This window comes from Apium graveolens, chromosome 4, assembly GCF_009905375.1.
Source record: "Apium graveolens cultivar Ventura chromosome 4, ASM990537v1, whole genome shotgun sequence".
Taxonomy (NCBI): Eukaryota; Viridiplantae; Streptophyta; class Magnoliopsida; order Apiales; family Apiaceae; genus Apium; species Apium graveolens.
This window is the reverse complement of record NC_133650.1, coordinates 276,745,013-276,889,191: the sequence shown is the minus strand read 5'-3', so window position 1 is coordinate 276,889,191 and position 144,179 is coordinate 276,745,013. Positions and strand designations below refer to the sequence as shown.

At 36.9% G+C, this 144,179-nt stretch overlaps 8 protein-coding genes, 2 non-coding genes and 1 pseudogene across 10 annotated transcripts; 9 read left to right on the top strand and 2 right to left on the bottom strand.

The window, feature by feature from the left end:
• Window positions 1-5,519: 5,519 nt before the first annotated feature.
• LOC141722550 (small nucleolar RNA R71) lies at window positions 5,520-5,626 on the top strand. The gene has a single exon (XR_012575566.1). It is a non-coding gene; the product is annotated as a small nucleolar RNA R71 (small nucleolar RNA).
• A 13,798-nt stretch (window positions 5,627-19,424) lies between these two features.
• LOC141722817 (small nucleolar RNA R71) lies at window positions 19,425-19,530 on the top strand. Its single transcript, XR_012575817.1, has one exon. It is a non-coding gene; the product is annotated as a small nucleolar RNA R71 (small nucleolar RNA).
• Window positions 19,531-29,000: 9,470 nt separating this feature from the next.
• On the top strand, window positions 29,001-37,825 carry LOC141719686 (zeatin O-glucosyltransferase-like; annotated as a pseudogene).
• Window positions 37,826-46,324: 8,499 nt separating this feature from the next.
• LOC141719685 (uncharacterized) lies at window positions 46,325-47,707 on the bottom strand. The gene has a single exon (XM_074522063.1). The coding sequence runs from the start codon at window positions 47,705-47,707 to the stop codon at window positions 46,325-46,327; it is 1,383 nt and encodes a 460-aa protein (XP_074378164.1).
• Window positions 47,708-79,615: 31,908 nt separating this feature from the next.
• LOC141719684 (wax ester synthase/diacylglycerol acyltransferase 5-like) lies at window positions 79,616-85,303 on the top strand. Its single transcript, XM_074522062.1, has 5 exons — window positions 79,616-79,873; window positions 83,566-84,153; window positions 84,382-84,697; window positions 84,859-84,989; window positions 85,117-85,303. Exons 1-5 carry the CDS (start codon window positions 79,616-79,618, stop codon window positions 85,258-85,260), a joined length of 1,437 nt encoding a protein of 478 aa, XP_074378163.1. The 3' UTR covers window positions 85,261-85,303.
• A 1,398-nt stretch (window positions 85,304-86,701) lies between these two features.
• On the top strand, window positions 86,702-89,367 carry LOC141717165 (wax ester synthase/diacylglycerol acyltransferase 11-like). Its single transcript, XM_074519275.1, has 5 exons — window positions 86,702-86,940; window positions 87,067-87,654; window positions 87,881-88,237; window positions 88,449-88,586; window positions 88,846-89,367. Exons 1-5 carry the CDS (start codon window positions 86,758-86,760, stop codon window positions 88,987-88,989), a joined length of 1,410 nt encoding a protein of 469 aa, XP_074375376.1. The 5' UTR covers window positions 86,702-86,757; the 3' UTR covers window positions 88,990-89,367.
• Window positions 89,368-102,624: 13,257 nt separating this feature from the next.
• LOC141721039 (putative serine/threonine-protein kinase At1g54610) lies at window positions 102,625-107,911 on the bottom strand. Its single transcript, XM_074523771.1, has 8 exons — window positions 106,798-107,911; window positions 105,807-106,091; window positions 105,225-105,542; window positions 104,625-104,852; window positions 104,410-104,510; window positions 103,939-104,050; window positions 103,119-103,583; window positions 102,625-103,008 (listed from the first exon to the last, which is right to left on the bottom strand). The coding sequence occupies exons 1-8, from the start codon at window positions 107,197-107,199 to the stop codon at window positions 102,787-102,789; spliced, it is 2,133 nt and encodes a 710-aa protein (XP_074379872.1). The 5' UTR covers window positions 107,200-107,911; the 3' UTR covers window positions 102,625-102,786.
• A 3,059-nt stretch (window positions 107,912-110,970) lies between these two features.
• Window positions 110,971-112,800, top strand: LOC141719683 (uncharacterized). Its single transcript, XM_074522061.1, has 3 exons — window positions 110,971-110,982; window positions 111,084-111,684; window positions 111,776-112,800. The coding sequence occupies exons 1-3, from the start codon at window positions 110,971-110,973 to the stop codon at window positions 112,798-112,800; spliced, it is 1,638 nt and encodes a 545-aa protein (XP_074378162.1).
• A 1,725-nt stretch (window positions 112,801-114,525) lies between these two features.
• On the top strand, window positions 114,526-115,472 carry LOC141719682 (uncharacterized). The gene is made up of 2 exons (XM_074522059.1): window positions 114,526-114,870; window positions 114,933-115,472. Exons 1-2 carry the CDS (start codon window positions 114,526-114,528, stop codon window positions 115,470-115,472), a joined length of 885 nt encoding a protein of 294 aa, XP_074378160.1.
• A 6-nt stretch (window positions 115,473-115,478) lies between these two features.
• LOC141719681 (uncharacterized) lies at window positions 115,479-115,853 on the top strand. The gene has a single exon (XM_074522058.1). The coding sequence runs from the start codon at window positions 115,479-115,481 to the stop codon at window positions 115,851-115,853; it is 375 nt and encodes a 124-aa protein (XP_074378159.1).
• Window positions 115,854-127,815: 11,962 nt separating this feature from the next.
• On the top strand, window positions 127,816-128,187 carry LOC141719679 (uncharacterized). The gene has a single exon (XM_074522057.1). It carries the CDS (start codon window positions 127,816-127,818, stop codon window positions 128,185-128,187), a length of 372 nt encoding a protein of 123 aa, XP_074378158.1.
• The last annotated feature ends 15,992 nt before the right edge of the window (window positions 128,188-144,179 follow it).

Genomic DNA, 144,179 nt, shown 5'->3' with positions numbered 1-144,179 from the left:
GATTTTCGGGGAAAAATCAAAGTGTTCGAATTTGGATTTTGACGATCTTTACATACACTTATATCCCATATAAAGTACTAATAAGATCTCAGAATAACAATAGAAGAACCCCTACATAGTGTGGCATGGAAAGTTTTCTTATTCAGCATAATCAGCAAAACACTATTCATAAGGGTTACTAAAAGTTCAAAAATTTTGGGGTTATTACAGTAACCCTCGAAAAATCAGCAGTAGGAACACTGCTGCTGCTATCAATAGTCCTGGATCTCTTGGGTGCTATCGAAACTGAGAAAAAGTGTTTAAGATTTGTGTTTTTGAATATGGGAGAGATTTTAAAGATTGAAAGTGTATGGGGGAGTATAAGGAATAGTTGTATGTATATATAGGGTAGAGATTAGGGTAAAATTTGATTAGGAGTGGGTTTGAGGGTTAAAAACGTGGTTAATGGGAAGATAATTCGTGGGTAGTGGGGCTGTGTTTTGATTTTTGATTTTTTAGATTTTTTTTGAATTTTTATAAGACTTAAAAAAATTCTGCCAGTCAGGCCCTGAGCAGTCGCTCAGCAAAAGTTGAGTGGCCGCTCAGCTTGCTGAGCGTTCGCTCAGCAGAGCTGAGCGTGCGCTCAGGGGTCTTCTGGAAAAAAAAAATTAGTGCCCTATTTTTCTGATTTTTTTTGTGGTTTTGGATAGGTTACTAACTTCTAAGGGTTCCTGTAACAACAAATCATGGGTTGCCTCCCAAGAAGCACTTCTTTTTCGTCATTAGCTTGACATAGCGTACCTTAATCAAGTTGACAATAAAACGGCACTAACCACTTCCCGGTTTGCCGTGTCCCCATAGTAATGCTTCAAACGCTGACCATTAACCTTGAATGCTTGGTCTGGATCATTCTCAAAAATCTCCACCGCTTCATGTGGAAACACAGTTTTGACAATAAAAGGTCCAGACCACCTTGATTTCAACTTTCCAGGAAAAAGTCGGAGACGAGAGTTGAATAAAAGAACTTGCTACCCCAACACAAATGACTTAGGATATAGCTTCCTGTCGTTCCACCTTTTCACTTTTTCCTTGTACATTTTGTTGTTCTCGTACGCTTGGAGTCGAAATTCATCAAGTTCATTTAGCTGAAGCATTCGCTTCTTTCCAGCTGCATCTAGATCCAGGTTCAACTTCTTTAACGCCTAATAGGCCCTATGCTCAAGCTTCGCAGGTAAATGACATCCCTTACCATACACAAGTTGAAACGGGGACATCCCAAGTGGAGTCTTGTATGCTGTTCTGTAAGCCCAAACAGCTTCATCGAGCTTTAAAGACCAATCCTTCCTTGACGGACAAACAACCTTCTCTAAAATACGCTTGATCTCTCTATTAGACACTTCCGCTTGACCATTCATTTGCGGATGATAGGCAGTAGCAACACGATGATTCACATTGTAGCGCTGCATCATAGAAGTGAACATATGGTTGTAGAAATGCGACCCTTCATCACTTATGATTACTCGTGGCATTCCAAACCTTGTGAAAATCTGCTTATGAAGAAAATTCAACACTACCCTTGCATCATTCGTCGGCAAAGCTTTGACTTCTACCCATTTTGAGACATAATCGACTGCCAGCAAGATGTACTGATTATTGCAGGATGAGACAAATGGTCCCATGAAATCAATTCCCCAAACATCAAAGACCTCGACTTCAAGCATCACATTTAACGGCATATCATCCTTCCTCATTAGATTTCCCACTCTTTGGCAACGATCACACCTTAAAACAAACTGATAAGCATCCTTAAATAAAGTAGGCTAGAAAAAACCTGCTTGCAGAATATGAGCTGCCGTCTTCTCACCACCATAATGTCCACCATAAACTGTGGAGTGGCAGTCTTGTAATATCCCCTCCGTCTCTTAGAATGGGATACATCTCCTGATGATCTGGTCAGCTCCCTGTCTAAACAAATATGGTTCATCCCACATATACCACTTCACCTCATGCAGAAACTTCTTCTTTTGAGCTGTATTCATATTAGGAGGCATTATATTGCTGACAAGATAATTCACAATATCTGCGAACCATGGCTCTTCCTCCTGAACTGTGAACAACTGCTCATCAGGAAAAGATTCGTTGATCAATGTCTTATCATGTGAAGTAGACTCGGGATTCTCCAATCTAGAGAGATGGTCAGCTACTTGATTCTCAGTACCTTTTCGATCCTTGATCTCTAACTCAAATTCTTGTAGCAAGAGTACCCAACAAATGAGTCTAGGCTTCGAATCCTTCTTGGAAACCAAATAGTGAATGGCCGCATGATCAGTGAACACTGTCACCTTTGTCCCAAGCAAATAAGATCGAAATTTTTCGAAACCAAAGACTATAGCCAAAAGCTCCTTCTCAGTAGTGGTGTAGTTCATTTGAGCTCCATTTAAAGTCTTGCTAGCATAGTAGATCACATAAAAGAGATTATTCTTGCGCTGCCCAAGAACTGTGCCCACCGCATAATCACTAGCATCACACATCATCTCAAAAGGCTCTGTCCAATCAGGTGCCGTAATAATTGGTGCAGTTATCAAACTCTTCTTGAGCGTCTCGTATACCGTCAAGCATTCATCATCAAATTTAAAAGGCACATCCTTCTCAAGCAAGTTGCACAACGGCTTAGATATCTTCAAAAAGTCCTTGATGAAACGCCGATAAAAACCCGCATGACCAAGAAAACTACGGATTCCTTTCACAGAAATAGGTGGTGGAAGATTTTCAATTACTCCCACCTTAGCTTTGTCCACCTCAAGACCCTTGCTAGAGACCTTATGCCCAAGAATAATGCCTTCACGCACCAAAAAGTGACATTTTCTTAATTGAGCACCAAATTAGTTTCCACACACCTTTTGAGCACCGCACGAAGATTATTCAAACATTCATCATACGAATTTCCAAAGACGGAGAAGTCGTCCATGAACACCTCGACATTATTTCCAATCATATCAGAGAATATAACCATCATACATCTCTGAAAAGTGGTCGGTGCACCACATAAGCCAAATGAAACTCTATAAAAAGCAAACGTGCTAAATGGATAAGTGAAGGTATTCTTTTCTTGATCCTCTGGTGCAATACATATCTGATTATACCCCGAATAACCATCTAGAAGACAATAATACTTATGACCAGCCAACCTGTCAAGCATCTGATCAATAAATGGAAGAGGGAAGTGATCCTTCCTTGTGGCCTTGTTCAACTTTCTGTAGTCCATGCATACCCTCCATCTTGTGACTGTTCGAGTGGGGATGAGCTCATTCTTCTCATTTGCTACCACAGTAATACCTCCTTTCTTAGGTACACATGGCACGGGGCTCACCCAAGAACTGTCAGAAATAGGATAAATGATTCCTGCATCCAGCCACTTCAGAATTTCTTTCTTCACCACTTCTTTCATGATAGGATTAAGTCTTCGTTGTTGCTCAACAGTCGGCTTACTACCTTCCTCTAGCAGAATTTTATGCATGCAGTATGAAGGGTTGATCCCTTTAATGTCTGTTATAGTCCATCCGATAGCCGATTTGAATTCTCTCAAGATCCTCAAGAGCTTGTCCTCCTCACTACCTGAAAAGTCAGATGCAATAATAACAGGTAAAGTAGATGCATCACCTAAAAAATCATACCTCAAGTGTTCAGGCAATGGTTTAAGCTCCAAGGTAGGTGCTTCCTCAATAGATGGTTTGAGCTTTCCTTCAGCATTTTTGAGGTCAGGAGTACCAAGAGATTCAAATGGCATGTCTCGCTTTCGCCTCCAAGGAGAAGCATTTAGATATTGTAGTTGCTCATTGCCATCCTCATCCTCACTGTCAAAATCCCCCACTAAGGCTTTCTCTAATGCATCAGATATCAGCATATGATCAAGTTCTGAAGTAACCGCAGAATCAATCAAATCCACCTTTAAGCACTCCTCATCTTCTGTAGGGAATTTTATCGCTTTGAATACATTGAATATCACATCTTGATCCTGCACCCGCATAGTAAGTTCACCTTTCTGCACATCTATCAAGGTACGACCTGTAGTCAAGAAAGGTCTCCCCAAGATTATGGGAATCTTCTTATCTTCCTAGAAATCCAGAATAACAAAGTTTGCAGGAAAGAAGAGCTTATCCACCTTTACTAGCACATCCTCCACTATGCCTCGTGGGTATGTAATAGAATGATCAGCCAATTGTAGAGACATGTAGGTGGGTTTTGGATCAGGAAAATTCAACTTTTTGAAGATAGACAACGACATCAGATTGATGCTTGCTCCCAAATCACACAGGCACTTGTCAAAAGACAACTTGCCAATGGTGCAAGGAATGGTGAAGCTACCTGGATCTTTAAGCTTTGGAGGTAACTTTTGTTGCAGCACAGCATTGCATTCTTTCGTTAGAGCAACGGTCTCAAGGTCATCCAGTTTCACCTTCCTTGAAAGAATACTCTTCATAAATTTCGCATAACTAGGCATTTGCTCCAGAGCCTCAGCGAAAGGTATATTGATGTGAAGTTTCTTGAACACCTCCAGAAACTTACCAAACTGCTTATCCAGCTTTTGTTGTTGCAATCTCTTAGGGAAAGGTGGTGGAGGATAAAGCTGTTTCTCCCCTGTATTACCCTCAGGCATAGTGTGTTCAACAGTAGTCTTCCTTGGTTCCGTTGCTTTCTCCCCTTGCTTAGCTTCTTCATCACCAACTTCAGCTTCCCCGTCTTTTGCTTTTTCAGCATCAGCAACTTTTCCAGACCTTAAGGTAATAGCCTTGACTTGATCTTTAGCTTCCTTCCTGCCTGGCACTTAAGCGATGCTGGGAAGTATGCCAGGTTGACGATTGAGCACCGCATTGGCTATCTGACCGATTTGATTTTCCTAGGTCTTGATAGAAATCGCCTGACTTTTGCACAACAGCTTAAGTTCCTCAAAATCAGCACTAGAGGGTGGAGCAGCACCTCCTTGTTGAGGATATGATTGCCTTTGAGCATACTGCTGTGGTTGCTGGAATCCAGGTGGATTAAACTGTTTACTTATGCCTTGCTGATATGGTTGCTGAATAGCATTCTGATTATTACTCTAGCTGAAATTTGGATGATTTCTGTTGTTAGGATGATAAGTAGCTGGCACAGGCTGCTGCGGTCGCTGATAATTAGTCACATACTGAACATATTCATTAAAAAGAAAACACTGATTCGTAGCATGAGAACCTGCACAAATCTCACAGACCATAGCTATCTGATTGACTCTATAGGTAGCTAAAGAATCGACCTTCATAGACAGCGCTTGGAGCTGTGCTACAATAGCTGTAGCTGCATCAACTTCCAGAATACCTGCTACCTTCCCAGGCATCATCCTTTGAGTTGGTTTTTGATGCTCATTTGCAGCCATCGTCTCAATCAGATTATAAGCCTCAGTATAGTTTTTCTCCCACAAGGCGCCTCCAGCTGCTGCATCAAGCATGGGCCGAGATTGGGCCCCCAAACTATTATAGAAACCAGTGATCACCATCCAATCAGGCATACCATGATGTGGACACTTTCTTAACATCTCCTTGTAGCACTCCCAAGCTTCACACATAGATTCTGTAGGTTGCTGCGCAAACTGAGTAAGAGCACTCTTCATAGCCGCAGTCTTCTCCATTGGATAGAACTTCACCAGAAACTTTTGCGCAAGATCTTGCCAAGTAGTGATGGATCCAGCAAGTTCATAATGTAACCAGTCCTTAGCTTTATCCCTCAGTGAGAATGGAAAAAGCCTCAGCTTGATAGCCTCATCAGTCACACCATTATATTTGAAAGTACTACAGATCTCGACAAAATTTCTGATGTGCATGTTGGGATCTTCAGTAGCAGCACCTCCAAAAGAAACAGAATTCTGCACCATCTGAATAGTGCCCGGCTTGATTTCAAAAGTGTTAGCCTGAATAGCCAGGTGAAGGATGCTTGACTGAATGTCATTAATTTTAGGCCGAGAAAAGTCCATAAGAGCTGGATCTGCCGGAACTATACGATCACCCATGATTACTGGTTCTTTCTGCTCACTTTCTGTATCTGAATCTTCAAATTTATCTTCTCCAGAATACCAAGAACATCGTTTGTCTCCTCAGCCGTATCTAAAGTCCTCTTGCGAGTGCGAGAACGTGTTTGCATAAACGCTCACTAAAGTACCTGAAATACAACCGGAAATAATAAGTAACACGTCTTAATTAATGAGTCCTAATGACCACTGATGGTAAGTACATAAACTAAACAAATACACCGAGTCCCCGGCAGCGGCGCCAAAAACTTGTTAGGGCGGAAACACGCGCTAATAATACATGCAAGTATGCGCGTTCGCAAGTAATATATGATACTTTCTAATTCATTCCCACAGAGACTCAGACTAATTATGTTCAATTAACAATCACTCACCAATGTATAATTACTTCTCAATGTTAAGACAATAATACTTAGATTTGATTAACTAATTATTAACTACAATTAAGTACGAGAATTAAGCACTTAATTGACACTTGAATTAACAATATTAAAACATACATGAGATCACAACTTCATTACTACTTCCTTCAATAGTCATTGTCATTACCCTTAGCATGCAACAGTGATGATATTAATCGAATAACACGAAACTGATAAAAGCCAACTTTCATTGTACTAATACCATTCTACCAAGCATCCACAATTAAGATAGACGTTGAATATGCATCAATTATGTTGAGACCCTATATGTCTATAGAATTTGACAACATAACGATTTAAGCACAAGTTATTACTTATGATTACACAGGGCAAGTAATACGGTTAGAGTTACCCACTAATCATGCATACACATACATGAACCTATGCTAGCATGGCAAGTTCTAAACCTCAAGATCCACCGTCGCTTCACAAGAGATTAACACCCTATCTTATATGTTCGCGACGCACATAAGACAAATAAGCACAACCAATACTAGATATCATACAATCATCACACACTAAGGTATTAAACAACTAACTAAAGAATTCCATAGTAAATCCGTTACGACCCCATGATCACGATTAGCCTATGATAGAACTCATCGCCATCATGGGTTCATATGAAAACATTATAATAACACACAAGAATAATTAAAACTACTTATATTAAACCAGAGTACATCACAAGAGTAAATAGGTTCTAAGTAAAGAAAACTAGCATCCAACATTACAACGAAATAAAGAATCACAAGAAAATATGCTTCCTCTTCGTTGCAGTGTGCTAAAACGGTCTTCTTCCTTATCTCCTCGCTCCTCGATTAATACTACGATCCAACACTATGTGAAACGTCTCTGAAAACTACTTATATAGGAGTCCCATAAAACCCAACTAACTCAGAAGTTGGAAGCTTAACAGAATCAGGAGTCTAAAATAATTATTCTAAAATTCCGTCCCTGAGCGGCCGCTCAGCATTCCTGAGCGGGCGCTCAGCTTCCTGAGCGGTCTGAGCTGAGCGGGCGCTCATACCCCTTCTGGAAAATGCTCTATTTTTGCTCTTGTTTCTTGCTGCATTCTGCTCCTATCTTCCCGCACGCAATGCCAAACACATGCCAAGGCTTATTCTTGATGAAATCTCTCCAGAAATGCAATTAATACCCTGAAATGCACAAACACTAGAAAAACGCATCAAATACACAAAATACTTGATTCCAAGACATCAATTCAAGCCATTATAAGACGTTCTAAGTGGTATAAAATGCCACTTATCAAGTTGCAGCTCTCATTGGTACATGGGGGCCTCTCTCTATGCAGTCCACATAGGCCTCATCTTGGGAAAGAAGATGTAGGTGCATCTTCACCTTCCAGTGGTGATAATTATCTTTGTCTAGAAATGGGATCTTTACTCCAACATCCTTTTTGTTCATCTTGTTATTTATTGTGATCTTTATACTTTTTGTTCTTCAAGATCTTGCTCCAATACCAATTTTTATTCCCTAACAATACAACAAGAATTATAGAAGGGGGGTTGAATGTAATTCTGGCTTCTTTTCAAGATTTTAAAATAGTTCTAACTTAATACATATAACAGTGTTAGATTTGTTGTAGTGCGGGATAGAAAGATAATTGAAATTCTAAACACTAAGTAATAAAACATAGGCTTTAAAACTCTCTGGTGGATTTGAATGCATCCACCATATATATATAAATATATATATATATATCATTTTGAGAACTCTGTGAAGCTTTGAAAGCTCACAAATTCTTTACAAGTTGAACAAAACAAACTATAGAGAAATTTTTACAGGTACAGCCTTATCTGTTTCTTTGAGAAATGTATTTTCTTAGTTAATTGTTCTACTTGTTACACTTGGTTTATATATCACCAAGTTTCCATGACAGCAAGACAAGATAATAAAACAAAACATATCTAGTCTAACTCCATGCTGCTACACTACTTTATTGCAGCATCTTTCAATATCTTCACATTTGCATGGAATTGGTAATGCTTTTTTGTTCTTAAAATCCTTCTTAACAGGCTGCCACATTCCTTTTGCAAACACCCAACGCATGTGACTGTGTTGTCACTGTCAACGGCTATCTGAATTTGATCATCCGTCGGGACTATGTTTGTCATCCGTCGGGAGTCTTAATGATTATCCGTAGGGAGCTTTGTTGATCATCTAACGAGAGTCTTGTAGATCATCCGTCGGGAGTCTATCTGCCACTTTACTCTATTTCACTTATATAGAATTACAAGACATCTCATATTTACAATTAGTCAACCTATTTTGCATATCAATCTAGAAGTCAACATGATTTAGAGAACCCTACATAATCTACAAATTGTCAAATTGTCATCCGTCGGGACTATAAAGTTCATCCACCGGGACTAGATTAGATCATCCGTCGAGAGCTACAAATTTCAATAAGTTAAATCTACTAAGGTGTTTTGTTTAACTTATCATCAAGTTCACAACATATTTGTAATAACCCCCAAAATTTTCAACTTTTTGTAACCCTTGTGAATAGTGTTTTTGCTGAATGAGAAAACTTTTCATGCCACACTATGTAGGGGTTCTCTTATTGATCTTCTGGGATATTATTAGTACTCTATGTGGTATATAAGTGTATGTAAAGATCGTCAGAATCCAATTTCCGAACACTTGGGTTTTTCCCGGAAATCCACTAGATACGGAAAGGATTGAGTATAAGGTAACAGGATAAAAATGATTTAAATTAAAGGATTATAATAGAGGATCATAAAAAGAAATATAATGTATTGAGAAAGGTTAAGGGAACCTAAGTAATAAGATCCCGGGTATCATCCTTCAAACGATAAACGAGAACGAAAGTTAAAGGAACCGTATAACAGATCAGCGGTCATTAGGCAAACGATTAGGAAGTTAAGCAAAGGGATTAGAGGGAGTGATGTCACCCAACCAATGAGAGGAGGACAAGGAGGGAAAGATGACATCACAACATGACATAGGCATGACATGGGAAGGAAGGAGGTGTGGTTGAATGAGAACCACACAAATTCAAGGGCAACAAGGTAATTAACTAAATCAAACACAAAAACAAGTCAACCAAGCCAAGCAAAATCATTTTTCATCAAATTCAAAAAGAACCAAGGCTTTGTTCTTGAGAGCTCTCGGCTTTTTACTATTCAAAAGGCAAGGAAATTCAAAAATCAAAGATCCAAGCTTCCTAAATTGGTGAGTTAATTCCCTAATCATCTTCATGCTTAGTTAGGGCTATATCATGAGTTTAAGCCATCAATTCCTTCTCCATCTTCTTCATTTAATCAAAGAAGAAGACTATGAATAGTGTTTTCAAGTTTTTAACTTGAAATTTTTCTTGTTTTCCTTGAAGATCCAAGCATTCCTAAGACTTCTCAAAGCTTCTTAAGGCTTCCTAGCTCCTCCCACCACTTCAAGGAAGGTATATCATCTCCAAACCCTAGATTCCTATGTATTATAAGATGATTTTAATTAGTAGGGTGATATTGTAGCTTGATGTTGTGATTTAGAGTTTGGGATTTGAAATGGTATTGAATTGGAATGGTAAATGTTGTTGTTTTGATTAAAAGAACTTAAGAATGGTTAAAGTTAAGCTTAGGCATAAGTATGAATGTTAAAATTGAATTGGTTGGGGTTGTTATGATGTGATAAGGATGGATGTTGGTTGTATGTTGGATTTGAGGTTGAATTGGGTTGGTTTTGAATGGTTTAAAATTGGGAAATCGCGTAAACATAGCCGTCGTAACGTCCAATTTTCTTTAGACTGTTTTTGTGCATAACATTAGGACCCGAGAACCCCCTGCTAGATTATGACCATTGCCATGTTTAGATAGCTCATGTTACGAGCTTCGTTTTGATATGTAGTTCGTTCGATTCCGATGCACGGTTTAGGAGAAACGACCGTTTCAAGTAAAGGCGTTTCGCGAACGAAACTTTTCCCCTCGCCTTACTTTGAAACATAGGTTAAAGACCAAAAAGGATTAATTAATGTATGAAACATTTATGGTAAGTGTGTTAGGCAGTTGGTAAGACACTCGCGAAGGAATCGTCTTAAAACTCGTAAAGGTTAAATTATTAAAAATGATGGAGCCGAGGGTACTCGAGTGACTTAATCGAATCAGTAAGCGCAAAACAAGCGTTAGAGTCTAAGTTAGTTAAAGTATAGATTTACAAGTGACTTTGGTTTAATTCCAACTTGCTTGTTGTTTATAGGTTACCAGACTCGTCCCGAGCCTTTTATCACCCCAAGTCGCTCAGGCAAGTTTTCTACCAGTTATAACTGTTGTTGTGATGTATATATGTATTTGCATTATCTTGCGATAGATGCATGTTGGTTCTTTAGCAAATGTTGCAATATATTGAAGCATGCTGCTATGGTATATATATATGCATGCCTGTTTCGTATTCTTTCCATATATATCTGTTGATTCAGTTGATAATACCTATGCTAGAGGATAGCGGTAATTTGCATATACCCTTAGTACAGGGACCCAAAGGTGAAAATATTTTCTAAAACCGGGAGTCGAGGATCCCGAGTAGATTTTGTATATATGGATATAAATATATATATATATACTTATATATATATATATGGTCATAGTTTTCAAAACTATTAATCGAATAAGGTTTATTCGATAATTTTAACTTTATTTTATTATTGAATATTATTTCGAATATTATTCGAAGGCGTATGACTCCTTTATATTAAATGAATATTATTTGAATATTTATTTGAGGATCTATGACTCTGATTATTGGCTGAGATTTGTTCTTTATTTTATTAAAGAATAAGGTGTAAATAATCAAACTTATTTTCGATTATTCAAATAAAGATAGTACTTTCATATAAGTATATCTTTGGTTATTTAATACTCGTTTCAAGTATAAGTTTTAATACTTCTACTTCAATTATTTTTATAAAGATTATTCTTTATGGGAATATTATTTAAATAATAATATTCAGTCATTTTCTAAATATTCTGGGGACTGATTTACTTCATTAAATCAGCTTTACTCCAAACACTCTATAAAGTGTTTTCGAGTCTTCAAAATGATTTTTAAAAGTTAGAGCGGATCCCAAAACTCATTTTTATATTTAAGATCTTCCTTTTTAAGGGGATTTAAATACTCGCTCAAAACCTGAGGGATCCGGCTCTGTGGTGTATTTTATATTCGCAACACGGTTGCAGTTTTGGTAAATGAATTGATTACTTACCCAACATTCGGGAAGTAAGTCCATCTATTGAGTCGGCATAAGCAACATGGGCTCAGTGGGCGTCCATGATAGTGTAAGTGGCTCAGTGGGAGTCCATCAAATGCATAAGTGGCTGAGTGGCAGTCCAGCATAAGGTCCTATTACGACCAGGGTGATGACCAGTGGGGAATTCGTCCATCTACTAGTAGAAAAGGTTACTTATGGGTATCTTTGCCTGATCAGCAAGATATCTGGTTTATGCCAAAATTCTTTTCCTTTCCAAATTTATTGGATATTTTAAACTCTGTTCATACTTTACATGACAGAGGTTTTCAGGAAATTGTATAAAGAAGATGTATATGTGGATATATATATATATATCAGAACTTAATGAAGTATATCATGACTTCATTTCCTTTAATAATATTTCAAAGATTTAATCTATTCAAATCTTGTCTTGTAGTCTCATCTATGTGATGAACTGGTAAAAGCTCATTATACTTTGAACAGTGGTAGTTCAAGTAGCTTTATAAATGATATAAGTGTAGTGAAGTATTTGGTAACTTCATCCCTTGTTTTTACTTATATCTAGTAAGTAATTATCTTATACTTGATAAAAGATTCTAGTAAGTATCCATTTAGATACTTATATTATTGTTATCACTACATATTATCTTGCGAGCTATCAGGCTCACTCTTGCTTTATTTCTTCATCACACAACAACAATTAGGAAAGATGGCCAGACTCCAGCAGACCCAGCGCAAGTGCGTGGGAAGCGTCCCGCGTCTTCCCGATGATGTTGTAGCTGCTATAGCTGCAGAGGTAGATCTATTGTAGATCAGACCATCTACTTTTGAGAATCAATTATGTATAATTATAACTTGTGGCAGATAATGGCAATTAACTGTAAATTTATCAAGTAATCATTTTGGGTTGTAATAACTTTTAAATTGTGGATTCAAAGACTTGTACTTATTTCAATTTCATCTCTGAGACTATAACGGGTTGTGGTGTGTGTTAGTGTGGGGTCACAGCATAAGGTTATTTTTATTAATTAAGTGAAGTGATATTGTGGAAAGAAAGACCGTGACGACCCGGATCCCCGACCCCGGATCTGGGGGTGTTACCATATTCCTAACAGAACCCTTGATTGAAATATCAATCTTTTAAATATAATACGGGTGATCAGCCCGTACTGACCTCCATCTGGTCATTAAGGTACCTATGGCATTATTTCAACCTTTATATTGGACTAACCCCGCTAGTCTCTTATGTGACTGTACTAGTCCCACTAGCCTCTTACGTCTCTATCCAATCCATCAGGAATTCATTTGGAAAACCTTTATGTTGGAAGTATAGAAGAATTGACTAAGTTCATTTTAACATTACCAAGTATATTAAATTATTTGGACTTTTTTTCAAGTTGAGAATCATTCTTATGTTCAATTCAAGAATTCAAGGAAAGTGAACAAATCAAAAGTAAACAGGGATCGTAAGTTAAGGATAATGATCAAATGATAAACAGGGCATACCTAGGTCGTGATCAGGATAGTTCCAAAGAACGTCGCATGGACAAGGCACAAGAGGTTATCAAAGGAATCTAGGTTAAAAAGGTATAACATATGAAAGATTCGTTAAGTCTTTCTTAGGGTCAAAGGATCATAAGTTAACAAAATACAAGGATAGGGTATAAGTAATTGAAGCAAGGGTTACTATTAGGGTATATCACAAGGTTCAATAACGAGTTTATCATAAGGAACAATAATAGGGTTCTCATAAGAATCAATAATAAGCTTTATGAAGATCTTTTACTCTATCAGTGCATAACATCAATAACCTCTCTATAATCAATTCACAATAAAAGGTAGTGTTACTTGCCTCAGATAGCTTTCCTATTTCACGGTATACGAACTACTGCCACCTAGGACCTCTTTTCCACTCCAAGCATGAATGCCTTCGCTTTTCAAATCTACAATTCAAACCAAAACCCTAATTAGATACTTAATCGATTCTTGACATTTCTTAGAACGTGTAACTTTCTACCCCAATCGCGATATCCACTTTTCTTATATATATATATATATATATCACACGTAACATATAGTAGGTTACACCCTTATACGCTTTATATCAACAATTAACTTGATACATTTACACATAGCAAGTAATCACATAATCACGTAATCCAACCCAACATCTTAACAATCAAATCGACTTCTTTCCTTATAACCAAAACTTTACATATGATATATATATATATATTCTTTTCAAAAACTGGGCATGACGTATTCGCAAATACGCTAACCCTCTTCGTCAAATACAATCATTCAACCAAACCTTTATCCGTGTATACTTAAAAATAAGTAACATGCAATTCACCTTACGTGGTTAACCATCAAACAACTTAATACATCGAATAAAACTGTAACATGCAACTTTCATCTTAACACATATCAATCGACCCTAATTTTATATCTTATCACACATATTCAAACTTAATCAAGTAATTAGAATCGAATTATTCAGAATTTCGAACCTAATAATAACAATTTTAAATCAAAAATGCAAATTCTTCACTTAAACATATTCGAACCAAAATGCATGGACTAGAATCATCTCAACCGAATTTAACAATTAAAATGAACCCAATAATCCTTAAAAAAACCGAATATTTCAAGAATACGAACATGCATAATCTCAAATCGATAAATCAAGTTTAAAACACGTAATTCGACTTTATAAAAATAAATACTTGAAATCAATTACTTAAAATTTCACACTAAATCAACATGCATCAACTAATTGAATTTGAATAATCATTGTAGGACTCAGACAAGCATCATAGTCCACCACCGGCTCACCGAAGTTCATCACCGGCGGCGGCAAGGTCTCGGAGATGCCCCATTCGGGATTTTCTTCGACGAAATCTCACCGATTTCTTAAAAATCCTGTTAACAATTACATGCAAGCATTCAACAACATATTCTATGCACAAACGAACCAAAACTCGAATCAAGAACAAGAAACCGAGAGGGTTCATCACCGAATCAAGCACAAACACACACACACACATATACATACAACCATGTATGTATATATATAAGATGAGAGGAACTCAAATCCTAAATTAGAATTGAGTTTGATAAGAGGATCAGAGAGAGTGAGAGGAGAGAGAGAGAGAGAGTACCGAGTGTAGAGAGAGATAAGAGAAAGAGAGAAAAGAGAGAGTAGAGCCGCGGGGAAATAAAAAGAAAGGGAGGAGGGAGTGTATATATACTCGGTGCAGGGGCACCAAGGTAATTTCACCCCTAAAACCAAAAATTTGATTTCTCTCTTTATATATATCTCCATTTATGAAATAAGAAATACAATTCAATTTCATTCAATACGCAAATGGCTCAACTTTTATTTTTATAGCATAAAACATAGAATTAGCTCTTCACCCATAGTTTAAAAATGATTTTTGAGTAACCAGTTTAATTTCTACGGATTTTACAAATAAATCACATATAATGGAAATAAACTCCGAAATATCATTTTAAAATATCAAAAGATCAAAATCATTTCAAATATCATTTTTAGAAAGTCTTTAGGACTATTCCAAAGATAATAAAACAAATTTCACACCCAGATCATATTTTAATGATTTTACAAAAGTATATAAGGATCAGTTAAATCCTTATTTTAAACAAATAAATCCTCTGAAAAATATTTAAAAATTTACGAATCACAGATTCACACACGTAACTTTAAAATAACATATATTCAGTCAATAACATCAATCTTACCTCACATTGGTATATTCAAACACGTAAATCCCATTTTTAATAATAGATTATGCGTCTAACACATTTACTCGATAAATCAAATAACAAAAATAACTTTTCAATTATAAACCCAAATCACAGAAACACATAGAGGACTCCACATTAATCATAACTTATTATAATTCTCAATTTATATGATCTTAATCCTTCTCATTTGATCCATCCTTTGAATAATGGATCCCGTTCTACTTGACGGTCCGACAATCATAACTTAACCCTTTTAGCTGACTCATCAAACTGAAACAAGACTTTGCCCATTCCTTATTACTATTTCACAGAAATTATATATAAACCACAAAATCATTTAACCTTTTATTTTATTCACATAAATCCACGTAACAGCACAAGAACTATATTCTATTCATATAAATACATCGCGAAAATCTCAGTCGTTACAGCAACACATCTTCTAATAATTTGGCCTGCACCTAGCTTGAATAAATAAGGCTCATCCTAAAAATAATATTTTACATCATGCAAGAATTTCTTCCTTTAGTGACTTGATAAATCAGGTGGCATTAATCCAGTAGCTAAGTGACTTGTTCATCTGGAAATGTTTCTTTGATAGGAACCATAGTGTGCGATTCATCGTTGTACTCCATTCTTGATAAGTGATCAGCTATTTGATTATAAACACTTTTTATATCTTATATCTTAATATCAAACTCTTGAAGCAGAAGAACCCACATAATTAAGCATGGATTTGCATCCTTTTTGGTGATTAAGTACTTTAGTTGAATGGTCAGTGAAGATAACCACTTTTGTGCCCACAAGATAAGAACAAAACTTGTCAAAGGCAAACACAACAGCAAGAAGCTCCTTTTCAGTCACTGTGTAATTTAGTTGTGCTCCTGTTAAAGTATGACTTGCATAGTAGATCGGATGAAATACCTTGTTCTTTCTTTGCCCCATCACTGCTCCCACTGCATAATCACTAACATCACACATTAATTCGAATGGCAAGCTCCAATATGGTGCAATAATGATAGGCGCTGAAATTTATCTCTGATTTAACTCCTCAAAAGCCTTTAAATATGCTTCATCAAACTGGAAGATAGTGTCGTTCTCCAATAACTTGTAAAGTGGCTTAGAAATTTTGGAGAAGTCCTTGATAAATCGTCTGTAAAAACCTGTAAGCCCAAGAAACCTTTGAATATTCTTGACTGTAGTAGGAGGAGGTAGCTTCCTAATAACTTCAATTTTGGCCCTATCAACTTGAGATTTTGTGACCCAATACAATGCTTTATTTCACCATAAAGTGACACTTCTCCCAGTTAAGTACAAGATTGATTTCTTCACATCTTTCCAACACCTTACCAAACTTAAATAGACAATCATTAAAAGAATCTCCAAATACAGAGAAATCATCCATGAACATCTCTAGAAATTCACCAACCATGTAAGAAAAGATAGCCATCATACATCTTTGAAAAGTGGGAGGAGCATTACATAAGCCAAATAACACCCTTTGAAAGGCAAAATTATCATAAATTATGTGAATGTAGTTTTATATTGATCCTGCAGAGCTACAATTATAAGATTATAACCAGAGTACCCATCAAAAAAATAATAGTACTCTCTCTCTGCAAGTTTTTCCGGCATTTGATTAACAAAGGGCAATGGAAAGTGATCATTTCTAGTGGCCTTGTTCAGCTTTCGATAATCAATACAAATTCTCCAACCAGTGATTGTTCTGGTCAGAATTAACTCATTATTTTCATTCTTTATCACAGTGAGTCCACCCTTATTAGGCACACATTGTACAGGACTAACCCATGAGCTATCACAAATCGGATAGATGATACCTGCATCAAGCCATTTGATAATCTCTTTCTTCACCACCTCTTTCATGATAGGATTTATGCGACGTTGTCCTTCAATGAACCCCTTAGCACCATCCTCCAATAAAATTTTATGCGTACAAATGGAATGGCTAATACCTCGAATATATGTAATAATCCACCCAATAGCTTTCTTGTGCTTCTTAAGAATATCCACCAATTGTTCTTCTTGTGCGTCAGACAGTTCAGCAGATACAATAACATGGAAGGTAGAAGAAGGTCCCAAGTAAGCATACTTCAGATGAGACGGAAGAGCTTTTAATTCCAACTTTGGTGCTTCATTAATATATGGATTTGGAATCTTAAATTCCCTTGAAGATAGCTCAAGTGATTCAAAGCGGCCTTTAGTCCTTATACCTTGTGAATTAGCTTCCAACCAAGCTAAAAGATCAACATCATCAACTTTATCTTCAAATGTATTGAGAATTAATTGCTCCAAAGGGTCATGTGAAGGATTACTCTAATTTTTCAAAAACTAGATAATCAACCAAAGTGATTGTCGAACAAGATTCTATATCATCAGCATATTTCATAGCCTGAAAATATTAAAATTCACCTTATCATCTTGAACCATCATCGTTAGTTCCCCATTTTGCACATCAATTAATGTTCTTCTAGTAGCAACGAAGGGCCTACCCAAGATAATAGGAACTTCTCAATTTGCCTCGTAATCCAAGACAATAAAATCAGCAGGAAAGATGAATTTGTCTACCTTGACCAAAACATCTTTAATTTTTCCTTCAAGATGAGCAAGAGATCTATCTGCTAGTTGAAGAGTGACAGTTGTAGGTCGAACTTCTCCAGTTCCTAGTTTTATGAATACAGACATAGGCATCAAGTTAATGTTAGTTCCCAAATCACACAATGCTATACCACAATAAGAATTTAAAATAGTGCAAGGGATAGTGAAACTCCCTAGGTCTTTCATCGTTGGTGGTGTTTTATTCTACACAGATGAGCTACACTCTTATGTTAGAGCTACATTTCAAACTCTCCCATTTTTCGCTTCTTAGTAAGAATGTCCTTCATAAATTTCACATAGTTAGGAATTTTCTCAAGAGCCTCAACAAGTGGAATATTGATGTGAAGCTGTTTCAGAACATCCAAAAATTTATTGAACTGAACATCTTTCTTCTGCTTTTGAAACCGTTGAGGGAATGGTGTTTGTGGTTGAAGTGTTGGAACAACCTTAGAAGTTTGAATACCACCAATGTTAGAATTTTTTTCTCATTTTTAGTTATAGATGAAGTACCTTCTTTGGAATTAGATTTAGTATCCTCCAAGACTTTTTCATTTTTCAGTGTCATGGCTTTACAATGCTCATTCCCAGGCTTTTCAGTGTCGCTAGGGGGAGTTTCATGTGGTCGATTTCTCAGCTCATTAGCTAGCTGTCCAACTTAATTCTCTAAGTTTCTCAATGATGCCGCTTGACTTTGGATGAGTGTATCATTATTAGCCATGTACACTTTTAACATATTTTTAAGAGAAGAAGATTGAGATTCTTGTTGAGGAAACTGTTGTTGAGCTTGTTGAGAGAATCCAGGTGGATTGTTAGGCCTGAAGGCATTTGCTGAGATTTCTAGAAATAGCCCCTTGATTGCTCAAAGAAAAGTTAGGATGTTATCTCCATGAGTGATTGTAAGTGTTTGAATAAGGGCCACCCTTATTTTGATTCCCCACATATAAGACAAATTCAGGATTTGAAGGACAATTATCGTAAGTATGCTCTTCACCACAATACACACATGAAACATTCTTGATGTGATTAACTTGTAAATTCATTAGCTTCCCCATAGATTGCTTGCCTCCCATAGTCAAGATCTTGAGAATATTCTCCATGGATGATATTTGAGCTCGCATTGAGGTCACAACATCGACCTCGTATATTCCGGCCATTTTTTTTCCAGCTTGAGCTCTATTAGTTGTTCACTGATAATTATTTGTTGCAATTGTCTCAAGAATCTCAATATGCCTGATTATAAGACTTAGCCAACAAAGCCCCATTTGCAGATGCATCCACCACCAACTTTTTTTTAGCATTGAGACCATTATAGAATGTCTCCATCTGAATGTAATGAAGAAGACCATGATGTGGACATTTTCTTAGTAATGCCTTAAATCTCTCCCATGCCACATATAAAGATTCATCATCCAGCTACTGAAAATAATTGACCTCATTACGGAGCTATGCATTCTTGGTGGGAGGAAAATACTTTATTAGAAATTTCTCTGCTAAATCATTTCAAGTAGTCACCGAAGATGGTGCAATTGAATTCAACCAATCTCTTGTCATGTCTCTCACAGAATATGGAAACAACTTTAATCTCAGAGCATCATCCGTGACTCCAAAAAGCTTGAAGGAATCACAAACCTCGACAAACAAATGAAGGTGAAGATGAGGATCCTCAGTAGCCATACCATTAAACTGTCTGGTAGTTTGCAACATCTGAAATTTGACTGGCTTTATCTCGAATTGTGTTGCTTGAATAGTTGGTTTGACAATTCCAGAATGTAACTCATTAACACGAGGTTTTTCATACATCCGTATTGCAATATCTCTGTCATCATTAATCATGCCATTCAGTACCAAATCATGGTTATTAACTCGTTCACCCATGACAATAATTGTTTCCTTTACTCTATGTTGCACTTTTCTTCGTGCTTTAAAAGTTCGCTCAATTTCAGGATCAAAGACAACTAATCCTGGGGGTTCTTCATTCATACACAAAGAAACCTGATAAGAAACAATAATCACTCCCATTAGTATAGAAGTAACTAAAACCAAACTGCAAGAAAATTAACTTCACAATTAACAACTAAAATAGTCTCCGGCATCGACGCAAAAAACTTGTTGCATAAAACCTATATGTGCAAGTGTACACAATCGCAAACAAGTAATATAGTAGTAATTCCATTTATCGTACCTGAAGGACTGTAGATTTGTATTAATTTACAAGTAATATCTAACAATTCATTTGTCGAGCACAAAAAGTGTTGAAAATTCTTATAACTAAACTAATTAATAAAAACTAATTTAAACAACTAAAATTAAGTTAGCACGAAAAGTGGTAGGGATTCAAATATGAGAAGATAAGTCGGATAATGACTTCCCCCTAATACGTGAAAATTGGTAAAATAGTTGCGATGTACTATAGTAATTCCACAGTTCACTAGCTAGAATTCATTGGTCATAGGTTACTCTTGAAATCACTATGGTATAATTCCTATCAAATAAACTAACATATGTCTATGCCAGTTTACATTTCAGAATAAAATTAAGCACCAATTCACAAAGTTATGCATGGTCACAATATATGTCTATACCGTAACAATATTATAATCACAAGATATAAGCATGCATCATTCAAGTTTTATGTCTATTAACTATAACCCTCTCGGTATTATAATTAATTCAATGACCTACTATAGTTGATCAAACAATAGCAAGTATAAGCATGAAAAGCACTTGAACAAATAAACTGTAGAACTGCATATAGTACTCTTTAACAAAATACTAATAATCCCATGTTAGGGTTCCATAAAAATCTCAACTTTAATAAAATTAGTTCATAATGAAAATCACAAAATCATCCAGGATTTGATAACACATATTAATAATTAAAAAGTGAAGGAGAGAATTCAAATCATAAAGATGGAAAAAAACAATCCAAGTGAACGTCTTCAATGGTTGTGTCTCCTTCCTCGGGCTTCTTCTTTTTCTCTCTATATTGCATGTCTCTCTCGTTCTTGTGCTCACTCCCCAATATTCAGATTAGATCTGAATAATAATTTTTAATATCTCTAATAAAAGTAATTTTAATGAATTAAGTACATACAAAGAGATTTCCCAATTATAATCGAATTCCAAGAAAGTGGAAATTTGTAGTTGACTTTTTGACTCAGATTCTGGGCTAATTCGGTTGGGCTATAAATTCAAGACTAATTCTAAATTGAATCTCTTCTCATAAGCTTTCCATGGGCTGTTGAATCGTCAGAATCGGACTTATAGAAATCCAGATATGGCCCAAACAGTGTAGACTGCGTAGCGGGCCCATAAAATCTGATTTTTAATCAAATTAAACTCCAAATCTTATTCTTTTTAACTCCAAGTCTTCCTTTATTATATCTCCTTGATATCTACAATAAACTATTAATATTTATTAAATCAAAATCAAAATCAAAATCAAAATCAATGCAAAATAACCAAAATATAGGGATAATATTAAGATAAATTGCACGCTCATCACCACATATTATCGATTAAACTAGAGGCATGTAATGTGTCATCCTCATCAATGTTTAATCCAGGTTCCCTTGATCAATGAGTAGACTATCATAAAAAATCAATATTTGAGTGTGGCCACACATTTCATAGTCTAGCTAACACACGAGGCCAATAATATCACTCCTAAAATAGATGGGTTAAATCCTTTCTAGATCATTTATATTTCTCATATGATTTATAATGTACCCGAAATACACTTTTATCATTGACTGGCCAAAGATAACTTTTAATATAATCAAAGTACATTAATTCTCGTATAGAAATATAATGATTTCAAATATAAGGACCATTACATCATTATCACTGTGAGAATTACTTATGACATAACAGACATGTAGACTCTCATTATCCAGCGCCATTTACATTTACATGTGCTTGTGTTTTTTACTTTAGTATCACTAAACCTATTATCAATGAGATGTGATCATCAGCCAACAAACACATTAGTCTTAATGCATTATTATTGTCCCTTAATAATAATACTCGATTAGGGACTTTTAAAAATACTGATTCTATTTTCATAATCTCATTTCTAAGTCACATACTTAGAGATATAGAATGCATATCATATTGCAAGGACATTTATTAATCTAACATTTATATCTTAGTAAATAAATACATAATAAATTATAATAGGAATAATCGATAGAGCATAAACATTAATAATCCAAATATCTTAAACTAAAACATTATAGTGTTGTCTTTAGGGCACAAACACTAACAAATTCGCTCTAACAATTAGCACTCAAAGTTATCAAACAAGTATAACTAAAAATAGATATGAAGGTACATGTATTTAGTAGGATATATTGCATTGTTTTCATTTAGGATGGGTGCCAAATGGTGCCATCTTACTCCCGAGTTCTTAAAAGGAATGGAAGCATTAATAAGACCTTGGTCCCGAGTTTTTAAGGATTTAAATACTTTCTTCCCATTTTGGTGGTGAAATTTTTAAAATGAAAGTATGTTATATTTTCTTTTATTAACACTTATTTTCATTTCTTTTAAAAACTCCCTGTCACACTTAGAAGTGAAATTTTACTTACTTTTCAATTGGTTTTATTCTTTTTTTTTTATTTAGAAGCAAGGTGATATGTGCTTCAAGTTTTGTATATAAACAACGCTAAAATTACGTGCCATATTAAAATTATTGATCAATGATTGCAACTTATTTCAGCCATGGCTGTAGCTTACTTTAAACATATATGATTTAGAGAGTGCAGTAAAATTTTAGCCATGACAAAGCAGTTTATACTGACGATTGATATCCACTCAGTTATAAAAAATCTCATCTGAAATTCCTTATCATCGTTAGGTTCCAACACAATCCTACAAATATAGATTCAGTAAAACCTAATTATATTCAAAACCAAATTAAGCTGCGAAGACGTGAAGATGAGTGAAGTGGTAGTAGTAATAGTTCATTTCCTTACACAATGTCATCTAAACCAGCTCCCTCACATCTCACGCCTCATTTCCTCCTACAATATTCATCGATCTACAGCCGCCAAGCTAGACTCGGAATCCAGGGTTCGAACCCTGTTTCAACTTTGATGATAAAATTTCATAATTTATCAGTACCTGCTTTCTTTTCTCCTCCTTCCAATCCACATTTTATTGTCAAGTTCCCTTTACATCTTCTACCATCTTTCTATGCTTCCTTGCACCTTCATGTCCCTTGCTTGGACTATTGTCCGCTCTTTCTCCAATAACTAAAAGAGTTGTCATAATTTACGACTCTCTCATTCCCTCTGGCATTCAAGATGTGGTTTCGAAACTAAATGGAGAACCTTACTCATTCCAATCCCTATCAGCTTTTTGAATATCTTCGTATCACTGGGGAACTTTGGGGAAGCCTGTGGGGATCGATGATCAAATTGTGAAACAGGTTCCTTCTAAAGCATCAACCCTGAGTCCATAAGTCATGGAGTTTGTGTTAGAAGTTGTCCCACATCATTTGTGGGAGGGGAAGATTGCTAACATATAAGCAGTCAGTTAACTCTATTAGTATGTAGACTTTTGGGGAGTGACCCAAAAATAAATCCGTGCAGGCTTGGCCCAGAGCAGACAATATCATACTAATGTGGAGTTAGGCCTTCTTAGCAAACCCAAAAAGTGGTATCAGAGCTTTGGGTTAAAATCATCCAAAAAATCTTAGAAGGGCTGAAAAAATGAACCTAGGAGGAGACAGATGGGCTACCCAGTATGGGCTCAAAGAAAAGGCAGGGCCTTCCAATATGGGCCTAGAGGGAGTCAGAAAAGCCATAGAAATTCCAGTATAAGTCTGGGGGGAGTAGATTACACAATCAGGTGGCAGATTTAGCAGGTATCGAGCTCGCTGTATGAAGGGGGGATTGTTAGGAGTTGTCCCACATCAATTGTCAGAGCAGACAATATCATACTATTATGGAGTTAAGTCTACTCAGCAAAAAAACCAACAAGTGGTATCAGATCTATAATTGTAACGGTCCATAACAATCTCATGTGGGCTCTAGAATGTACTTAGGAAGTGGTAGATGGGCTACCTCAGGATGGGCTTAAGGGGGAGGCAGACATACCTTCCACTAAGGGCCTAAGGGGAGTTAGAAAGCCAGAAGGTTTTCAGTATGGGTACAGATGGAGCAGATCACACAATTAGGAGGCAAATGCAACAGGTGTCGAGCCCGATGTGTGAAGGGGAGGATTGTTAGAAGTTGTCCTTTATTGTTTGTAGAAGGGGCAGATTACTAGCAAATAAGCAGCCAGTTAACTCCATTAGTATGAGGCATTTTGGGAAGTGACCTAAAAATAAATCCGTGCGGGCTCGGCCTAGAGCGGACAATATCATACTAATATGAAGTTAGGTCTGCTTAGCAAGCTCAATAAGTGGTATTAGAGCTTCGGGTTATAACGGTCTGAAACAATCTCAGACGGGCTCCCCAGTATGGGCTCACGGAAAAGGCAGGGGGCCTTCTAGTATGGGTCTAAGGGGAGTCAGATAGAAGAATTCAAGTATGGGTCCAGGGGGAGCAAATCACACAATCAGGTGGTAGAGTAAGCACGTATCGAGCCCGATGTGTGAAGGGGGAGATTGTTGGGAGTTGTCCCACATCATTTGTGGGAGGAGCAGATTGCTACTCCCTCTAACCTATTTTAATAGTTCACTTTGCAAAATAAAAAAATTCCAAAATATTTGTCATGTTCTTTAACCCGTGCAAATTTATAGTTTCGGTATTAACTAAAAGACCTTACTCATAAATGTCCTTGCATAGAAATTCAAAATACACATAATTTTTGTGTGTGTATTGTTAGAGCTAGAACACGCGCTAATATTTACGCAAGTATACGTGATCGCAAGTAATATAGAAATAATTCTAGTTCGTTCCCACGGGGATTAGTTTAGGTTAATTTTAATCAATGTACTTATGTAAAATGGTATGGTTATTATCCAATGCTAAGACGAATAACAAATTGAGGTTATTTTAACTACGATTAACCAAGAGATTATACTAAAGAACATTACTAAGAGAATAAAGAGAGTTGAATACTATATGACACAAATATGGGATTCTAACTTCATTAAATACTTCATTAATAGCCTTTTCGTTCTTAACCTTAGCATGCAATGGTGATAACATTAATCAGATAACACGAAACTGATAAATGCTAACTTTCGTTGTATAAATACCATACTACCAGACATCCACAAAAGAGATAGAAGTTGAATAGACACCAATTATTTTGAGACCATATATGTCTATAGAATTTGACAACATAACGGTTTAATGCACAAGTTATCAATAGTGATTACATAGGGCAAGTAAGATGGTTAAAATTACCTACGAATCATGCAACTCAATTACATAAACTTATGCTAGCATGGCAAGTTCTAAACCCCTAGATTCACTTTCGCTTCATTAGAGATTAACACGTTATCTTATAAGTTCGCAACGCACATAAGACGAATAAGCACCACCAATACTAAGATATCATACAATCACCACACACTAACGCATCGAAACAAATTAACTAAATAAATCCATAAGTAAATCCGCTAGAACTCCATGATAACGATTAGCCCATAATCGGACTCATCATCAACGTGGGTTCCGATGAAAGCATGGTATAATAAACATAGTCTTTATACTAAATAAATAATAAACCAAGTATAAAAAAAGAGTATAGGTTCATGAATAAGAAAACTAGCATCCAAAGTAACAACTTAAAATAAAGAATCATCAGAATAAACTAGATCCTCTTCGCCTTGGTTAAATTGTGCTCTATGGTCTTCTTATGCCTTCTCCTTAAGCTCAGGTACGTCTTGTTATGAAAAACAAACATAAGTTATCTTTATATAGCAGCCCATGCAGGTTAGAAGTCTTTCGGATCAAAATCAGAGTAGAAACAAGATTCCTAGAATTCAACCCGGTGCGGCCGCGTGCTTCACCAGCGCGGGCTCGGTGCAAAACTTCACCTTGGCGCGGGCGCGCGCTACTACAGCGCGGGCGCGCGCTACTACAGCGCGGGCGCGCGCTACTACAGCGCGGGCGCGCGCTACTACAGCGCGGGCGCGCGCTACTACAGCGCGGGCGCGCGCTACTACAGCGCGGGCGCGCTGACTCTCCGGAAAAATTTCTGCTTTTTATTTTCTTGCTGGTTTGAGTTGTTCTTTTCACGAGCATTTATTCTAGACACCATCCTTACACCAATTTAGCACCAAAACAATGCCAAATCACCTGGATTCCTGATATAAGCCTGAAATGCAAAAACACTACAAAATACATCAAAAACACAAGTAACTCGAGTAAAACACATCAAATCAAGCCTTTATAGGATATAATAAGTAGACATAAATGCCGCTTAACACACCCCGAAACTTGAATCGATGCTCGTCCTCGAGCATAAACAGACTCAAAAAACAAGAAATAAAAATACATGAATGCAAACTATATTAATGCAACGATCCCCATAGGATAACTAAACCAACCAACAAGCAACATCTCAATAAATACAGTGATTCACACAAAGATCAATCAAATCCCACAAATCAACTTACAAGCCAGAAATGTGCGTGTATGCAAATGCTTACAGATATACTATCACAACTAGATCAATAATCATGACCCACTACTCATCAAGGCAATCGAAAGGTTATAAATAGAATAAAAGTTAAATTCAAAATAAATTATCACACTTTAACTTGTATATCAGAGTTTTACATGGATTCATGCTTTTATTCACAACACATAAACAACACAAATATGTTTATTTGACCGTACAATGAGTGAGGTCCACAAAAGACTTATACAATAATACCCATGTAGCGAGCATTAGGTTAGCGGATCCCAGACTATAAAAAGCCTTAGGTCACTAGGCACAAAGTCCCCTAAGAACTTAATAACTCGAATATTAAAGAGCCCATTCATGATCAATTATGCATAAACACATTTTTTTCTTTTTTTTTCTTTTTTTCTTTTTACACAAATTTTAAACGAGTGCATTTCCCTCCATCTCGTTCAACCCTAAACTACTCATATAAAATGAGCCGGCTACTAGCCATTTGACACCTAGCCACAAAAACTAGCAATGAAATCCAATTTTCTCCAATTTTTAAATATCCATGTTATTTTATCATTAAGAGAATATCCTAAATTCTAAATATAAACAAATGATTAAACCTTGACAAACAAATAAACCATGACCATGATCTAGCCCTCAAGCAACCTATAAGACTTAGTGAAATACAATTATCTCTAGCATGCAAATCAACTCGATAAGACTTAACATCACTAAGCACGACATCACTGCCCTAGCATCAATATCACAAATTAATCGGAAAAATTATCTAAGGGATCATGTTATAATGCAAATGCGTGAACTATATGAACAAACTATCATATAAAAATAAAAAAAAAACTATAAAAATAAAAAAACTACTACATGGCAAATATGCAACTATATGAACTAAACCAGCCTAAATATGGAAACTATATGAGACTCACACAAAACATATAATCCTTAACTACTACCCCCAAACTTAAAATATTCACCGTTATCCATGAAGGTAATAGCAAGGATTCAGGCATACCTACTCAGAATCAGGTCATCGCCCTCAAGGGGTGGAGTGTCAAGAGTGTTTGGAGGCGGATATACAGAATCATCACCAAATACTGGCCACTGGATGTCAACTCCTATGGCTCTGAATGCAGTCCTCAATGCCTGGGTAAGGTCATGTGCAAAGCAACTATGGATGTCATGCATCGCATCCGTCCTCCTCAACAAGCGCCTATACTGTGTTGCACTCATCCCAGCACTGCCATGTGCTTCCTCCTGTTGTTGTTGTTGCTGCTGCGATCCCGAAGGACCGGTCTCTCCCAACTCAGCTCTCCAACCTGCCCTGCTCGCGTGCATCGTGCCACCAGCATATGCCTGAGAAGCTGGCCTTCCACCTGGCAGATGGTCATAAGAGTATCCAATCCCCCTAGGATCGGGCTTCACACCATACAACTCCGTTATATTTAATAGCATTGAACTATCAATCGGGGCACTCGGGAGCTGCAGCTGCTCATGTGCGGGCCAATGAACGCCAACCGCCATACGCAGCTTCGTCACAATGGACGCGTAGGGTATAGAACCCGTAGTACTCCCTCGCAAGAACCTTAAAATACCCTGATCGATAACCATCCCAAGATCCACATAGTCTCCCTGAAGAATCCCCCACAACAAACGTCCACGCTCCACAGTAACATCATACACGTGAGAAGATAGCATGATATTAGCACAAATAAAAGAATTACATGCACGTGCAAACCTGTGTATGCACGATGCAGGGAAAGTGGTATACTCGTCCATGCCCTTTTTAAACTTCCAATGAGTCTCAGGCACACACAGGGTAGCAACAAACAAATCCAAGTTAAACTCCTTCGGCGTCTTCTCATTCCAGTTCTCCTATTCTGGCCTCCTCTCGGGCTGCTCAATCGCTATACGAATAGCCTCAGCACTATACTCCACCTTCATCCCCCTAACCACCGTGAACCCATTCTTCTCCACCTTAGCATTCGCGTAGAACTCACGCACCACACTCATGGGCACAACATCGGGTATCTCGCAAAAAGCAACCCAGCCGATCTCCAAGATCATCTCCAACAACTTACCATCTTTCCCTGATGGCAGAAAACTACGCTCACTGGCTATAGGCTTCGAAAGTAGCCTCACATACTCCACCTCAACCTTAGGAGTTGAAAGCCTAGGCCTCACATCACCCATACTCGAAGAATCAGTGGTGCTGCTGCTAACTTGGGTTCGTTATCTTTTTTGTGCCATTGAGATTGAATAAGCTCGAGAGAATAGAAGTTTGTAAGAGAGATTTATGTGTTTGAGAGTTTGAGAAGTGATGGAGGAGTTGTGTATTAGTGTATGTATATATAGGATATTTGGAGAGAATTAGTTATGGAAAAGGAGTGTGAATTGATTATGGGAATAATGTTAATAATAGGGTGATGGAAATTGATTTGGAGATGGAAATATGGGATGTGGGAGAGTAAAATTCGGGCAGGAATTGATTTTTCCTTCAAATTCCCAAATTTCTGTTATATATATTTTTTTAGAACCAAGGACCCAGTGCGGGCACGCTACCTCAGCGCGGGAGCGCCGTGCTTCTGCCAATCCAGCGCGGCCGCCCAGCCAGGCAGTACAACAAACTTGGGTTGCCTCCCAAGAAGCGCTTGGTTTACGTCATTAGCTTGACGTAGAATCTCGAGATCAAGTAGATTATAGAACGATACTAACCACCTCACGGTTTGCCATATCCCCATAGTAGTGCTTCAACCTCTGTCCATTCACCTTAAACGCTTGCCATGGATCATTCTCAAAAATCTCCACAGCTCCATACGGAAACACAATTTTGATTATGAAAGGCCCGGACCACCTCGACTTCAATTTTCCAGGAAAAAGACGGAGACGAGAGTTGAACAAAAGAACTTGCTGCCCCGGCACAAATGATTTAAGCACCAGACCCCTATCGTGCCACCTCTTGACTTTCTCCTTATACATTTTGTTATTTTTATACGCTTGAAGGAGAAATTCGTCGAGTTCATTCAATTGAAGCATTCTTTTCTTACCAGCTGCATCCAAATCAAGGTTCAACTTCTTCAAAGCCCAATACGCTTTATGTTCGAGCTCCACGGGCAAATGACACCTCTTCCCATAAACCAACTGAAACGGCAACATTCCTAACGGAGTCTTGTATGTTGTTCTATATGCCCAAACATCTTCATCAAGCATTAAAGACCAATCCTTCCTTGATGGACACACAACTTTCTCTAGAATACGCTTGATCTCTCTGTTAGACACCTCAGTTTGACCATTAGTCTGAGGATGGTAGGCTGTAGCAGTGAACTTGCGATTACAGAAATATGACCCCACGCCACTGATTATGACTCTTGGAGTCCCAAATCGTGTGAATATCTGCTTATGAAGAAAATTAAGCACTACATTCACATCATTTATCGGCGAAGCCTTAACTTTAACCCATTTCGACACATAATCGACCACCAACAAGATATACTGATTATTACAAGATGAGACAAACGGCCCCATGAAGTCAATTCCCTAAACATCGAAGACCTCAACCTCGAGAAGCACATCAAGAGGAATCTCATCCCTCTTAGACATATTACCCACACGCTGGCATCGATCACACTTCAAAATAAAGTGATGCGCATTATTAAACAATGTAGGCCAGAAGAATCCCGCTTGAAGGACACGAGCTGATGTCTTCTCTCCACCATAGTTGCCTCCATAAACAGTCGAATGATAGTCTCGCAAGATCCCCCCGTTTCGCTATACGAAATACATTTCCTGATGATTTGGTCAGCTCCTTGCCTAAACAGATATGGTTCATCCCATATGTACCACTTCACCTCATGAAAAAACTTCTTCCTTTGAGCATAAGACAAGTTGGAGGCATGATATGACTCACAAGGTAGTTCACAATGTCTGCAAACCATGGTTCTTCTTATTATAGCCCAAATAGCTTCTTATCAGGAAAAGACTCATTTATCAATGTCTTATTTTGTGAAGTTGCTCTTGGGTCTTCCAAACGAGAGAGATGATCAGCGACTTGATTCTCAGTACCTTTTCTGTCCTTGATCTCTAATTCAAATTCCTGAAATAAAAGAACTCATCTAATTAATCTAGGCTTCGAGTCCTTCTTCGAGACGAGATATCGAATCGCAGCGTGATCAGTGAAAACTGTCACCTTCGTCCCAAGCAAATAAGATTGAAACTTCTCAAAATTGTAGACAATGGCCAACAGTTCTTTCTCAGTAGTAGTATATTCAGTTGAGTACCACTGAGGGTCTTACTAGCATAGTAGACCACATGAAATATGTTGTTCTTTCTCTGCTCAAGAACTGCTCCAACTGCATAGTCACTTGCATCGCACATCATCTCAAAAGGTTCATTCCAATCAGGTGCAGTTATGACAGGTGCCGTAATCAAATTCTTATTCAAGAACTCAAAAGGAGCTAGGCACTCATCGTCAAACTTGAATGGGACATCCTTCTCTAGAAGATTACACAAAGGTTTAGAGATTTTAGAGAAGTCCTTGATGAACCGCCTATAGAACCCCGCATGACCAAGAAAACTGTGAACTCCCTTAACAGAAATTGGTGGAGGAAGATTTTCAATGACCCCCACCTTGGCTTTGTCCACCTCAAGACCCTTACTAGAGACCTTGTGCCCAAGAATAATGCCCTGCCACACCATAAAATGACATTTCTCCCAGTTGAGAACCAGATTGGTCTCAACACACCTTTTAAGAACTGGACCAAGACTCTGCAAGCACTTATCAAAAGAATCTCCAAACACAGAGAAATCGTCCATGAACACCTCCACATTATGACCAATCATGTCAGAGAAGATAGCCATCATGCATCTCTGAAATGTGGCAGGTGCTCCACACAAACCAGAAAAACTCTTATGAAGGCGAAAGTACCAAATGGACAAGTGAAAGTAGTCTTTTCCTGATCTTCTAGAGCAATGCAAATCTGATTATAGCCCGAATGGCCATCCAGAAGACAGTAGTACTCGTGCCCAGCCAATCTGTCAAGCATCTGATCAATAAAAGGCAGAGGGAAGTGATCATTTCTCGTGGCCTTGTTTAGCTTCCTATAGTCCATGCAAACTCCCACCCCGTGACTGTTCGAGTAGAAATGATCTCATTCTTCTCATTAGCTACAACCGTGATACCTCCTTTCTTCGACACACATTGAACTGGACTCACCCAAGAACTGTCATAAATAGGATAGATGATCCCTGCATCTAGCCACTTGAGAATTTCCTTCTTCATAACTTCTTTCATGATTGGATTGAGCCTTCTCTGTTGCTCAATAGTAGGCTTGATACCTTCCTCTAGCATAATTTTATGCATGCAATAAGAAGGGCTGATTCCCTTAATATCTGCTATAGTCCATCCAATTATCGATTTGAACTCTCTCAGAATTCTTAAGAGTTTTTCCTCATCACTACCTGAAAGGTCAGATGCAATCATCACAGGCAAAGTAGATACATCACTTTAAAAAGCATACCTTAAGTGTTCAGACAATGGTTTAAGCTCAAGGGTAGGAGTTTCCTCAATAGATGGTTTGAGGCGCTTTTGAGATTTGTTCAGCTCCTCCATTCTAAGAGATTTAAAAGGCATATCCATCTTCCGCTTCCAGGGCGAAGCATTTATATATTGCAGCTGCTCATCACCTTCATCATCTTCACTATCTAAATTCCCCAACAAGGCCTTTTCTAAGGCATCAGATCTTAGCAATTGATCAAGTTCTGAAGTAACCACAGAATCGACCAACTCACCTTTAAGCATTCCTCATTTTCCGTAGGGAATTTCATGGCATTGAACATATTGAAAGTTACATCCTGATCCAGCACTCGCATGGTGAGCTCACCCTTCTGCACATCGATCAAGGTTCGGCCCGTAGCCAAGAATGGTCTTCCCAAGATTATGAGAATCTTCTTATTCTCCTCGAAATCAAGAATTACAAAATCATCAGGAAAGATAATTTTGTCCACCTTGACCAAGACATCCTCCACAATGCCTCGTGGATATGTAATAGAACGATCGGCTAACTGCAAGGTCATATAAGTCGGCTTTGGATCAGGTAAGTTCAACTTCTTGAAGATTAACAAAGGTATCAGATTGATGCCAGCTCCCAAGTCACATAAGCATTTGTCAAATGACACTTTTCCAATGGTACAAGGAATAGTGAAGCTTCCAGGATCTTTAAGCTTCGGATGTAACTTCTATTGCAGCCAGTGTTCCAGAAATCGCTAGGCGTGCCAGGGCGGTGAGGGTACCTTCGAGAGATTAATCGGCAAGTCGGAGATTAATCAGACCGATTAATCGGAAGAATATAAATATTATTTTTAATTTTTTATAATTATATAATGATCCATATGTCAAATATTCGTTTGAAAAAAGAAATTAGAATGGTATTAAACAATATATACACATTTGACATGCGTTATGTACTAATTATTGAGTTTACAATATTAACTATATTTTAATTCACACTTTTAAATTAATTATAATATGTTATTTTTATATTTTAAGTGAGAAAATAAATATATTAGATTACTTGTTACTTCTTATCAATACTTTATATTATAAATTGACATGATATTGTGTGAAATTATGAAATTAATGAATTAAAATTATAAAAATGTAAAAAAATATTTTTTTAATTATTTTCGGCCTAGACCGCCTAGGACCGATTTTTGACAGCCTAGCCCGCCTAATCTCGATTTTGACCCGATTTTTTGTAAAAACGCCTAAATTACCGCCTAGGTCCGAGTCAGGGCGTTTTACCATCGCCTTGCGCCTAGGCGGCCGCCTAGACCGATTTTTAGAACACTGGTTGTAGCACAGCACCGCATTCCTCCGTGAGAGCAACGGTCTCTAAGTCATCAAGCTTCACTTTTCGAGAAAGTATACCCTTCATAAACTTTGCATAACTAGACATCTGTTCAAGAGCTTCAGCTAAAGGTATGTTGATATGAAGTTTCTTGAACATCTCCAGAAACATCTCAAACTGCTTATCCAGCGTTTTCTTCTGCAACCTCTTAGGAAAAGGACGTGGAGGATAGATCTGCTTCTCCCCTGTATTACCCTCAGGAGGAGTGTGTTCAACAGTACTCTTCCTTGGTTCCACTTCTTCTTCAGCCACAGCTTCTTCATCCAAAACTTAAGAATGTTCGAGATTCACAACCTTCCCAGACTAATGTAATTTCCTTTACATGATCTTTAGCTTCCCTCTTTCCTGGCACTTCAGTGTCACTGGGGAGTGTACCAAGTTGATGATTTAGCAAGGCATTGGCAATTTATCCAATTTGATTTTCCAAGGTCTTGATAGAAACCGTTGGGCTCTTGCACATGAGCCTCAACTCCTCTAGTTCAGATTTTTCATTAGACTGTTGAAGCTGGAGTTGTTGTCTTGGTGCATATTGCGGTTGCTGAAATCCAGGAGGGTTGTACTGCTTTGCTGGATACTGCTGATAAGGCTGTTGAACCACATTCTGAGAATTGCTCCAACTGAAGTTAGGATGAATGCGGTTGTTAGGATGATAGGTGGCTGGCACAGGTTACTGCGACCTCTGAAAGTTGCTTACGAACTGAGCTGATTCACTCGAAATAGTGCACTGCTCCGTCTCATGCGCACCAGCACAAAGCTCACGGACAGTAGTGATCTGATTAACTCCATAATTAGCCAAAGAATCCACCTTCATCCTCAAATCCTTAAGCTGAGCAGCTATATCAGTAGTTGTATCTAACTCCAGAATTCCTGCTACCTTTCCCTGAGATAGTCTCTGAGTAGGATTCTGTTATTCACTAGCAGCCATCAGTTCAATCAATTCATAAGCTTCATCATAGCTTTTAGCCCACAAGGCTCCTCATGATGCTGCATCAAACATTGGTCTCGAAGTAGCACCCAGACCATTATAGAAGCAGTTAATGATCATCCAATCAGACATCTCATGATGAGGGCACTTCCTAAATATCTCCTTATAGCGTTGCATAAAGATTCTCCAGATTGCTGAGCAAATTGAGTAAGTGCATTTCTTATCGCAACATTCTTCGCCATAGGAAAGAATTTAGTTAGGAACTTTTGAGCAAGATCCTCCCATTTGGTGATAGGCCCTGGTGGTAGAGAATGTAACCAGCACTTAGCTTTATCCCGCAGAGAGAATGGGAAAAACCTCAACATAATAGCATCTTCGGAAACTCCATTGAACTTGAAAGTGTCGCAGATCTCGATGAAATCTCTAATGTGCATGTTGGGGTCTTCTGTCGGAGAACCCCCAAACTGAACTGAGTTCTATATCATCTGAATCGTGCTCGACTTGATCTCAAAGGTATTAGCCGAGATGGCTGGTCGAACAATGTTAGACTGAATATCATTAATCTTTGGTTGAGAGCAATCCATCAAAGCCTTCAGATTCACTTCTGGTTTTCCCATTGTAACAAGTGCTTCTTCTTCAACTTTCTCCTCGATAAGAACTTCCTAGAAAACTTCCTTAGCTACTACAACTTCTTCCTCAGCTTGATCCAGTGTTCTCTTACGAGACCGAGAACGCGTATGCATACACGCTCGCTAAAGTATCTGAAACACGACAAGGAAATTAGTAAGTAAAAATGTCCGAGTCACTGAACTTTAACGACCGATGATGACAAGCACATAAAGTAAAAATTAACACCGAAGTCCCCGACAGCGGCGCCAAAAACTTGTTATAGCTAGAACACGCGCTAATATTCACGCAAGTGTACGTGATCACAAGTAATATAGAAATAATTCTAGTTCGTTCCCACAGGGACTGATTTAGGTTAATTTTAATCAATGTACTTATGCAACAATGGTATGGTTATTATCCAATGCTAAGATGAATAACAAATTGAGGTTGTTTTAACTACGATTAACTAAGAGATTATACTAAAGAACATTAACTAAGAGAATAAAGAGAGTTAAATACTATATGACACAAATAAGGGATTCTAACTTCATTAAATACTTCATTCAATAGCCTTTTTCGTTCGTAACCTTAGCATCCAATGATGATGACACTAATTAGATAACACGAAACTGATAAACGCCAACTTTCGTTGTACGAATACCATACTTCCAGACATCCACAAAAGAGATAGAAGCTGAATAGACACCAATTATATTGAGACCATATATATCTATAGAATTTGACAATATAACGGTTGAATGCACAGATTATCTATCGTGATTATATAGGGCAAGTAAGATGGTTAAAATTACCTACGAATCATGCATATCAATTATATAAACCTATGCTAGCATGGCAAGTTCTAAACCCCTAGATTCACTTTCGCTTCATTAGAGATTAACACGTTATCTTATAAGTCTGCGACACTCATAAGACGAATAAGCACCACCAATATCATACAATCACCACACACTAAGGCATCGAAACAAATTAACTAAAGAAATCCATAAGTAAATCCGCTAGAACCCCACGATAACGATTAGCCCATAATCGGACTCATCATCAACGTGGGTTCCGATGAAAACATGGTATAATAAACGTAGTCTTTATACTAAATAAATAATAAACCAAGTACGAAACAAGAGTATAGGTTCACAAATAAGAAAACTAGCATCCAAAGTTACAATTTAAAATAAAGAATCACAAGAATAAACTAGATCCTCTTCGTCTTGGTTGAATTATGCTATACGGACTTCTTACGCCTTCTCCTTAAGCTCTGGTACGTCTTGTTATGAAAAACGAACATAAGTTATGTTTATATAGCAGCCCATGCAGATTAGAAGTCTTTCAAATCAAAATCAGAGTATAAACTGGATTCTTGGAATTCGACCCGGCGCGGGCATCGCGGCCGCGCCCTACTACAGTGCGGGCGCGCTGACTCTTTGAAAAAATTTCTGCTTTTTATTTTCTTGCTGGTTTGAGTTGTTCTTTTCACGAGCTTTTTTCTATACACCATCCTTACACCAATTTAGCACCAAAACAATGTCAAATCACCTGGATTCCTTATATAAGCCTGAAATGCAAAAACACTACAAAACAAATCAAAAACACAAATAACTCGAGTACAACACATCTAATCAAACCTTTATAGAACATAATAAGTGGACATAAGTGTCACTTAACATGTATATATACACGTGTACATTTAATTTTTTGTTTTAGTATGTTTAATTAATGTAATGTATAAAAATTAAGTTGTGTTATTGTGTGAAAACGAGAAAATAAATATTGCATCTTCTATTTCCTAATATGTGTGAAATTTAAAAAGTGAAAATATTAAAATGGGATGGAGGGAGTAGAATATAAGCAGCCACTTAATTTCATTAGCATGCGACATTTTGGGAGTGACCCAAAATAAATCTGTGCGGCCTCGACCCAAATCGGACAATATTATGAATGATGTGAAGTTAGGTGTAGTCAGCAAAAGCCCTGCCGTTTCTTAACAAGCAGGAGGAGCATAATAATTACAGTTCAGGAGCAATTTTCAATACATGTAGTGTGATTGGACCTCCTTTACTTGATGTGCTTGCAAAAGTAAACAAGAAACAATGGGCTATCGGGCCATTCAACCCCGTCGACATATGTAAGAGTACTTTATCAGATGGACTTCACAAATGCTTGGAGTGGCTGGACAAACAAGCACCGAATTCTGTAATATTTGTTTCTTTTGGGTCAACGACTAGTTTAACAAACGAGCAAATTAAGAGTCTTGCAGTTGGGCTCGAAAAAAGTGAACAAAAGTTCATTTGGGTACTGCGGGATGCAGACGAAGGAGACATATTTGCGCAAGATGTAAGAACATACATTTTGCCCAAACAGTACGAAGAAAGACTAGAACTAAACGATCAGGGAGTAGTAGTACGAGATTGGGCACCACAGTTAGAAATATTGGCGCACACAGCAACAGGGGGATTTATGAGTCATTGTGGTGGAATTCTTGCATGGAAAGTATTACAATGGGAGTGCCTATAGCAAGCAACCTGGCCTATGCACTCTGACCAGCCACATAATGCCTTGTTAGTCACTCCGGTTCATGATTTCATGGCCCACATTAAAAGATACACAGACAATTTTGAAGCGCATTTCGCGCTCCATTATTTATGTTCTACTTGTTTAAATCGTGCCTCGGTTTTAAATGCCATGTAATTGTTAAATTTTTGAGTGCTGACCGGGCCTGTTTTATTACTCATCTTTGATAAAGAACCACAACTAAAGAAGTTCTGTCCATGAAAATTCTCATCTAACAAAGACAATAGCCAACCAATAAAGATTTCCATGCCTGTCTTTTAAGAAAGGCCTAGATGTTTTGGACACAAATTTGAACAATAGAAATTGCAAAAATAATTTTTGCAAGTATTTATCACAGTACCTATTCTTAATAAGATAACTAGTATCTTGTCCGTACTCGGAAACAAATTCATTCATTTTTATTATTAAAATTATAAAATTTTAAGCAAATAATTAAGTAAAATATAATTTAAAAAGAGACGTGTGTATGTATAATAAAATGAATTGTACGGTACTAAAAAGTAATAGAATATAATGGACATTTATGAAGTTGATAGTTTTAAAAACTAAACAGTTCATTCATAAAAGTTGAAAAGTACATTAAAATTATCATGTTTATCGAATAAAACTAACTAACACCATAAATACTCTTAAAAAATCTAGTCTTAAAAATAAAATTCCACTACTAATATATTCGACTTCAATATGTCAAATGTCCAAAAAATTTATTTGTTGAACGTATGCCTCCTTGTTCACCTACAAATTTGCTGCAATTAAGAGTTCAAAAAAATAAATTATAAAACAAATATATAACTATTTAATATTATATTTGAATTACATAATATTGATGAAGAATAATGACATAATAATTCAAGATTCATGCAAATTACAAAAGAACTTGGCCAAATATTTGGTGTTACGTTCTATCCCTCTTTTTATTATTATATGATCATTTTGTGATGAGAAAATAACCTTGAATCTGTGAGCATGAAAGTCTATTTTGAATATGTATTGCTTAATTTCTTCGTATGAATGCAATTTAATATATATAAGATAACATTCGATAGAGTGAGACTTGGACCATCCATTGATGTAAGTCCATTTGTAAAAGCTGATTTTAATAGTGAAATGCAATTTTGTGTTTTATAATTTTTAATATTAAAATGTAATTATTATATAAGTTCTAACTTTCAAATTTTAAATTTTTTCATATTATGATGGAATTATTATATAATAGTTTTTGGTATTTTTTTGCTTTTCATGATATATACTTACAAATTTAAATGTTAACTTCAAAATATGAGGTTGCTAAATTTTGCAATTTTTAAATTTTCATGATATATAGTTATAGATTTTAAATATTAAGTTCGAAATATGAAATTTTAAAAAAATGTTTGGTATAAAAATTATTGAAAATTAATAAAAACAATTCAAATTGATTTTGTAGTAGACTCAAAATATATTGCTTCTATTATATAATATAAGCAATTGTTTTTGAATATTAAAATGTTAATATTATATATTAGCTCTAAGTTTTATATTTTCTGAAATAAAACATGATTACTTGCCTTTACTTTTTTTAATTTATGAGATTATATAATATAAGCAAGGGTTTTTTAATACAAAAATGTAAATATTTTATATTAGCTCTAAATTTTATATTTTCTGAAATAAAACTTGATTACTTACCTTTACTTTATTAATTTAAATTTACAATTTAATAGAAACTCAACCTTTATATTATATGAGAGTATTTTTTAAATGTTAATTTCAAGATATAAAGTTGTAAAATATTTTTTTGGTATAAAAATCATTGAAAATAATAAAATGATTTAGATTGGTGTAGTAGTAGACCACGGGATTACTTAAAGTGAAGCCTGAGTGCTCCCCATTTACTGCTTTCTACCTTCTGATTGGATGGAATTCTCTGCCTTCTGATTCGCTGGAATTCTCCGCATTCTGATTGGCTACAAAAACTCAACTTTTCTGATTGGTAGAGAAAATAATGCTTGAATTTATTAGCATGAAAGTCTATTTTGAATATGTATTGCTTAATTTCTTCGTATGAATGCAATCTAATATATATATAATAACCTTCCCAGTGCGATGGAGTGAGACTTTGACCATCCATTGACATCCATTTGTGAAAGCTGATTTTGTACTCCTTATCAAGTGTCATCCCAAAACAGTTAAAAAAAATTATGAGTGAAATGCACTTGTGTATTTATATAAAAATCCAAGACTTATCTCAACTTATCTTTTAGTTTGAAATTTGAATTTTGAAATTGCAAAATATTGTTAAGAGATATTTATGTTTGTATCCTAAAATATTAATAAAAATTATTTAAATATATATTATAAAAAAAATCATAGCTAGTTGCTTATGTTTTTTAAATCTTATGTATTATTTACATATGAGGTCACAATTTAATTTGAACTATAGAGATCTCGGTAAAGACTACATAACAAAGTTATTCAAAATTATTACATATTTAAATCGAATTGAGTTCTAAATATTGGACTACATAACTCTAATAAGTAAGAGTGCTCGGTAGAGAATCATATATATATAATATTATTTTAGGTGTTCCACTTTTTTTAATAGTAAAACAATTTTGTGTTCTATTATTTTTAATATTAAAATGTAATTATTATATAAGTTCTAACTTTTAAATTTTAATTTTTTTCAAATTATGATGAGATTATTATAATTTTTGGTATTTTTTGTTTTTCATGATATATAGTTACAGATTTTAAATGTTAACTTCAAAATATGAGGTTGCAAAATTTTACAATTTTTAAATTTTCATGATATATAGTTACAGATTTTAAATATTAAGTTCTGTTATAGGGAGAATTTCATATAACATTGTTGTGGAGGTTAATGGGCGAAACAAGGATCAAGGACGGTGTTTGAGGGCGGAGGAAGATTGTTTGGTGGTGGCTGAGCTTGTATGTTGACTCCTTAAGAAAGAATAGGGTTTGTTATTCTCTATCAAGTGTCGACTCATGTCACATACAAGTGCCTACGTACCCTATTTATAGGGATCAAGCCTCACGTAGTTCTTGGGGAACAAGTCACATAGGCTAGGGTTAGGACTCTTCAGCCCGCGCAGCCCAAGCCCATGATAGAGTCAGGCCTTCAGTCAATTAGTCACGTAAATCTCAACCGGCTCCACACGCTTCCTACAATCTCGCGGCATCTCTGCAATCCATCCCGTGATTGTAGGAACAACCCGTGTCGGCCCCGAAATCTACGAGCAACTCAATCATGTATGAGTTACTTTCCATGTCGAACACAAAGTCCTCTAATACGGGCCGGCCTGGCGGCCTCGGCCCGCATCGCCTTCCTTTTCAATCAATAAATACAATATTACCTTTGATTTTATAAGATGTGGGCTCATGAGCCCAGCTCGCGTGTGGGCAATCAAGCCCAGCTCGAGTACAGTCACCTGAGCCCATCTCACGTGAAGTCACTTGAGCCCACCTCGCGTGTAAACACTAGATGGCAAGTGTGAGCCCAACTCAAATATCATGAGCCCAGCTCGCATGTCATGAGCCCAGTTCGCATGTCACGAGCCCAGCCCGCATATGCTGGCCCAAGTCATATTAATCCATGATTCTAGCCCACATATGAGAGTCTAGCTATTCAATGCACGCATGGGGACCTGTTTAGGGCCCATGATCGAAAGCGGGCATAACAACTACCCCCCAAAATTCCTGGTCGCATCTTGAGGCTAGGAATTTTCTAGTCCTTTATGGCCTCGCAGGTGTGAGCCTACCAGACCGCACCAAGCCGCCTCGCGTGCCTCGCCTCGCATGCCTTTCATCTATCATGCATTTTGAACGCATGACAGTTGTGGGACAGCTGGCGTGGGGATTTGTGTCCTCCTCTGAGATGATGACACTTGGCCTTCTCCCATTCTCTCTCCTACCCCCTATAAATATGTGAGATTTCATTTCATTTCTCACATTTCCAAGAACATTTATCGAATTATTGCTCACTTTGCTCAAGGATCTACCAAGGCAAAGATCATCATCTCCACAAGAACCGTCTACCGGCGGTGATATTCTCCCGGCACAGATTCATCAGGATCTTCATACACCTCTCCAACAGGTACTCTTCAATTCGAGCCCATTTATATTCATACTTAGTTATTCGATTCGAGCACACACCACTTGTTTGATGCGAGCTCACACACACACAACACCCCCTAGCACAATGCAAGCCCAAATATTAGCCTAGACTTTTAAGTGTGATCCGGGTGTGATGCGAGGACACATACACGCGACTCCATATGTGTGTTTGGTACAATTCTTTTAGGGTCACACACAAACATCCACCATCTTTTACAGATGTCGAGTGAATCTTCAGCCCGTTCTTATGGATCATCTCGCTCCTCCTTAAGCCCGGCTCATTTCTCCGCCAGCCCGGCTCGCTCTTCAGCTACTCCATCTCCATGAAACCAATACCCTCCTGAGCAGCGAGGCTCAAAGGACTTTCAACGCGATCTGACCTCTCTTTCTGGCCGTCTCAGCCAACCCATTTCCCATGGCTCTACTATCACCCCCCAAGGAGGCCTGAACATTTCCAGAGTCGAGAATTCGATGCAAGCAGGAGGCTCAGGCTCGATCATAATTCACCTTGATCCGAACCCTGAGGATTATACCAGGGAGAAGAAAATCTATGATTGGAGAAACCGACTTGTGGATCTCTCCAAAATACCAGCCTCCCTCAGAGTGGAAGAGCTGCTAAACCGCGAGCCCGCTCCTTTAGACAAAGAATGGGATGAGGAGATTTTAAGGGGGATGGTTGAAGAGAGAGCGGCCCGCATGAGGCAAGCTGCAGCTAATAACCTCGACCTCATTCATGTTGACTCAGAATCTACTGACAGCGATCTAGGAAGTGTGTACTACGACACCAAGAAGAAAGGAGCCGGTAGCTGCTGAATATCCCATCTTGGGGCTCGAGGGTGAATAGGATGGCTCGCATTGGTCCTACGATTCTCCTCAGTGCGAGGAGGTGGCAGATATTACAAGTCAATTTAAGATTTGTAACTATAACTACATCCCCGCGACTTCTCCTGAACCCCACATGCCCCCTGCCCAGCCCGAGCTCAAGGGTGAAATCATAAAAAAGCAGATCATTCCTGATGGGGAAGAGAGCTCAACTGCGACCGAGGAGGTTAAGGTGCTCGCTTGCCACGACCTTCCCACTTCGCTGACTCAGAAATACCTGGCCGAGCACATTGAGCAGTTCCAGCTCGAGGGCCATGTCGTCTTGCCCCTGCCTCACATGAGGTGCTACAGATTTAACCATCTGGAGAAAGGAGGCAGGGTGCCTCGCATGGTCTTGTCGACCTTTCTTCTATGGCTAGGAATCTCCTCTCATCTTCATCCCTTCATCAAGGATGTCTGCGAGTACTACCAACTCGCACCCTTGCAGATCAACCCGAATGGATACCGGGCCGCCCTCGCATTGTACATCATGTACAGCAAATATGGATTTCCTCCTCTCACAGCGAGACAGCTCGGCTACTTTCTTAATCTGAAGCATTCCCCCAATAACTTTGGATATTTCTATTTTTCTGTCTCGCCGTACTTCAATAAAAAGAACCTCATTCACAACGGGCCGAGCAACTTAGGAGTGAGGCTGACTCCTCAAAAGAAGAAATCTAATAAACGGGCCAGAAAGAGTAAGAACGTTGGGGCCGCATGCGCGAGCCTGTCTGCTCGCATGTGCGAGCTCGTGTTCTCGCATTTTTACATTTCCCACATGCATCTCACCTCGTATTGCACTTTATTTGTCTATATTTATCTCCTTCTCGCATTTTCTTCTTTCCATTGCATCTTGTTGTGACTAATATATCACTTTACTATTTTCTTTTTCAGAAATGGCCATCTCCCCTATCCCCTTTATGGAAGAGGCTGAGCAAGCCGCGGCCTCGGGCTCAATTCGGCCCGTTGCGGCAACCACAGGGGCTCATTCTCAAGTCCCCCTTCTAGCTTGCATGAAGACCCTCACTGAGCATTTCAAAGGCTCAGGGCCTTCTCCTCGGCTAAAAAGGCATCGAGGTCACAAAGAGGGAAAAACCGTCGAGCCAGACCCGAAAAAGGCTGCTCCATCTGAAGCCCCTCTCCCTACTTCTTCTTCTGCCAACATGGTCGCAACCACCTTTGGCCGGCTCGCTCAAGCTCACATCACCGACCAGGATATGAAGGATTGGTCTTCTTCTGTTCTCGAGGTTAATCAGGACGCACTGTCCCGGGCCGCAGCTGAGGTGTATTACCGTCAGCTGTCTAAGGCTCGAGAGATGCGAGTCCTTAGCCAGACCAACACAAGCTCGAGTCTAAAGTTAAATCTCTTCAGAGTAAGGTCACTGAGCATGGGCATGAGAAAGATACGCTGGTGAATGGCTATAATTAGAAGATACTTAACCTGAATGCTGCTCATGAAAAGGATTTAAGGGAGCAGAAGGAGGCTCACGACCTGGCCGCGGAGGCGTGGAAGAAGGAGAAGGATGGCCTCGAGGAGAGGGTGCTCGAGCTGGAGGGGTCAGTTTCTGCCCTGACCGAGGACCGTGAGGCCGCCCTCACTGATGCTAGGAACCTGGGGGCAGGAACTTCATGAAAATCTTTATTTTAAGGTTCCTGATTTTGATTGGGCAGCTTTGGGTATGGGCACGGCTAGGCATGCCGAGAAGCTGGAGATGGAGATGGAACAGGATGCCCAGATTGCCGAGGAGGCCCGGCTCGAAGCTGAGCAGGCCCGGGTCGTGGCTGATGAAGATCAGGAGAAGGAGGCTGATAACCCTTAGATTAATCTCATCTTGAAACTAGACTTTTGACTGGCTAAGCGGGCACCCTTCTTGCCTCGCGTTTGTATTTAAAATATTCTGCCTTGGGGCATAACTTATTTTCCTTTTGTTTATATAAAATTTCTAAGTCTTTTGTGCCTGCATTCATCTTTATTGTGTTAGCTAGTTTCCTTACTTTTGTGTAAACTTATCATGCCTCTACTGACCAAAAGTTATCATAACTATGGCCGCGTATGGCGGGTGTTATACCTTCACAACGAGCCTAATTAATCAGCTCGCGTCATTTGTTCAATCAAACAAAATTAACAAAGAATGCTAAGTGGAATAGGCTCGTATTATTACTAGCTCACAAGTTTTTTACACGCGTTCTTGCACTGGCGAGCCGGGAAAATATGCTCGCCACTTGCTCAAGTATCCTCAACTCACATAATGCGAGCCAGGCCATGCTTGATTGAGGGCTGGGCTCGCATCGCGGGCCTATACATTATTTTATCTTCATCTTTTATCTTCTTTGTTCTCATATCTTTCTAAGCGGGCCGTGGCCCAGCTCGTTTCCTATACTTATTGTCAAGCGGCCCGGGGCCCGGCCTGACTTGTGATTTTAACATGTTAATAAAACAACCATTTTGTCCTCGCATGGGTTCCCAAGGATGGGCTCCCCTGTTGGATTTTAATCTATTAACAGGAGTTAAAATATCAAGTGCACAAAATAGATATCAATCGTTCATTCATAGATAATGGAAAGTGAAAGGAGTATATATTTGTGGTCTCAGAGAGGCACCTATATGGCACTACCCCCCGAGACTTAGGAGTGTTGTGAGATAGTACTAAGTCTGAAAAGAATAATATTACTGATAATATTTACGGAGGTGCTCCGCGTTCTAGGCTCTCGGGATCAACTTGTCTTGCATATCATTGAGGTGGTAGGTTCCCTCCCAGAGCACCGACTTTATCTTGTAGGGGCCTTCCCAATTCGCTCCAAAGACTCCGTGACTCACCACCTTGGTGTTTGGCATGACCCGGCGCAGAACCAAATCTCCCACCTTGAAAGTTCGGGCTCTAACCTTGCTATTAAAGTGCCTAGCTATCCTCTGCTGATATGCTACTAACCTGATCTGAGCATCTTCCTGAGTATCTTCGATCATGTCCAAATAGAGCCGATGATTGACCTCATTTACCTCTGAATCACGGTTGTCCCTCTGAAAAGATCATGCCCCCACTTCAACGGGCACCATAGCTTTACACTTATACACCAGAGAGAAAGGGGTCTCTCCAGTTTAGTACGGGGTGTCGTGTTGTAAGACCATAGGACCTGGGTGAGCTCTTCTGGCCATGTCCCTTTCTTTTCTTCAAGCTTTGTCTTCAAGGTATGCTTAATGATTTTAATAACATCCTCTGTCTTCCTGTTACTCTGGGGGTGGAAAAATGCGGTAAAGCTCTTCTGAATCCCCAGCTGCTCACAAAATTCTCGCATTTCCTTGCTATCGAATTATTTCCCATTATCACATATCAACTTGTAAGAGATGCCATAGCGGCACACAATAGCCCTGTGTACAAACTCTCTGAGCTTTTTTGCCGTGATAGTGGTTAGAGGCTCGGCCTCTGCCCACTTAGTGAAGTAGTCTACCGCAACAACCGCATACTTGACACCTCCCCTGGCCTTCGGGAGTTCCCCAATCAGATCAATTCCCCACATAGAGAAGGGCCAAGGGCTCATGAGGGATGTGAGAGAGGCCACGGGGCTGTTATAATAATTGGTATATCGCTGACACTTATCACAAGCTCGGGAGAATTTGAAGGCGTCTTTTTTCAGCGTTGGCTAGTAGTAGCCTTGACGGAGGATTTTCTGAGCTAGAGAGCTACCCCTCGAGTGATTGCCACGAATGCCCTCGTGTACTTCCCTTAGGATATAATTGCATTCATCCCCATCTATGCACTTGAGGAGAGGCACACCGAACCCTCTTCTGTATAGGATCCCATCGTATATCACATAGCGGGTTGCTTTGTATCTTATCCTCCTTGACTCATTCTTTTCATCCAGAAGTGAACCTTCTTTTATGTATGCTAAGATAGGTGTCATCCACGTGGAGCCGAGGTCATCACTAAGGCTGCCCACCTCGTGCTCGGGCACACTAGGCTGCCTCTGTATGTCAAGGGGCACGACCTCTAGCAGAGTGGCCTCACGGCGTGAGCCGAGCTTAGCTAGCTCGTCCGCGCCTTCATTCTTCTCACACGGGATTAGTTTCAGCCTCACCTTGTTAAAGCTCGCGATTATCCTCTGCGAACACTTCAGGTAAAGCTCTGTTCTCGGCCCTTTAGCTTGATACCCTCCGTTTATCTGATATACCACAATCATGGAGTCACTAAACACATTCAAATTCTCCACCTTCATTTCCAAAGCTAGCTTGAGACCGTTGATCAGGGCCTCATACTCAGCATCATTGTTGGTTGCGTGAAAGGCCAGATGGGTCGCACATCTGATCTTGTGCACCTTCGGTCTGATTAACTCAATTCCAGCTCCTACACCATTCCCATTAGAGGCTCCATCCATAAATAGGCTCCACCATGGGGCACTATTTTGGCTCTCCAGCCCGACTTCTTCTGTGCTAGGTATGACAACAAGGGCTCCCGGATCCACTTCTTGATGTGGAGGAAATTCCAGCACAAAATCAGCCAGGGCTTGGCCTTTGATTGCGGTCCTTGACTTATAATCCATCTCGAACTGGCCGAGCTCAACCGTCCACTTCAGCATTCGACCAGAAGACTCCGGTTTATACATTACTTGCCTGAGAGGGTAGGAGGTTCGCACTTCTATCCTGTGCGCCTGAAAATAGGGCATGAGCTTTCTGGAGGTCAGGATTAGAGCATATGCTAATTTCTCGAGGCTCGTGTACCGAGTCTCCGCGTCAGCCAACCTTTTACTCATATAATATACCGGGAGTTGGATATCATCCTCCTCTCGAACCAATACTGCACTAACTGCAAAGTCAGAGATGGCCAAGTATAGGACCAAAGTCTCTCCCTCATTTGGGTTGGACAATATTGGAGGGCTGCTGAGATGCTTCTTTATGTTCTGGAATGCTTCTTCACACTTTTCTGTCCACTCAAAATTCCTCCCCACTCCTTTAATTATGTTGAAGAACTCCTGGCATTTGTCGGAGGACTTTGAGACGAAGCGATTTAAGGCGGCCACTCGCCCCATTAAACTTTGGACCTCCTTCACCCGTTGGGGGATCTCATCTCGAGAAGGGCTCGTATCTTGGCGGGGTTGGCCTCAATGCCCCTGTGGTTGACAATAAACCCCAAAAATTTCCCTGACTCGATTCTGAACACACACTTCTGTGGGTTTAGCTTCATCATGTACTCCCTTAGGATCCGGAACATTTCTGAAAGGTGGCGGACATGATCCTTTGCTTTTTTTGACTTTACAAACATATCATCTACGTAGGCCTCCATAGTTTTTCCCAACTGATGTTTGAACATCTTGTTCACCAGCCTTTGATACGTTGCCCCAGTGTTAAGGAGCCCGAAAGGCATCCCGATGTAACAGTAGAGGCCCCGATCAGTAATAAAGGAGGTGTGCTCCTGATCTGGCCCATACACAGGGATTTGGTTATATCCCGAATTAGCATCCATAAAGCTAAGCAGTGCGTGCCCGGCCGTGGAATCAACCAGCTAGTCGATTTGGGGTAGAGGAAAACTATCCTTCGGGCAAGCTTTATTCAGGTCGGTGAAGTCCACACACGTCCTCTATTTGCTATTGGGCTTCTTGACAAGCACGGGGTTGGCCATCCACATGGGGTAGAAGGCTTCCCTTACAAGCCCAGCCTCCATTAGTCTATCTACTTCTTCTCTGAGGGCCTCTGCCCTCTCTCCACTAATTGGACGTCTCTTCTGTCTCACCCCCTTCTTTTTCGGGTCCAAGTTAAGCCGGTGGCATATGACATTCGGGTCGATCCCTATCATATCAGAGTGTGACCATGAAAAGACATCCAAATTTCCCCTCAAGAAGTGGGCTAGATCTTCCCTTAAGTCAGGACTTAGGTTAGAGCCTATTCTGAGTACCTTTGAGGGATCATTTGGGTGTACTAGGATCGGGATTGTGTCTTCTGCGGCCCCAGCCCTCTCAATCATTGGGGGCATTCTCGAATCTAAGTCTGCTCGAGCCTCCCTAGATTTTTCCACTTCCGTGATTGTTAAGCCTTCCGTGTCCTCGAATTCGGGGCGGTGAGCTCGGGTTGGATTTATCAAGTGCTCAGAGGCCGTAGTGACAGTACGAGTGATTCCGTTGGGCAGATCCATAGTTGTTGTTGTTTCTTCGCGTGCCCATTTCCTTTTCTTGAGTCTTGTAGTGATAGTAGCAAATGGTTGCGTGATGAGGATGATGCAGATTGGGCGGCAAGGATTGGGAAAGAGAATAACTTTCCTAAGTCTACATGCGTTAATTTAGGAGAGTATGATAAGGGTGCAACTGTAAGGCGTGATGTCAGGAATTATGGGGGGGAAATTTCAAATAGTGTGGTAATTATGGAAAATCAGTATGGAGTAGGAAACGTATGTGGGGTCAAGGGTTTGACTTATGTTTTCGAGTGGGCTTGTTTCAGATGAGGATATTGGGTTGGATTTAGAGGAAAGACAAAAAAGGAAAAGAACTGGGCCAGGTTCTAAAATCACAATGGATACGGATGAAGGGCTACCAAGAATAGAATAGAGTAATAGAATGGAACAAACACAAGAAACTATGTTTTCTGAAATGGAATACATGGTCTCTAAGGATACTGATTTGGCTACACTTGCTAGGCAAGCTAGCCGGCCATTATGAATCTATTAAGTTGGAACTGCAGAGGTCTGGGGAACCTCCGTGCAGTTCGGTTATTCCGAGATTTGATAAAATCTCACAACCCTGATTTAGTGTTTTTATCTGAAATATTAGTAGAAGTAAAGGTTATTAAGGAGTTAGCAGAAAAGTGTGGTTTTTTTGGTTCATTTGCAGTAGACAGAGTGGGAAGAGGAGGTGGTCTGGCGGTTATGTGGAAACGTACAGTAGACTGTGAGGTGGGGGATTTTTCTAACAACCATATTGATATTTACTTGAAGGAAAGACAAAGTATATCTTGGAGATTGACATGTTTTTATGGATTTCCAAAAATAAATAGGAGACAAGAATCATGGAATTTTCTTCGAAGTTTGGTTAAATCTGATGAAGTTCCTTGGTGCATTTTTGGCGATTTTAATGATATGCTGTATACCTCGGATAAATTGGTCCTCACCCTCATCTGAGATATCTCTTAGATGGATTCAAATCAGTTATTGAAGAGTGTGGTCTCATGGAGCTTGACTTGATGGGAGGGGAATATACTTGGGAAAAAGTAAGGGTACAGCTAACTAGGTTAGGGAAAGATTGGATAGAGTATTTGCAGATGATCGTTGGTGGAGGAAATTTCCTTTATGTAAGCTATCAGTCTCTCATACGATCATTTTTTATCATGATCCTATTATTCTTGAGCCTTTTAATGTAGGCTTTTCCAGAAAGCAATTCAGATTTAGGTTTGAAAATGCTTGGCTGAGTGAACCTAATTTTAAAGAAGATGTGTTGAATCACTGGAAAATGATTCCTAGAATTCAATTGCTTCCAAAATTGTTGTCGGTGTCTTCGTTTATGGAGAGATGGGGGAGAAATTTCTTTCATAAATTTTGGGATAAGATAAAGAGGCAAATGGATGTTATTGCTGGTTTGATTAACATATGTGATGAGGATGGTGTTAGTGGTTAATTTGAGGAAAAAAGGAAATTGGAGGACTTGTTATTGCAGGAGGAGTTGTTCTGGAAGCAGAGAGCAAAAACCTTTTGGTTGACGGAGGGAGATACGAACTCTAAATTTTTTCACGCTACTGCTACTAAAAGAAAAAAATTAAATCGCATTCCGCACTTAATTAATAGTAAGGATGAGATTATAGATGATCATGGTTTAATGTGCGATATGGTGGTGGAATGTTTCAAATCTGTGTTTCAAGGGGATCATAGAGTGAATAACCAACAGATGGAGGATGGAATGCATGTTATTTCAGAAGCCCAGAATGATAAACTATTCGCTGAAATTAGGTTTACAGAGTTCACAATAACGATTAAGAAGATGCATCCTGACAAAAGTGTTGGCCCTGATGGTTTTAATCCGGCGTTCTTTCAACACTTTTGGGATTTAGCTGGGGAGGATATCTTTAAATGCTGTAAAGAATGGCTGTCTGAAGGCTCCTGTGAATTTAAACGACACAACTCTTGTGCTTATTCCGAAGAAAGAAAATGCAGAAAGGTTGTCGGATCTTTGTCCCATTGCATTGTGTAATGTCCTATACAAAATTTTAGCAAAAGTTCTCGCTAACAGACACAAAGAGATTCTTCCTGATGCTATATCTGAGAACCAATCCGCTTTTTTTCCTGGAAGGTACATATCTGATAATGTATTAGTAGCTTTTGAAACTCTCCATTTCATGAAATAAAAGAATAGAGGTCAAGAAGGGAGGTAGCATTAAAACTTGACATCTCAAAGGCATACAATCGAGTTGGCTGGTGTTATTTGAAAAAAAGAATGCAGATCATGGGGTTTTATAATAAATGGATTAAATGGATCATGTTGTGTGTTACTACTGTTAATTACATGGTGTCTTTCAATGGAAGTACTGTTGGACCTATAAATCCTTGTCGTGGGCTGAGACAAGGTGATCCACTGTCTCCCTATCTTTTCCTGTTTTGCATTGAAGGATTGTCACACTCATTATCAAAAGCTGCTACCGAAGGGAACATAACAGGCTGTCAAATAAGCTCGAATGCACCTAAGGTAACACATTTGTTATTTGCTGATGATAGTTTTTTGTTCTTTAAAGCTAAGGCTAATGAAGCTATGGTTGTCAAATTGATGTTGAATGAGTATGGTAGTAGGTCTGGTCAAGTGGTTAATTATCAGATATCAGGAATTTTCTTCAGTGCTAATGTAAGGAGAGATAAGCAATAGGAGATTAAAGATATTTTAGAGGTTCATAATGATCTTGGTAATAGTAAGTATTTAGGATTACCATCCCTTGTTAGTAGGTCAAAAATAGTTGTGTTCAGTTTTATTAAAAAATGTGTTTGGAAGAATGTTCAGGATTGGAGTAGTAAGTTACTGATTAAAGCTGGGAAGACAGTTCTGATTAAAAATGCAGCACCGACTATCCCTTCTTATGCCATTTCATGTTTTTTAATTCCTCAATCGTTGTGCACTGAAGTGGAGAGATTAATGAATGGGTACTGGTGGGGCTCCAGAAGTAACAATAATAAAGGTATAAAATGGTTATCCTGGAGAAAGATGGTTATCACTAAAAGTAAAGGAGGTTTGGGTGTGCGAGATATGCATGGTTTCAACTTGGCTCTGTTGGGGAAGCATATATGGAATTTTTTCCAGAAACCAAACTCTCTTGTGGCTCGGCTATTTAAAGCTCGATATTTTTCAGATAAACATGTGTTGCAAGCCAGGAAGGGGAATGACTCAAGTTTTATCTGGAAAGGTATTTGGGAGGCGAAAGAACAGCTGAGGAAAGGGTTTAGATGGGCTTTGGGGGATGGGAAAGATATAAGGATTTTTCAAGATCCATGGCTTCAAGGTAAAGTTAATTTTTGTGTGGAGGACAATCAATTGAATATTAGTAGAGATGAAAAAGTTTGTCAATACTTCCGTTCTGATAGTAAAGGCTGGGACGTGCATAAGGTAAGACAAGATTTTCATGTCGCTGATAGTTCGTGTATTCTCCAAACAAGAATTCCCCAGAACAATGATATGGATAGGATAGCTTGGATTGAGTCGAGTAAGGGTGTGTATACAGTGAAAACAGCGTATCAGTTTTGGGTTTCTCAAAATGTAAGTGAAGAAGAGTTGTCTAACTCGAAGGGTTGGAGCAGGCTATGGAATCTTCAAATTCCTCATAATCTCAAGATATTTCTCTGGAGATTCTGTAAAAACAATGTACCAGTCGGAAATTGTTAGTCCCTTGACAACGTAGCAAGAATTACAGAAGGGGGGATGAATGGAATTCTTGAACCTTTTTCTTGAAATGAAAATGTTCAACTCGATTATTGATATATTTGTTTTGATTAGCACAATGCGGAATATAAACTCAAATGAATCAAAACACAAGTAATTAAAAACAAGAGTCTTTAAAAACTTTCTGGTGGATTTAAGCAATTCCACCAGAGATATATATAATATATCAAGAGGACTCTGTATGCAGAAATGCTCACAGCTGCTTACAAAATAGAACTGCTGAGAATACAGGAAATGCTAAAGATTAAGCTTACAAAGATTTCTCTGTTTTTGTGTTTCTCAACTCTCTCTCAGTTATTTTTCTATTTGCTACTCTCTTGGTTTATATAATACCAAGATTACAAAGTCAAAAAGACTGAACAAATATAAAATCTAACAGTCTTAATCTTTGCTGCTTTTCATCCTCTGTTACCCAGTTAATGGGCTTCCACAATGTGTTTGTATCCAACTCGACGGCTGTGTGTCAGCTTTCACTGTTCAATTGATGTTTGAATTCTTGATATGATCATCCGTCGACTTTCAGATCATCCGTCGATGACTTAATTGATCATCCGTCGGCTGCTATGTTAAACATCCGTTGATAGACATTTGATCATCCGTCGAAGACTTTGTTAATCATCCGTCGGTAGCTATTTTGGCATTTGACTTCATTTCACTTATACAGAATTACAAGACATTACTTATGTACAATTAATCAACCTATTCTGCATATCTAGTTAAAGTCAACATTACTTATATGCTACTACAGATTCTATACAAAGGTGCATACATCACTGTGCTACAAACTTATTATTACATAAGCTACTCACTCGATGGATAATAAGTTAATCATCCGTCGGGACTATAATGAGTTATCCGTCGGGACTATAATTCTTATCCGTCGAGTGCTACATTATTTCACTAAGAAAAATCTACTTAGATGTTTTGTTTAAGTGATCATCAAGTACACAACATATTCACAACAATCTCCCCCAATTTATGTCTACTGGAATTATAGCCATAAATTAAGAGATACTTGATGATAACAAAACATCCTAAACATATATCTGTAAAGATAAGTAGATAAAACTGAAAGTGCTTCAATTAAACAAACTGTACAAGGTTTGGCTCACAGTCAGTTCAAGATGCTCCTCTAGCCTGAGCAGGTTTTTCTAGTTTCTTGAAGGTCTGGATCTTCTTCCAAGCTTTCTGTTATTTTCTTCAATTTGATTCTGGAGCTGCCTGTGGAATTCTAGTTCATCAGATTCTGAGAGATCTAGCATTTCTTGCATCTCCAAGAGAGTCTCATTGCTAGAGATACTCAATTGGTCTTCTAGTCTGAAGAATCTTCTCACACCCTTGTCATCCATGAATTCCATCAGCCAGTAGGGCCTTAGATGCACTCTTCTCCCTGTGTATGGGATGATTAGAGTCTTTGGGAGTGCATCTTTAGCTCTAACACTCCTCAGCTCTTCAATCTTCTTCAATACTAGTCTTCTTGCAGTTACATTGAACCCAAAGTTTTTCTTGAAGGATGAATAGACTTTGATCAACACAGCTTGGCTTTCTTGAAGTATCCTGTGAAGAGGCCACTGAATCTCCCTTCCTCCTTTGTACTTGAACACCAACCTTTCAGGTAGGTTTCTGTATGCATCAATTGCCCTTACTTCATCCAGTTCCTCCAGATAAAGGTTTAGATCTGAGAATTCTTTGATGTCACACAAGTACAAGTAGTCTCCCCTGTTGACCTTGGGTTGAGCTTTAACTACTAACTTGGATTTGAGAGGTGACAGCTTCACTTTCTTGACTGCCCTTGATTTTGTCCTTTTTGGCTTGGTAAGGATTGGCAAGTTGAAGTCAGGAATTGGTAATTTATCCCACTCTATTGGCTCATCCTTTGGCACAATAGGCTCTCCATGTATGTTCCTGTAGGGGTCCACCACCCTTATGTCTTCAAATACCACAGAGGGCTTTGATGCTTGAGTTTTAGCTGGTGTGGATTCCTTAGGAAATTGATCTTCCAATTCCTTGTCAACAACATCCAGTTTCCTTTTTGTTCTTCTAGCCAATTCCTTCTTTCTTGGGGATTTCTTCTGTTCTTCAATCTTCTTCTTTGATTCAGCAGCTTCAGATGGTTGAGAGGGAATTTGTTGAGAAGAGTTTACAGCCTGTAGCTTGGCCAAGATGACAATCTGCTCTTTCTTTTGTTTAGATTTCTTAGCATCTAGAGCAGCTTGCCTCTTTTCATTCTTTAATCTTGCTTTCTCTTCTTCTTTTTCTTGAGCAAATTGTGGATGTCCAGCTACCACACAAATTTCCTTTCCATTTCTGAATATCTTAGCAATTCTCCTTTTTGAGGCTGAATCAGCTGGATCTTTATAGAAGACAATGGATCTTGACAGAAGCTTCTTTTCATCAGGCTTAGGTGTCTCATACACAGTATCCAAGGGATTCTTCAAAGATGACTTTGGATAATTTGCCCTTGGTTTGAGAATTATTTCAGCCTTTTGTGATTTGATGCAGGAAGTTTGTCCTTTCTCCAGATAGTTCATGCTCATCTCATTCACACTGATTGGCTTGACGTGAGAGTGATGGATGGCTGACTTAACTGGCTCCTCAACTAGTTTAAAATTTCTCTAAATTTCCTCATCAATCTTTTCCCAGTTGATTAAACTCAACTTTCCTTTTTCAGCAACTTTCAAATTTGTTGTTGCTGCTTTAATTAGATCTATACCATCTGCAACTGGTGGCTTGGAGATAGTAATTGAAGGTACAATTACTTTGCTGATTTGTACTTGAAGTTTCTCCCCCTCTGTTGGTCCTTTCTCCCCCTTGATTAATTCTCTCTCCCCCTTTTTGTTATCATCAAGTTGAGTAGTTAGGCCTTGTGCTTTAGCCAGTAGCATGAGAAGATTTGTCTGAGTCTGTTGATTTTGAAGAAGAATAGCCACTGAATCTTCAATAACTTGAACTCTGTTTTCCAGCTTGGCTAGCTTCTTTTCAGATTCTGATTCTCTCCTTAATCTTAGTAGTAGATCTTGCATGGTACCATATGGCATTACTGAATCCAGCTTCTCAGAGTTATAGGTCTTCAAGTCAACTATATCTCTTTTCAATTCATCCACACTGAGATTCTGTCTTAAGTGCGGGATCTTCATTAGATGTAGAGAGTCTAGGTGAGCTTGAAGAACAGCTTTGGTACCAGCATCTGAAGTTTCCTGAAGGGCCTGTTGAATAGCTATTACTTGTTTGACCAAAGACACCTCAAATTGTCCTGGTGTAGATTCCTTTGCCCATGCCCATTCAGGTAAACTTAAAGCAGAACTTGGGCCTTCAGCTCCCCCTAAGTTCATGCTTCCATCCAAAGAACCAGAGTCATCATCATTAGAATTTACTCCAAATTCTTCAGATGGCTCTCCAGCTTGAGAAGGCATCCTGTTAACAGAAGCTTTATCTCTTTGAAGAGATTCTGTGGTGTGCACCAAATTCAAAGTCTGCTCTGCCTCCACATTGTCCTGAGCAGCCAACAATTGATAGGCTGACACGGGATGAGTAAAAGTGTCAACATCCAAGGAAATGTTATCAATTTCAGCTTTGTAAAGTTGCTAAAATTGTCTTTCCTTTTCAGCATCATCCACAATCATTGACTCACTAGCAATGGCTGGATCTACCCTTATTTCTCCTGTACCTGTCTTTCTCTCATTTTCTCTCTTTTGTTGCATCAGGGTCTCACCCTGGCTCCCCACCCTCACACCCTCACCTTCACCTACTAAGGTGGGACTCCTCTCACTCACTTTTGCCAATCCTGAATAAATGGATTGCTGAGATTCACTCTTTTCCTCTCCTTTTGCCTGGGAGCAACCCAGCCTCTCACTCAAAGCACTCTCCTCTCTCATTCCTAAGAGTGATTGTATTACCACTAAATCTTCTGCACTAAAAATAATTGAAGTTTGAAGTTGTGTAGAGACACTCGATGAATAAGTGATATTCATCGGGTGAGTGGTAAAGCTATCAGACGGATAACTGCTGTTAAGCTTATCCGTCCGGATACAATCACTACTCGACGGATGAGAAATATCCATCGAGAGAGTAGAAATGAATGAGGTGGGAAGAGAAACTATTGTTGACTCTGTGTTGATTGAGGTTATTTGAGGCACAGATGTCACAATAGTATCTGAAAGAATTGGCAAGTGAGCCAACAAATCATCTAAAAGGTGATGCTCACTTGTACTAGATTTTGGCTTCCCCAACAGAGTTAAAGAAGGGGAATCAGGAATTGAAGTGTTTATCATATCCACTTCCAGTGAGTCAGTTGGTGAGTATGGTGTTTCAGTGGCTTCTATTATAAGAGATTTTGGCTGTGACTCCACATTTATTGGAGCCACATCAATCTGAATTTGAGAAGGTGCATGGACTGTGTCTTTAACACCAGTTTGCACTGTGTGTGTGCCCTGTGCATCCCTAGTTGTTTTGGATTTCTTCTTTCTAGTGTAAGTTTGGGGTGAGCTTGTGTCCCTAACCCTTTTGGCCTGTGCTCTTGGATGAGAGCTTTGTTCAATAGCCACATCCTTTTGGGAGGATGCAGCTAGAAGTGAGCTTTTGTCCTTTTTAAACACTGCAGTTTGTTGGGAAACTGTAGTGTGGCTAGGCTGGGATTCACTCAACTCTCCAACCTTATCCTTGGGGTTTCTTTGATGTTCACCCCTTCCCTCACCTATCTGACCCTCCTTCACACTCCCCTCTTTGACTTTGGTAGATTTTTCAACTGGTACCTTTTGAGAGATACCAGAGGGGGTTTTCTTTAATTTGGATTTGGAAATTACAGTTGTTTTGGCAGCTTTGGTAGGCAACTGTTTGGTCATTGTCACAGTTGCCATAGTTATGCCTGAAGTCAAAGAAATAGAGGATATTGGAATAGTTGAGGGTATGGATGAACTTACCTCACTTACCTGAGGTGTCAGCATTACAGGGAAATAGAACATTGGTACATCCCTATGGTGGTTGGCTCTGTTCAAATCTGCAATGATTCTTCTCTCTTGAACCCAACAAGCTAATTTGTTGTTTGGGTTCTCAAGTGCAATTTCTTGACAAAGATGGTTAGCCAATAGCATAAAAAATCTAGCATAATATATGTTCTTTCCCCTTTTGGCTAACTCACCTAGTTTAAAACCTAACTCATATATGACAAGGTCACTGAAATTGTAAAATTTGTCTGTAACTAGCATGTATAGCATGTTAGCATGGAAATGTTCACAGAATCAAAATTACTGATTTTTCCAAAGAAAACTTTAGTTACAACATCACACATAAAACTCCATTCCTTCCTAAGACCTAATCTCCTAATATCACTTAGCTTATTAGTAGGAAGTGCATAATGCATGGAATTAAGCATATTGATCAAATCAGTGTCAGTGTGTGGTGAAGTTACATTATCATCAGGAATCTTGAAACATGCTTTTATCACATCACTATTGATACAAAATTCATTACCTTTGATGGTCAGAGTGATGGTTTTGTCAGTAGAGTTGTAAATTGCAGAGGTCCACATCTCTTCTACAACTTCACAAAAGATAGTGGGTGATTCAAGCATGGCAAAACTTAACTTGCAGTTCTTCACGAAGTCCATCATCTTGTGATAGTCTTCTGATTGTTGAATGCCCTTGTTGACTAAAGCAGTGAAGTTGTTCTTCTCATAAATGAACTCAGTCTGAGACATAATCTTTACTACAGGTGCCATTGTTAGAGAAGGAAAGCTTGAAGAGAAAGAGGATTTTTGCTAGAGAGAGAATGAAATAAACACAGTTGAGTTTGAGAATGATAAAAGAAAATGATTAGAATGAAATAAGCTTTTATACTTTGCTCAAAAACAACGGATAAAAATAATAAAGAGAAGTAAATTACCCAATAGAAATTACCTAAATTAGCCATTTTAAAAATAAACTGTAAAAATTCCACTCATTATCCGTCGTGTAATGCTTACAAACTGTAAGTATACTCGATGGATAATGTTCAGGGAATTAACGGTTAAGATTTAGACACTTCGACGGATGAGGATAAACTGTTATCCGTCGAGTTTTAAAAGATTCCAGAAAAATAATTGATTTTTATTTGCACATTGTATATCGACGGATAACTTAACTCGATGGATAATGGTCATCCGTCGAGATGCAAATTTTGACTTAGTCAAAATTTCATTCATGACTAAAAATCAGTTAAATTTCTGGCTACTTTTCAACTTGCAAAATAACTCAGATAGATTCAAGAGTAATTAAGCATATCTAACTCACTTACCAACCTAGAAAAGGTGGATTCATCCAGTGGCTTGGTAAATATGTCTACAAGTTGCTTCTCACTTGGAACAAAATGTAACTCTACAGTACCATTCATTACATGTTTCCTTATGAAATGATACTTGATGTCTATGTGCTTTGTCTTTGAATGTTGCACTGGATTTTCAGTGATGGCAATTGCACTTGTGTTATCACAGAAAATAGGAATCCTCTCAACTTGCAGACCATAGTCTAGCAATTGATTTTTCATCCATAAAATCTGTGCACAGCAACTGCTAGCAGTAATATATTCAGCTTCAGCTGTAGAAGTAGAAACTCAATTTTGCTTTTTACTGAACCAGGACACAAGCTTGTTTCCTAGAAATTGACAAGTTCCTGTTGTGCTTTTTCTGTCAATTCTGCAACCTGCATAGTCTGCATCTGAATAACCAGTTAGATCAAAACCAGAATCTCTAGGATACCAAATGCCAAGTTTTGGTGTTTCCTTGAGATATCTGAAAATTCTCTTAATATCTATTAAGTGAGACTCTCTAGGAACAGCCTGAAATCTAGCACATAAACATGTAGCAAATATTATATCTGGCCTACTAGCTGTTAAGTACAGAAGTGAGCCAACCATGCCTCTATAGCTTGAAATATCCACAGACCTTTCAGTAGTGTTTAGTTCAAGCTTAGTTGCAGTGGCCATGAGAGTTTTTGCAGATGTGCAATCCATTATATTAAACTTCTTTAAAAGATCAAAAATATATTTAGTTTGACTAATGAATATTCCATCACTAACTTGCTTAACTTGTAAACCAAGAAAGTAAGTTAGTTCTCCCATCATACTCATTTCATACTTACTTTGCATCAGTTTGGCAAACTTTTTACAAAGTTTCTTATCTGTAGAGCCAAATATAATATCATCTACATAAATTTGAACAAGTATGCTAGAGCCATTAACATTTTTGAAAAATAAAGTTTTATCTACACTACCTCTTGTGAAGTGATTTTCCAAAAGGAACTTTGATAAAGTGCCATACCAGGCTCTAGGTGCTTGCTTCAGTCCATAAAGTGCTTTCAGTAGATAATAGACATACTCTGGAAAATTTGGATCTTCAAAGCCAGGAGGTTGACTAACATACACTTCTTCCTCCAAATCTCCATTCAGAAAGGCACTTTTGACATCCATTTGATAGACCTTGAAATTGGCATGGGCTTCATAGGCTAAGAAGATTCTGATGGCTTCAAGTCTTGCAACAGGAGCAAATGTTTCATCAAAATATATTCTGTCTTGCTGGCAATAGCCTTTAGCAACCAATCTGGCTTTGTTCCTTACTACTATGCCATTTTCATCCATCTTGTTTCTGAATACCCATTTGGTGTCTATTGGATTCTTTCCTTTAGGCTTGGGTACTAGCTTCCAAACTTTATTCCTTTCAAATTGGTTTAGCTCCTCCTGCATAGCTAAAATCCAATCAGGATCTAACAAGGCTTCTTCTACCTTCTTTGGTTCTTCCTTTGACAGAAAGCTGCTGTATAGACATTCTTCTTGAGTTGCTCTCCTGGTTTGAACTCTAGAAGAAACATCACCAATAATCAGTTCAAAGGGGTGATCTTTTGTCCATTTCCTTGGTTGAGGTAGATTAGCTCTAGATGAAGAGACCTCAATGTTTTTTGATGTGTGATTGAGTTTTGATTGCTAGAAACTCCCCCTGAGTTTGTGGATCTTTGTTTTGAGAAAGGGGTACTTTCTATAGGTGACCTTTCTTGATTTCCTGCTCCTTTAGATAACCCGACGGATGGTAAATTTTGAGTACCGACGGATGAGGCAGGTTGTCTTCCGACGGATAACACAGATTGCCTTCCGACGGATGAAGCATTATGTAACTCGACGGATGTTGAGTTATATGCTTCATTGGTGGTAGATTTGTCTGCATTATCCTTAGACACTGTTTTTTGATCACTCTCATCATCACTTTCATCACTGACCATCTCAACATTGTCGAATTTGAGGCTCTCATGGTAATCTCCATCTTTTAGTCCTTCAATCTTTTTATCATCAAACACAACATGTATAGATTCAACAACAATGTTGGTTCTTAGATTGTAGACTCTATATGCTTTACCAACAGCATATCCAACAAAAATTCCTTCATCTGCTTTAGCATCAAACTTCCCATTTTGATCAGTTTGATTTCTCAGAATATAGCATTTACAGCCAAAGACATGAAGAAAGTTTAGAGTTGGCTTCTTGTTCTTGAACAATTGATAAGGTGTCATGCATCTTGCTTGATTAATCAGAGAGATGTTCTGAGTGTAGCATGCAGTGTTTACAGCTTCAGCCCAGAAATATGTTGGTAATTTTGATTCTTCAAGCATTGTCCTTGCAGCTTCAATAAGAGATCTATTCTTTCTTTCCACTACTACATTCTGTTGTGGAGTCCTTGTAATAACCCCAATTTTTGAGAAATTTTGAAACCCTTATGAATAGTGTTTTTGCTGATCGAGAAAACTTTTCATGCCACACTATGTAGGGGTTCTGTTATGGATATTCTGAGATTTTATTAGTACTCTATATGGTATATAAGTGTATGTAAAGATCGTCAGAATCCAATTCCGAACACTTTGATTTTTCCCGAAAATCCACTAGATACGGAAAGAATTGAGTATAAGGTAACATGATTAAAAGGATTTAAATTCAAGGATTATAAGAGAGGATCATAAAAGGAATATAATGTATTGAGAAAGGTTAAGGGAACCCAAGTAATAAGATCCCGGGTATGATCCCTCAAACGATAAACGAGAACGAAAGTTAAGTGAACCGTATAACAGATCAGCGGTCATTAGCCAAGTAATTAAGAGCTAATCAAAGAGGTTAGTGATGATGATGTCACCACACCAACAAGAAGATGACAAGTGTGGGAAGATGACATAGGAGGATGACATAAGCATGACCAAAGGGAAGGTATTGTTGGTTGATTTCAAGCCACACAAATTTTACCATGGTTAAAAGGTAATTAACAAAACAAAAGGATATCAACCAAGCTTTTTATGCACAAAGATCAAGAAAACAAAGCAAGCTTCTCTCTCCACCCTTTTCATCTTCTTCATTTCGAATTTTTCACCAAAATGGTGAATTAGAAATTCAAAACACAAGCTATACTCCATGGAAAATTATAAGGTTTGTTTCTTTGGATCCTATATTTCATAACTAAGAAGAGCAAGTAGTTTGAGTGCTTGAATCAAAGGTTTTCTATCTCAAACAAATCATTTTAGTTTAGGGTGAATAGTAACTTTCAAGAACAAATTTGTGATTCTTGATTTTATTTGCAAGGTCAAGGTAGCTTAAGCATATATTAAGGCTTCCATGGACATCCCAAGGATCTTTCATGGATTAAAAGCTTCAAGGAAGGTATAATCTCTTAACCAAGATTTGTTATTGAATGTTAAGAGCATAATATGAGTAATATAGTTCATGAGAGGCTTGATGGTTGTGTATGTAGAGATTAGTTGGTTTTGGGTTGTTTTTGGAGTTGTAAATCTTGGTTGTTGATTAATGAACTTAAGTGTAGTTTAAATTCATGATAAAGAATAGTATAAATTGTTAATGTTGAGTTGTTGGGGCTGTTATGATAAAGTATGGATGGAGTTTTGATTGGGTTGTGAATTGGGATTGATTGGTGGTTGAATTGGTTGGTAAAATTTTGGGAAATCGCGTAAACATAGCCGTCGTAATGTCCGATTTTCTTTGGACTGTTTTTGTGCATAACATTAGGACCCGAGAACCCACTGCTAGATTATGACCACTGCCATGTTTAGATAGCTCATGTTACGAGCTTCGTTTTGATATGTAGTTCGTTTGATTCCGATGTACGGTTTAGGAAAAACGACTGTTTTAAGTAACGGCGTTTCGCGAACGAAACATTTCCCCTCGCCTTACTTTGAAACCTTGGTTAAAGACCTTAAAGGACTAATTGGAGTATGAAACAATTATGTAAGGTGGATTAGGTAGTTGGTAAGGTACTCGCGAAAGAATCTCCATAAAACCCTTAATGGTTAATTTATTAAAAATGGTGGAGCCGAGAGTACTCGAGCGACTTAAGTAAACCGTTAAGCGCGAAAGCGAACATTAGGACTCTAAATGGTTAAAGTCTAGTTTCTTAAGCGACCGGGGTTTAATTCCGACTTATGTTGTTGTTCATAGGTTATCGGACCCACTCTAAGCGTAAGTCTATCCGGGAGCACTCAGGCAAGTATTCTATCCGTTATACTGTTGTTGTGATGTATACACTTGTATATGCATTATCTTGCGATAGATGCATGTTGGTTATTTAGCAAATTCTTGCGATATATTGTAGCATGTGATATGGTACATATGCATGCCTGTTTCATATTCTTGAAATATATATCTGTTGGTTCAGTTGATAATACCTATGCTAGAAGATAGCGGTATCTTGCATATACCCTTAGTATAGGGACCCAAAGGTGAAAATATTTTCTAAAACCGGGAGTCGAGGATCCCGAGTAGATTTTGTATATATGGATATGGATATATATATATATATATTTATATATATATATATGGTCATAGTTTTCAAAACTATTAATCGAATAAGGTTTATTCGATAACTTTAACTTTATTTTATTATTGAATATTATTTCGAATATTATTCGAAGGCGTATGACTCCTTTTATTTATTTATTTGAATATTATTTGAATATTCATTCGAGGGCTTATGACTCTTTTATATTATTTATTGAATATTATTTGAATATTCATTCGAGGGCTTATGACTCCTTTATTTTATTTAATGAATATTATTTATAATATTCATTCGAGGTATTATGACTCAGCTTATTTTATTTATTGAATATTATTTGAATATTCATTTGAGGATCTATGACTCCGATTATTTGCTGAGATATATTCTTTATTTTATTAAAGAATAAGATGTCAATAATCAAACTTATTTTCGATTATTCAAATAAAGATAATACTTTCATATAAGTATATCTTGGGTTATTTAATACTCGTTTCAAGTATAAGTTTTAATACTTCTACTTCAATTATTTTTATAAAGATTATTCTTTATGGGAATATTATTTAAATTAATAATATTCAGATATTTTCTAATATTCTGGGGACTGATTTACTTCATTAAATCAGCCTTACTCCAAACACTCTTTAAAGTGTTTTCGAGTCTTCAAAATGATTTTTTTAAAAGTCAGAGCGGATCCCAAAACTCATTTTTATATTTAAGATCTTCCTTTTTAAAGGGGATTTAAATACTCGCTCAAAACCTGGGGAATCCGGCTCTGTGGTGTATTTTATATTCGCAACGAGGTTGCAGATTTGGTAAATGAATTGATTACTTGCCCAACGTTCGGGAAGTAAGCCCATCTCATTGAGTCGGCATAAGCGACAGGCCGGGGTACGGTCTATTATTGTGTAAGTGGCTGGGTGGCAGTCCATCAATGCGTGAGGGGCCGGGGTACGGTCTAGCGCGAGGTCCTAATGCGGCCAGGGTGATGACCGGTGAGGAATTCATCCATCTACAGTAGAAAAGGTTACTTATTGGTATCTTTGCCTGATCAGCGAGATATCGGGTTTATGCCAAAATTCTTTTCCTTTCCAAAATTCATTGGATGTTTCAAACTCTGTTCATACTTTACATAACAGAGGTTCCAGGAAATGTTTAAGAGATATATATATGTGGATATATATATATATCGAGACTAAATAAAGTATCTCGTAACTTTATTTCATTCAATAATATTTCAAAGATTGAATCTATTCAAATCTTGTCTTGTAGTCTCATCTATGTGATGAACTTTTGAAACTGATTATAACTTGAACGGTGGTAGTTCAAGTAGTATTGGGAAAGATATAAGTATATTGGGGTATTTGGTAACCTCATCTTTTAAACTTATATCTAATTAATAATTGTCTTATGAATGACAAAGATTTTCAGAAAAACGTTGAGACAAGGTTAGATATATGAGATCACCTTGCAACGATATTTTTTTTATACAGTTATACACTGGGACTTTGTGTATATTATGCATGGAAGAGGACTTCCAATATTTTTAAAAGTATATATGTATATATACTGAATATTTTGCGACTTCATCGCATTAAGATATCAAACTTGGTTCATTTCTTTTGACCAAGACTTTCATGAGTATTATGAGTAGGCTCATATATTGTAAATCATTATACATATTATTTTGGTGGGCTTGCTGCTCACCCTTGCTTTATTTCTTCATCACACAACAACAGTTAGGAAAGATGGCCAGACTCCAGCAGACCCAGCGCAAGCGCGTGGGAAGCGTCCCGCGTCTTCCCGTTGATGTTGTAGCTGCTATAGCTGCAGAGGTAGATCTATTGTAGATCAGACCATCTACTTTTGAGAATCAATTATGTATAATTATAACTTGTGGCAGATAATGGCAATTAACTATAAATTTATCAAGTAATCATTTCGGGTTGTAATAACTTTTAAATTGTGGATTCAAAGACTTGTACTTATTTAAATTTCATCTCTGAGACTGTAACGGGTTGTGGTGTATGTTAGTGTGGGGTCACAGCATAAGATTATTTATTATTAATTAAGTGAAGTGATATTGTGGAAAGAAAGACCGTGACGACCCGGATCCCCGACCCCGGATCTGGGGGTGTTACAGAAATGGTATCAGAGCTAAGCGTTATAAACCTCAGAGATGATGGGACGTTAAGATAATAAGTTAACTAAGATAATAAGAACTCTTGCCAAGTTCATAGTCGGGCTACCTAACGTAGCACTGACAGTTAAAACCCTTATGGGAACCCTTATAAATATCGTGATAGAAGCGTAGTTCGTTATCGTAGATGGTAGCGGGACTCCGAACCCTGAGGTTGAGGAGCAACAGCGCGATGATGTTTTATTACTAACCGGAGATCAGATTGTGGATCCAATAGAGCGTCCTAATGCAGGACCGGATGATGCTGATATTGAAGATGTAGCGGTTGAGGAGGTTGTCCTAGAAGGGATAGTTGTTGAGGAGGATCCCAAGGAGGATCCTGACAAGATTGGATAAAGGACCACTGATGAATTGATGACCATGGTTAGGTCGACTACCAGAGGTAGGATTGGTCGGTCACTACCGGAGGTTCGTTCAAGTTTGTAAAGATAGTAGCCCCTTTAACGCGGCTTACTCGTAAGACTGAGAAGTTCGAATGGACAGAGAAATGCGAGAACAGCTTTCAAGAACTGAAGCAGAGGTTGGTGATGGCCCCTATGCTGGCGTTGCCGGATGGAAAAGGAGATTTTGTGATTTGTAAGTGACGCTTCGCATAAGGAATTAGGGTGCTTCTTAGCACAGCAAGATAATCGCGTCAGCGTCAAGACAATTAAGGTAATATGAAATTTGATATCACCGCCCATGAGCTTAGGCTCGTGGCAATAGTTTTACCCTAAAGATTGGAGGCACTACTTGTATGGAGAGAAGTGCAAGATTTACACAAACCATAGGAGCTCTAGTACCTTTTTACGTAGAAAGAGCTCAATATATGCCAGAGGAGGCAGTTAGAGCTAATCAAGAATAATGATTGGGAGATTCTTTATCATTCGGGGAAAGCCAATATGGTGGCTGATGCCCTTAGTAAAAAGGAGAGACTCAAGATGATAATGTCTTTTGGAGAGTTTATAAGAGATTTTGAGAAAATGGAAATAAAAGTGAAGGTAACCGGAGCCGGTACCGAAAAGCTGTTTGAGATTGCAATACAGCCCGAATTATTGGAAAAGATCATATTGTGCCAGAAAAAGTTATGAATGAAGGCAGAGAGCCAACAATTAGATAAAAGATTAATATCGAGAAAGATGGTAAGGGAAAATGAGGATTTTAACGTACAAGATAACCCCAAATATGGGAGAAGGATGAAACATTCCATACTAAGGAAATGGAAAGTCGAGTAAGGAAAGGAGACCCGAGACGGTACTCCAATATGGCAATTCATGGACCTGTCTAAAGAGAACTTAGACTATTATCCCCAACCACCACCCTGAGGGGACAATGCGGCAGGAAATTCTTTCATGACCTTTAAAGCGTTAAGCTCTCAGAGTTCCAAGGAACAAGTTGACCTAGTCGAGGCAAGAGCCTGGCTAAAGGAAATATAGGAATCATTTGAGATTCTAAATGATTGACGAACCACAAAGGACTGTTTTTGTCACTTACCCTCCTAAGAGAGAGGCCACCCGCTGGTGAAAGACCAAGAAAGGTACGGAGCCAGAGGTTATGATAAACTGATTAAAGTTCAGCCAATTGTTTTCGGGAAAGTAATTCCCAAGGTTATGGAGAGAGTGTAAAAGCTTTAGAGCCAGAACAAAGGCAGACGAGTATGATGAATTGTGAATTTAAGTTGTAAAAGTTGTCAAGATTCGTTCTAAGGACACGAATCCGGAATGACGGGATGTTTGAAATCAATGCTTATGTTGTGTTGGTTCATGAAATAATGATAAGAGAAAGGGAAATTAAAAGGGACTGAAGTGGAAAGGGATATAAAGGCAAAAGAGTTTGAGGTATGATAAGGGAGTCGGGTATGAGGAAACCCTAAAGACTCATAGCAATAGAAATAGAAAAGTATGTAATCGTCAGGATGATGATGATCCACCATGAGTTAAAATTGATGGTTGAAGGCATAAGAGATACATATATTGTACCCCCTTTAAGTTGGGAGGATTCGAGGAAACCTTGAGATAATTCGAAGGATAAATAATGAGACGCGGATAGACTGAGGAGACAAGAAAGTAAGAAATCAGGAAAAAAAAAATTTGGATGAAGGAAGTGACCTTCAATAATGTGAAATGTAAGACTGGTGGCTCGATACCCAGAAAGGGAGACGTCAGGTATGAGAGATATCCCAACATTGAGATGACTGTGGAGATAAACAACAAAAGTAAATAAGGAATTATTAAGAAGAGGTTCACGTTGAACATGACCAATATCTTCCAGAACATCCATGTTATCATTACCAAATCAGGAAAGAAAAGCGGATGACCATTGTTATCTTTTGGAGTCCATATGGATTGACCTCAATTTGAATAAGGATGTTATTATGAAGTTAGGTATAGACTATCGAGGTGGGAATGATTGAATAGGACACCCTTATCAGGGATATATGACTTGGGTTATCCATAGAAGGATGCAGGTACCTTTTAAAGGTGGAATTAAGGATAGAACATTGGTAACTTAAAATGAATCCTAGGGGACTGCATAAAGGTTGGCATGTCACCCTTAATAGGGACAGTATGAGTTTTGACAGGATGAATTGGAAAGGATTAAGGTAATAACAACCTTTAAGAATCAGTGGAGAATTTTTTTCAGAAGTATATAGACAATGGTTCTAGTAGTAGTAAATGGTATTTTGATATGCCCTGTATCTAAGGAATACAGGAGGAACGATTCAAGGATAACCCTAGAGGTTTTATAAGGAAAAAGGTAATATTCAAAATTCTCAAGAATAGAAATGTTGATAAAGGAAATATGACGTAATTATATTGATGCCAAGTGAGGCACGTGTTAAACCACGAGAAGGTATGGATCGAACCAGTAATGGTCGAAATTGTTCAGGGCAATTAGGACTTAAGATAGAAGATGCTCTAAGTATAATTGAGAGTCAGTCATGACAGTGATTAACCTCTAAAGACTGAGGCAATAACTTATGGAAAAATGGTGATTTTTTTTTTACTCATCAGATTTTAAGGAAAACATCTTCACATAAGCTGTGATTGAAATGAGGTAGAAAATTATTTGGAGGTGGTTAAAATGACATTGACTATAAGGAAATTGTACTATCAGGAAAGGCCAAAGAGGTGGCCGACACTTTAAAGGTAAGTGGATAATTATAGGCGCGTGTGCCAAAAGAATACAGTGATGATGGTTAAAAAAAATGTGAAGGTTGAATTATGGTTTGGAAGATTGACATTCCTTCTGATGACTGTGCAATACCCAACCGTAATAGTAGTTGGTAAAGGTTTAATTCGTGTAATCGCCATGAACGGGCTATCTATCTTAGAAGGTCCTATCTTGAGATAAGCCAGGACCATGTTTCAAAAAGGACTAGATGAACCCTTGAGTTAAGTCTTCTATTTAAGGCATATGATTAAGAATGGTATTAACCTGCTATCATTGCTTTGATTGAAACTCTTCTGCAATTTTATCTGCTTCATGTCATGAAAGTACGTCAGAGTTTGGAGTGTTCTTCATGAATTGTGATTGGTGGTTATGTTAACTCCTTAGAAGAATTTGATACAACATGTATAGACTCCGTATGGTTAGATATTAAGATTTTATGGAAAAATGAATGACTACAGTGGGTCAGTGGTGGACCATAGTAAGGCAGCAATGATTCTGCGAGTAGTGAGCTGATTACAACCATGAGAGTTGTATTGGAATGGGTGTTGAGATTGAGTACCATTAATCGGGTCGTGGTAGTGTATAAGTTATCATTGATAGACTAATTAAGTAGAGTATCTACCTAGTGAATTATTATTCTTTCTTATCAATAGAGAGTCGTATTATTATACGAGGAAGGTTGCGGTGCAAGCATAGAATTCTAGTAGCGATGATGTATAGAATGAGATCCCAGATTCGATTTTCGATGTCGAGGGAGTTTTAAAGGTGATTGTGTTTAAACTCGAGGAAGAGCATGGGTCCATAGAATGATGGACGGAATAGAAATATTTAGGCATGGGAAATACGATGCTATAATACTTGATGCTGATATAAATACGTTTATGTTTTGTTCTCCTATGACAAACCTCTATAATTCAGAGGTAGGTTCCAAGCCAGATATTTTGTGGCAGTATATATATTTTTTTATATACAATTCTCTTCAATTTGTTCTTTTCTCTTCTTTTCATTTCATGTAAGCTGAGAAGAACAACCCTTCCAGAAGGGGAGGTATTGCCGAATGACTATCTATCTGTGTGATAGAAGCCTAGTAGGATACCATCTATTGTTTAATTGCTTGTCAAGTACTAAAGGCTGGCCACCTTCTGTACTAACTATGCGATATAACAAGTGTTCATGATCTTAGTGATCTCTCAACAAATTCCTTTACTTCTATTTGATTGATCAAATTTTGGAAAATAGAAACAACTGAAAAAGGAGTAATAAAGTGGTGGTAGTATGCGGAATGGGAACACGTTCGTGATACTAAGGTTGACGTGGTTATTAAAAGGTTATAGAACGCTAACGAGCAAAAGTATAACCAGTATAATATTAGGAACGGAAGGTGATAGCGATTACGAACTGGAAAAGAATGGGTATTGAGAAGCAAGAGCTCTAATGATTGGAAGCTATGATAAGAGTCTGTGTAATAGACTTGAAAGAATTTGGAATGATCACTTAATTCGGATTGAGTTATCTTACGACAATAGATCATATGTCATTATCGAGATGTCGCCTTATGAGATCCTTGAAGGAAGACAATGTCGATCTCCCTTATGTTAGGATGAAGTTGTAGAGCGCAAGATGCTCGGACCCGCAGTAGTCCAAAGGACCAAGGGTATGATAGATCTAATCAGAGGACGGCTGGTAGTAGCCCAAGATGGACATGATAAGTATGTTGATTTGACACGAAAGGATAAAGAGTATGAAATAGGGGACCTATAATGTTATAGGTATCCCTTGGAAAGGATTGATGAGGTTCGGAAAGAAAGGAAAGCTAAGTCTACAATTTGTTGGACCCTTGGATATATTAAGACGTTTGGGAGGTTAGCATATGAGCTAGCCTTACCCCCGAACCTGCAACAAGTTCATAACGTATTCCACGTATCAATGTTAAGGAAGTGAAATTCAGATGCCAGATAAATAGAGGCATATGAGCGCATAGATATGTAACCCGACGTAACCTATATGGAGCAACCAGGAAGGGTTATAGAGTGAAAAGGGAACAAGTGCTTTGGAGAAGGGTTATCAAACTATTCAGAGTTTGATGGAAGAACCACAATGTGGGAAAATTTACTTGAGAGTTAGAAAATATAATGCTAAGAAAGTATCCCCATTTGTTTTCTATCTGATTCCGGGACGGAATCCTTTTAAGGAGGGGAGACTGTAATAACCCCAATTTTTGAGAAATTTTGAAACCCTTATGAATAGTGTTTTTGCTGATCGAGAAAACTTTTCATGCCACACTATGTAGGGGTTCTGTTATGGATATTCTGAGATTTTATTAGTACTCTATATGGTATATAAGTGTATGTAAAGATCGTCAGAATCCAATTCCGAACACTTTGATTTTTCCCGAAAATCCACTAGATACGGAAAGAATTGAGTATAAGGTAACATGATTAAAAGGATTTAAATTCAAGGATTATAAGAGAGGATCATAAAAGGAATATAATGTATTGAGAAAGGTTAAGGGAACCCAAGTAATAAGATCCCGGGTATGATCCCTCAAACGATAAACGAGAACGAAAGTTAAGTGAACCGTATAACAGATCAGCGGTCATTAGCCAAGTAATTAAGAGCTAATCAAAGAGGTTAGTGATGATGATGTCACCACACCAACAAGAAGATGACAAGTGTGGGAAGATGACATAGGAGGATGACATAAGCATGACCAAAGGGAAGGTATTGTTGGTTGATTTCAAGCCACACAAATTTTACCATGGTTAAAAGGTAATTAACAAAACAAAAGGATATCAACCAAGCTTTTTATGCACAAAGATCAAGAAAACAAAGCAAGCTTCTCTCTCCCCCCTTTTCATCTTCTTCATTTCGAATTTTTCACCAAAATGGTGAATTAGAAATTCAAAACACAAGCTATACTCCATGGAAAATTATAAGGTTTGTTTCTTTGGATCCTATATTTCATAACTAAGAAGAGCAAGTAGTTTGAGTGCTTGAATCAAAGGTTTTCTATCTCAAACAAATCATTTTAGTTTAGGGTGAATAGTAACTTTCAAGAACAAATTTGTGATTCTTGATTTTATTTGCAAGGTCAAGGTAGCTTAAGCATATATTAAGGCTTCCATGGACATCCCAAGGATCTTTCATGGATTAAAAGCTTCAAGGAAGGTATAATCTCTTAACCAAGATTTGTTATTGAATGTTAAGAGCATAATATGAGTAATATAGTTCATGAGAGGCTTGATGGTTGTGTATGTAGAGATTAGTTGATTTTGGGTTGTTTTTGGAGTTGTAAATCTTGGTTGTTGATTAATGAACTTAAGTGTAGTTTAAATTCATGATAAAGAATAGTATAAATTGTTAATGTTGAGTTGTTGGGGCTGTTATGATAAAGTATGGATGGAGTTTTGATTGGGTTGTGAATTGGGATTGATTGGTGGTTCAATTGGTTGGTAAAATTTTGGGAAATCGCGTAAACATAGCCGTCGTAATGTCCGATTTTCTTTGGACTGTTTTTGTGCATAACATTAGGACCCAAGAACCCACTGCTAGATTATGACCACTGCCATGTTTAGATAGCTCATGTTACGAGCTTCGTTTTGATATGTAGTTCGTTTGATTCCGATGTACGGTTTAGGAAAAACGACTGTTTTAAGTAACGGCGTTTCGCGAACGAAACATTTCCCCTCGCCTTACTTTGAAACCTTGGTTAAAGACCTTAAAGGACTAATTGGAGTATGAAACAATTATGTAAGGTGGATTAGGTAGTTGGTAAGGTACTCGCGAAAGAATCTCCATAAAACCCTTAATGGTTAATTTATTAAAAATGGTGGAGCCGAGAGTACTCGAGCGACTTAAGTAAACCGTTAAGCGCGAAAGCGAACATTAGGACTCTAAATGGTTAAAGTCTAGTTTCTTAAGCGACCGGGGTTTAATTCCGACTTATGTTGTTGTTCATAGGTTATCGGACCCACTCTAAGCGTAAGTCTATCCGGGAGCACTCAGGCAAGTATTCTATCCGTTATACTGTTGTTGTGATGTATACACTTGTATATGCATTATCTTGCGATAGATGCATGTTGGTTATTTAGCAAATTCTTGCGATATATTGTAGCATGTGATATGGTACATATGCATGCCTGTTTCATATTCTTGAAATATATATCTGTTGGTTCAGTTGATAATACCTATGCTAGAAGATAGCGGTATCTTGCATATACCCTTAGTATAGGGACCCAAAGGTGAAAATATTTTCTAAAACCGGGAGTCGAGGATCCCGAGTAGATTTTGTATATATGGATATGGATATATATATATATATTTATATATATATATATGGTCATAGTTTTCAAAACTATTAATCGAATAAGGTTTATTCGATAACTTTAACTTTATTTTATTATTGAATATTATTTCGAATATTATTCGAAGGCGTATGACTCCTTTTATTTATTTATTTGAATATTATTTGAATATTCATTCGAGGGCTTATGACTCTTTTATATTATTTATTGAATATTATTTGAATATTCATTCGAGGGCTTATGACTCCTTTATTTTATTTAATGAATATTATTTATAATATTCATTCGAGGTATTATGACTCAGCTTATTTTATTTATTGAATATTATTTGAATATTCATTTGAGGATCTATGACTCCGATTATTTGCTGAGATATATTCTTTATTTTATTAAAGAATAAGATGTCAATAATCAAACTTATTTTCGATTATTCAAATAAAGATAATACTTTCATATAAGTATATCTTGGGTTATTTAATACTCGTTTCAAGTATAAGTTTTAATACTTCTACTTCAATTATTTTTATAAAGATTATTCTTTATGGGAATATTATTTAAATTAATAATATTCAGATATTTTCTAATATTCTGGGGACTGATTTACTTCATTAAATCAGCCTTACTCCAAACACTCTTTAAAGTGTTTTCGAGTCTTCAAAATGATTTTTTTAAAAGTCAGAGCGGATCCCAAAACTCATTTTTATATTTAAGATCTTCCTTTTTAAAGGGGATTTAAATACTCGCTCAAAACCTGGGGAATCCGGCTCTGTGGTGTATTTTATATTCGCAACGAGGTTGCAGATTTGGTAAATGAATTGATTACTTGCCCAACGTTCGGGAAGTAAGCCCATCTCATTGAGTCGGCATAAGCGACAGGCCGGGGTACGGTCTATTATTGTGTAAGTGGCTGGGTGGCAGTCCATCAATGCGTGAGGGGCCGGGGTACGGTCTAGCGCGAGGTCCTAATGCGGCCAGGGTGATGACCGGTGAGGAATTCATCCATCTACAGTAGAAAAGGTTACTTATTGGTATCTTTGCCTGATCAGCGAGATATCGGGTTTATGCCAAAATTCTTTTCCTTTCCAAAATTCATTGGATGTTTCAAACTCTGTTCATACTTTACATAACAGAGGTTCCAGGAAATGTTTAAGAGATATATATATGTGGATATATATATATATCGAGACTAAATAAAGTATCTCGTAACTTTATTTCATTCAATAATATTTCAAAGATTGAATCTATTCAAATCTTGTCTTGTAGTCTCATCTATGTGATGAACTTTTGAAACTGATTATAACTTGAACGGTGGTAGTTCAAGTAGTATTGGGAAAGATATAAGTATATTGGGGTATTTGGTAACCTCATCTTTTAAACTTATATCTAATTAATAATTGTCTTATGAATGACAAAGATTTTCAGAAAAACGTTGAGACAAGGTTAGATATATGAGATCACCTTGCAACGATATTTTTTTTATACAGTTATACACTGGGACTTTGTGTATATTATGCATGGAAGAGGACTTCCAATATTTTTAAAAGTATATATGTATATATACTGAATATTTTGCGACTTCATCGCATTAAGATATCAAACTTGGTTCATTTCTTTTGACCAAGACTTTCATGAGTATTATGAGTAGGCTCATATATTGTAAATCATTATACATATTATTTTGGTGGGCTTGCTGCTCACCCTTGCTTTATTTCTTCATCACACAACAACAGTTAGGAAAGATGGCCAGACTCCAGCAGACCCAGCGCAAGCGCGTGGGAAGCGTCCCGCGTCTTCCCGTTGATGTTGTAGCTGCTATAGCTGCAGAGGTAGATCTATTGTAGATCAGACCATCTACTTTTGAGAATCAATTATGTATAATTATAACTTGTGGCAGATAATGGCAATTAACTATAAATTTATCAAGTAATCATTTCGGGTTGTAATAACTTTTAAATTGTGGATTCAAAGACTTGTACTTATTTAAATTTCATCTCTGAGACTGTAACGGGTTGTGGTGTATGTTAGTGTGGGGTCACAGCATAAGGTTATTTATTATTAATTAAGTGAAGTGATATTGTGGAAAGAAAGACCGTGACGACCCGGATCCCCGACCCCGGATCTGGGGGTGTTACAGTCCTTGTTGCTGAAAACTCATGCAAGATCCCATTTTCCTCACAAAATGCTCTCATGACATAGTTCTTGAACTCAGTTCCATTGTCACTCCTAATTCTTCTAACTTTAAAATTAGGATGATTGTTAACTTGCCTTATGTGATTGATGATGATTTCACTAGCCTCATCTTTAGACTTTAGGAAATATGTCCAAGAGAACTTTGAGAAATCATCTACAATTACTAGGCAAAATCTTTTCTTTGAAATTGACAATACATTGATTGGTCCAAACAAATCCATGTGAAGGAGTTGCAGAGGCTCTTCAATTGCTGAATCAAGTTTCTTCCTGAATGATGCTTTGATCTGCTTCCCTTTTTGGCAGGCATCACACAGTCCATCCTTTATAAACTCCACTAGAGGAATGCCTCTAACTAGCTCTTTCTTTACCAGCTCATTCATGGTCTTGAAGTTTAAATGGGATAGCTTCTTGTGCCATAGCCAACTTTCATCTTGACTTGCTTTACTGAGAAGACAAGTTACAGTTTCCGCTTTAGTTGAGTTGAAGTCAGCTAGATACACATTTCCTCTTCTCACACCAGTGAGAACTACTTTGTTGTTTTGATTGTTAGTCGCAACACAGGCTTCTTTGTTGAAGGTTACTGAGTTTCCTTTATCACAAAGCTGGCTGATACTCAACAGATTGTATTTGAGACCATCCACTAAGGCAACCTCTTCAATAATGACATTGTCCTTTGAAATCAAGCCATATCCCACAGTATATCCTTTGCTGTCATCTCCAAAAGTAATACTTGGGCCAGCTCTTTCCTTAAACTCTATGAGCAGGGTAGAATCACCAGTCATGTGTCTTGAACAACCACTATCCAAGTACCAAAGATTCCTTCTGTTTCCCTGCACACATCAAAATCAAATCAAGTTGATTTTGGTACCCAAGTTTCCTTGGGTCCTGCCTTGTTAGCTTTCTTCTTCTATTTCTTAGGTCTTAACTCATTTCACTTAGGAATTTCAGATTCTTCCTTAGTCATTTGGGTTGGGCCTTTGAAACCACTAGATGCAACAGAATTATCATGCATGTTATGGCTAACAGGAAATGGCATGCTTGGTGCAAACATGTTATTACAGTAAGGCATGCTAAATGGCATTTGAGGCATATTGTATGCAGCATAATATGGATTAGGTGCAAATGGTATATTAGCAAACTGTGCATTCATATTCTGTGTAGGCATAGCATTAACAGGCATGGGAGGCATGGCATTCATGTTAGGAAATTGAGGTTGAACAGACATGGGAGTAGGCATGGCAGATTTGCAATTAACAGACAAATGATTTATACTACCACACTTGACACAGATCTTTCTAGGAGCATATTTATTAGGTGTGTAGTTATTGTGTTTGTTAATCCCTACTTTACCATTCCTATTGTTTTTCTTTTTAGTCTCTGTTTTTACCTCTATTTTCTCAAGTCTGTCACTTAACTGTTTGACAGTCATGTGACCAACATTAGCCTTTTTCCCTTTCTTAGCTTGACTTGACTCTCCTGAAACAAAGTTCTTGGAAACAGACCCATACTTATCATTTAACTTGATTAATTTGGCTTTGCTAATGGGTTTGCTTACAGCCGACGGATGAGGATTTTTATAATTTGACGGATAACACTTTTTGTTATCCGACGGATAGTCCTCATCATCCGTCGAGTCTACATCTGTCAGCAACCCATCTACCAAAATAGGTTCTAGTTTCTCGTTATTCTTTTTCCAGGCTTCATCACGAAAAGACTCAATTCCTTGAACCTTGGTGATTTGAGCATGAACATCTCTGGATGTTTTCCATGCTTTAATCACCTCTTATTCACGATCGAGCTGCTTCTTCAAAATTTCTTCCTTTTTCAAGGACTCAGTTAATTCCTCCTTGGCAATCCTACACTCAATTTTTAGTTTCTCAAACTCAACAAATTGAGACTCAAGCACATTATTCCTCTCACTTAAAAATAAGTTGTTTTCTTTGATTTTAGCATTTTCCTTAGTGAGAGACTTAAGTGTAACACGCAAATGATACAATTCTGTAGACATGTCATTTATTACATCATTACACTCAGCTTTAGATAAATGTACAAGGTTTGTAGTGATTACCTGATTGCTTGAGGAACTTGTCTCTGTTTCATCAGACTTGGCCATTAGGGCTAGATTGACATAGCTGACATCTTTATCTTCATCCAAACCATCAGCTGCCCGGTCATTCTCTTGTGTAATAAAAGCCCTTTCCTTTTGTTTGATTAGATCAAACTATTTTTGCTTGTAATCTACAGACTCAAACTTTTTCTTGCTGGATTCTGACTTTCTACACTCATTTGCAAAATGCCCTGCCAAGCAACATTTGAAACATTTGAATTTTGACTTATCCACCATGTTTCTATTTGGCTTGGCTGCTCCAAAGTTCTTTTTGAACTTGAGCTTGGCAAATCTTCTTGAAAGGAATGCTAGGTGCTCATCAATGTCCTCCATGTCATCTTGGCTCAATGAATCTTCATTTTCTGCAGCTAGCCCCTTACCCTTGCTTTCACAGACCTTTGAAGTTGATTCCACAGCTTCCATCTTCACTTCCTTCTCCTTTTCTAGATCGGCAACTAGTGCAATGGATCCTCTTTTCTTCTTTCCTCTCTCCATTCTTTCATCCTGCTCTATCTCAAGCTCATAGGTTTTCAGAATGCCATACAGTCTCTCCAAAGTAAACTCCTTATAATCTTGTGAGTTTCTCAATGAGACTGTCATTGGTTTCCATTCCTTTGGAAGAGATCTGAGAAATTTCAGATTGGAGTCTTTAGTCTGATAAACTCTTCCATGCAACTTAAGAGCATTTAGTAGTTTTTGGAATCTACTAAAAATGTCAGTGAGGACTCACTTTCTTCATTGTGAAAATGCTCATATTGCTGAATCAGGAGCTGTATTTTATTTTCTCTTACTTGCTCAGTGCCATCACAAATTATCTGTATTGTGTCCCAAACTTCCTTGGCAGTTTTGCAGTTGATGATGTTATCAAACATGTCTGCATCAACACCATTGAACAAAATGTTCATGGCCTTTTTATCTTTCCTGACTTGTTCAATGTTAGGATCAGACCATTCATGCCTTGGCTTTGAAACAGATGGCTCGTTTCCTGTTGCAGCTCTCATTGGAACATGAGGACCTCTTTCTATGCAGTCCACATAGGCCTCATCTTGAGAAAGCATGTGAAGATGCATCTTTACCTTCCAATGATGGTAATTATCTAAAAGAATCTTGACTCCAACATCTTTCTTATTCATCTTGCTGAATTATTTTGATCTTTAAACTCTTTGTAGATTAAGAGCTTGCTCTGATACCAATTGTTAGTCCCTTGACAATGTAGCAAGAATTCCAGAAGGGGGGTTGAATGGAATTCTTGAACCTTTTTCTTGAAATGAAAATGTTCAACTCGATTATTGATATATTTGTTTTGATTAGCACAATGCGGAATATAAACTCAAATGAATCAAAACACAAGTAATGAAAAATGAGAGTCTTTAAAAACTTTCTGGTGGATTTAAACAATTCCACCAGAGATATATATAATATATCAGGAGGACTCTGTGTGCAGAAATGCTCACAGCTGCTTACAAAATAGAACTGCTGAGAATACAGAAAATGCTAAAGATTAAGCTTACAAAGATTTCTCTGTTTTTGTGTTTCTCAACTCTCTCTCAGTTATTTTTCTATTTGCTACTCTCTTAGTTTATATAATACCAAGATTACAAAGTTAAAAAGACTGAACAAATATAAAATCTAACAGTCTTAATCTTTGCTGCTTTTCGTCCTCTATTACCCAGTTAATGGGCTTCCACAATGTGTTTGTATCCAACTCGACGGCTGTGTGTCAGCTTTCATTGTTCAACTGATGTTTGAATTCTTGATATGATCATCCGCCGACTTTCAGATCATCCGTCGATGACTTAATTGATCATCCGTCGACTGCTATGTTAAACATCCGTTGATAGTCATTTGATCATCCGTCGAAGACTTTGTTAATCATCCGTCGGTAGCTATTTTGGCATTTGACTTCATTTCACTTATACAGAATTACAAGACATTACTTATGTACAATTAATCAACCTATTCTGCATATCTAGTTAAAGTCAACATGACTTATATGCTACTACAGATTCTATACAAAGGTGCATACATCACTGTGCTACAAACTTATTATTACATAAGCTACTCACTCGATGGATAATAAGTTAATCATCCGTCGGGACTATAATAAGTTATCCGTCGGGACTATAATTCTTATCCGTCGAGTGCTACATTATTTCACTAAGTAAAATCTACTTAGATATTTTGTTTAAGTGATCATCAAGTACACAACATATTCACAACAGGAATTTATTGTATGGGAAAGGAATAGCTACAACAATTCTATGTCCTATGTGTGGGATAGATATAGCACATGTTCGAAGCAAAGGCCAGAGGAGTTCAAGAGACTATTATATGGATTGAGGACATGGGTTTACATAGAATTACTATAGAGTGTGATTCTGAAATGGTAGTTCATGCTTTGCCGAAGGAAGAGATCTATCAGCTTGAGGTTGGGCATATTATAGAGGAAAGTAAAGAGAAACTTAAGACCCGTTCAGATTTATCTGTTTGTCATGTTAGGAGAAAAGCTAATATGGCAGCTCATTTAATGGCTAAATTACCATATATGGTTAATTGCCACAATTGTTTTATGTCTCCTCCAAACTTATTGTTGGAGATGTTATCTTCTGAATTTTCAAGTTAATGAATTTTCCATTCTAAAAAAAAGATTGGTGTAGTAGTAGACCACGGGATTGCTTAAAGTGAAACCTAAGTGCTCCCCATTCTCCGCCTTCTGATTGGCTGGAATTCTCCGCCTTCTGATTGGCTGGAATTCTCCGCCTTCTGATTGGTTATAGAAACTCAACTTTTCTCATTGGTAGAGAAAATAAGCTTGAATTTGTCTAATTTTTAGATAACCTTCCAATGGAGTGAGACTTGGACCATCCATTGATTTAGGTCCATTTGTGAAAGCTGATTTTGTGCTCCTTCTCTAGTGTCATCCCAAAACAGTTTAAAAATTTTATGAGTAAAATGCACTTGTGTATTTATATAAAAATCCAAGACCTATATGAACTTATCTTTTAATTTGAAATTTGAATTTTGAAATTGCAAAATAATGTTAAGAGATATTTATGTTTGCATCCTAAAATATTAATAAAAATTATTTAAATGTATATTATAAAAAAAATTCATAGCTAGCTAATTATGTTTTTTAAATCTTATGTATTATTTACATATGAGGTCGTAGTTTAATTTGAACTATAGAGATCTCGGTAGAGAATTACATAACAAAGTTATTTAAAATTATTACATATTTGAATCAAATTGAGTTCTAAATATTGGACTACATAACTCTAATAAGTAAGAGTGCTCGGTAGAGAATTATATATATATATATATATATATAATATTATTTTGGGTGTTCTACATTTTTTAATAGTGAAATGCAATTTTGTGTTTTATAATTTTTAATATTAAACTGTAATTATTATATAAGTTCTAACTTTTAAATTTTAATTTTTTTATAAATTATGATGAGATTATTATATAATAGTTTTTGGTATTTTTTATTTTTCATGATATATAGTTACAGATTTTAAATGTTAACTTCAAAATATGAGGTTGCAAAATTTTGCAATTTTTAATTTTTCATGATATATAGTTACAGATTTTAAATGTTAAGTTCGAAATATGAAATTGCAAAAAATCGTTTGGTATAAAAATTATTGAAAATTAATAAACACAGTTTAAATTGATTTTGTAGTAGACTCAAAATATATTGCTTCTATTATATAATAGAAACAATTGTTTTTGAATATTAAAACGTTAATATTATATATTAACTCTAAATTTTATATTTTCTGAAATAACACCTGATTACTTGCCTTTACTTTTTAATTTATGAGATTATATCATATAAGCAAGGGTTTTTTTAATATAAAAATGTAAATATTTTATATTAGCTATAAATTTATATTGTCTGAAATAAAACTTGATTACATAGCTTTATTTTCTTAATTTAAATTTACAATTTAATAGAAACTCAACCTTTATATTATATGAAAGTATTTTTTAAATATTAATTTCAAGATATAAAGTTGCAAAATATTTTTTTTGGTATAAAAATCATTGAAAATAATAAAATGATTTAGATTGGTGTAGTACGGTAAAGTGAACCCTGAGTGCTCTCCATTTATTATCTTGCTGTAATTCTCCGTCTTTTGATTGGCTACAAACACAATAATTTGTTGTACTTTTTTTTAGTAACATTGATGTACTTCAAACAAAATTACTTTATCAATCATAATCCTTAAATTATGTTTACCATTTATTTAAGTAAATACTCCCTCCATCTTATTTTAATAGTCCACTTTGTAAAATAAAAATTTCCCAAAATATTTTTCAGTTCTTTAACCTATACAAATTTTGTAGTTTCAATATTAACTAAAAGACCCTACTCATAAATGTCCTTGTATAAAAAATCAAAATGCACATTGTTTTATAGTTTTTGTGTGTGTATATATACACGTGTATATTTAATTTTGTGTTGGAGTATGTGTAATTAATATAATGTGTAAAAACTAAGTTGTATTAAGTTGTATTATTGTATGAAAACGATAAAATGGATATTGCAATCTTCTATTTCTTAATATGTGTGAAATTTACAAAATGAACTATTAAAATGGAATAGAAGGAGTATCCTAATAAGTAATAATTATTATAGATTCTATTATTGCCAAGATTTTCTAGAATTATTAGATTTAGATTAAATGCTGCTAGCCTACACAAACAGAGATAACTGTCAAAATTTAAATCATTTTTATCAATAATTTATAGCGTATTTAGAATTGTCAAATTCTCCACATTAATCAACGACCAACAGTTGAGTTGGTTGAAAGCGCTCTTTCTCTAGGTGTACCAATAATTGTCATCTTTGATTTATTTTAGTAAAATTTTAAATATTAAAATTTATCCTATTATATTTTAAAAATGGTACTTACAATTAAATAAAATTTGATCAATTTTAATGGGATGTACATAAATATTTATGCCATCAAGTAAATATGTATACTGAATATTATGTACATAAATTATTCAAATTATATGAACAATTGATCTTGAAAAACAATAATTCTGATTTGAAGAAAGACAACAAACACGGATAATACTAAAATTATTTAGAATAATTGTCCATACCTTAATCTCAGCAGCCACCCAAAATGCTGAGACCAACATAAATACACATAAAATCATAACTGGGATGAGGTCTACAACAACAAGACCAGGTACAAATTTCATTTCTAAGGAAGAAGATGCTTGGTGCATGTTTTGGACTATTTTAGGAAACATTCAATCTGCTCAAATGTATCAACGGTAAAATTTACCTGCAATCAATTCGCATATTACGGATAATTGTAAATTGTGGGTGGTGGATACAATTTTAAATAACCGTTAATTTATAATTTGATTACGAATTCAATATTTTAAAAATCGTGAAAAAAACCGTAACCACATATTACATAAATTAATATACATTTGTTATTTTTGTGCAAAATGATTATAGCGGGTGCAATTATGTCTAAAAACAATTAATACCAAGATGAATGTTTGAAAAGTAATACATAAGCCGTTTGAACAGAAACATGAATACAAATAATTTTATGCTGAACAAGCAATTAGAAGTTTCTAGCTAACTAGTCCTGTAACCATTTATTATTGAAGTCGATCTTTAGGCAAGCAACAGCAGCCCCCTGGGGTTATCGGTGATTCAAAACGAGTTATATAAATGTGTCTGTGCATGTAGCATAATATGCATATCTCAGTACTTGGTAGCAAGACGAGAGCTAAAAAAGTACTCAATACAACATATGAAGATCTCAACAGAAGCTGAAAGTAGCCTAAGTATGGAGTTTAAAGAAGATTTGCTAGAGCCCGTTAGTCCAACAGGGCAATACTTAAACAGCTCAGTCTTATCGCTCTCTATCCTAAGCGTTCTAGAATCCGAAACTCCGCTTGACAATTTTCGAGTTTTCTCAATACTCAAGGATAATTTTTTACCCGTCAACTCACGCTTCTCGTCAATTATGGCATGTCTTCATAGTTCGTTTCACATCTCTATTTAGTTGTACACTATTAACAATATATACACTCAAAAGCCCATGTTTGTGTCGAAGAGTACTGGATCACGAATACCCATCTTTGGGACAATAACTTGCCTTTGTGTCCCTAGTATAACTTGCCTTTGTGCCCAGTACTATAAATTCTTACTATGTGTACTATAAATTGAGTTTCTTTTCTTATATGAAACGAACACTGCAGGTGGCGGAAAAGAATGGAATAAAGAAATGGAAGAGGGTTGAAGTCAATCTGAAAGATCATGTAATCGTTCCCATTTTACCTAAGGGAATGTCACCAGAATTCTACGAAGAATATCTTTATGACTATCTGTCGAAATTAGGCATGGATCCACTGCCAGAAAACCGGCCGTTATGGGAAGTTCATTTATTTAAGTATCCAACATGCACTGCAGCAGGGAGTATTATAGCCAAGTTTCACCACTCACTTGGCGATGGATATTCTCTCTTAGGAGCACTTCTTTCATGTCTGAAAAGATTGGACAATCCTTCTATCCCTTTATCATTTCCCTCACTTCACTCGTCAAACTCTTCAAAACATGGTGATTATAGCATCATTACAAGCATTTTGGAACGTGTGCCTCAAGTTTCTTCTTGGATTGCTAATACTGTATTAGACTTTGGAGCTAGCATTCTGAAGAGCAGCGTCATTAAAGATGTTGAGTCACCCATCCGATCCGTGCATGATGGAGTCCAGTTCCAGCCCATGGCTTTCACTACTATAGAATTTTCTATGGATGATATCAAAATCATCAAAAACAGACTCAAAGTGGTACATTAACATTATTATATAACGCACACAACTTTACACTTATTTTTCATAAGATAAATGAGTATGAATTGGGACATAATAAAAGGTTGAATTCAATCAAGCTTAAGACAAGATATATATTTGTCAACAAAAAAAGACAAAAAATATGTAGATTACTTCTATAAGATATTCTATCTATATATACAGCTGATATCTTTTCTGACAGTTGATTTTGTTTGGATATTACAGACAATAAATGACGTGATTACGGGAATAATACTGCTAGGAAGTCGATTGTACATGGAAGGAGAAACAATGAATTCCAGCAGGACAAATTCAAATGCACTGGTGCTAATCAACACCAGAAACCTGGGTGGTTACAAGTCAGTAAGCGAGATGGTTAATCCTAAGGCAAATAAATTACTTTGGGGTAACCAATTTGCATTTATACACGTCCCCCTACCCACATTAAGCACCACCAATCTGTCAACTCCGGTGAATTTTGTGTACGAAACACATAAAATTATCAAGAGGAAAAGAAATAATGCCGCGGTTCTGCTAACAGGTGCACTATTAGACAAACTCAGACAACTTAGAGGCCCTGAGGTTATATATTTTTAGTTAAGTTATAAATATTTTCAGCCTGAATAGATTGAACAGATACAAATTAAATTAAAAATGTATGCTGCCTTTTGATTGATGCTATGTGCATTTGGTAGGCTGCAGCTAACTACATTCACAACACAATGAGGAACTCAAGCATAACCATCAGCAACCTGATTGGACCCGTGGAGAAAACGAGTATGGATAATCTTCCAATCAGAGGTCTCTACTTCTTCGTGACTGGCTCCCCACAGGTATGTCAAATCTTAGTACATATTATCTTTAATCAATTCATTCTTTTCTCATAAATGAACTGAATTCTGTTTCGTACATATGAAATTATTTTGCATTTTAACCATTAATTATATATGTTATATGCAGAGTACTCAAGTTACAGTAATTAGCTATGCGGGGAAGCTCAGGATTGGAGTTGGAGTAGAGAAAGACTTCATAGATCCACACAAGTTCAAGTCATGCATCGCAAATGCATTCGATTTGATATCTGAAGCTGCGGTTGGTCCATAGATACCATTGATATTTGATCTGCATTATAAATATCGCGCTCTTTCTTATTCAGTGTAGTAAACTGAAAAACTGTTTCAGTTGCATTGTACGTAGTATTGGTGTGATTGATTTGATAAATATACATCGTGTGCATCCTGTATTATCAGTAATCCTTTGAGCATTGTTTAAATATATCACATTATGCAATACTGTAAGAGAACTGTGAGTGCGCTTGTCACGCTATTTATGTTGAGTGTTAAACTTTTCTTAAAAAAATGTTGCAGTTACTGAGTTGATGCTGTTCTTATATGAATATACTGAAAACTATCGCTATTGACTCTGCTACAAACTGATATAATCTTAGGCCATTTAAGTTCTAATGAGAAAGGATCTACATACTAAGCTTGAGGAAGAAGAAAGAGAGTAAAATTAACTAACTAAGCAATACAAAGAAATGTATTTTTACTACAATATCTTCTTCTATTCATCTCTCATATACATGTGAAATTCTGTTATACCCTCCATCTGTCTGTCATTCCTCTTTGTAACTGATTCTGCTTAATTCAGCAATGAGCTAATTACTGTGAGAATTACAGATGCTAGTGTAAGACACTGTGATGCTATATCACAGTCATCATTTTCATTATATTCAACAGCCCTCTATAATCTTCTTGGCTGGCTAGAAGACATGCCAAATTTGGAAAGAAAAGTGTTGAACTGTCCGGATGGCGGAATTTTAGTGAACACATCAGTTAACTGCATAGATATTAGAATGTATGGAAGTTCTTGTAGAGCATTTCGTCTCTTGAAAAGTGCACATCTATTTCAATGTGTTTTGTTAGTTGGTGGTGAAGAGGATTGTTTGGTATGTGCATAGCACTTTGATTATCACATTAAAGTGTAATTGGTTTTAGCTTCTGTCCTAATTCTTCAAGCAACCTTACTAACCATGTTACTTCAAAAGCTGCCGTAGACGTAGATGTATACTCAGCCAAAAATTCTAGCAGGGTATCTAAAAACATTTTTGGTCATAATAAGATCAGTTTTGGTGTAATGAGATTTTGTGTTGGACTCTAATCTTGTTATGACATCATTATATTTTGCATTTGTTCAATTTTAGAATAATGTTAGAAACTACCAAACATTATGTATCTCTCCCTCAATATTTTATAATAATTTTACACAGATGGTAAAAATTCAAATGATGATGTGTATACTTTATGCCCATCACACCGATCTGAGCTCTTAGAGCATATATAGTCTTACCAAAAAATGTGGGCAACCGATAGAACATAATTTCTATAATGTTTTGTAGCTTACTGGTCCTATTGACATTTAACAAGTCGCTAACTAGTCCCTCTTTTCATTTAATAAAGTCGCTATAGCGTGCAAGCAACCGCCCCCCCCCCCCGTTAGGTTATCTGTAACTGAAAATGAGTTGTATACATATGTGTGTTTGCTTGTAGCATGCACAACATGCAAGTCTCATTTGCTTAGTACTTTGGTAGCTCAAGAAATATGGATAGTACAGAACATTTTCTGGAGCCTGTTAGTCCAACAGGCCAATACTTAAACAGCTCGGCGTTATCCCTCTCTATTCTAAGCGTTCTGGAATCCGAAACTCCCATCCACAATTTTCCAGTTCTTTCTATACTGAAGAATGATTTTTTACCCATCAACTCACGCTTCTCGTCGATTATGGTATGTCTTCATATATAGTTCTTTTCACCTTGCAATCTAAATATCCACTATTGACAAAATGCATGAAATTAGTGTAATTTAGCTCCTAGTTTGTTTTCTTATGCATGTATGAAACACACATTGCAGGTTGCGGAAAAGAATGGAATACAGAGATGGAAGAAAGTTGAAGTCAATCTGGAAGACCATGTAATTGTTCCCATTTTACCCAAGGGAATGTCACCAGAATTCTACGAAGAATATCTCTATGACTATCTGTCGAAATTAGGCATGGATCCACTGCCGGAAAACCGGCCTATGTGGGAAGTTCATATATTCAAGTATCCAACATGCAATGCAGCAGGGAGTATTATAGCCAAGTTTCATCACTCACTTGGCGATGGATATTCTCTCTTAGGAGCACTTCTTTCATGTCTTAAAAGATTAGACAAACCTTCTATTCCTTTATCATTTCCGTCACATCATTCTTCAAACTCTTTAAAACATGGAGATCATAACATGATTACAAGCATTTTGGAACGTGTGCCTCAAGTTTCATCTTGGATTGCCAACACTGTATTAGACTTCGGAGCCAGCCTTCTGAAGAGCAGTGTCATCAAAGATGTTGAGTCACCCATCCGATCCTTACGCGATGGAGTCGAGTTCCACCCCATGGCTTTGACTACTATAGAATTTTCTATGGATGATATCAAGATCATCAAAAACAGACTCAAAGTGGTACATAAAATAATATTACTCTAAAATGCAAACACCTTTACTCTTACAGTTTATAATGTGAATGTTTGTGGATTCAAACATGGAACATAAGGTTATATTCATCCATTTTTAAGACGATTAATCTCTCTCAAATTCATAACTCAGAATCCAGATATTTTTCGTAAACGTGATTCTCTATATACAAACAGATATCTGTTTTAACAGTGAATTTTCGATGGATCTGCAGACAATAAATGACGTGATCACGGGAATGATATTGCTAGGAAGTCGATTATACATGGAAGGAGAAACAGTTAATTCCAGCAAATCAAATTCAAATGCACTGGTGCTTATCAATACCAGAAATTTGGGTGGTTACAAGTCAGTGAGTGAGATGGTTAATCCTGAGACGAATACAACACTTTGGGGTAACCGGTTTGCGTTTTTACACGTACCCCTGCCCAAATTAAGCACAGACACTCTATCAAATCCAGTGAATTTTGTGTATGAAACGCAAAAAATAATCAAGAGGAAGAGAAATAATGCTGCGGTTCTGCTGACAGGTTCACTATTAGAGAAACTCAGAAAACTTAGAGGCCCTGAGGTACATGCTTTAAATATATATACATTTCTTTAGATTCTTGTTTTCTATTTTATGTATTCAAAGTTCTCACTACTAGAGCGGCCAAGGCCCAAGCCCAAAGTAGGTAGAGAGTATTCTGTGATGATCTTCGATTCTCAGCCTAGCAACTGATCACTTACAAATTAAAGAGAAACATGTGTTAACTAACTAATTCATTGATGCTTTGTGGTAGACTGCTGCTAAATACATTCACAATACATTGAAGAACTCTAGCATAACCATCAGCAACCTAATAGGACCGGTGGAGAAAATGAGTATGCACAATCTTCCGATGAGAGGTCTTTACTTCTTCGTGGCTGGCTCCCCACAGGTATGTCAAATTTTAGTAAGTTTTATCTATTTGAGCTATTCTTTTCTCACATAGAAATGAATGTTTGATGTACCAATGTCCGAAAAGATATAAACAAATCTACTTCGACTACAAAATTTTAAAAATAGAATTTATTATACAAGTAGAACTAAAAATATTATTGATAAGCTAAGCAAGAAATATATATGATGTTCGCATGCTTAAATTAAAGTCGTTTGCATTTGAAGAAGCATTTATATTATGGATCATATGAATGCAGAGTAGTCAAGTGACTGTATTAAGCTATGCGGGGAAGCTTAGGCTTGGAATTGCAGTGGAGAAAGACTTCATTGATCCAAACAAGTTCAAGTCATGCATCTCAGATGCATTCGATATGATATCCAAAGCTGCTGTTGAGCCCTAGATGCCGTCGGCATTACATGTGTTAAGCTCTTTCTTCAAATACAATTTCTTATTCACTGTAAATAACTTAAAATTTGTTTCGGTTGCATCGTACTGATGTGATTAGTCGTCGTGTGTATGTTTTAATTAGGAACATTTTTCAGATACATCATATCATGTAATAGAACTGTGAGCTGTCAAGCTATTTGAATACGAACCTATAGTGGTCACAAGTTTTATGAAATTCTGAGAGTACGTTTCAGGTTAAAAACAATGTCGAGACTCAAGACTCTTTGAAGTTGTATGTTCATATGTTGAAGTGTTAACCGGATGAACTCAAGGCCATGGAGGCTGTAACTAAATTTACTTGTGGTATTTTTATTGAATGAGAGAATCAATTTAAGACGAGGAGATTGATTCATTTCCAATGAATCTCCATAGACTATAGTATTCACACATCTGCTAGATTACATCTCTTGATAAGTCAAATAACATACCTGAGGAAACATTCATATCAGTAACATCTCATATAAGTTGAGTAATGAGTAAGTTGTTCCTTCCAAGTGTAGCTATTGTCATAGACCGGTGGCAGAACCAGCGGAAGCTAATTAACCCAGGATGAAGCCCCGGCTCAGTCGGAAAAGTTAACGAACTTCTTTATTTTCAGAATAATATTGTCCTTGAAAATTAGTAGATCTTTTCAATTTGAGGTGTGAAAACAATCTGCGATTAATACATATAAATCAAATAAGTGTGTGCGTGAGTAAACGAAATCAAACAGAGAAAGAAAGGATATAACCAAAGGAAGATCCTCGAGTCCAGTTGAAACTGTCTCCCTAAAGCTATTTCGCCTCTCACCGTATGTGCGAGTCGATAGCCTCCCAGGATAAAACGAGATACCAGTATAATCGATAGATCGAATATACTCTCAGCGAACTTGAACTAAGCCCGAAAACTATCACCGGAATATTAAAAATTTTAAGACTAAAGAGACTGAGAATGAAAGAGATGACTCTTATTCCCTTGACTTAATAAAAACTGATTCCCTAAGACTCTATTTATAAAGGGAGGTTTGAAAGGACTTGTTTTTCTTTTCGATGTGGTACATGGTATTTATAAGAAAAATTAAGGAATAGGTTTGTGCTACTTTCGATGTGGTACAAAACCACTTTTCATATTAAAATGTAAAATTTTGAAACATCAGTTCTCATTCACCTTTTACTCATTTTGAGCGTGTAAATATGCGTTGAAATCCCCTCGAAGAGGAGAATACGTTTCAATAAATACACACCACTAACACAGAATATGTCTCACTCATATAGAGTCTCAAAATGATTCACAACTTAGTCTAAAATACTAAATTTGTCCAAAAATCCCCCACAAATGAGATTGATGGTCCAGTAGCACGCACGACATAGACAGACAGACGCGGAGCTTGACTTGGTGATAGTTCCGGCGGTCAGATATAGCATACGATAGGTAAAGAATGCTCCTTGAACCTTCGCTCGAATAAGTATATTGACTTTACTGGTAAACAGTATGACGCGATGTCCTTGAACTGTTCGACCGTTTGTGTAAACGATGACATACTCATCACTATATCTTTCCTGACTCATTCAGTTCTCATGATTATGTCCATTTTGGCCATGGAACATCGTCTTGGTTCTGCAGGAGTTTCTAAATAATTGTGCCTCGCAATTCTCCTTTGAAGCGGCCCCACTTCTCTCCCACATAGGTGATCTTTATCTTATAGAGTAACCCGCGTTTACTCAACTGAATTCCATGTGTTCACTCCTAACTCCATGTATTCATCAAAGATCATTAAAAGCTCAAAGCTTAACCTCGTACCTTACGGGTCTCACTGTTTCATTATCATAGGAACAGGCCAGGGGTTACCCCCACAGTGATTTGGTCATCATGATTTAGTTGTCCCATTGAACCAAGTTCTTGGGATCTCTAGTCAGCAATGGTTGGGTGTCCACCATGATGCCGTTAAGCAATAGGCTTAAGGCCCATCCCTCTCGATAATTTCTCAACCACTTCTTTTGATAACCCTTTGGTTAGTGGATCCGCGATATTATCTTTTGACGGTATATAGTCAATAGTGATAATTCCGGTTGAGATCAATTGTCTAATGGAACTGTGTCGTCGTCGTATATGACGAGACTTTCCATTATACATCGTGCTCTGTGCTCTGCCAATAGCGGATTGACTATCACAATGAATCCTTATTGCAGTTACAGGCTTTGGCCATCTTGGAATATCCTCCGGAAACTAACGTAGATATTCAGCCTCTTCGGCGCATTTATCTAGTGCCACAAACTCAGCTTCCATCGTGGAATGAGTTATCACCGTTTGTTTTGAGGATTTTCATGATATTGTCGCTCCAGCTAATATAAACACATAGCCGCTCGTAGACTTAAGTGCTTTCTTGCTAGATATCCAATTTGCATCAGTATATCTTTCTAATACTGTTGGGTATCTGCCATAGTGCAGTCCATAGTCTCGAGTTCCCCTCAAGTACCTTAGTACCCTTATGATCGCTTTCCAGTGATCAGCTCCCGGATTACTCGTAAACCTACTCAACTTGCTAATTGAGTATGCAATGTCTGGTCTTGTACAGCTCATGAGGTACATCAGACTACCAATTATCCTCGAGTATTCCAATTGGGAAACAGCTACACCTTTGTTCTTGGATAGGTGCAAAGTCATATCCACAAGTGTCCTAGCTTTCTCAAAGTCATCCTTAAGAAACTTCTCAAGGATCTTGTCAACATAATGTGGTTGACTTAATGCGAGACCCTCTGATGTTCTAGAAATTTGAATTCCCAGAATTACATTTGCTAGTCCCATGTCTTTCATGTCGAATCTTGATTTCAACATGTCCTTGGTAGATTTGATCACTTTATCATTGCTTCTGGCAATAAGTAGATCATCTACATATAGCGTCATCATGACATAGCCATTCTCGTTATCTTTGTAATAGGCACAACTATCACATTCATTGATTTTGAAGCCATTAGCCAGCACGACCTCGTCAAATTTTTCATGCCATTTCATAGGCGCTTGCTTCAAACCATACAATGATTTCACCAATCTACAAACTTTCCTTTCTTGTCCTGGGACAACAAACCCTTCGGGTTGTTCCATATAGATTTCCTCATCTATGTCCCCGTTTAGGAAGGTTGTTTTCACATCCATTTGGTGTATAGTTAGATTACGCATTGCAGCAATAGCAAACATCATCCTTATGGACGTTATTCTCGTCACAGGAGAATATGTATCAAAATAATCAAGGCCATTTTGTTGCTTGTATCCTTTAATCACAAGTCTGGCCTTATACTTATCGATAGTGCCATCAGTTTTCAACTTCTTCTTGAAAACCCACTTGCTACCTAATGGTTTGCAACCAGTTGGCAAGTCCACTAGTTCCCAAGTATGATTCTGCATAATTAAATCAACTTCATTCTTGATGGCCTCTTTCCACATAGGTCCATCAGGTGAGGTAACCGCCTCCTTATAGGTGTTTGGGTCACCTTCTTCGAGCAAATAGGTCATAAACTCAGACCCATAGTATTTCTCCGTTCGTTGTCTTTTGCTCCTTCTCACTACCCCCACATTTTCGTCTTCACTTTCGTCACTCTCATTATCGTCATCTACAGACTCATGAGATCGTTTAGACGTCGTAGGTTGTTGGTTTCCTGGATTACAGGGAAACATCGTCTCAAAGAATGAGGCATTCCTTGATTCCATAATGGTATTCTTTTGAATATCAGGAATCTTGGATTCATGAACAAGAAACCGATATGCAGTACTGTGTGGAGGATATCCGATGTAGATACAATCCATAGTCTTAGGACCTATCTTCACCTTCTTCGGTGTAGGGATCAGTACCTTTGCAAGGCACCCCCACACTTTCAGGTGTTGGTAACTTGGTTTCTTTTTCTTCCACATTTCATAAGGACTTACATCCTTATTCTTGCGCATCGTAATATTCAAAATATTATTTGTGCTTAAGATGGATTCTCCCCACATCGATTGTGGAAGCCCAGAGCTTAACAACATCGCATTCATCATCTCTTTCAGAGTGCGATTCTTCCTTTCAGCCACACCATTTGACTGAGGGGAGTATGGTGCAGTGACCTCATGGATTATACCATGTTGTGAACAGAATTCCCCAAACGGTTCAACATATTCACCTCCATGATCACTTCGTATCGTTTTGATTTTCTCAGTTTGCTGTGTCTCAACTTCTTCTTTATAGATTTTAAATTTATCTATAGCTTTGTCTTTGCTTTTCAACAAATATACATAGCAGTATTTTGTACAGTCATCAATGAATGTAATAAAATACTTGTTTCCTCCTCTTGTTGGAGCGAATTTTAAATCACATATGTCGTTATGTATTAGGTCTAGCATTTTGGTGTTCCTTTCCACACGTTTAAATGATGATCTCGTTAATTTTGCCTCAACACAAGTCTCACACTTATGTTTTGAATCAATCGTAAGTTTTGGTATGTATTCTTTAGCACTTAAACATCATAAAGTGTCATAATTTACATGTCCTAATCTAGCATGCCATAAATTAGGAGACTCAAGCAAGTAAGCAGAAAAATTCTTCATTTCATTATCGTCCTTAACGGACATTACATTGAGCTTAAAAAGCCCATCAGTTAAATAACCCTTGCCTACAAACATACCACTCTTAGACAAAATAACTTTATCTGACTCTATTACAATGCGAAAGCCATGCTTATTCAACAGAGAACCAGACACAAGGTTCTTGCGAATATCAGGCACATAAAGTACATTCTTCAAAGTCAGATTCTTCCCAGAGGTCATTTTCAGGATCACCGTGCCTTTACCCTCAATGGTAGAAGTTGCTGAATTCCCCATGTAGAGCTTCTCACCAGCATCGGAAGCTTTGAGGCTAGAGAAAACCGCCTTGTCTGAGCAAACATGCCTAGTAGCACCAGTATCAATCCACCATTCTCGTGGATTAGAACCGACCAGGTTCACTTCAGAGACCGTAGCACAGAGGTCTATGTCACCCATCTCCTTGGAGATATTCTCTACCATGTTTGCTTCTTTCTTCTTGTTGGGCTTCTTGGGCTTCTTGCAGTCAGAAGACCTATGACCAACTTTATCACAGTTGTAGCACTTCCCTTGAAATTTCGACTTCGAAGTCCCTCCCTTGGGTGCCAGCTTTTCCCCTTTACCAGAATTAGTCTTCTTGGGCTTGGAGCTTTGAGCATGCTCCACCATGTTTGCCTTCTCGGTGGCAACTTTAACTTTCTTCTCGGACCCTCTGTTGTCTTCTTCAATACGAAGTCTAACAATAAGATCCTCCATAGACATCTCCTTTGGCTTGTGCTTGAGGTAGTTCTTGAAATCTTTCCATCCAGGTGGAAGCTTTTCAATAACAGCAGCGACTTGGAAAGACTCACTTATGACCATTCCCTCAGCATGAATGTCATGAATGATCACCTGTAGTTCCTGCACCTGACTGACCACGGTCTTAGAGTCTGCCATCTTATAATCAAGAAAGCGGCCAACAATCCACTTCTTTGCCCCAGCGTCCTCGATTTTATACTTATGGTCAAGTGACTCCCATAAAACCTTAGTTGTTGGCTTCGCGCTGTATACGTTATACAATGAGTCAGACAAACAATTTAGCACATAGTTCCAATAGATGTAGTCGGAGTGCTTCCAAGCATCAGCAGCATACACAGTCTGCATGTTACTCTCAGCAGTGAGCAACGGTGGTTCTTCCTTGAGGAAGCGATCCATATGCAGCGTGGTCAGATAAAAGTGCATCTTTTGTTGCCAACGTTTGAAGTTCGTTCCGTTGAACTTCTCAGGTTTTTCAGCATGTGCAGCAGGCACAGTTGGCATAATAGGTGCAGCAGGCACCACATGTGGAACAGATGGTACGTGCGTCTGTAGTACAGGTGTATGCACACCATTAGGCACCACAGGTATGATCGGAGGAGTGAATCCTGCCGATATATGTCCAAGAGGAACACTAAACTGTCCAATGATAGTGTGTCCCACAGGCACATGTCCAACAGGCGTTTGACCCCCATCAGATCGTACGATCTGTGCGTTAGGGTTAATCGGATGCTGGTGAACCCCATCAGATCCAGTGATCTGTGCGTTGGGATCAGCCGTCATGTTCATCGGATCGTTCACTGTTTGGTTCTCCATCGATCTATTACTCAACGAAACAAGCAGATACAGATGTATCAGTCACAGATGTATAAAATAAATAGCTTTAAGATTGTGAAAACAATCTGTGATTAATACATATAAATCAAATAAGTGTGTGCGTGAGTAAACGAAATCAAACAGAGAAAGAAATGATATAACCAAAGGGAGATCCTCGAGTCCAGTTGAAACTGTCTCCTTAAAGGTATTTCGCCTCTCACCGTATGTGCGAGTCGATAACCTCCCAGGATAAAACGAGATACCAGTATAATCGATAGATCGAATATACTCTCAGCGAACTTGAACTAAGCCCGAGAACTATCACCGGAATATTGAAAAATTTAACATTAAAGAGACCAAGAATGAAAGAGATGACTCTTATTCTCTTGACTTAATAAAAACTGATGCCCTAAGACTCTATTTATAAAGAGAGGCTTGAAAGGACTTGTTTTTCTTTTCGATGTGGTACATGGTATTTATAAGAAAAACTAAGGAATAGGTTTGTGCTACTTTCGATGTGGTACAAAACCACTTTTCATATTAAAAGGTAAAACTTTGGAACATCAGTTCTCATTCACCTTTTACTCATTTTGAGTGTGTAAATATGTGTTGGAATCCCCTCGAAGAGGAGAATACGTTCCAATAAATACACACCACTAACACAGAATGTGTCTCACTCATATAGAGTCTCGAAATGATTCACAACTTAGTCTAAAATACTAAGTTTGTCCAACATGAGGTACGACTGATTTCAATTAATCAGTAAAAAAAATTGTTTTAAATTTCATGTTTCGATTTATAGTTCCGCCACCGGCCATATATAGAATGATATTAAAAACGAGTGTCAGAGGCTCTTTCGTCATGTATTTAAGGTAGGGTTGTAAACGAACCGAGCCGAAACGAGTTTTGTCTTTACTCCTTAGCAAGTCGAGTTTAATTTTTTTTTTAACAAACTGAACCGCACTCGAGCTTTTACCGAACCAAAACAAGCCGAGTCGAACTCAAGCCCTTAACGAATAGTCAGTGATAAGTAAGTAACATTTAACATTAAGAGAAAAGTTTGAAACTCACTAGGACCAATTTATTATCAAATTTGACACAACCGAAACTCAAAATTCAATTTATTATCATTAAAGGATTCGTGGATTAAATATTTGGGTGTAATTTTAAACTTAAAAGGTTAATAAACGAGCCGATTTGGAGCTGAACAATCTCGAGCAGCACGTGCTAAATATCGGTTCGAACTCGTTAGCTTAATGCCCACATTTCCACATTTTTAAGCTCGAATTCTTAACAAACTGAGTCGTTATTGAGCCGAACTCGAAATTGCTCACGAACAGCTCGGTACATTTACAGCTCCAATTTAAGGTTTATTCTGGACTGCCAAGTCAGAATGTTCATGTTATACAAGCTGCAACCATTAAGACGTCTAGTTCATGCAGCAGATGTAAGTGCGGCAATGGTTAAAAAAAATTGGGTCACAGGCATCTGCAACTCCCTAATAGCTAATCAACCCTCATCTACTATGACATAACAGATACAAGCACTGCAAACAGAGTTGTATACTCTTAGAGAGCGTGTCCGTTAGTTGATTCGGCGATTCAATTAATGGACTAATCACATATACCGGTCATTTTTTTGGAGCATCATTTATCAATTGAGTTTTGATTCAGCAACCCAAATTTTAATAACTGATGGAGCAACTGATGGCCAACAATTGGAGGGGTCCCCCACATTCAGGGGAGGAACTAGGGGGGACCGAAGGGAGCCCTGGTCCCCGCCAACTGCGGAATAATCCCAAAATTTTAATATAAAATTTTAAAATTTACTATCAAAAATTTTTTTGGTCCCCCTAGATTTAAAAAAAAATTGAAATTGAGAATTGATTATACAAAATTTTATTGATTTTGTTAATTATTTCATTCAAAATAATATTGATTAGATGGAAATCATGGAATTTGTTCATTAATCTTAATAATTAATAAATAAACATATTGAAACTTATTCAAAATAATATTGATTATTTCATTATGAGAACACTGATGAAATTATTGATTTCAATTCGTTAATACGTGATCCTGGTTTGCGGAAACAAATTGAGACTTATCATCCAAATAAAAAAGATTTAATTAGGAGAGCATACATTGATCTTGGCCCATATCAACCTGTGCAAGTTTATCCCTTCTCTGGTCCAGAAAATCATCCCCGTCGATTTCAAAAGAGTTGGTTTGATAAATTTCCTTGGTTAAAGTACTCCCCAGAAAAAGATGCAGCATATTATTTTTATTCTTTTCTTTTTGCTAAAAAACCATTAGGAAGGTGTGGCTCGAATACTTTTACTGTCAAGGGGTTTAACAGTTGGAGGAAAGTAAACAATGGAAAAGATTGTGCTTTTAGATGTCATGTTGGGAAAGGAGATGGTTCTAATTCAGCTCATAATTTTGCGGCTAAATGTTACTATAATCTTAAAAATCAGCCTTGTCACTTGGAGAAGATAGTGGAGAAATAAAGTGCAGAAGAGATCAAACGAAATAGAATGCGTCTTAAAAGATCGATAGATGCAATCAAATGGTTGACATTCCAACCTTGTGCATTCAGAGGACATGATGAAAGCTGCAACTCGAAGAATCAGGGTAATTTTCTTGAGATGTTAAAACTTTTGGCTTCTTACAATCCCCAAGTAGAAGAAATAATTTTAGATAAAGCCCCCAAAAATGCCAAATACACTTCACCAAAAATTCAAAAAGAACTTTTACATGTTTTTGCTAGGAAAGTGCAAGATTTAATTTGTGATGAGATTGATGATGCAAAATATTGTTTGATTGTGGATGAATCTAGAGATATATCTAAAAGGGAGCAAATGGCTATTGTGGCTAGGTTCGTTGATAAAAGCGGCTTTGTGAGGGAGCGTTTCTTGGATTTAGTCCATGTTAAAGATACAACTTCTTTAACTTTAAAGACTTAAATATGTGCTATTTTGTCTCATCATAATCTTAATGTCCAGAACATAAGAGGTCAAGGATATGATTGGTAACCACAGGGAAAGCTGACATGTATCCATTAGTTGATAGACTATTAAGGCTTGTCTTGACTCTTCCAGCATCTACTGCAACATCTGAACGAGCTTTTTCTGCTATGAAAATTGTAAAAACAAGTCTTCGCAATCAAATGAAAGATGAATTTTTTAGGGATTATTTGATAGTGTATATTGAAAAGGAGATTGCGGAGACCATTTCTTCCGAGGAGATCATTGATTCTTTTTATTTGATCAAAGAAAGGCGTGCACATCTCAAATAAATCGGTATGTTTTCTACTTTTATTTATTTTGGTCCCCCCATGTTAGATTCCTGGTTCCGCCCCTGCCCACATTTACACTATTAACTAGGTAAATTGGTTAGAACGGCTACAAACACTAATATTAACGTTGTTGTGTAACGTTCCAATTTTTGAATGGTAACATTTTTACTTATGGATATGACCTCTTTTACCTTCATTTATTACACAAAATTTTATTATACCCATATTCTTAACTTCTCAATCTCATTTTCTTTCATATTTTTATATATAAAATGGGTACTAATTGGCTCTTTTCTGAAGATTTACAATTATGCGTTTTGTGGACTCGACAATCTGTTGATCCGATCACCGATCGATATTCGAACAATCATAAATTATGGGGGTGAATTCATGAGAATTATGCAAAAAATTGGTATGGCACTCCCGAGAATTCTCATGCCAAACCTCGTTCAAAAGTTGTTATTGACTCACATTGGACACCATTGAAGAGAGCACTAAAAAATGGCAATGTGCCAAGAATCAAGCTAGTAAACATTGTGCAAACGGAACTAATTTGGTGGATGAGGTAAGTTTTTAATTTTTTTATTTTAGTATATTATATATAATTTGTGTGCTAACTTAATATCCATAATTTGTCGTTTAATTTAGATAACTCAAGCTCAAGGATTGTATTTCAAGGAGATGAATAAGCCATTTGACAAATGAGAATGTTATGAAGAAGTTGAAGCACATCCTCAATTTGTAGACGTTCCCACCACTTCGTCTCGTTTCAACTAAACTTTCCAACACAAATGGAATCACCAATAATCTGAATAGTGATGATTTCGTTGATGAAGAAGGTTTCACGACTCCAAAGTCTAATCGAGAAACAAAAGGTACTTCTAGACCGGTTAGACCCATGAACGTGAAGGCATCCAAGCAAGCAAAAAAGAAAGGAAAAAAAGCTATGACCAAAAAAGATGAGATGTCTATAGCTATTTTTAATAGGATGCAATGTAACCAAAAACAACTTGTGGAGGCCAACATCAAAAGAGATGCGGAAATCCTTCAAATGTCGAGGGAGATGTTAGAACTTGAGAAATGAATGGAAGCAAGACAAGTAAGACTTGATGCCCTAAAAGAACGCAAAGAAGCAAGGTTGGAAAAAGAAATGGATATTGAAGAATTAAGGGAGCAAAAAAAGATCATGACAATGGATACTAGCCAAATGACCCATAATTCGAATAAGTGGTTTAAAAGAAAGAAGGCTGAGATCATGGGACAAGAGGATGAGACAACTAGTGATGGTGCTTATGTTCCTCGCTTTGACGATGATCATTATGATTAGATTCAGTTACGCTTTCTGTTTTTTAATACCAGGAAATCCTCTTCTTTCACTCCTTACTAGAAGCCTTCATAAATCTGCATGTGTTGGAGTACGAAGGTACTCTTCACCAAAGAGTCCTTCCACTTGCTGACAAAACTTTTTCATACACTCAAGTGTAGTTGATTATCCCATTCTACATATTTCGGCACATTGATCAGCTGCTGCACCGTAAGCTAGCATTCGTAATGCAACAGTCATTTTTTGTTGGGGTAGCAACCTTAGTAATCCAATTGCATCTGCTTTTTGATGTTAGTAGGAATCTTGAGTGCAAAGGGCTATCATGAGGCGATTGAAAATATGAGGGCGCATTATATGCCTCTGACAGAAGTCGCCTTCACTGAATATTGGACGATCAATGAAGTAATCTTCCATGAGATTTTTTCCTCTCGATAGCCTTTGTCTATTATGATTGGATGATTTTTCAGGCCGTGGGCCGCGTCCTTGTGGTTCATCTGAAGTGTTGATGAAGTCCATCACCATTGCCGATTCGGTGACAATGATATTCATGATTTCAGACTCTTCTTGACTGTGTTGTCGCCTCTGACTCGACAATTTTTTCAATGTATTCATTTTGACAAAAAAATGTAATGATTTTGAGATACTATAATCAGAAGACCATGATGTTATTTATGGACAATTTCTCTATCTACAAAATTGGATCAAGACACGCGTCAGAATGTGATTTAACAAAAATCTTATCAGAAATTTAAATTTATCCACAATCTTATCAAAAATCTAAAATTATCCAATAATCTATTATTGGATACTATTTGTGGGACTATTAAATAATAGAGATGGAATAAAATTTATGATATGTAATGTAATTATTTATTTGATGAATAGTATTCGATGAATTGATGAAATCATGTCAATGCATAAAAACTAAAAAAATGAATATTGTGTGAATAGTAACTAACTCCATTAATTGAATTGATGAATCAAGGGTGCATATTAGGGGAGAGCGTGGGCCGGTTCGGCTCAGTTTCTGGATAAAACCGGAACTGCAATCACCGGTTCGGATTCGGATTCGGTTTTAAAAATCCCGGTTCGATTATAATCGGTTCGATTTTGATTACAAAATCGACAAATATACAAACTTATGCACACGATCAATTTTCTAGCTTAAAATCAAGAACATACAAAATATAAACAGTAGACAACTTATTCGATGAATCAAGTATGTAACTAATAGAAAACATGTAATGTAAGTTCAGTTTACTTTGGAGGTAACGCAATGGTAACCAAGATTAATATAAATCAATGTCTCCGAAATAACTAGCCACGTGATATTAAACAGAGGAGATAAATGGTTTTGGTTTTAAAGTCTGTTTGTCGGCTTACTATTATTGGTGATGGACAAGGCTTACTATTATTGGGAGCACCAGTAAAGGGGCACTATCTATTTTTACAAATTATTAACTGATTTTGCAATTTAAGAATAAAATTATAAACTTTTAAAATTCATAAACTAAATATATATATATATGAATAATAATTATATATTTATCAATATTAGTAACGGCTGTGGTTCGTTTTTATCGGTTCGGTTGGAGAGTATACCGGAACCGAGCCATTTAAATTGGTCGGTTGCGAATGGGTTTTTCTCGACGCAATTTTTCACAGTTTTCTTCGTTTTCGAATCGATTTCGGTTTTAATTCGATTTTTTTACATATCCTCTTAGGCAAAGCCTTCCAATAGAAATCAAATCACTGCAGCTCACACAATCTTACTATCATTGTATATGACAATACTGTGGCAGGTGCAACTTTCTCCATGTTGACTATCTTTCTAAAGTGATTTAATAGTTTTTTGCTTCAAGTACAAGATACACCAAATATACGTGGGTGCAGTATCGTAGTTGTGCAGCAGCATCTTCTGTTTTTTCCTATTTTAGTCAAATTTGGTGAAACAACTAATATTATTCAAACAGATTAAGAGTTATGCAAAATTTCTCACTCACCATTCGTCGTCATTCATGGTGTGCTCGTAGTCCCTTGTATTAGTTGCAACTTTTATCTGTCAGCTTATCTTTTGTAGATAATAGATCATCATACTGGTTATTAACCCGTTCAATTCATAAATTTCTCACGACTTAATCATATTAATTTTTTTAACAATATCATAATTGTACTCATTAGGAATCGAACTTTAATCTTTTCACTTAATAATAATACTTTTAAAATGAAACCACTATTTTATCTCTGACCGTGAAACCACGTTAACTTTCACAAGCTGAAGTGTATGCGGAATGTAATTCATGGCAAAGTACTCACTACTCAGTATACTTCTTTCTGTACGCCATTCAACTACTGATTGTAATCCTCATATTCTTCTATCTGCCCTCTGTCCAAACAATGTAGATAATCTTTTCCTCTGTTTTTGCACATGCAGAATCACAATTTGGTCTAGTACATTGTGATCTTGGGGTCTATCTACGCTACTTGAATATATTTAACGTAACTTGGAAGTATATATAAACCATTATTCACAATACCACACCTGCTTTAGAGCGGCGTGGCCAGTTGAGAACATCCGACGACCAAAAAATTGATTGATTACCATACTACACCTGTTTATAGCAAAGCTACTGAATTTCTTTCATAGTCCTAACTGTTGAAAACTTCATCCAATAATTGTTCGTTAATTGGTCCTTGACAATGAGCACGACCCGTCTTTACGAGTCACTCTATATACTTCATTCCCGGAATGTGTGAAAACAAATCGACACAGAAGAAAACTTAAAGTGTGGTGCGTGTAGATACATGTATACTTGGTTATCATCTAACTTGTGCTTGTAAATTTCATCATATATTTATTCTTGGTATTTCATTATCAAAACATAAATTTTATTCAATTTGAATAAATTTAATATGCACGCTACTATACATGGATCTACTATTTTTTATAGGGGAGAGCTGCTTCGCTCTCTCTCCTTGCACATAACTCAATTACCTAGCTCCGTGATTGGCAACATACATTGGATTAGGTGTTATTTGCAGCCCTTGCCGTTGAACATTACTGACTCTCGTCTTCTCAATTCTTGCTCGTCTAGCTGCTTCCTGAATTTGGCGGTCATGATCTTTAAGCATCTGATCAACATTGTTTGATGAAACAAGCAAAGGACCAGAGAAATGGATCTTGTTTCCCTTTCCCTTATACCCCTGACCATTCTAAAACATATTTCGTAACAAGAAAGAAATTGCGTGTTAATAACATTATCCAATGGTTGTTTAATATTATTCATGACCACAAAGTTTGAGAGTTTTGTCATGAAACTCACCGTAATCGATTCTTTCATGCTGCCTCTTAAATTTTCAATCTGCTGGGAACTCGTGATTCCCTGGGTTTGAAGCTGCATATCTTGATTCCTCGAACTCCCCAATTTGTCAAATGATTCTGATACCCTACCCGCTTGATCTCCTGCTATTTGATTTGAGGGGAAGTATTTATCTCGGGAATCTTCACTCGTCCTTGATGCTACTAAACCAGATAATGAGGATAAATTGGTCCTGGTTGAAACAACAGAGATCTCGTCATATTTCTTTGCAGCCTTTGTCCATCCAACACCCGGAACCAATGGACCTGAATACGAAACCCTATTTGGAGGCTGTTCCATCTGTTCTTTTCTAACTTCTTTCAGAGCTTGAGATAGTCTAGGTGGACCAATAGGAAAATCAGAAGCAACTTCATCCTTGTGGCGGTTAAATTGCTCACTTCGGGTCTTTGGATTCGAACGTCCTCTTTTCTGTTGTGTTCCGAAGATTAGAAATTCACTCAGTTACTGGTATACAAAAGACAAAAATATATACCTAAAGGAGAAGAATGGATGTGAGGTACTATTAATAAGATCTGCAAGTTTTTGTTACTATTTTAGTCCAGAAATTAAGCCTGGTTTCCTAGTCTGTTGGAGGGAAAACTAAAGTCCTCTATACAGGACATATAACATGTTTCACCTGAAGGCTCTCTCTCTAGATATATTAAGCTTCTCCACCCAAATATTCAAATTATGACACTCCAATTTATACTACATCTCACAAAACTGTAAATACAAATATATGCATATATGAAGGAAAAAAAACTTCAAGTCATGCTTTAGGTACCTGCAATGATGTGGCTAACTCGGCATTCGCATCAGGGGCCGGAATAGCCCGAGACTCTCTCGATCCTCTCATTTCCCGGTCTGCCTTTTGGCCCTTAAGTCCAGCTCCTTGCCTAAAAAAGTCATTATTAGCATTGTGAAGACAAAGATGGATGGTAGTGGACTACTAAAAGTAACAATGCTGTACAAAATCTACTGGGATCTGGGGGAGGGGGATTTACTCCATGTTTTGTTGATATCACATCTTCAGTTCATTTTATTAACTATCTTCCACAGGGTTCAGATGCTAATATACTTTCAAGCATGTACCAAGAACAGAAGAAAAGAATACAAATACAGTATTAAAAAACCTATTCTCAGGATGTTTTGAATCTTTGCAATTTAAGGAAACTAATAAGATATAAGTCGTCAGACAAGCAGAAAATTTTAAATAAATTCTCACGTAAATGATGTTCAATCCAAGAGCACATACCTTCGTGCTTCTTCATCACGCAGTTTTGCATCAATTTCTTTGCTGGGAGGATATTTGGGCAAACTTGTAGGATCACAGGCATGTGGTTTTATCGTAAAGAACTGCCAGTATATGAACTAAATGGGTCAGCTTCTTAAAAATATCATTTGACATGAGCAAATATATAGGAGGTTCATCACGTAAGAGGGAAAGCCATATAAAGAAGAGGCACTTGCCTCACTCTCAATTGCAAAAGCTGCACTGCCTCTATGAGCAGGATCTATTGCAAGTAAGGTTTCCATAAGCCCCACGGCAGCATCAGGAAAATCTTTAAATGTTTCAGCGAGACGCCTCCTATAGGGTTGTATAGGCCTGAACACCGTTGATTTGTGAAGCTTGTACTTTTTCCAATAATCCTCAGATGGTGACCCACAAAGTTTAAATATTTTATGCAATTGCTCTACCTGTAAAGAGGTAAAAATCACATTCAGGTATCACCAATTCAAAGTTTATAATGCTATACTGAAGAATGATAATTTAAGTACTATCTACACTTAGATATTTAATTAAAAAATGCCTTGTATAGAACATTCATGAAGCAATCATACACTGATAAGTTACACATCTAAACCCCTTTGAATAGAGGACTTATAGTTAAAACATACTGACATTTTTTCTCTTTGTTTTATTTGGATTGATTTTCTTCATAAATGACACCAGCTAGAGTATGCACCTTCTTACTACTATTACGTAGAAGTAAGAATTCTTATGTATACTTGACTCCTCACCTGATAGAGATTACATCATGACATGAGAGAAATAATTAAGCAACAAACCTCTGTTCTTCCGGGCATGATAGGCTTTCCAGCATAAAGTTCACCCAGAATGCAACCGCTACTCCAAAGATCAACCGCAACACCATAAAAGGTGGCTCCAAGCAATAGTTCTGGTGGTCTATACCAAAGAGTCACAACATGACTTGTTAATGGTGCACTCTGGTGGTGCTCAAAAAAGCTTGCTAAGCCAAAATCAGCAATTTTTAGAATGCCATTATTATCTATTAAAAGATTAGAGCCCTTTATGTCACGATGCAGAACACCATGACTGTGACAGTGATCAAGCCCACTTAGAAGTTGCTGCATGTAGCATTTAACCTACAAACATAATACAGCATTAGAACTACTTACATAAACAAATTAAATTAGAGACTGAAAAATAAGAAGGGAAGCTATGAAAAGCGTGCATTTATTATTATCCGTAAACCATTTGTACTATCTTATTGGCAACTGAGACCAATAATATACCAGATTTTCTTTTAGAATGATCGCCTTAAAAAAATTAAACTGAGAATAGAAGTTTAACTTCCTGACACACAATCGAGCAAAAGACAAGATTGAAGAAAAGCACTAGAAAAATACCTGTGGTTCAGTAAACTTTACACCTGGAAGGGAAGCAAGTCCTGTAAGATCATGTTCCATGTACTCAAAAACAAGGTACAAACTGGAAGATGTCCGGGAAGTGACTAATCCTTCCAGTTTAATTATATTGGGATGATCCAACCTCCGTAAAATAAGAATTTCCCTAGCCATAAACTTGACACTTTCACGATCTAAATTATCAAAGCGCACTCTTTTTAGAGCAACGACTTTTTTATGTAATAGATCACGAGCCTTGTATACATTACTATAAGTACCTTGACCAATCTGCACGAATAAAATATATCATGAACCAAAATTCAACACTGATGAAACTAATACTGAATTACTGATTTAACAAAAAAAAGGTCAAAAGACAAAGGGGAGGCTTTGAGAAACAGCATCAAATTTTGCTACCAAACCTAATTTTTGGTAGCCATTACTTATAAAAATTATAGGACATTTACGAGGAAAAAAAATGAAAATGCGGCACAAGAAAGACAAACTTCAAGAAGCAGCACCGTACAAGTATAAATATTTTGTGCAATAGTGATAGTGACTTCTCTATTCTGTAATTACCTATGCATGTTAACAGAAGAAGCCGATAAGAGAATAGGTAAGACTCTACTTGTCAAGTGCTTAAATAAATGAATATCTAAAAAGCAACAATCAATCAAACCATGTCAATAATAAGCTATAGTAATAAACTTCAATTACTGATGTTCCAAATAATAAGCCTCTAGGATAGAAGGCGGAATAATCAGCATGTTCAACTTTCATGAATACAGACAAAGTTCTAATTCGTTTCTTCCCGAGAAAAGAAAGTTTTCATTCAAAGTTCTGTTCAATGTAAGTTACAGATCTTCATAACACTAATTAACACCAAGAAAAATAACATAACAAAAATATCCAGAGTACACCTATCATTCATATCATTAATCTGTTAGAAAATAATCTTTATCACACGAAAGCACAGCAGGATTCTAAAAAATACCTTCTCAAGTTTCTCAAACGTATCAGCTCGACGAGGAATCCATCCCTTAATCGATTCCCCGGCAACTGCAGCAAGCCAAGAAGGCCAACCAGCTGCAATCAATTCCCCTTCAGTAGCATTACCAATACTTCTCGGATCAACGAGCTGACTCTTTTTCTTCTCAGACTGTTCATCGCGCACCCTTCTCGAACTATTAGTTCTCTTATTATCCATCAAACCAACTCTCACATCCCCACTTTCCTTCCTATCTTTAGCTCTAAAACTCTCAACCCTCTTCCCAGAATTCCCTCTAGACACAACAACTGATCCCCCTTTATTCACTTCTCGTTTTGATTTCGAACTTCCACCCCCACCCTTACTACCTTCCTCACTAGAAGAACTCTTACCACAAACACACCCCATAACTAATACCAAAAAATCCCTACTTTACAATCAATAAATGTACTTAAAAACCACTAAAACTTACAATTCTTGGATACCATCTTCTTGAATTCAAACAATCATCAAAATTGACAAAAAAAATCGCTACTTTACAATCAAGAAATGTACTTAAAACCCACTAAAACTAAAAATTCTTGAATACTATCTTCTTGAATTCATCAAAACCATCAAAAAAATCAAGATTTACAAAGAAATGAGTAGAATCAAAGCAGATCAAGGGGGGGGGGGCAATTAGTACCTTAATAAGTGAGATTAAAGATTTGATCTTTGACAGTTTTGTAAACTGGGTCAGATGTTGATTGATAAAGCTTAGTAGTTAAACAAAGAATTGAGCTATCTTTGTTATCTTTTGACCCCCTTGTACGCGCTTATACAAAACATGTATGTATAATAAATTATGCAGGGATAGAGGAGGAGTCGGCTTGCCGGCTAGGCTGAGCTGAGTCAAACAATTGGGGCTTTGTTTGTTTCTCTCTCTCTACAATTATATATTAATGTCTGTGTAAGTATTGTTTAATGGAGTGAAATGAAAGGGAGAGTAGGACTCGCTCTTTCTCTCTCTGAAACTTACTTTCTCTCACTAGAACCAGAAAGGAGGGAAAGGTTGTTGTTAACCTTGTTTTTATAGGTTTGATTTAAGTTAATTAACAACTTAATCATGATACAAAGTGGATGTTTAGAGTGGAGTTGGGTGTTTGTTTTTTAAGGAATTTTGACTTGATTATTCATTTATCATCGTATGTTGTGACCCGCTGCACGATTACCAAAGTTGTTTTTTCCTCGAATTTCCCGAGAAATGTTGGAGTTTCTTTCTGAGTAATTTTTAAATAGTTTTCATCTACCTAATTAACATAATAATATAATATAATTGTACACTCGAAAATGAATTTTTTATGATTTGTCCATGGCTGGGATGCCCATCAGATGGTCGGATACTGTTATTACCGTCCCCGGTCTCCGACTTCAACGTGTCCCTTATGTTGTTAACAAACGCAGGTGCTCACTTTTGAAAAAAAACTGTTTAATCAGTTTCACCATTTAACTTTTTTAAAAATATTATTTTTATATATTATATCTCAAAATATGTATAAATTAAAAAAAAACTACCAAACAGATATATAATTTCCTCACAGCACTTTTTTCCACAGTAAAGCAGTTTTCAAGATGATTCTCAAACGAAGCCTATATATCATTTTGTGTTCGTGGCTCAAAGGAAAAACGAGATCCCTTCTAATAATAAAAGATATTTATTAAAACATAATTTTTATTAAACAAATTTTTTTCATGCAAGATGTAGAAAAAATAAAAAGTAGCAAAAATAAAATATTATACTATAAATTATAATAATTTTATCTTTTGAGCGCATGAAACTTTTTTGTAAAATTAATGTATATTTATAATATTTCACTCACACTTTATACTTTGAAAAAATAGTATTTAAAAAAACATCTCTACTAATTTAAAAATATAAATTATCACATTTAACACTTGCATGTTTTTTGAATATAAATAAAAATATACAAGTTGTTATACCCAAAATTTGGTATGGGATCAATGCGGGTCAAACGCGGACTAATTACAGTCAAACTCGGTATTTCATTGTAAAAGGTGAGGACGCGTCAATAAATATAAGACGCGCCCAACTTTGAGGGGGCGTTTTATGAAGGATGGTCTTATGATAATAAAGCTTGAATGCACATGATTAGGACTGAACACGTCCAGGCGTTGTGGACGCATCTATCATGGTGGAAGTATTAAGTAAATGTGGTCCTTTTGGTAATGAAGGTTGGAGCACGCGCCTAGAGGTCGAGGACGCATCCTGTCTCTATGGAATATTATGAGAGGTAGTTGTTGGAAGAACAATACGAACAATACAGGTTTCATGAAGGTTAGGACGCGCCCAACGTCCTAGGACGCGTCCTATGTGTGGTAAATGCATTCTCAAGGGTGATCTCAGGACAAAGCATGCATGGGAATGAGCAACGGAGATTATTTTCACTAACGTATTTGTTACAGGTACTCTTTGAAGAATTCCCTCCTTGAGACGGTCAAGGAGGGGGATTTCCGTGAAGAGATTGAAGGCCTCCAGGGTATGCCTGATGATTGAAGGCCTCCTCATGTATTCAACGGATGTCCTCGTTGGGGATGCGGGGTTAACTTTGGTGTGTGCTTTGGGAACACTGTTCTTGTATTCAACGGGTGTCCTCGTTGAAAAACTTTGGAGTCACCCTGCACTTTGCACCCAAAAGCTTGGAATCACATGTCCTACTATCTGGTGGGTTATCCTCATTCGGGGGACAGGGACGCGTCCGACATTTAGGGTGAACCGTGGCTATACCTTCGTCCGTAAATCAAGGGAGATAGTTGTAGCGTAGTGTTATCCTTGCGCAGGGAGATGCACTATCCGTTAAGTCCTACGATTACGGATAAGCCTTGGGCCTTTGCGGTTGGGCCTCATAGTTGGACATTCCTAAAGCTAGCGGAAGATGTATTGTGGATGGGCTTCTACTGGGCCTAGGAATAAGATGTCTAAGCCCATTAGATTTCTTGTTCCCCAAGAACTACGTCAGGCTTGATCCCTATATAAAGGGTACGTAGGCACATTGAGAGGGGTAAGAAGTTGAGAGCTGATAAGGGAGCCACCACTTACTCTGATCAATCTCAGCCTAAAACAACCATAAACCACCACGCACCGCTTGTTTTTCCGACGAAGAACCACCATCATAGATCTTAATTCCGGCGAGAAACCTCAATCTTTTTTGTTACCAGATTCCTCCGTCAACAAATTGGCGCTAGAAGGAGGGGGCTGATTAAGATCGTAATCTTGGGAGGAAAAGATGTCTTACAATCATGATGGAAGTTCTTATGAGGGAAGTGATAGGATATCTGAAGGAGAAGGCGAGGGAGGCTACACTCACTATGAACCCTACGTGCCCAGAAACATAGTAGATCCCCCAAGAGCTCTAGATGTGGGAGGAACACCTCCAGTTCTCATCAGCAACGCTGATATCTTGGAGCAGTTGTACCGCATGGGGGATACGCTTAACAATTTTCAGTCAATGCTGAATACGGTAGAGCGTCGCAGGACGAGGAGGGGTCGTCGTTTTCCCCGTCGTGGCCACGCCATGGGAAAAGCACCCGTAGTTGAGGGGGATGCTCAGGCCAGCGGAGAAAACCGGTGAATCACTCTGCGGCATTTGGAATATTCTGATGATGTAGAACCCATTGTGGAGCTTGTCGATGAGGACATGGACGGTAGAGCGAGGCCTCGTTCCGACAATCAAGATACACCACATCCACACAGGTTTGGGCGTACGATGGACGAGCGTCGTCGTGCGGAAAATATTCAAAACCCAGATGAGGAAAGAAGAGATTTTTCGACCTTGAAGAGAAGGCTTGGCATAAGGTTGGGAGATGATGATTTGAGAATGCTGCTGGTGGAATGGCAGAAAGAAAGAAACGCTGGAGACACGAGGCCCCGTGATACAAACCCAAGGGATGATAGGGCGCGGCACCGCGAGCACGAGCGTGCCCCTCCGCGAGGAAGGTTTGGAAATTATGGCTGAGGCTATTAGGGAAATGGACGAGGAAGGATGGGATACCATCATGCAAGGGCGCCATACAATGGAAGAAGAGATGGCGCGCCCTCTATTAGAGAACCCCTCGTCATTGTTCCTGTAGCTTCCCACAATGCTACGGGCAATGGAACCAGGACGCGTCCTCATGACCGGGATGGCGCACGAGGTTAAGAAAGGTTGCAAAACAATGATGAGATACCACGACGCGGTCAGGAGGAACTTCATACACAAGGGAATGCTCAAAATCAAGATGGAAACATACCACAGCCGCAGCCTCAGGGCGAGGGGCGGCAAGATCCACCGGTACACCCAGGGGGTAACCAAGGGGAACAACCCAACGTTCAAATCATTCCTGGGGTAGGGACGTTTAACGTGAATGATCATCAGAGGTTGCTCAACCATCTTGAAGGAGGTAAGGTGACAACGATTGCGCAAGCTCCATCCCCTTTTGCTGCTGTTGTGAGGGAAGCACAGCCGCCTGCAGGATACAGGAACACAACCAATGACTTGCATTTTCATGGGAACTCCGACCCCGTGGAATTCCTGGGGCATTTCAACATTGAGATGGATGTATATCAAGTACCTGACTTGGCACGATGCCGTCTCCTGGCGGCCACCTTCAGAGAAGGTGCTCAACAATGGTTCCAAAAACTTGGTCCAGGGGTGATCACATCTTGGGAACAGATGAAAACCTTGTTTCTAACTCAGTTCCAGGCTGCGGTGAAGTATACGCCACCGGTTACCACGCTAGCCAATATGAAACAGAAAGAAGGGGAAAGCTTGACCTCATACTTTAAAAGGTTCAATGCAGAGTCTACTTTGGTGAGGGGCGCAACTGATGAGACACTGAAAATACTCCTTATAGCTGGTCTGCGCGTGGGAACAGATTTCTGGAAACACCTGCAAGGAAAGACCCTGTGTCGTTAGCTGATGTATTGCGCATGCGGAATTCTTCAAAGCGATTGAACAATCGCTTGCTGAAATAAAGAAAAATGATAATACTCACAATTCCAAGGGGCGAGCTAAGAGGAGTGATAGGTCCGTAAGTCCAGATTACCTGCGGAATGCCCGAAGCCCTAACAGGGTGAACACCGTGAACACGCGGAGAGAATGGATCCCGCCGTCAAATTATGAAAAGAGGGTAAACAATTACACCCCGCTGGTAGCATCCATTGATCATATCTTCGAGGTGAATAAGGATAAAGGAATTTTCAAGAAACCAGAATGTATGACCTCATGGAAAAGTAGAGACAAGAAAAAATATTGTGACTACCATGAGTCTACTGGCCACAACACCCACGAGTGTCGTCACCGAAAAGATGAAATTGAAGAATTGATTAAAGCTGGATATCTGGGTGAGTGGATTGATAAGGTTAAACGGCGCAGGGGAAGCGATGACAAGGGGAAAGATGAAAGGCAGCCCCCACGGGCGGAGGACGTTGAAAAGACAGCGGAAGTTAAGTTCCAAAGAGCTGATAGTATCCGGGAAATTTTTGGGGGACACCCATTTGTTGGCGATAGTAATCGGGTGTTAGAAAGAAATGTGAGAGAAACACGACACCCGCCACTCACCAACATTCATAGCTTGGAAGATAGGCCTCCAAAAATATTCAAAGGGGAATCAGCTGACATTACATTCAGGGAAAGAGAGTCAAGATGGGTATACCATCCTCATAATGATGCACTGGTAATAATTATGTTTATTAGGGCAATGAACGTGTATCGAGTCTTCCTGGACAACGGGAGCTCTGCAAACATCCTGTATTACAGCACGTACAAAAAATTGGGTTTCCTAGATAGCGACATGAATTTCAAAGACGCACACTTCTATGGCTTTACTGGAGAGGCAGTGAGAGTCATGGGTTCAGTTAGGCTTCCTGTCACACTCGGGGAAGGAGCTCTATCTTTCACTCAAATGATAGACTTTAAAGTGCTGGATCAGGACTCCGCGCACAACGTTCTGGTAGGCAGACCTTGGTTGTGAGCGTTCAGGGTGATAACCTCGATACATCATTTGATGATAAAGTTCCCAACGCCTAACGGAGTGGGCAGTCTGAGAGGATCGCAATATGAGTCACGCGACTGTTATCACAAGGCTGTTAAAGAATTTCGCAGGAGAAGGTATGAGGAAAAAATATCTTCCATTTGAGGATGCAGAGGACATTCAGACAAAACCAAGTGGAGAGGTTTATGCCCATTATTTTATGGAAGGTCAAGAGGAATAAGAAACTCATGCTACCGAGACCCCTGTTTTGACGATGGGGAATGTTTTGAGGATCCGCAGTGTGAAAGAAGTTGTGGTGAACCATATAGAGAGGATCATGCAAAAGGAGGTTAACGGAGAAAAGTTGGAAGGAAGAAGTGAGATTTTACAAAGTCTTGAAAGTATCCTTAAGGTGGATGCTCCTCAAAACGAGGACACGCCCTTGAAGAGTGAAAATGGAATTGAGGTTGATGCTCCTCGAAACGAGGACGCGCCCTCCATATTTGTATTGCACAAAGTCATGCCTTATTTTGAGGTAGATGCTCCCACACATGGGGACGCGCCCTCGGATGCAAGAATGGAGGTCGAGGACCCCCGAGACTTTGATTTTGATCTGGATCCCAAGATCCATATGCCTGACGAGAAAACGGGGTCGGCCGAAGATACAATATCCATTTCGGTCGACAAGGATGACCCAAACAAGGTTTTGAAGGTGGGATCTCAGCTCAGTGATGAAATGAGGGAAAGACTTACCCATTTTTTGGTTAAAAATCTCGATGTCTTCGCATGGAGTCATCATACATAGTGGTAATCGACACAGGGGTAATGTGTCATCGGTTGAACATCTTCCCTAATTGTACGGGCGTACGACAAAAGCGTCGCCCGGTGAGCGGGGAAAGGGTGATAGCATTAAATGAAGAGGTGGACCGACTGTTGAAAGTGGGGTTGATCAAAGAATCTTACTACCCCGAGTGGCTCGCGAATCCGGTGCTTGTGAAAAAGCCGAATGGGAAGTGGAGGACATGTGTAGATTTTATAGATCTAAATAAGGCTTTTCTGAAAGACAGATTTCCGCTCCCACGAATTGATCAGCTGGTTGACGCGACGGCAGGGCATGCCTTGTTAAGCTTTATGGATGCATACTCCGGTTACAACGAAATTCCCATGTACGGTCCTGATCAGGAGCATACATCCTTCATTACTGATAGAGGACTATACTGCTACGTAGGGATGCCATTTGGATTGATTAACGCAGGCGCGACCTACCAAAGATTGGTGAACATGATGTCCAAGAATCAGATTGGGAGAACCATGGAGGTATATGTGGGTGATATGTTGGTAAAATCCAAGGAGGCTAACGATAATGTCAAGCACTTGATGGAAATGTTCAACATTCTAAGGAGCTTTCGCATGAGGTTGAATCCGCAGAAGTGTGTGTTCGGAGTAGAGTCAGGCAAGTTTCTGGGGTTCATCGTCAATCATAGAGGAATTGAAGCTAACCCTGCAAAGATTAAAGCACTGCTAGATATGAAATCTCCCACCAGTGTGAAGCAGGTGCAAAGTCTAACTGGGAAGATCGCCGCGTTGGACAGATTTATCTCTAAATCATTCGACAGGTGCAAAGAATTCTTTAAGGCGATCAAAGTGGCAGGGAAGAACTTTGTATGAACACCAGAATGTGAGGAAGCTTTTAGGAAAATCAAGGAACAACTGGGGAACCCTTCTATGTTGTCAAAACCATTAGATGGAGAATCCCTAATCCTATACCTTGCAGTTTCTGAGTATTCAATTAGCGCTGTGCTAGTAAGGGAAGAAGACGTGCAACTGCCGGTATATTATGTGAGCAAACGATTGCACGATGCTGAAACTCGCTATACGAGTATGGAGAAGCTGGTTTATGCCTTGATCTTTGCGTCAAGAAAGCTACGTCCATACTTCCAGGCCCATAGAATTGAAGTTCGTACAGCATATCCTCTGCGACAGGTCCTTCACAAGCCAAAATCATCAGGGAAAATGTTGAAATGGGCTTTAGAGTTGGGACAGTTTGACTTGGAATACATGCCCCGTACGGCAATTAAGGGACAAACCTTAGCCGATTTCTTGTTGAATTTGATTTTACGGTTGATGATAAGGCTTTGGCGGTGCTGCATCCCCCTCATACTGAGAAATCTTTAGAAGAGTTTCCACATCCCTGGTGGATATTGCATGTGGATGGGGCGGTTAACAATGGAGGAGTGGGCGCAGGTATAGTACTCGTGTCTCCGGAAGGCCATCATCTGATGAGTGCAATTCACTTCAAATTTTATGCAACGAATAATGATGCGGAATATGAAGCATTGATCAATGGCCTGGAGATCGCTTTGCAAATGGGAGTGCAGAACCTAATTGCAAAGAGCGACTCAGAGTTGGTGGTAAACCAGGTGAATGGGGGGTTTCAAGCTCGAGGTCCGCGGACGGAATTGTACCTGAGGTGCACGCAGCGCCTGATTGGAAAATTCAAAGAGGTAAGGCTGGAATGTGTGCCGCGGGAAAAGAACAGCAACGCGGATGCCCTGGAAAAAATGGGATCCCAGCAGGAGGTTGTGTTGTTGGGATCTATACCCTTAGAAATCCAGGAAATTCCTAGAATCCTAGAGGTAGAGGCGATGCAAGTAGATGAGGCTCCCAAGTAAACATGGATGACGACCATTCTTGCCTACATTCACAAGGGAGCACTTCCCGAAGATAAGTCCAAGGCTCGACGGGTCCGCTACCAGGCTGCAAGGTATGTGATGTATGATAAAGTTCTGTATAAGAGAGGCTTCAATCAACCGTTGCTCAGATATGTCGATGAAGAAGAAGGGAATTACATTTTAAGGGAGGTGCATCAAGGAATTTGTGGTAATCACTCGGGGGGTAACTCGTTGGCGATGAAAATTTTGTGCCAAGGGTACTATTGGCCTATGATGAAAGAAGATGCTGCGAATTTTGTTAGAACATGCGATCGCTGCCAACGCTTTGCAAATTACTCATCTATGCCAGCGAAGCCCCTAACGCCTATGGTAAGTCCATGACCGTTCTCCATGTGGGGGATTGATCTTATTAGAGAACTACCTAAGGCTAAAGGGGATATCAAATATGCAGTGGTCGCGGATGATTACTTTACTAAATGGGCAGAAGCTATGTCGTTGGCAACTATCACCGCGAAGAAAATTAAAGACTTTGTCTTCAACTCTATCATGTGTAGGTTTGGTATTCTTTATAAACTTGTCTCTGACAATGGAAAGCAGTTTGACAGCAAGGAGTTGCGGCAGTTATGTGAGGATCTGAAAATTAAGAAGGAGTTTGCAGCGGTCTATCATCCTCAAGCAATGGGCAAACAGAGGCCGTGAATAAAATAATAAAGCATACCCTTAAGACAAAACTAGAAGAGCGCAAAGGGAATTGGCCTGAAGAACTCCCAAAAGTGATGTGGTCATACAACACTACTCCTGAAAGAGATGTGTCATAAGTCCAATCATGTATGATGATTTAGGAATAACTTTTATGTAATTTGTTTTGATTTCATTAATATTAATAAAAGACTTGTTTTGGTTTTATTGCGGGCTTTATCTATTTAAGTGTTTAAATAAGATATACCATAGTTTAGAGTAAAGCTTTTTATGGATTATGATGAGATCATAATAATGAGACCTAAAAGATGATAACTCTAAACTTAAATATTTCCTGGTCATAGGATTACTAACTGGTAATTAGTAATCCACAAAGATCGGTACATACTATGCTTGCTTCATTATGAAGGATGTCTGTTCTCATAGACATTTATGTGGTGACACTATAGCTAGTATATAGGTGCTTATTATAGAATAAGTTCACTGAACATGACTCACACAGCTGAACAACTGATGGAGTTCACTCACATGTCAGCAGTTGTTCACATAGTGATAGTTGTACAAGTATCCTTAGACTTGAGGTCATCATAGTCATCTTGTGTACACTGAACTATGATTTGGTTTAGTTCTTAGTCTCCAGGGACAATTATAAGGGCTCTACTGGGTATAGGAATTTGTACACGAAGATAGTGTATGATCAATAAAGGATCTACCCCTTCCAGTGAAGGAAGAGAATGTTTAATGCTGATCCACTTATGCTACTTCAGGAATCTCTGGTCAGAGTGAATGAAATTAGAAAGGAGTTTCTAATTTACATTAAATAGAACTAAGCATAGTGAATGGGAAAGCAAATGATTAAATAAGATAGGCTTGACACAAGTTTCATGCCTTGTATTTAATCGTGACATTGCAGGGTAGAAGGAATTGATTGTACGTTAACTACTCACTGAATAGGTTCTTGGTATTCTAAGCAGTGAATTCGTATTATCCGGATAGTCGCGATATGCTGAGAAGTATCCCTCACGATGTAGAATAAATATGATTAATTTATTTAATCATATTTAATGAATTAGAGAATTTATATAAATAATGATAAAATAGTTTTATTATTATTTATTTCTACTACCGGCTTAATATTGAACCTACATGGTCACACCATAAAAGAGAATGATTTAATGGTGGAGAAATTAATTAATAATGGCTAGTAATTATTTATTTGTGAAATAAATAATTAATTAGCAGATTTAATAATTGATTAAATGAGATTTAATTAATTCTTAATATTATTAATTAAGAATTTAATTTTGGAAATTAAATCAAGTGAGAGAATTATTTTTCTAAAGTGTTTAGAAAAGGGATTAATGATTAAAAGGTGTTTTAATTATTAGTTAATTGGTTAATAAGAATAATCAATTAAAGGGTTAATAATAATAATAATATTTTATGGAAAATTTTCAGCTGAAAATTTTGCCTATAAATATACTACTATAAACCCTATTTGCCTCAACCCAAATAATTAACCCTAATTCTAAAGTAGAACAAGAGGGAGACAACTAATTCTCTCAACCTCTTCCTCCTCCATCACATTGTACTCTTGGTGGATACCGGTGGAGTGCTTCACACTTGAGAAGCAGCTGCTAGGGATTTCCGTTCATCGTTCTTGGATCTCTATTAAAGACCTCCATCTTTCCATTAACGTAAAACTTCTTAAGGTAAACACACTGAACTACGAATTAAATATGATTTTTCGCATGGATCCTGCGGAGGGTTTCGGTTTTTTTTAAGATTTAAATTTACGTTTTCGTTGCGTTTATGTGCTAAAAACCCTTCAATGGCATCAGAGCTACTTGCGAAAAGTTTTTAATTCGTTTATCTGTTTAACTATTTTCGATATATGAGCATGTACGTGATTCGCCATGATTTGATGTTGATATAATATGCTTATATATGTATGGTTTTGAATATATGATATTCATGTGAGTTGTATAATGATAAGATGATTATGTAATCTGTATATATACTGATATATACATGATTTATGTTTGTTCTAATTATGAGAATCATATTAGATACGGATTCTGAATTGGTTGCTGCAGATTTGCTGAAATCTGGGTCTGGTGTCCGATTTACGCAAACGAATACCCTATTCCATAGGTAAACGAGCGTCTGAACAAAACTGATAGCATAAGCTATCAACGACTCGTCTGTAAGGCGTTTGACGTCGTTTACTGCCTGTAAACAGTGATTCTTGTTTTTCTGATTTGATTCTGATTTTTCTGATTTTTGTCATATTTTTTTTTATGATTAGATCATGGATAATATGATATGTTAAGATCAAATTATGTGTTTTAACATGCTTTTATGTGTTGTATGAGCATGGTGGATGGTTATGGCCTTTCGACCTTAGTGTAATGGTTTTGGTTTTGTTTTTAAATATGACTTGCATGTCGTCAATATTTGTAATCATAAATCTTGAATGTAACTCGAGTTATTCTTGTAAGTTCATTAGATTAGTTTTACTTTCAATCATGTATGTAATTGAAGACTCAAGAAGGCTATCCGATGGAGGTGATACAAAGAAGAAGATGAGGCATACAAGAAGTCTAAACAAAGAAGAAGACTTATGTAATAAATAGTTGTATTTATTTCCATCACCATATTAGATTGACCTTGATCTTTATCATGAGCTTGATAAAGATCACATAGGATGGGGCCATAACCAAACACATTTACTTTATTGCACTTTACATTTACTTGTTTATTTAATTATATATATGAGATATATGCCTATGTTTACCTTGCGATGATAGATTTAGGTGAACTTAAATCAATATAAGGCGTGCTCTAGAAAATCTAGAATAGGAATCGTTTCTTGCCTTAACAATAATATTATGAATACAATCATGAGATTCTTGTGTTTATGAAACACGTAATTAAATATGAATTTTCAATATTGAGAGAAAGGATGATTCTGTCAAAAGCAGATTTCTATCTGTAAGAAAGGGGTATTAAGTGACGACTCTTGACAATGCTCCCCCCGATCTGGGAATCATCACTACAAGAAAATTGATATTTATCTACCAATAAATTATCTACCAATATATAATGGTAGGTAATAATAACTTTTACCTGCTAATAGGTGTTAGTAGACAAATATTAGTAGATAAAGCGCAAATATTTAAAAAACAAGTCAATCAGCGAAATCCATGAGCGGGAAAGTTCTATTCCATTGGCGCTTAATTTTCAATCTCAAACACATGGGTGTTTTATTCTTACGTGTATGCTAACGTGTGAAAGCCAATTCCTGTTACATTTTGTAAGTTAATTTTTTATCTAATTTTGTCACCCCATCTAGTATAGCTAATTATGCAGACCATTACCACGTGACACATAGCAAAGCACTACTATTAATAATATAAATGCTCCACTAAATTCTTAAAAATATAAAAAAATTATTCATTTATCTGCATTCCAAAATCAAAAATTAGTATTCGTAGTGTCACTAGTATTTACAACTCGAAAAACTATGAATTTACATAAACATGATAAATTATCAAATATATTTTGTTATACTAGTCCTAAATTACACTTTTACACGTAAATTGAACATAGTTCCGTTTGATTCATTTTTTATATTTGTTTGTAAAATTAAATTTTTACTTAAATGAACCAAATTAAATAATTTTTAAATATAATTATCTTAATTCACAAATTTTAGATTAGATCAACATTTAAAAACAATTTTTATAAAATTAAAGTTAATAAAAAATGAAAAATCATAATAAGTTGGGAAAAAATAAACCAGTAATAACATTCGACTATAAGCTTATAATTTTAAATTCTACTTATAAGTTGTATCAATAAACACTCGTCATAAGTTGTGACGGGTTTATAAGTGACTTCTAAAAGTCATAAGTAACTTATAAGTAAAAGCATAAGTGACTTATAAGTTTGTTGCCGAAGAGATACTTATAGATTTTTATTTACAAATAAAAAATAGAAATTTTCTTACAAAAATATAGTTTGCAAACACATTTAACCTTTTTTATGTATTTATTAAATATAATTAAAATTATTTTTGGTTATATTGGATAGTGCATTTGGTAAAAGCTAGTTGCATCTACATATATTTGATTATAAAATTGTATTTTATAAATTAAAATTTTTTAGACCATTTTTTTGGAAAATTAAAACAAACGTGTTTGAAAAACAACCTTAAAATAAAACCATAAGCTAAATAAAATAAAATATCAATTTTCATTGTATTCCAGTCTTTGGCGCCAAGTAAAAAGCTAAAGTTCCCGGTCAAATGTTTCAAAAAATTTGACTTAGCGATTAATCAGCAGATAATGGAGACTCCCCCCTTTACGTGGTTTTGACAGTTATGTAAAATACTAAACGCTCAATAAACATCATTTTACAAATTCATCTATGTTTCTCTCTTTATTAGTTTCTCTCTCTCTCTCTCTCCCTCTCTCTCTGTTTTTGATGCTCTCTCTCTCAAATTGTATATCCCTTCATCTATGTTTAGCTATGGTGCCTTAGAAATTATCACAAAGTTTAGCTATGTTAATTTTTTGTCTCTTTAGGACTGTTTTTGTAGGAAAGACTATCTATTATAATCAGCCTAGTCAAATTTTTTTATCAATTATAATTTTGATTATCAAGCTTGTTCATATTACTGTGAGCTGCATTTATCCCTTGACATTTTATATGTGAGCACTTTCTTTCCAGTGACCTTTAGAGCTTTTAAATTGAATTTTTTTGGGGGGGGGAATGTAGGATCTTATTGCGTATGGTGTAGGATCTAGTTGGGTTTGATGGAGAAATGAACTTTAGTTAGTAGTCATTGAGGGTAGAATGATTTATATATCAAGGCACCCTTTTGCAATTTTTCTAATTAATTATTTAATTGATTTATGTGCAGAATGAAGTTTGTTGCATGACTCGAGCATCACAAGGTGCATGCTCTATTTTTTTGCCTTCATGAATCACTGATATTAATTTTATAATATTTAATCTTTTTATTTTTGCATTTTATGTGTTCTACTTTTCAATTATTTCTTTTAATTTTCTAATTCTGCAATTCTAGAATGTGGTCCTGTAAATATAGTTTCGGCACTATGTAAATGTTTTTTGCATTCTGCATTCGATTTAATTATTTTTTTATAACATGTTGTTACTATCTTTTTGACTGTTTTCTTCTTGATAAATTTGTTATCAGGATTCAATACAATACAGTTTGGGGGACCTAAGATTTCTGATGTTTTGGCCGAAAAAACTAAGTGTGCAACTTTGCATAACTGAGAGCACATATTTTAAATATCCAATATAACCAAGTCACTCGAGAGATGGTTCGACAATTAATTGAAGCCAATGAAAAGCTTTTTAAAGAATCGACTTCCGGTGCCACTTCCGGTGCCATGAAGCCAATACGGAAGCTCCAACAACTTTGATAACTCTTACTGCATGCATGCAGATATAAGGAGGGTTTTAAACTTCGAAAGTGGAAATGCTATAATAATTACTGTAATTTTGTTAGCAATTGTTTAAATGTTGCAAACTATATCGTTTATGATCTATTTAATTGTGTTCTTTAACATTTTGTCAAATTAATCACAAAGTTTATTTTCATTTCTTTCAAAATTTATTTTTGTGAGCAAATAAAATCAAATATATATAACAATATTTATACCATTACAAGGATCATTACCCAATACCATGTGGGCCACTTTTGTTTCAACACATCGACCATTATTGGGTGTCATGTGGGTCTCTTTTGTGATGCCACATGGACTACTAGTAAGCCCCCACGTGGACCACTCAAATCTTCACAAGTGTGTTGTCCAAGTGGCGCCACATAAGTTATTGACACATCAGTGGGTGACACATTTTTAATTTTTTGGCAACATGGGCCCCACGTAATATTTAACTACCAATATATATATATATATGTGTAGGTAAAGACTCTTTTTTTACTAACTTTTACCTACCAATTGCTACCAATTTTTTTTTAGTAGGTGAAGTTCTTTATTTACCGATGCAATATATTTATCTACACTTTCAATTGGTAGGTAAATGCCAAATTTCTTGTATTGCATCTGATTATCGATTATTGATTTGAAATATTTAATTTAAATGGAAGAATCTCTTTATAATATGATTATGATTGTAACATAATATAATCCCTCTAAAATTAAATAATATCAAGTAGTAATTGGTCAATGACACAACGGGCTTGTGTCGGTCATAGCCTTCCAATATGGTAGAAAGTTGTTCTTATTTTTAAATCATTGTCGTTTCGTGCTACAGCCGAGGGCTTTGATTTCGAAATAAGAAATACTTGTCTATTACATAGAGATGTGTACATTGAATTAGAATCTAAAGGTCGTTACGTGCTACAGCCGTGGGCCGTTGGAGACTGATTCAATTATATGAAATATTGGGTTAGACTTGACTTAGAATATTGAGTTTGTCGTGCTACAGCCATGACTCAATTATTCAAGAGGCTAAAGATTTATTAGGGAATAACATAAGATGTAATTGATAAGAGTTGTCTGCCTATTGAACATCACATGACGTTTCGTGCTACAGCCGAGGTTGTGTAATGGAATGTAGGATCCCTATTCCCACTAGCATTATGATTGCTTAATTTTCACTTAGGGGTTGTATAAATTAGATAAACTAGTGGGAGCCACTTATGAATAAAGACCCGATTCATATAGTGTCTTGAAATGAAATTGACTATTTGCTAAGTGTTGTTATGTGTTCATCATTTACAGATTTACTATATTCGTTATGTCTTCTGTACTATCACTCCGGAGTATACTGGATGCTCACAAGTTGACTGGACCTAATTTTGTTGACTGGCTTAAAAACTTGAGAATTATTCTCAGGGTTGAGAAGCTGGAATATGTGCTTGACTCACCTAAGCCTACTGAACCTGCTAGCGATGCACATAATGATGAACATGTTGTGTATCGTAAGTGGATAGATGATGCAAATGTTGCCTAATGCATCATGCTATCTTCCATGAACATTGAGCTACAGAAGCAACATGAGCATATGGATGCTCACACTATTCTTATGTATCTACAAGAGTTGTATGATGTGGCAGGGAGGACAACTCGATATGAGATATCGAAGGAACTGTTCGGTTGTAGGACGTCTGAGGGATCATCTGTGAATGACCATGTACTTAAGATGATCAATTTGATTGAACGTCTTGGACAACTTGGTTTTGCCATGGATGGGGAGCTGAGCCAAGATTTGGTCTTGCAATCACTTTCGAGTTCGTTCTCGCAGTTTGTTGTAAACTTTCACATGAATAAGCTGGATGTCAGCCTGCCTGAACTCCACAACATGTTGAAGACTGCGGAATCGAATTTTCCCCCTAAGAAGAGTTCTGTTCTTTTAATTGGTGAAGGTTCCAATCCTAAGAAAAGGAAGAAGAACCCTTCGAAGAAGAAGAAAGTAGGTGAGAAAAACCGGTTCCACCAAAAGCTGAAGACCCCAAGAGCAAAGATGTTTGCTTTCACTGTAACAAGGTGGGGCACTGGAAGAGGAACTGCAAGGTTTACCTTACAGAATTAAAGAAGAAGAAGGGTAGTGAGACTACCATTTCTGATTCAGGTATGTTCATGATCGAAGTTAAATGTCACAAAGTCAAATTTCTACTTGGGTATTAGATACCGCCTATGGTTCTCATATTTGCAATTCGTTGCAGGGACTAAGGAGAAGTAGGACTCTTGAAGAAGAGGAGGTGATTCTACGGATGGGAAATGGAGCAAGAGTTACTGCTGAAGCTGTAGGATCATTTCATTTACATATGCCTACGGGCAAGACTGTTGTTCTAAATAATTGTTATTTTGTTCCCTCGATTGTGAGGAATATTATTTCTATTCCATGTTAGACTTGGCTGGATTTTCATTTGTTATTCAGAATAATAAATGTTCAATTCTTAGAGATAACGTTCTTTATGGAAGTGGTATTTTAAACAATGGTCTGTATGTGACGTAGAGCATAATTTACTACAAATTGAACATACTAATAAAAGAAAAAGGGATGATGAAAATCTCACTTTCTTGTGGCACTGCGGACTTGGACATATTAGTGAAAATAGACTGCGGACATTGCATAAGAAAGGGTTACTTGACCCCATTGATTTTGAATCATATCCTACATGTGAGTCTTGTCTATTGGGTAAAATAACCAAATCTCCATTTAGTGGACATGGAGAGAGGGCTGCAGATTTGCTAGGATTAGTACACACAGATGTATGTGGACCAATCTCTACGCAAGCCATGGGTGGATTTTTATACTTCATTGCTTTCATAGATGATCGATCTAGATTCAGATATGTGTATTTGATGAAACACAAGTCTGAAGCCTTTGAAAAGTTCAAAGAATATAAGTATAAAGTGGAGAAATAAAACAAACATAGTATTATAACTCTTCGATCAGATCGAGATGGTGAATACTTGAATGGAGAGTTTCTAGCTTATCTCAAAGAAAATGGTATAGTCTCCCAGTGGACTCCTCCATATACTCCACAGTTGAATGGGGTATCTGAAAGGAGAAATTGAACTTTGTTAGACATGGTTCGGTCCATGATGAGCTATGCGAATCTTCCAGTATTCCTATGGGGTTATGCATTGGAAACCTCAGCATATTTACTGAATAAGGTGCCTTCCAAATATGTTCCTCAAACTCCATATGACATATGGAAAGAAAGGAAACCAAGTCTTAAACACGTTAAGATTTGGGGATGTCCAACTTATGTCAAGAAAGTTGACCTAGATAAGCTGGAATCTCGATCCGTAAAATGTAATTCTGTGGGATATCCTAAAGAGACTTTAGGGTATTACTTTTACACCGATCATCGGGTGTTTGTCTCCAGATATGCTACCTTCTTGGAAAAGCAGTTTATCCTTGAAGGAAACAGTGGGAGCAAAATTGAACTTGATGAAGTTCAAGAAGCACAAACTACTACGGATCAAGTGGAAACACATGTTCAGACTGAACAACCTTCTATGGAATAGCTCATTCGTAGGTCAGGGAGAGTGTCTCGCCAACCTGAGAGGTATTATGGCCTTGTCATTGAGAATAACAATGAGTTGTCAATCATTGATGATGACGACCCTGTGACCTATAATGAGGCTATTAGTAGTGTTGACTCAGAGAAATGGCATAGTGCCATGAAATCTGAAATGGAATCTATGTATACCAACCAAGTATGGACTCTGGTTGAGGCGCCTGAAGATGTTAAGCCTATTGGGTGCAAGTGGGTATACAAAAGAAAGATTGGAGCAGATGGGCAGGTGGAGACCTATAAGGCCAGGCTCGTGGCAAAAGGATTCAGACAAAGGCAAGGGATTGACTTTGATGAAACTTTTTTTTGCCTGTAGCCCTGTTAAAATCAATTCGTATTTTGCTTGCGATTGCTGCTTACTACGACTATGCGATCTGGTAAATGGACATGAAAACGGCCTTCCTCAATGGGAAACTTGAAGAGGAAGTGTATATGACACAACCAGAGGGTTTTCATTCCAAGGGAAATGAACACCTAGTGTGTAAGCTGCTGCGAACCATATATGGTTTAAAGCAAGCTTCTCGGAGATGGAACATCCGTTTTGATGAGACAATCAAAGAGTTTGGTTTTATCAAAAACATAGATGAACCATGTGTCTACAAAAAGGTTAGTGGGAGTGCGGTAACATTTCTTGTATTATATTGAAAGAGGAGACGTCAAGAGAGTTGACACACATAACAACGTAGCAGACCCATTCACAAAGCCACTTTCTCAAAGTCACTTTGATCGTCATAAAGACAAGATAAGTATTAGACACCAGAGTAATTGGCTTTAGTACAAGTGGGAGATTGAAAGAGATGTGTCCCAAGTCCAATCATGTATGATGATTTAGGAATAACTTTTATGTAATCTGTTTTGATTTCATTAATATTAATAAAAGACTTGTTTTGGTTTTATTATGGGCTTTATCTATTTAAGTGTTTAAATAAGATATACCATAATTTTTAGAGTAAATCTTTTTATGGATTATGATGAGATCATAATAATGAGACCTAAAAGATGATAACTCTAAACTTAAATATTTTCTGGTCATAGGATTACTAATTGGTAACTAGTAATCCGCAAAGATCGGTACATACTATGCTTGCTTCATTATGAAGGATGTCTGTTCTCATAGACATTTGTGTGGTGACACTATAGCTAGTATGTAGGTGCTTATTATAGAATAAGTTCACTGAACATGACTCACACAGCTGAACAACTGATGGAGTTCACTCACGTGTCAGCAGTTGTTCACATAGTGATAGTTGTACAAGTATCCTTAGACTTGAGGTCATCATAGTCATTTTGTGTACACTGAACTATGATTTGGTTTAGTTCTTAGTCTCCAGGGAAAATTATAAGGGCTCTAATGGGTATAGGAATTTGTACACGAAGATAGTGTATGATCAATAAAGGATCTACCCCTTCCAGTGAAGGAAGAGAATGTTCAATGCTGATCCACTTATGCTAGTTCAGGAATCTATGGCCAGAGTGAATGAAATTAGAAAGGAGTTTCTAATTTACATTAAATAGAACTAAGCATAGTGAATGGGAAAGTAAATGATTAAATAAGATAGGCTTGACACAAGTTCCATGCCTTGTATTTAATCGTGACATTGCAGGGTAGAAGGAATTGATTGTACGGTAACTACTCACTGAATAGGTTCTTGGTATTCTAAGCAGTGAATTCGTATTATCCGGATAGTCGCGATATGCTGAGAAGTATCCCTCACGATGTAGAATAAATATGATTAATTTATTTAATCATATTTAATGAATTAGAGAATTTATATAAATAATGATAAAATAGTTTTATTATTATTTATTTCTACCACCGGCTTAATATTGAACCTACATGGTCACACCATAAAAGAGAATGATTTAATGGTGGAGGAATTAATTAATAATGGCTGATAATTATTTATTTGTGAAATAAATAATTAATTAGCAGATTTAATAATTGATTAAATGAGATTTAATTAATTCTTAATATTATTAATTAAGAATTTAATTTTGGAAATTAAATCAAGTGAGAGAATTATTTTTCTAAAGTGTTTAGAAAAGGGATTAATGATTAAAAGGTGTTTTAATTAATAGTTAATTGGTTAATAAGAATAATCAATTAAAGGGTTAATAATAATAATATTTTATGAAAAAATTTCAGCTGAAAATTTTGCCTATAAATATACTATTATAAACCCTATTTGCCTCAACCCAAATAATTAACCCTAATTCTAAAGTAGAACAAGAGGGAGGCAACTAATTCCCTCAACCTCTTCCTCCTCCATCACATTGTACTCTTGGTGGATACCGGTGGAGTGCTTCACACTTGAGGAGCAGCTGCTAGGGATTTTCGTTCATCGTTCTTGTATCGCTATTAAAGACCTCCATCTTTCCATTAACGTAAAATTTCTTAAGGTAAACATACTGAACTACGAATTAAATATTATTTTTTGCATGGATCCTGCGGAGGGTTTCGTCTTTTTTGTAAGATTTAAATTTACGTTTTCGTTGCGTTTATGTGCTAAAAACCCTTCAACTCCAAGGTCTACTACGGGAGAAGCTCCGTATATGCTGGCTTACAGATATGAAGTTATGGTCCCTGTAGAGGTTGGCTCAGGGTCGCTTCGTAGAGATCATTACACGGAAGAAGATGCAGAAGTTAACCAGATGCTTCATTTGGATCTCTTGGAAGAGGTAAGGGAAAACTCTCAGTTAAGGCTTATGGCGTATCAACAACGTGCCTCAAGATATTACAATAAGAAAGTAAAGGGGCAGCTGCTGAAAGTGGGAGATTTGGTACTCAGGAAGGTGATGCCAAACATAAAGAATCCCCAACATGAAGTATTTGGAGCTAATTGGGAAGGACCATATAAGATTAAAGCGATTTTGTGGAAGGGTACTTATCACCTTGAAGATTTGGAAGGAAAGCTGGTTCCGTGAGCATGGAACGCGGAGCATCTTCGGAAGTATTATCAGTAAGGCGCGGCTTTGGCCCCTTAAATATCTTTTTTACATTATATACTTAGGGTTGTGCCCAAATTATAGACTAGAAGCAATAAAATTCCTCTTAGCCTAGGGGGTAGCCGTGGGACTGGTGCACTTCTTGACACTAGAGCGCAGTATTAATAAAAACTTGAAAAAATTCCAAAGGTTGTTTGTTTGATTTATTTGGTTATGTGACGTGTCCTAATCACAGGGCGTGCCCTGAGAATGAGTTCTTTATGTATATTTATAGAGAAAACACTGAAGAAAATCCAAGTAAAAAGGGAAAATAGGACGCGTCTCGGGTGTAAGGATGCGCCCAAGTAATCTTGGTTTATGCTCCTTTAACCTTATGCTCCAACAAATTGACGCGTCCAGCCTGATATGTTAAAAATATTATCTTCAGAAATAAAGGGTAGACGCGTCAAAACACTAGGACGTGCCCCTCATGTGTTGTGCCTTACCTAAATACAAAGGTACAGTATGATATCGTGTTTGGGAAAAATATACCATCCAGAAAATTCAAAACAGTCTAAGTAAAGGGATTAATGAAGAAGCGTCCAAGCAGCATGACGCGTCCTATGGCGCATGAGGCTGGAATAGAATTAACACATAATAAAGGAAACAACAGGAAGATCTAAAAGGCGACGCGTCCTTAGCTTAGAACGCGCCCAATATAGGTCAACAAGATGGTCAGAAAAACACAACATGCATGGAGATAATTAAAGGAGAGAAATTTTATAAAAAGTGCAAGTAAACGGAGTTCAAAGATAATCATTACAACTTGCAAGGCTTGAAAGGGCCTGCACCCTTAAAGTAGTTCAGATAAAAACTGCACGAATAAACATAAGACGCGCCCTAAGCAGGAGGCGCATCCTGGGGCTTGTCCTGGTTTCTGGAGGGGGAGGCTGAGTCTGAAGTGGAGAAGGCGCTGGGGACGCGTCATTTTCTTCCAGGCCAATGATGATTCTCTTGTTTCTGATGGAGTCTGCAGCTCTGATTCTGAAATCATTTACCCACTTCTGGGTGTCCTCATCGAACTTAGAAAAAGTATACTCTGGGTCATTGGCTATGAACCCGGAATACCACTCTTCAAAGCCAGCTGCAAAACCATTCTGGTAAACCAATGTTTTCTCTTCCTTCCATCCATGTAACCTATCATCGTTTAAAGTGTCCAGCTCCAGTTGCATGGTGGAATTCAAGGATACAACATTCTCCATGGCCTTCTCCACAGAGGTAACATTACCTTCCAGAAGCGCCTTCTCACCCTCAAGACACGTCATGTCTTCCTGTAGCCGCTTGATCTCAGCATCTTTCTCTTGGATGAGCAAAGTAATGTTCCTTACCAAAAGTTTGATCTTGTCTTCAGCCTGACTTTTTGCAGTGTCAGTGACAGCAAGACGTGCCCTGAGTCTAGCAGCCATGTTGGCACTTTGCCTAGCGTGTAAGTGGAGCTCGGTTGCGGCTCTCACCATGGCTTGCTCTGTTTGTTCTTCTGACCTGAAAGTCCAGCCTCGAACTTCATCTTCAGTAAAGTCGCCAGCTGAGAACGTGCCCAGATATCTGAGAACAAAGGATTGCTCATCTGGAATTGTCTTCTGACGCTTTAAGGGCGCGTCCTCCTTAGCAGGAATGTCCAACACTGTAGTGTCAATGATTTTTAGTGGAGGGGGAGGAGTGACAGCAAGCAAGGGGTCTTTGACCTTTGGATCAGGCTTAAAGGGAGTTTGCTTCCTGGCTCTCAGCTTTTTGGTGGCCCCAATAACAAATCCTTTTGGAAGATAGGTCATATATGTGACATAAACATGGGAAAACGATTAGCCGAGTAATGTAGACGCGTCATGTGTGGTATGGCATACCCTGTGAAAACTATGTAATGCAACAATATTATAAGGGATGCTAAGACGCGTCCTGATAGTAAGACGCGCCGAGAACAGAATTTATAGATTGTCAATACATATTTATGTCAAGTAAAGTGCATGTAAAGGCATGAAGAATGCATGTATATATGTCAAACAAGGCGACGATGACGCGTCCTAACCATATGACGCGTCCTATCTAAAGGACACATCAACTATAACATGGACTATGAGGAAAGTATAAGTAACAAACTAACAACATCAGTCATGAATATTATAAGAGGACGCGCCCTAATACTAAGGTGCGCCCAAAGCAAAAATACGGATATGGGAAACATCTGCAAATCAGATTAAGTTAAATTTATGCATGGCGAACATATGCATGACGCGTCATAAACGAAGGACGCGTCTTAATGATTTTTACCTTGCTCTAAATCCACTTGTCTACTAATGTCCAGTTGGACAAGTTCTGTTGTGTTGAGCCCTCTAGCTTTTTCAGAAGCCATTAGCATGGGTTTTTCATTATAAAAATCACGGTATTTACAAATGGAACCAACCCTTGCAGATAAAGCCCCAATCTTTTTTAGATTGGCCTCCGTTATTATATCCTTAAGGTTAAAATGCTTCTCAGCATACTTCAACACCTTCTCTGCTCTCTTTTTCTTTCTTTCTGTCAGCTCTTTCTGAGTTCCTTTATCTAAGAAAGAGAGATGAGGGTTACAAAAGGGAAAAAGAGAAGGAAAACAAAAGAGAAGACGCGTCCTGTAGAAGGGGATGCGTCCTAGATGTCGCACTTACTTGGCTCGAAGTTAAAACGAACGCGAGCCCTTTTGACATCATAGATATAGAAAAATGGCTCATTTCACTCTCGTTCGTGGCTGATCTTTCCCTCATCAAACCCTTTATTGTTCAACCATTTGTTGACAACCAAGAAGTGGTAGCCTGGGATAGACTTCCTGATGTTGAAGAAATAGTTGAATTCTTTCATGGAGGGCGCGCCCAACCTTAAATTATGATACATAATGTACAATGCCCATACTAGTTTGTATGAGTTTGGGGACAGTTGGACTAGAGCCATATCATACCACTTCAGAATTTTCTTGATGTACGGGCGCAAGGGTGCGCCCACACCCAGGGAAATGAGCTTTGGAGTGAGGACCATTCTTGGGATCCTTAGATTCTCCATGTTAAAGATGTGGGGTCTCATCATCCTAAGAGGACGCGCCCAGATGCCTTCCATGTCATAATACTTCATCGTCCAACCAATCTCCAAATTTGTTGCAGTAGATTTCATGCCAACACAGGCTAATTTGTTTTCCCTTTTCCTCCAAACATTCTTCTATGTCTCAGGGAGGTCTCCTAGCTCTTTTCAATCGAAATCGAGCTCTACATCGCTTGGCTCCCAATGCTCTAATGGGGAGACAGACTGTTGAGTGGAGATGGGGTACTTGTCAGGTTGAGGGATTCTCTTCCCAAATTCACCCTCACTATGAGGTGAGGGCGCATCCTCAACATGAGACACGTGCCTGGCTGGAGATGTTGCTTGAGCAGGAGACGCGTCCTCATCAGAAACAATCATGTGTGAGGGCTGTTGGCTGGTTGTGGGGACAATCTCATCATCCGACCAATCTTTGATGGCCGACCTAGTATTGAGAATTGAAGTTCTTTTGCGCTTTAATTTTCTTCTTTTCATCCTGGCGCTTATAGGGACATGATCCTGAGAGTCAGAACTGGAGTCTGCCATGATCGAGGATTTTAATTTGAGAGACTCGAAGACGCGTGCTTCTGTCTCAAGAAAGGGAGTATCCTATGAAAGTCGGATGGATGGGGATCGAAAGAAAGTAGAGGAGGAGAGTAGACCCCTATACGCTTGTTGAGAGCCTTAAAAGGATGAAAAGGAGAAGAAGACGCGTCCTCCAGCTGAAATAAGAAGAAGAAAATTTTGAGGACGCGTCCATGTTTACAAAAGAAAAGATATTGAAAATAATAATATTAATAATAAAGAAAGTGGGAAGAAGGATGCAATAGGAAGGCGCGTCATACGAGTGTGACGCGTCCTGGTGTGGTCGCGTGTACTTCATCTATGCGATAGACAAGCACAAGGACGTGCCCTGCATGGTAGACGCGTCCTAAACTAGCAAAAATATATAAGAATTTTAATTGATTATGAGCGATTTGGGGAAAATTCAATAAAACCCTAGAAACATATACCCAGGAATCAAAGAAGCAAAATATGTTACTTTAATCGATACATTCATATACACACATAATAAAGATGAAGCACAGTTCGTGGGGAAATGAAGTACATGAACAGTTTTTTATCTATTGCAGTCGATTTGCTCGGTGAAATTAAGAAGTAATGAAAGATTTACATACCTTATGAGTTGGGGATTTGATTAAGCTAAGAAAATTGGAGAATAGGCGGAGGAATGACCGGATTCTTTAGCTTAAAACCTCTACTTGAACGGCGGTGATGGTGACAGTTGAGAGAAAGGAGAAATGGTGTGGAAATTTTAATTTTTGAGGTATTTATAGAAAAGGGGATGGCTAACGTGTACACCAGCTGTCACGCAACAATCAATCTTAGGAAAACGAATTTTGGGCGCGTCCAATGTTGAAGACGCGTCCTGATTTTTGACAGATAGGCAATCCGAAATTTTGCTTATGGTTTTAAGTGAAATTCCAATTTTGTTTTCAACTGCAAATGGAATTTGGGGCTAGTTGTTATACCCAAAATTTGGTATGGGATCAATGCTGGTCAAACGCGGACTAATTATAGTCAAACTCGGTATTGCATTGTAAAAGGTGAGGGCGCGTCAATAAATATAGGACGCGCCCAACTTTGAGGGGGTGTTTTATGAAGGATGGTCTTATGATATTAAAGCTTGAATGCACATGATTAGGACAGAACGCACCCAGGCGTTGTGGACGCGTCCACCGTAGTGAAAGTATTTAGTAAATGTGGTCCTTTTGGTAATGAAGGTTGGAGCACGCGCCTAGAGGTCGAGGATGCATCCTGTCTCTATGGAATGTTATGAGAGGTAGTTGATGGAAGAACAATACAGGTTTCATGAAGGTTAGGACGCGCCCAACGTCCTAAGACGCGTCCTATGTGTGGTAAATGCATTCTTAAGGGTGACCTCAGGACAAAGCATCCATGGGAAGGAGCAATGGAGATTATTTTCACTAACGTATTTGTTGCAGGTACTCTTTGAAGAATTCTCTCCTTTAGACGGTCAAGGAGGGGGATTTCCGTGAAGAGCTTGAAGGCCTCCAGGGGTATGCCTGATGATTGAAGGCCTCCTCTTGTATTCAACGGGTGTCCTCGTTGGGGATGCGGGGTTAACTTTGGTGTGTGCTTTGGGAACTCTGTTCTTGTATATAACGGGTGTCCTCGTTGGAGAACTTTGGAGTCATCTTGCACTTTGCACCCAAAAGCTTGGGATCACCTGTCCTGCTATCTGGTGGGTTATTCTCATTCGGGGGACAGGGACGCGTTCGACATTTAGGGTGAACCGTGGCTATACCTGCGTCTGCAAATCAAGGGAGATAGTTGTAGCGGAGTGTTATCCTTGCGCAGGGAGATAACTATCCGGAAAGTCCTACGATTACGGACGAGCCTTGGGCCTTTGCGGTTGGGGCTCATAGTTGGACATTCCTAAAGCTAGCGGAAGATGGATTCTGGATAGGTTTCTACCGGGCCTAGGAATAAGAAGTCTAAGCCCATTAGATTTCTTATTCCCCAAGAACTACGTCAGGCTTGATTCCTATAAAAAGGGTACGTAGGCACATTGAGAGGGGTAAGAAGTTGAGAGCTGATAAGGGAGCCACCACTTACTCTGATCAATCTCAGCCTAAAACAACGACAAACCACCACACACCGCTTGATTTTTCGGCGAAAAACCACCGTCATAGATCTTAATTCCAGCGAGAAATCTCAATCTTTGTTGTTACCAGATTTCTCCGTCAACATAAGTATAAAGTTTTTATAAATTAGATTATTTCAATTGACTTACGCTTCTTAATAATAATAATAATGAAACCTGAATTCAAAGCTACACCAATTAATGCCAAAAAATTTAGTCGACCACCCTATGGCCACACCACCGGACGAAACTCCTAATTAAGTACAACAAAAGGAAAAGATGTCAAATATGCATATATTTTTCATGAATTGAAAAATGGCATTTGATATCCAAGGTTAGTTTCAAAATTTTCCCCACTGCCGTGAGTCTGTGAACTCAACTCCTATAATAGATGTTTATATTATGCAAATTCTTGAACGGGGAAGAAATATATTGGGAAAACTAGTATTATAGGTTTTGATTGATATACAAGTTTTTCTAAAATTAAAATAAGACTTAAATCTATAACTTTTGAATTTTCATATGCAATTTCATGTGATTTGATGTAATTTAATAGAACTTTCGTATAATTCAATAGTAGAACTCTTTTAAAAAAAAACATATCATTGTAACAGGGATCAACTAAATATTCAATAATATATCTTAGATTAGAAAATTGAAAAGTATGAGACATAGTATAATACATAATAGCAATATTAAAATTTGTACTTCATTTTTGTGTACATTATTCAAGTGTACTTAAACTAAATCCTTTTGTTGTCATCTATTCCCTGCTTCAAATATAATATTTTTAAATTAGATGATTAAACCTTATTAACTAGTGTGTGTGATTAAACCAAGTGTGGGATTAAACCAAGAAAGTTGGAAGTTTGAGATTATGTTTTTTAAGCATTCCGTGACTTCCGTCTAATAACATGTTTCAATTTAATTTTATCTTTTTAATAATTAATAGAAATTCTTATTACAGTATCATAATTACTTGATTCAAGACCATTGGATTATATTAAACAATACTTAACTGGGGAAGATTGTGGTTTTTGATTGTTTTAACAAATACATTTACATATTATTATCTAATTAGAGCTGATTAGGATTGTAAACGAATCAAGTCGAGTTCGATATCTACAATATTTTTAAAAAGAAATCATTTCAAACTTATTTTTTTCACTATGTATTGCATGTTAATAATTGTATACATTTGATTTTGCGTGAATGGTAAGAGAGTATATGATTGGTAGCTCGTTGATCTATATATATCATTGTATTCATATATTATAATATATTATTTATATAAATTAATATATATTTTATATATATATAATTTATCAAGTCGAGTTTAACGTGTCAAATCGAGTACGAGTTAATCTCGAATCGAGCTCGGGTAAACCGCTCCTAAAACTCGAATTGACTTCAGTTGATTAATAATGTCGAAAGTAGGAACCTTACAGAATTATGGACATCCAAGGGCATGTATGGATATAACAAAGTAAGCTAAAAAAAGACTCGATTACTATATGAGGGAACAAATTGAACATAAAATTTTAAAAGAATTCAAATTAAAAATTTATTTGAAATTAAATATTAAAGTGGTTACTCAAGCTAAAGTCATATATCATTTTTGTTGTCAATCTTAATGAATATTATTTGAATCACTAAACTCATAATATATATAAATAGATAACTTTAAATATGTGCTCAAAAAATAAAAATAAAATATTATTAAATTTTACACATTTTTATTAAATGCTATCACGATCAAGTGAAAAGTTATAAACTCTAGCATTTAAGATAATGTTTCTAGATTTTATAAAGCGGCTCGTAAGGGTTGACTCAGTTGGTTAAAAAAAAAATAACTATCTTCTTGGTCACAGGTTCGAATCTCACGGAAGGAGAATTTATGATTATGTCTCCTGAGCTAGAGACTGTCGTTTAAATGCGGTTTACCTTAGTTCATGTGGTTTACGGGCTATTGCATCAACCCGTGGGGTTTACCCAGTGCGCATCCGAATGGGAGTTCAAAGTATATCGCTTAAATGCGGTTTACCTTGGTTCACGTGATTTACAAGTTATTGCGTGAGTCGTGGGGTTTACCCAATGCGTAGTCGAAAGGTAGCGACTGTGGGTTGCCTACGATAAAAAAACAGATATACTAATTATTATTTTCTAAATAAGATAAAATACCTATAAATTTAAAAATAAATATTAGGTATATTTTTAAAAATCTAAATATATTATCTAAAATAGTAAAATTCATAAATTTTCATTTAATTGTAGTAGTACTCAAGAAAAATATATAGAAATTCATAAAAATAAATTTTAATAATCGAATACGTATTTAGAAATATATATATTTATTATTATTTTAGTGATTTAAATGGTAACCCGTTAGATTAGTGACAAAAATAATATATACCCTACATGAGTATTTAACCCAATTTATTTGTGCCATATCCTCATATCCAACACTTCTTTTCTTCATTCTACTCCAAGAATTCAATAATTATAGATTATTATAATTTTGTTTTCACTATTTTTACTCGTGTCAAGGATAATCAATTTCACTATATTAAATATTTTGAACACTTAATTGCTTGGCGACCTTATTATTAATACGTTCTTTAAAACGGATATATAATTGCAGGAAAGAATAATTTAGGGTATAATTGTAACTGTTTATAGAATTCTCTTGAATGGCTCCTAGAAATGTTAATATCATTTATATTTTAGGGTGTAGGCACTTAATTATCACGTGCAAGTGGGACTGGGATAATTAAAATAACAAGTGTAGTTTGAAATTTTGGTAAATATCTTGATAAAACGTTTATCAAAATTGTTATTAAAGAATAGTACAAGAAGCAGTATCATCGACTATCAAGTATCAATTGACATATATAAGTATAGCCGAATAAAAACAAAGCAGCAGCAAACAGGAACGCGAATGTACTAGAGCCCACCATGTGAGACCGGTTTCTTACTTGGATATGAATGCCATGCAGCCAGCCTGCCTGTGTTTTTTAAACTACTCATTTTTTTCCTTTTAATCTGCATATAGTGTGTAAACCACTGTTTTGTCTTATCGCAGACATTGCTGTCAGGGTAATGCAATAAACTAGGATAATAGAAAAGAAATGCATAATTCAAGTGTTAACGTACTGGATTTCTGATGTTTGTTTTGCAGCCATCCGCGTTTCATGCAGATAATCCGAGTTTCATACAGATGAACAAGATGAAAAGAGCAGGAGCTTGTTTTGTTTAGGTTTGAATGTAATTTGTGTTTTGACCGGATAATTATTTTTATCTTTTATTTTCTCTCAAACAAACTGTCTCTCTTAAAATTATTTGAACAAGTCGGATACTTATCTACCGGTCGGTTTTTAACAGGCATATTCTTTATTTTCCAACAAAAATGTTTAAACAAATCTTAACTCTTTGAGTTTGAAAATACAAATTGTTAGTTTTGTGTATATAAATATACATTCTGTTTTTCCGATGTCGACATTCACCTCCTCATTTTCTAAATAAAAAAAATCTTCTTTTTATATACTCTTAAAGATCAGTCAAATAAAAAGTATAGTTAAATTGTAAATTCATTATTTTTTGTTATAACATTACCCGATTGTGACAATATAGTGAATTACAAATAATATGACCTAGGTGACATAAATGTCAAGGAAAAGGGTTTGTTGAAGTCACTGTTATATTTGTAATATGGAAATATTGTGTTGATCATTATTGGATAATATTAGATTTTCTATTAAAATTAACATGGAACATATATTAAATGTAGGGGTCGAATCAAGTTAAAAAGTGTTGATATTCTATATTTAATTTATTATTTTTAATTATATTTTATTATTTAATAATTTATTTTCTGTAATATATTAAAACTGTTACATTTTGTATTATAGTCGGTCTGTTTTGATATTGAGACAGACTCGTTTAATCTGAGCTGCTCATGTCCAATTTCATCAAATACACTAAATAGAGCTCATAGTAATTAAACAGATTCCTGTCAAAAAAAAAAAATTAAACAGATCAGGTCCTGTTGTTCATCCACAAGGAACCTGTTATATATTATAATAATATATATGTCATCCAACTCTGATTTGTATCATTGTATGGGATACTTACTTTTGGTTTTGTACTGCACACTTGTTTATTGCTGTGGGTAGTTGAGGCCTGATTTTTTTGACCTTAAGTTAGGATCTAACAAAATGGAAAACACACAAATATGAGTTCCCTCGACATCTATTTTGTATGTAGGGTTTATTTTGTATTTCTTTTAATTATCAGTTATACCATGCAATATATATGCAGACACTAACAAGTTTTAAACTTTCTACACTAAAACGTCACTAAAAACATGGATCACATTGGTGCAACTACGTGGTCTAGTTACATTCGTTTTTAATAAGAATCATGACCAGCAATCTGAACTTATTTTTGCATGCTGGTGGACTCGTAAATTGGGGGATTAAAATATTTTCTAATACTAACGACAACGAGGAAAATGAGAAAGTTAATATCATTTCAGTTGAGCTGAAAAATTGTATAATATCATTTTTTAAAATTATTTTTATCGTGAAAAAACTGAACTATTTTACTTTAACATATATAAAGTTTATTATTACACAAGCAAAGTCTAACTTTTATTCCCTAGTTTTAAAAAATTATATATAAAAAGTAAGTGGAAGGTAAATAAGATAGCTTTGCTTTCATTTCTTATCTTACTCCAGAAGTTTTTAAAATAAACTAAAACAAGTGATGATAAATGTAAATTTTATATAATTTACTTCCAAAACTTTCATATCTACTTCACTTCTTATCACTTACTTGCTTACCATCTCCAACCCAACTCTAAATATTCACTTTTACACCATTTTGATGTAAAAATTTTCTTCAACCCAACTTTAAAAATTACATTTTACATCAAATTTGGTATTATACTAAATTTTTAGAATTTTTGTATATTTTCATGTTACCCTTATACTACTTTAATAAAACAAATTTGTTTTATTTATATTCCATCATTTTATTATTTTTAACCTTAATTTTGTAATTTAATAATAAAATAATCTATATAGTAATTGTAAAATTTAATGTTGGTGGGTTGAATTGAATTTGAGAATAGTGTGATTTTTATACTATTTTAATATGTAAATTATACCAAGTAATGTAATAGATTGGAGATGATCTAAGATACAGGGGAATTCTATAATGGTGTTTTATTATTATCCTGGTATAAAATGTTTCTAAAGATGTGTAAATTGAACTTTGCATGTTAATGCCAAGGCCTGTTTGTTTCTGTAGTTATAATTTCAACAAGTAATCTCATTATTTTTTATTTTATAAATTAAATAATTATAATTTATATTTGTTTGTAGTGATTTAATTTAGAATTGTACTTTATTTTAAAATTTTATTCTATAATTATTTTCAGGAATAATAATTGGAATTAAAATATAATCCTTAAAATTTTACGATCCTCTATTTATTTTGCATGAGATTATAACAACCATTATAATTTTTTTTAAAATGTTGTTAGATGGAATAAAACAATAAATTCCACAAGTATTAGAAAGAATAATAATCATTTCCTCTATTCCTGCAAAATAAACATGGATGCGACAATTTAAAAAATTATTGAATAATCATTTACTAGATTTTTACAAAACAAACATAAAATTCAAAATTTTAAAGATTTTATAATCATATTTTATCTCAATCTCATACTTAATAATATGAAATAAACATGATCCAAAAATATAAAAAATTATATATTACCATAAAATAGGTCGATGAAAATTGAAATGCATCTTTATTAACAATCCACTAACATAGTGTCGTTTTGATTGGCCGGTAAGCCGAGTAAACAATATAACTGAAGCACAAATCAAAAATGAAGTAAAATATTTGTTGTGGGAAATAAAAAATAAAATTTCTCTGTTTTCATTAATATTAATTAAAAATCATATATATTACTTCAATTCAATGCGATTTGCGAATAAATTTGAGATATTATTTTTTATCGGTTTTATATTATTTTTAATTTATATGTGTATTTACATTAATTACACAATACAATATATATATATATATATATATATATATATAATTTGATATGAAAATATAGAGTTAAAATCTAAGAAGATCACTTTTTTTGTTGGAGACCACTTATATTGTGCAAATAAAATTTTGCATGAAATTTTTGCAAAACTTATTATTTTTCGAATCATGTTCTGCAATGATAATTGTTTTTATTCAAAATCTTGAATATCATATTAACTGCATTTAGAACATTACAAAATATTTTATTATTACAAAATATTGTTCAACTTACATAGTGTTATAGATTTCGGAAATCGGAACTATTCGGTTGAGGTACCGATTTACGATTTATCGGACGATTTTTCAAAAATCGGATGATTTATCGGCGATTTATTGGAAATCGGTCAAATCGGATCAAAATTTTTGACCGATTTTTGACCGATTTATCGGCGATTTTTGAAAAATCGGCCGATTTCTATAGCAGAGATCTTACATAACATATACACTTTACTTATTAAACTTAATTTTAATGAATTAGTAATATTCGTATAACATAATTCACAAAATAATATATTTTATGATGTTTTGATTGCAGAATATAGGTGGCCTCCGAGATCTCCGATAAAATTGTTGTCTCCATAGAACTTTTTTCTGGAAATATAATATTTAAATTTGATCAAATTTAAATGCTAGATTTTTTTTAATATTTTTAATATTAAATATTATTTCATATTATATCTATTGCTTCTCAACTACTCACTTGATTATCTAATGATCTCAATTATTAGTTAACAAAACTACAAAATACAAAAAAAAATTACTTATGATAATATATAAAAGATACAAATATTTGTTTAATGTTGAATATTGCAATGAAAATGATATATCATATAATGCTTGGTTTCTTCTGCCTATACGCTAATACTATTAACTATTAGTGATATACTAATATATGATTTAGAAATTTAAAAATAATTATAAAATATTAGAGAAGTAGAATAATAATATATTATCAAAAAAATTAAACTTAATAGACCTGAAATGTTTGTGAGAAAATCGAAATCGTGAAAAAAAAATTCAATAAAAAATCAGAAAAAGAAGAAATTTTGCTCAAATTGATATTGAAAATATTCAAATTTGAAAATAAGAATTAAATATATTTAATATAAATTAATGATATGATTTTTACAATTTTAAATTAAATATATTTAATTCTTATCTAATAGGCGAGAATCATCTAAAACATAAAATTTCAAGATAAGAAATAAATATATTTAATTTGATATAGTGATATGCGTTTTTTTCTAAAAAGAAACAAGAATGAGTTGGATCATATATGTATCTACCAGACTACCACAATCATAAGCCCAACTAGAGTACTGCTAGAAGCCTAGAACAAGGTATAAAAGCTTGGGCTTATAACTAAAGCCCATAAATTTATTCCCGACCCAATCTTTACTCCCCAGTAGGGGTGTACACGGTTCGGTTTGGTCGGGTTTAAAGATTTTAACAACCCAAACCAATTAAATCGGGTTTATAAATTTCCAAACCAACCCATAAAATATAAATTTATAATCCAACCCATTTAACGTACTTCGGTTTGGATCGGTTTGGGTTGGAGTGTTCGGGTTAATAAACAAGTAACAAACTTTTATGGAATAATAAATAAACTTGAAATTAATAGTCAAACTGTAAGATAACTAAATTATCCACCACAAACAAGTCTCGAATATTTAACCATTACATACCAAAACACTGAATAAACAGTGAACATAATATTTAGATTTAAAGAGAAAACAGTCTTTAGCTGAAGTGTCTGGGTCTGGGTCCTTCGAGAAGTGATTTGGAGGAGTGTTTTGGATGGAATTGTGAGGAGTGTTTAGGTCCATGTCTGAAGAGTTGAAGAGAGGCGCGAGAGAGATAACTAGGTTATGGTTGTGAGGAGTTTAAGTGATAGTCAACAAAATTAGGGTTGGATATAAATGGGCTGTGAGCCTGTGACGCTGTGTATTGTAATACTAACGGGCTAAACTCCAAAGTCCAAAGATGTGTAGGTAAACTCAGGAAAGTGGTAACAGATTAATGTATATATATATTTTCTAATCGGGTTGGGTTGGTTCGGTTAAAAAAAATCGAAACCCATATCCAACCCATTTAATTCGGGTTGATCGTTTTTCAATCCAATTATATTCGGTTTAAAAATTTTCGGTTTGGATCGGGTTAAATAGTGTCGGTTTGGATCGGGTTGGTCGGTTTAACCCGAACCGTGTACACCCCTACTCCCCAGTCACTTCCTCTAGTCAATACCAGTGTTATAAAAACCGGAAATCGGACAAGATCGGTAATCGTATCTTACAAAAATTAATCGGAGACTCGGGAATAATCGGAGGATTAATCGGATCACTTAAATATTAATAATTTAATATATAATTATAGATACAATGAAAAAACATGAAAACAGAATAGAGAAATAACTAAAATCACTAAAATCCCTTATGGATTGGTGGCGGTGCAGCAATTAATATAAAACTAGACCATTACATCAAATCAACTCAGCTTCCCCTGTACATAAACTCCAAATAAACGAGTCTCCATTCATTCAAACAAATAAAAAAATACTAATATTCCTGATCAACCACTTCACAGAACACACACATATATCACCGCCGTACCTGTCGTCGAAGTTTTATCAAACTCCCCGGTATTTTTACCGTCACATAGACACTCTCCAAGTTTCTGCACGCCGTCAATGAATCTTAACACAATATCCGCCGTTATCGCGGTTAGATTTCCGTCTACAGAAATCACAGTCTTAATTGCAAAAACAGTCGTAATCACCGGTATGTAAATCTACATCATCGCTGATTTTGAAGCGGAAGAGGCCGTTGAGAATTGAGCTCTAGTATCAATTATTGATACTGAATTTTGCACTGTCTGTTTGCACTTTAGTTAACTTGCTAACCCGATTTTTCGGGTCAAACCCGAGTTTTGACCCGTTTTTATTTAAATCGGTTAATGAGCCGATCCAGCTCAATAAGATCGTAGCTGCAGGATTTAGCGATTTCTCGGCCGATATATCGGCTATGCGACCGATTTCTGAAACACTGGTCAATACTCATTACTACTATATATAAAAAAAATTGTGCAAATTACGGTTGAGAAAGAAACTAGAATTCATGCTTTTCTGTTTTTTTGAAGACAAATTATTTTTTTTTTCTAGTTCAGAAAAGTTAAAATACTAATTAACATAGTTAAAGTAATATGAATTATTCAAAAAATTCAATTAATGTATTTATGAAGCTAGAGGACTACTAAAGTAAACCTAATCAAACATGTTCACTTTTTTTTATTATTATTTTTATATGACTTACAAATAAATTTGTGTTTTAAGAAATTTTGGGATCGATGAGAATTGAAATAAAAAAGATTATATCCTGGCTTAAAAAAAATTGATTATATCCTGGGTAACTGAGTTATGTACTAGCACTAATTTACTTTATTAGCATGCAAGGGTTGACTCAGTTGGTTTAGAGAGGGTATACTTATTCTCTTGGTCACAGGTTCGAATCTCACGGGAGGAAAATTTAGGAAAATTTATGATTATATCTCCTGAGACCGAATTTGTCGCTTAAATACGATTTAACTTAATTCACATTATTTGTAGGCTATTGCGTGAGCCCGTGGGGTTTATCCGTTACGCACCGATGGGTAGCGGTTGCGGGTGCCCTACGATAAAAAAAAAGACGTTGAATATGTAGGCATTGTTTGTTTCACAGGTTTTATAGTTAAGTAGTAACTTGAAATTCCATACTGTTTAAAACTATGTTATTGGCTATTATTCATCTAAAATAATAAAAAATAATTTACTTGTTGAATGACAAATTAGTTTAATTATAAATAATAATAATAATAATAATAATAGTAGATAATAATAATAATAATAGTAAATTAAAGGAATATGAATTCTTATATGGCAATTAAACTTAAAATAAGATACAATATATATAATATTTTAAAGACAAACAAAGATATATAATGAAATGATTAATATAAAATAATATATAATGTTAAACTAAAACTAAAAATAATTTAAATTTATACTTATATTTATAAAATATGATAAGATGAATAAATCTTAAATTAAAATTAATTTATTATAACACTTAATCTAAATTTA

What these genes read in the sequence shown, in the direction of transcription:
- LOC141719685 (XM_074522063.1), bottom strand. Translation starts at nt 47,707, where the DNA reads ATGGGGCGAGTGGCCGCCTTAAATCGCTTCGTCTCAAAGTCCTCCGAC.
- LOC141721039 (XM_074523771.1), bottom strand. Translation starts at nt 107,199, where the DNA reads ATGGGGTGTGTTTGTGGTAAGAGTTCTTCTAGTGAGGAAGGTAGTAAG. An exon ending in CGTTTGAGAAACTTGAGAAG is followed by an intron (nt 106,092 to 106,797) that starts GTATTTTTTAGA and finishes TTATTCGTGCAG; the next exon opens with ATTGGTCAAGGTACTTATAG. An exon ending in TAAAGTTTACTGAACCACAG is followed by an intron (nt 105,543 to 105,806) that starts GTATTTTTCTAG and finishes TTATGTTTGTAG; the next exon opens with GTTAAATGCTACATGCAGCA.
- LOC141719679 (XM_074522057.1), top strand. Translation starts at nt 127,816, where the DNA reads ATGCTGGCTTACAGATATGAAGTTATGGTCCCTGTAGAGGTTGGCTCA.
- LOC141719682 (XM_074522059.1), top strand. Translation starts at nt 114,526, where the DNA reads ATGTTGTCAAAACCATTAGATGGAGAATCCCTAATCCTATACCTTGCA. An exon ending in TGGAATACATGCCCCGTACG is followed by an intron (nt 114,871 to 114,932) that starts GCAATTAAGGGA and finishes GTTGATGATAAG; the next exon opens with GCTTTGGCGGTGCTGCATCC.
- LOC141719683 (XM_074522061.1), top strand. An exon ending in GAAAATACTCCTTATAGCTG is followed by an intron (nt 111,685 to 111,775) that starts GTCTGCGCGTGG and finishes AATTCTTCAAAG; the next exon opens with CGATTGAACAATCGCTTGCT.
- LOC141719681 (XM_074522058.1), top strand. Translation starts at nt 115,479, where the DNA reads ATGACGACCATTCTTGCCTACATTCACAAGGGAGCACTTCCCGAAGAT.
- LOC141717165 (XM_074519275.1), top strand. Translation starts at nt 86,758, where the DNA reads ATGGATAGTACAGAACATTTTCTGGAGCCTGTTAGTCCAACAGGCCAA. An exon ending in CACGCTTCTCGTCGATTATG is followed by an intron (nt 86,941 to 87,066) that starts GTATGTCTTCAT and finishes CACACATTGCAG; the next exon opens with GTTGCGGAAAAGAATGGAAT. An exon ending in GAAAACTTAGAGGCCCTGAG is followed by an intron (nt 88,238 to 88,448) that starts GTACATGCTTTA and finishes GCTTTGTGGTAG; the next exon opens with ACTGCTGCTAAATACATTCA.
- LOC141719684 (XM_074522062.1), top strand. Translation starts at nt 79,616, where the DNA reads ATGTTCGAAGCAAAGGCCAGAGGAGTTCAAGAGACTATTATATGGATT. An exon ending in TGGCTAAATTACCATATATG is followed by an intron (nt 79,874 to 83,565) that starts GTTAATTGCCAC and finishes CGAACACTGCAG; the next exon opens with GTGGCGGAAAAGAATGGAAT. An exon ending in TCAAAAACAGACTCAAAGTG is followed by an intron (nt 84,154 to 84,381) that starts GTACATTAACAT and finishes TGGATATTACAG; the next exon opens with ACAATAAATGACGTGATTAC.